Source organism: Lipophrys pholis (genome assembly GCF_963383615.2).
Source record: "Lipophrys pholis genome assembly, chromosome: 13".
In the NCBI taxonomy this organism is placed as follows: Eukaryota; Metazoa; Chordata; class Actinopteri; order Blenniiformes; family Blenniidae; genus Lipophrys; species Lipophrys pholis.
This window is the reverse complement of record NC_137632.1, coordinates 9,576,778-9,720,956: the sequence shown is the minus strand read 5'-3', so window position 1 is coordinate 9,720,956 and position 144,179 is coordinate 9,576,778. Positions and strand designations below refer to the sequence as shown.

Sequence of the window (144,179 nt, the reverse complement as noted above, 5' to 3'; positions counted from 1 at the left end):
TCATTAAGTACGGCATCGTTTGCCAATACATCACACTCAAGCATCATAAAAAACATGGAAAATACATCACTGCGGTGGTTATTATGCACTTTAAACCTTGACCGGCCTATAAAAACCAATGAAATTACAAGAGAAGTATCAGCCCAGTTATTTTTTTATGAGATTTTTTTTTTTCTTTTACCAGTTTCATACAAATATAAAATTCACAATCTCACTTGTGCTAACCACTGACGCTTTAACACAAGGCGGGTTATTTGTAAATGTTATAAACACACATGGAGATTTTGCTGATTCACTGTGAGGACATGAAAAACACAAAGCGGGACTGGAAGCAATTATTACTTACATCATTTACTTTGATGGTCAGATATTTGTAAGTTGTACAAATAAAGTTTAGTCCTCACAGCTTGGACCAATGCAGCACATTCAGACATAAAACATCAAGTGAAATCCTACTTTTTGTAAACAGCTGAATGCAGTTGATTTCCATTGCACATATTAGGAACAGGAAAAAGTACACAAGGCTTAAAATCACAGAGCTAATACTGATCCGCATGCAAACCCCCCCTTTTTTTTATCATTACATATATTTGCAAATATTTGAATTTTACAGTCTTTCAGGAAATAATGAACATAAAGAAACACTTAACCATCGAAATATAGAACTAGACCTCACAGAGACAGAAGATGGACAGAAAAAAAAAGAATCATTACCTATCAAGAACCTAAACCAAACACTCAGGGATAAAAGTTGTATAAAAGCAAACACAAAAAACTACAAAGATGAAACAAGATCACAGTAAATGAATACAGAACAGAGACACAAATTAACCCTCCGACACAAAATATGACTGCATATACACATACATTGACCACAAACCTTTTAAAATCGGTATAATTAAACACAAGAAAAGAACTAAAAAGAGACAGACTCGCAGAGAAAACACTAAATAGAGAAGAGAAATTCCAGATAAACATAAAATGAGCAAAGAAAAGCATGAAAACCTGCAAAAGACACAAAGCGACGTCAAACAAAAGGTAACCAGGAGCAGATTAGAAATGGTCATTAAAGATCAGTGGAAAACTACACAAAGCCTCCAGGAAAGGGATCATATAATTATATAGAATCTAGTTTTCAATAAAATGCTATTTCAATTTTGCTTTATTTTCAGTTGTAACAGTTTAAGGTGCAGTTTCCCTTCGATATTGCCTCTAAATGTGGAAACGCCTCCACCTCCTGCTGCACTGCATCACTCTCACTGTACTTTTAATAAGTATCCCACACAGCCGCTGCAACGCACCAATCTAATAAAACATGGCAGATCAATTTATGACTGAATGCGAAATGTCTTACGCACATGACCTTATGGCTGCCTATTTAACCTAATATAACTAATATGAGCCCCATATATCACTTATTACTGATATGGAATCAATACTGGATTCAATTAGCTAATGATGCTGAAAGGTACTTCCTGGATCCATTTGGATTACAGAGCTTTGTTGGCCGACTCACCTTTTGACTGAGTGTTGCTTTTATTTTTCCAATCCTGTTTACATTTTCTACTTGTCATTTATTTTTTTATGGGAGTCACTTTGATGTTTTCGGGATCAAATCGGTCGTCTGGCCACTAAATAATATTCTCTCTGCCAGTGAAGAATATGATGGAGGGTTAGAAAGAAGGTGGTAAAAACTATACAACTATACGAGTATGAGTAAACGCTCGCTCACTTTATATTTCTGCACAAGAGATAAAAGTTGAATCCATTTGAGTTTTCTTTATGTCCAAGGCCACGACTTGTCATGCAACCACCTGCCACTCTTCTGAGTAATCAGACAGCAGAGAAATACATTATACCTTGAAAACTAAATTGAGACGGCATGTAAGCTGTGTCAGATATAAACTGGCATATAATCACTCCAGTGGAGCGATGCAAAACAAAATTCAAGTAAAGCATTTTGATGTAAGCCTCCACTGTATGACTGCTGCTGTTGCTATCGCTGTGACTGCTGCTGCTGGCAGTTTGGCATTGTTTACCCCGAGACACTGGAATTTGGTCTGACATGGTAACACAGTTCATCACAACAATGACAACATTGACGTACTCTGATACTATTCATTGCATTTTTTTTTATTAATAACAACTTAAGGAGTAAACTTGAAACTACTCAAATAATTGTGTCTGAGTTCATCTTATGGATCAAAAATATAAGTGGAGCTACTGAACCAGAACTACTTAAGGAAAAAAAAAACCCAAGATGGTACACTTGAACACATGGAGTCCACTCTGTTTGATATGAACTGGAGTGAAGAGTGAAAGACGTGCAACTTACAAGTGACTTGCATTCATGGGAACCTCTGCAAAAGACTTGGAAAGAACCTTCTGGAAAAAGTCTGATTTCAGGATGGAGAGAATACCGGAAATGTGATCAAGGTGGCCACTTTAATGAGCCAGAAATCAAGATTACATTTGAGTTTATAAATTTATTCTATGATCGCTCTTTTTTTTTTTTTTTTAACTTAAAAAGTGTATTCTTTCATTTCAATGTGCAATGAGACATAGAATTGCATCAATTTCAATAAAAAATTAGGTCAAAACCACAAACTTGGTTTTCTTTAACATTTGACAGGTAGTGTATGTCTCACGTCGCCTTTCACCCTGCTGATGGGATTACGTTCCATTGATCAAAGAGCTGAACTGTTAACTTTTATGGTCTTAATGTGTTTGATCAATTAATCTCCCAAATACATTTCAGTCAACCAACATTGTTTTTATGGCCGCCATCACCCTGTGGTCAGCTCCTCCTGTGTTCATTTTCCATATATAGGAAATTCTTCATCTCTGCTCCCAAAACATGTCTGACAAATCTGTAACATATGAAACATGAAAAATAAAATGGATGTGTTTTGTCAACAGATTAACATTAATTCAAAATGTTATGCTGAAAAGACATTGATATACTTTGATCAGCAGTTTATAAAGAAAACAACCTTACTTTTACATGAAAAACTTGGATATACTTAGGTATTTAACTCTTGAATTCAAAAGAACGATTGGATGTGGTCCAAAGGTTAACTCAGTAAAATCTGAAAAATATATATATTTTTTTCTTTTATTGTCCACAGATCATTATTTTTATTTTTTTTCCTGAGGACAATACTCCTGTCCTTCGGATTGTGGCGCTAACGTGCCATCATAGATTTCCATTGAAAGACTACTGTGGACGTATATCCCCTGCAGCTCACAGTGTAGTGCCTGAAAAAGCTTGTTCACATGGAGTTTGTAAAGCAGAGGCTTTCAGGCACGAGCAGCAGTTGGTGGAAGGTTTTCATTCGATCGTGGCCAAATGTCTGGATATCATCAGGCTCTGCTACATGCTCTGTAAACAGAGCAGGCATTGAATACATTAGTTTCTGCATCGATTTGAACCTCTCTTTCCAAAACCCTGGCTCTTGCCTTTCGCTCTGTTTCTCAATTTAACTTCCCCTTTTTCCTCTTTCATCCTCTGCTCTCTCTCTTTTTTCTTCCCCCAGTGTCAGTCATCCAGTGTTTCACACGATGACGCATTAGTAGTCATGTGGAGTATGCAACCAAGAAGCTTAAAAAAAAAAGAATTAAGTGTGAAAAGCTCACCTCCATCATGAGATGGCACTCACACTTGGGATCCTGGCTGTTAGATGGCTTCCATGCTGAGTGCCTGCTTGGCCTAATTGCAGTGATTGTTGTGGCTGAAGTACAAATGGACTGAATATTCATGGTACGAACACTCGCACTGTATTCTTCAATAAGGATTTCAGATTACTGCATCAACAGACCAAGCGCAAGGACATCAACCTAGAAGATCAGAGGGCCCTGGCTCGTATATCTTCAAAAAAATCCCCCAAAAATTATAAACATAATGTAAATTCATCATTAATTAACCATAAAAAGTTTCCAAGATATGCAAAAACATGGAAAATACCTCTCAAGAGTCAATACAAGCCATGCAGAAAGAATAGCACACAGACTAATGCTGAATAAATATGCACTGTTTCATTCAGTGACAAAGCAATATCGTAGATTGACAAAAAGATAAAAAAATCATTGCAAATACACCACAAAGTTATTAATTCAACCACAGCAGTCGCACATTAATGTCCCTAAATAATTCCAAAAGACACCTAATGAAATCCAAGATGGTGCAAAACCATTATCAGCAAAAAACGAAAAAATCTACACAGTGAAACCGAGTATATGGTAACGGAATGGTAAACGCTCGCCTCCAGAGTTTTGGCCTTTGCTAAATGCCTTAGGATCTCCACATCTGTTATAGTTGTTGAAGATTGGGACTTAAGTTTCCAAAGGGCCTTTTATACTATAGAACTAAAATCGTATTCAACTGGTCATAAAACATATGTTTGATCATGGACTGTGAAATTAGTCTCCAGCAACGTCCCCACTAGAAAAAGACACAATAATGCTAATCCACGCAATGACTGCAGAGAAGATGTGAGACAAAATCACAAGTGGACCAAAAATCATTATGACATGCAAAATTACCCCCAAACAGTTTTAGTTCAAAGAGACTTGAAACGACTCTCCATCCATCATACCACTTTATTTAATTCCTTCTGACTACAAACAAGAGCATGTTAGATCCTGAAGAGGTCAACGGTCCACAACAGGACAAACACAGAAAGACAGACGGTCACACACTCAATTCAAGTTTATGCCTTCGGGACAATTTATAGCCACCAATTAACCCTGAATTCTTGTTTTTGGACTTTACCAGGGAAAAGAATGCATACACAGGATTCTTCCTGCTTGTGGACGCATACACGACACAGAAAGCCCCGGATTTAAACCACTATCACCCGGTCCTATTAATATAAATATAATGATATGAAAGCTCTAAGATAACTGATTGTAATAGAGCAATTTATCTTTATATAAACCAATCCAGTGTAGGCAGACTTTATTATTAGAAAGGTGGCAATTTAAAAGAAATTGAGACACCAGACTGCAAATAAAACGCTGACTACAAACACTATAAAATACAGAAACACAAAGAGAAACAAAACAACTTTAAAGAGACACAAAATAGTTCAATCGACTAAAAATGACACACATGGGGATGTGATCCGACCACAAAAACACACAAACCTCCAAAGACAAGAATCAATAAAAAGGCTTTGAGACACAAAATGACCCCAATCAGAAGCAAAATGACCATAAAACAATTCTTAAACACCCGGGAAGGAGCATAGTTATTACAAAGCACCACAAACATCCATGAAGAGGTTCAAAACAACCACAACCCCATAGAGACACACTGCAACTTGACAGAATCGCTAATACTGAGATTAATAACACAAAATGAATGTTTGAATGCACTTATATTGACAAAGAAGTGATTCAGACCAACGATAAAGAAATACAAAAATGTCTGAAGAAAGTCAAAACTGCAGAAAAAGCTGACCGAGAACAAAATAACAAAACAAACTACAGGCACAAGAGACTAATGACAGAAAAGACCGCGAGATGCCAAACGACAACAGAGACCACTTAAATAATATGAGAAAGAGAAAAACTGTATATTTGTAGAAAAACAAACCTTTGATAAAGCATACAATTATCACAAAGAGAGAAACTTGCTGCAATGAGACACACAGTAACCAAAGAATGGACATTATCGACAAGAAATATAAAGGAAACACAATCATAAAAGCACCAAAGAAATTAAAAACAACCACAGACGGACAAAAGATATAAACATAGGTGATGCCACTTTTTCCCGATACCACTTGCTGATACCAAGTCTGAAGACTTTTTACATTTATTCAATATTGTTTATTTACTGACCAACACTATTCTAAAGGATCACCACACATTTCCCTAGAATAAATGACCTGGATGACTTCTGGCCTTTATGTATGAATTATTGTTTAATGGATGCAGATTTACAGATTTACCCTTCTTTTACAACACACATATTTGGAAAATAGTTTGGCAGAATTTGATTTTACGGAGACATTATTTTCTTTCCTCGAATCAAGGAGATTGAAACATGTAGGACACATGGATGCACACAGTGGAATGCATGCTTAACAGATCAACTTTGCCAAACCTCTCAGACGTTTGCTTGGTTACATACAGTTTTATATACCACACGTCCCTGGTCTATTATTTGCACAGTTCTTTTTCGTCACTTTTTTATTTCTCCAGATGCCTTCACCCTCATGCTCTGGTTCTGCATGCTCCTCCCATAGCTCACCAAGGTCACTGGTATCCACAGTAGTTTACTTACATCATTTTAAACTTTTAGAGAGCTTTTTTACAAACAACTTTCAAGCACTGGTAGCTGACCACAGTATGATCATGGAGTCACAGTCACCGTCCGTTGAGCCCGCTGACTCGGTCTGGAATGGTTCATCAGCACAACACTGGGAGCTGATTATTTATTAAGTTATCCTAAGATGGGGTTTCCATTACCTGATCTGACCAGACTCCTTCTACTACATGCTATTTATTCACTCATCCTTGGTGTCGTCCTCCCACAGATCCGATGACTTATTCAGGCTGGACTTCAGGGAGCAGCATTCACAGCCATATCACAGAACTGATTCTAAAGCCGCGTCCAAGAAGTGGAACTTGGTAGACTGGATTTCCACAAACTAGTTGTATCACGGACTTCCTTCAGAGTCGTTCCTCCTGTCGTCTTCAGAGGCAGACGGTCTGGTGAATTTAATAAGACCCAATGCGGTGGCAGTTTTTATTAACTTCCTTGACGTTACAGTATAATATCAGCCGAGCGAAGGCATTGATTTGCTTCTGGCAAGAAGGTGAGGATTCTGTAGAAAAGCCCCGGATGCCAAAATTAGGGATTCATTGATAATTTGTTGAAAATCAGCCACTGAGACTCAATATGCAGGCGCTGAGCAACCACTTAGCACTATGAAGGATCAATAAAAAAATATAAATGAAACAATCCTGGACATCCATTCAGGTGATAATACACGATCAGACTGCCAATCTTCACCAACATTTGACATGGGTTGCACTCATTTTCACTGTCTGATGTTTTTTTGAGGTTAATCATCCGTCTCTATCAAGTTTTGGTTGTCGAGTGCGATGTATCGGCAAATTTTTATGAGAACCCGTGCACGTGGTTGGGATTCATATGCGACACACCAGTGATTACACTGGGGCAACTCTATAAAAGACACTTCTCCCTACATAAGTAGAATAAAGTATTCTTCATGTCATAAAATTCCAAATACATCTCAAAGCAGGTCAAAAACAGGCCACAAAAGGAGCAAACCGTTCTACCCTTTGTTCTTTCACACTGTCACCTTGACACATGATTGGGTCTGCAGGAAACTGCCGTGTCTTTGTTTTGAGTTTATCGAAGAAAATGTCCTCCGGTCTCCACCCAGCTATTATCTCCAGACGTGGAGCCTACTGCTCTGGACGAGTTGTGTAACCTGAAACAAAAACCAAGACAGACTGCAGGTCTGTTCATTTATTTATGTATTACTGCAAAGCTATGTTGATTTGTTGCTCAGCCTCAGCTTGTGTGTTTATGTGCGTGTATATTTCTCCGTATGAGGGCCTGTCAATTTATGTGAGGATTTAAGTGGCTGTAGCCCTTTGTGTGTGTGTGTGTGTCAGAGCCGAAGGGGTGGGGGCGGGAGGCAGGTTGGCATTAGTTGTTTGGCAGGCCGTGCTGTCGCCTCGGCTCGGGTCTGATCAGTACCAACAGACCCGGTTAGCGCTGAGGCGAGAGTGCAAAAGCATGTCAAGCAACACACAGCTGTTTACACACCAGGCCACAAACACTCCACACCGACTCGCCTCCCTCCTGATGAATAATAGACACCGCACCAGACGGCCACCGCTGCGTGCATCTCTGTGGGTGTTTGTGCGCGCTCATAACGGCAGTTTTGACAAAAAAAATATGAGACACGGAACATTTTAAGTAATTTATGTGTGTATCTAATATGGAGCATCTTTTAGAGCATCAACCACTGAGTATTGTCGGTACTGAGGGTCAGTCATAGACATAACAGAAACTATTAGCTACATCAGGTTGGTGTCTTCAACCGTCCTGTTTTGTCCTCACACCAAATTCTTGTATTATTTGACAAATGCTGCCATGAAATCTTTACATTTATGAAGCTGGGACTGGAACAGTTTAGAAAATTCTGTAAATAGCTGCTAAATTAGCCTAACGCAAGACAAGATCAGCTGCTTGTTAACAAGACAACTTGAGTTACTTTGTTAGCTTCAACTAAATGCATTTAGCAGATTATCAATTTAAACAAGACAGCATTGAACTACGTTAACGAATAAGAGGCTGTCAGCTTTCTACTTGGCTTCATGCTATCCTAACAAACCCATTAGCTTAAGTGAAATGATATTCTTGGCCCGATGATGGTTATTCAAGTATGTTGAGTAAAATAGCTGGAGTCTGTGACTACTGTATCAATGGCAGCACCAGTATTAATTAATAGTAAGTGAATATTGTGTTTCAAAAGCGTTTCATTTCTCACAAAGAGCTGGACCACGACACCAATTCTCGTCGGTCCTTAAAACTAAAGAACAATATATTCACTCAGGCATTTGGGGATATATACATTTACATGTTTGTGAAATTTTAAGAATCACATGAGGACCATCAGCTTTCTCTCAAGCGCCTGACCGAGCTGGACAAGAGCGGCGCCGCGGCACCGAAGGAGTTAAAAATGCAGTGAGAGTGGAAGCAGTGGGGGGGTGGAGGGTGGGGGGTGAGGGTGGGGGGGTGATCTCCTTTATTGTTGAGTTTAATTAAATTTTCAGCTCTAATTACAATTAAGCCACTTAGTATGTATAATAATGTTTGCATCAGAGAGCAGCACAGATGCAGTCCATCAACGCAATTAAATATTAAAATGGCTGTGGCTGTATTAATAGCAACGCGGTGTGTTAGTCACTTAGTATGTGTGCGTGTGTGTGTGTGTGTGTGTGTGTGTGTGTGTGTGTGTGTGTGTGTGTGTGTGTGTGTGTGTGTGTGTGTGTGTGTGTGTGTGTGTACACCAGCCAAGCCACTGCTGGAAGGGACTCCCCTGGTGCCGTTGCTGTCGCTCGGAGACCTGCAGCTCCATGCTTAGTGCCACCCTGGGCATATATGACCTATATTCACTCTGTGCCAAAGAAGCATCTCTAAATGGGGGGAAAAAAAAAAAAAAAAGGCTGAAAATCCCCACGAGTGTATGAATATTCCTGAGTTGGCGAATCAGCAAACTGTAAGTCTAATGCAAAATTAGTGTTTTGGTGCAAAATTATTCATGACTGCACAAAATGAGTGTGTTTTTAACTCAAAGCGATGATTTGCTTTGATTCACCCTTGCTCTCACCCCATCCCTTGACGATTTCATCTTTTTTCTTTTTTTTTTTTTATTGCCACATGGATTCACGCATGCAGTCGTCCATGCACGTGAACACCTACACATGCAGAAGAGAGAAACACATTCATGAACAGACCCGCGAAGTTGCTCCCTCGGTTCCACATTCGCCCTGCATTATTCAGCGAATCAGCGCCTGCAAACATGGTAAACAGGAGAGCGTCGGGTTGTGTGAGGCGATAATGGGCAACGCACTGGAGCTGCGCTGCAACACGGCCGCGCTTTAGCAACCAAAACTTCTCTAAAGTCCTTCTCTTTCTACGATCGACATGAGCAGTCCTCAACTCTGTAAACCTTTGGATGTACATGCATGTACGCATTTGAGTAAACGTCAAACATGCACAATGAGGATTCAGATTATACTCTGGCGCATGAGCTCCCTCAACTTTGACTCCTTTTTAACTGCATATTTGCCTGGTTGCTGTTATTTAGTGCAATGATTACAATTATTCATCTCAATGAAACAAGAATGATCTCACATTTCAATCTGTTTGTTTTTCCCTGTATGAGTGTTGACTCACGTATAGCACATAGCACTCCTTGATAAGCGTTTGCACACTTCAGGTTTAACTGGTTAGGGTGAGATCAGAGATCACTGAATTATCCGAAATATTGTGTTTAGATCATTGCAAACTTAATTTGATGCCGTTTCCTGTGCACCGATTTCAACTTGTTCACTTCATGAACAAAACAAATCTTTGGAGATTCAGCCGTTCAGGGCATCATTTCGATGGGATGTAAAATGGATATTTATGTCACATTAATGTTGGTGAACTAAATGAGTGTGATTATCAACATGAAGCATGCTTTCACACTTTCTGTTTTGTCCGACATAGGCAAGATAATGCAGCTTTACTTTTAGGTGTTTCAGAAACAAGGCAATTCAAACTGCTTTACATTAACAAACATGCACGGATGGAATGAGAAAAAGCAGGCCAAAATACAAAATATGAATTAGAAAAACATTAGAAATGAGTGGCTAAAAGTACAAGAACTTCAGAATTTAGTACAACTTCGAAAAAATACTTGCTTTCCTAAAATGCAGCAGCAAACAATTGTGTTCATCCTGGTTTTGAAAATAACTCGGAGTTAAAAGCCATCCTACAGTTTTCAGGGAGTTTGTTGCAAATATTTGGTGCATAAAAACTAGAAGCAGCTTCTGCATGTTTGGTTTTGACTTTGGGACTGGAAGTCAGGTTTGAGCCAGATGACCTGAGAGGTCTGAGATCTGCTTTGGGCCTAAACCATTCAAAGTTTTTTTTAGATGAGCAGTAATACTTTGAAATGTATTCATCGTGTTGAAGCCAGCGAAGAACAGAGACAGGTCGTGTGACTGTGTTTAGTGGAGAGTTTAAAAAGCAGTAGTTGCTGAAGAGTTCTTGGTATTCACCTGTAATGGTGCGGCCGTTGGATCCGCCCACCTGACGCTGTGGGTGGGTGCTTATATGCAGTGAGGGAGAGTTAGAGGAGCAGCTGAAGTGCCCGTGCAAAACACACTTTGTGTTTATTACGTGACATGTAAAGTTATTTTTCCTTCATTCTGAAGCTGTGGCGGTTTAGCTGCAATGTATACAGCTGCACAATGAGGAAAAACACATAGTTTTAACACAGATAAACCGAAGTGGAAGTCCTTGATTGAATCAAGCACCTTATACTTAGAGTTTTCGAACATAGCTATGAATAAATGCCAGTTTCCACACATGCAGTGACTCACACTGATCTGTGGAATTGGCATTCAGGCCACTTTTAGCCATGTATCGTGACGGCTGTTAGGAATGTGCGGGGACGGCTCTGCAGTAAAAGCCTGAGCAACCAAGGCCTCAGTGTCTGGCCCTGGCTCGGCCATACGCCGATAAATATAGCTGCTGCTGAGGCGACCTTAAATACAAGGCTCTTCCCCGCTGTAATAGATGGGTGTCGCTAACCTATGGTGCAATCACGCGAAATTCCACAGAAATATTTCTGCACAGTGGCAAACAAACAAAGCGAAAAGACAAAAGCACAGAGCAGGCCATGCTAATCATGAGGCATGGCCAGGCGTCTGTGGCCAGGGCGGTAGAGATGGTGTGCGTTTGTGTTTGTTTGTGCACTGTAACAACCACCACTGACCCTTATGGACCAAAGGACCTCTTCACAGTAAACCAACGGCCCCGTGTTTGCATGCATGCCAAATGAATAGGGAGATATTTATGACCAGGGATTATCCCGAGGACGCTCTGTGGTGTCCAAAGGTCGCTGTGCCGACTGACTCCCCGGAGCATCATTAACCAGCATTTAACTGCTGGCTTATGAGTACAATTTAACAACCTGGGCCTGTCGTCTTCAGCAGAAGTCACACACGCAACACACCCATCCACCGCTGTTGCTTCCCTCCAATATCCGGACTGTTAAATCACTATTTATCAACCATTGAAATGGCAATAATCCACAGATAAAAGTGAACTTGGTCACCGTCCTCATGTATAATTCAGATGTGTGACCGTGACTCCGCCCAGCCTTACACACACACACACACACACACACACACACACACACACACACACACACACACACACACACACACACACACACACACACACACACACACACACACACACACACACACACACACACACACACACACACACACACAGTCATCAGCTGCCACATTCTGTGCTGATTTGCAGGGCAGCTGTTGTAATAGAGTGGGCTGATGTGAAACAGTTTACACACACAATTACTATTAATACCAAAGACACATGCGCCTCCTCCTGCCCCGTGCCATCTTTTGGATGTGAAGCGCGACTGATTAGGCTGCAGAGTGTGTGTGTGTGTGTGTGTGTGTGTTTGAGAGAGAAAGACAGAGGAGCCAGTGTAGCGTGAGGGGCACACCTGTTAGGGATGCACACAGGAGCGGAGATAGACATGAAAAGCCACCAACGCACAACGTCTCACAGCAAGGTTATCAAACAACATGAGTGTCTGGGACTCCTGAGTATTAGAAAGACACTGGGGGTCGGGAGCACTACAGAAAGAGGAATGGAAAATATCCGCAACTTGAAAATGAAGATTAAAAAGTACATATTGTTGACAAGAAAAAAGCTAAAAAACAACTAAATCTGTTCATTCATGAAAACTGAGCAGAGGACTGGCCATTCACACATGCAAGGACACCTATGGGCTGTTAGGTGTAAGACAATAATTCACACAGAGAAAACTCATGCAAGTGTAGGGACATGCAAAGTTAATACAGACAAACCATAGCTTGGAATCTTATATCAGGATACACAATATTTTGGATCATGTTATCAAACAAGTCACAATTTGGGCAAAATAAAATAATAAAAAGTATATTTTTTATGATCATAATGAATCTTGATTTGTGACGTAGTATGTTGCATCACGTCAGCAATAAAAAAAACACATGACACATGACGTGTTTCAGATCTACTGGTTACTTTTCTAATTGCTGATCGCCTTTGACCTTGTCATTCATCACTTCTATTTACAGCAGAAGTTCGAAATAAGTGGAAAAAAATAGAAAACTGCAGGTGTCTCTTCAGTAAGACCATGTTTCCACTTGCAACCCGGATTCAATAATTCATACATCATTTTGAACTGGCCCAACACATTGAAAGATGACCTGACTGACTGCTGTCAAAGAATCTCGAGAAAAAAATAAAAGTGGTTTGGAGAATAGTCACCATGAACCAAACAGATTTGTATAGCACAATAAGTTTGAGAAGGATAGCAAGTTGAAAAATAAATGAAGAATTTGAAGAGTTTTCATCATTATCATTGGGAAGTACTGCTGCATAGAAGATGGCCACGTGAACCTGCGATAGAAACTCCTTTAGTAGTCTATTACCACAGTTGATGGCGGCCTTGAGAAAAGTCCTTCAAATTTGCCACCAATATTTTCTTTGAACTCGAGGGTACACATATGACTCTTTATTACTTTCTCAAACAGTCGTGTCTGCACAAATTTAATGAGTCTTGGCGGGCATTAACAACTACTTTGGCTTTTTGCGATTGGTGGCGTGATACAAGGCAGTGCCCGTTAATTGTAGTTATACAACTGTCGCAGTAATGTTGCCACTGCTGTAAAGCTCATAACTTCACTGCCTCGCACTAATATACAAACTTTGAAGGTCATGTGTGGCAATGACATCCCATAAAAACCAAGGGTAAGATTCAACTCATAAAACTCATATCACAAACACTGTATAGGTGTGTGATTGTAGTCGGTTTGTCTTTGCTGATTCATACAAACATTAGTCTATACAGAGAGAGCTCAGTTTGTCTCCTAGTTTTAGCCACCCACCGTCGTGTTTTTATAATCTGAGTGAGTGCACCTTCCCCCTCAAAACAATGTCATAAATGTCAGTAATGTATTAAATATGGTGCAGGAGCTGAAAAAGTTTTTCTCTCCTGTACGCTTGGATTTTTCTCCATCTTTTGATATAAGAGCCACATGATCTCTGCGATACAGAAACATTTGGGCAATATTTTAAGCAGGTAAAAATCAAATGACTTTTATTGAAATATACCAAAATGTGGATAAAGTCAAGTGTTTTACCTCCATATTCAATATCAATATCAATATTCAACTGACAGTTTAGAATTGAATTGAATAGAATTGATACATAGTTTCCATCACAGTCTCCATTGTGGCAAACATAAACAATACATAGTAATAGAAAGAAAAAAATGTATTACAACAGTGAAAAGAAGTAAAAATACTTGTTTACTTCCACCCCAAGCACAATATATAACCAAGTCATCAAAGCCTTGAAAGATTTGAAAACTCCACTCACTGTGTATTTTAAAAAAAAATCTAAATTAACACAACTGGATGAATACAAACCACAGAAGCATATTAAATCTTATGAGCCATGAGTGCAGATACTTAAGTTCTTTCATATACATATATCAATATATCAACAGTTTAAGAAAATAGCTGGAAGTATGTAAAACATTTTTCCAGATTTTAAATTATTTTTTTTTTTTAGAAGGCTTGACGTGATGGACATGCTTCAGAAAAGCTAGTTGGTATTAGTATCAATGGCTGTCATGGTCTTTGTTGAGTTCACGTTGATTCTGAACCTGTTACAGAAGACAAGTTCTTGAGAAAGCTGTGTTTTTCTCCTACAAACAAATCTATCATGAAGGTAAAAGAAAAATCTGCAAAACAAATCTCCATGTGTTTCTCTTTTTTTTGTTTTTTTTGTGAAATATTGAAAAGAACACTTTTGTTAAATGAATAACTGCTGATGGAGAGCTAATGATTCCCAGCTACACAAGCATTTACAGTCCTCTTTTAATACATGAATGGTACAACTAAACTGGGCTGCACTGAGCTCATTGTGAATCTTCTGGTTCCATCGCGCCTCAGTGCTGTAACTGTGCGAGGCTGTTCTCGGTTTGCTCATCAATGTTCTGTGTGTGGCTGCTGACCAATGGTCACTACGTTAACCAGACTTATCTTCATGATTTTATACCTACATTTGTGTTCCCGCCTTTTCTTAACAACAAAGTTTGAGCTACGAAGGTTAAAAACAAATGTAATAATGTCTTTAGACCCTTCTTTAAGAGGGAAACATGCCGGATTGGTCTTTTCAATCTTTCCCACTCACGTTTGTCCTTCATCTCTCTGTTTTCCTCCTCCTACATCTGCTTCTCCCTCCTTCCTTTCTATTCCCTCGTTCCCTGGAAGCGAGAGTGGACCAGATGCCAGTTCAGGGGACCCTTAAATCCCCCCATTGCTCCACACACACAGAGGCTGCAACATATTGGTTCATAATTAATGAAATTAGCGGCGTTATCTGCTATGAAGAGGCCTGCGTCTGTCTCTGTCTGACTCAAGAGAGACGGATAGGGTGGGTAGTAGACGACGATGGGGGGGTGGGGGTGAAAGAAGGGAGAGATTGATGACAAAGACACGACTGATTAACAGGAGTGGCAGTAATGAGGAGAAAGCTGAGCGGGAGGAGCAAGACGAACGTCTGAGAAGTTTCCATCGATATCCCAACAGCTGCTGTGATAGTTTGTCAGCGTTGCTGTCGCGTTCACAGTCGGTTAATTACGAACACTGAAAAGTGCAGATCGATGACTTCGCGGAGTAAAAGCAGCTGTGTGTACGGCTCTGTGGCTGTTAGTGGGAAACAGGGTTGCCAGATATTTGATTAACCCCCATTAGCGTGTGTGGCGTTTGCCCCCGGAGGAGCCTTTGTGATGACAGCGAGCGCCTGATCGGTGTCCATCACTGAGTAATGCTGGAAAGCTTCAACACTGGAGTCACATGCTGTGAGGAGATGGGTCAGTACAAAAAAAATAATAAAATGAACAAGAAAAAACAAAAAAAAACCATCTTTTGCTCCAGAGTCACCACTGTTTAAAGTGACTTTTTTGTTCTGTGACTTTATATTTAAGAAATTCCTACCAAGGAAACCCTTTGATATGCCCAGATAACACACATTTTCTCAATAAATCTAAAAACAAAGTGTAACTCACTTTTAATGGCAAATAAAGTAACGGCAAAATCAGGACAAAAATACTAAAACTGGTTTTGAAACGACACGTCACCTGCCGCAATCGAACGGTTTAACACTCGTCAGGAGCTGCAACAAATACTTTTTTTATGAGATGGTGGACTTTTACTTAAACTTGAATAATGTCTTCGTGGAATAATTCATTTAAGGATAGTCACGACTAAATGGAAGCAACCACAAGTTCAATGTTGATCAAGGCTGTTAACCTTGATTTACTTACTGGTGTAAAACTCAGCAAAATGTGCCAAAACTTAAACATGCAGATGAAATGATCTCTTGTGTTAAACCTGGAAAGTCGCGCCCGAAACATCGAGCTCTATAAGAGATATTAAAATGAATTTTGGTATCTGTTAAGTCTTTAAATGGTTCTAGAAACCTGATTCCCAGGTGCTTTATGAGATATACGAGTGCAGACAGATAAGTAAGAAGATGGGTATAGATAGGTGGCTCGATAATTAATTCCAAAGGAAATAAAGACAAATGTGAGTTTGCATAGTTTGAAAACTAACTTTGTTAAAACTGCGATTATTATCCCTGAAAAACACATGGCTCCTCCTGTTAGCTTGGTGTGGTGAAGGACGGACGTTCAACCTCAGAACACTGCTTCTTGTGTTCTGCCTTAAGCATAATTATGTCAGCTTACCTTGCAATAAGTAGGGAGGATTTTCTTTGGTTTTTGTTCAATTTTAGGGAGTGGATTCTGGTAAGAATATGAGCAAGCTAAAGATCCAATGTCCACTCGTTAAGTTGTTGGCAACAAAAATGTTGGTTTAACCTGTTTTTTTGTTTTTTATGTACAAGGTTGCTTGTTGTGCAGTTTCCCATCGAGTCAGAGCCACCAGACAGCAGGCTCCCTGTGAGGCAGCGTGACAAAAACTGCTATACAACTCAACTCAAGCATTTGGATATTAACACCCTCTTGCCGCTGCTCGCAGCGATAACCATGTTCAGACCAAATTGAAATGTCTTTTTTCTCTTTCTCTTTATCTGAAAAGTAATCATGACAATGTCCTCACAGGATCCACGACAACTTTCATGAAGGTTATCGAAAACGGCGAGCCTGAAGACATGGTGCTAAATGTCTGGCTGCTGAAGGTTTTCTATACTATTTCACTTACCTTGAATAATACATCTGATTAGTCAACAGAGAAATGGATTCGCTGCAGCACTGTTTAGTTTGACTGTATTATATTGAGTGGTGCTTCTAATAGTTTTGTCACTCAATGACACATTTCAAATTTATTAGAAATCCATGTCAGCAAATCACATTGGCATTTACTTGGCACTGAAGCTTCAGTTCTAGGTCTGCACCATCTCCAAAACAATACAATGCGTCTCACAGAGAGATTCCTGAAGAACCTTTGGCCGTTGCATGACTGTTAGACACACATGATATCCTTCACTGAGTCGTGTTGACAAGGCTTCAGCCCTGAACCCTCACATGTGACCTTCTTCTCAGCTGATATTTACTGCTTGTGTAATAATCAGGTTGTGTTATTAATCTTTATCTAAGGATTGGCTCCACGACCAGTCCTCTGGGCGTCTTTAGTCAGCCAGCGTGATTCCTGTCCCACCCAGACTCTGTATTAACACACACGCAGACATCAACACACTCACATGCACACACACGTACACACGCATATCGACTGTGCGGTTTAGACAAGGTGAGTAAATTGTTTTTTATTCTTGAGGTATTTATCAACCTCGGTGCCGCCCGCCGGACCAGTGGCTTCCGTAATGGATCTGATTAATGGCAGCTTATTAACAAAAGCACTGCTGTTCAGGCCCTGAGGGCTCGCTGTAATTCTAGAGCTCAGCGCTGATATAATGGCCTATTTTAGGAGCTCTGTGATTAAGCACCATTAAGCGGCAAGCGGAGCCTGGCTTTGGACAACTTCAATGGCAACAAACGTAAACGGAACAGCGTCCCCAGAGTCCCTCCATCCTTCTCTCCCTGTCTCGGCCCGTCTCTGCCTCTGTCTGTCTGTCTCTAGTATCGACACAGAGGCCCGTATTTATACACCGAGTTTGGACAAGGATTCCCAAGGGAGGCAGAATTTATCAGAATTTTACTTAAAACAGTGACGACGTCACGTGGCATTGGTGAAATGCATCTGGTCGAGTGAGAAGCACTTGTGAAATCATGAGAGGTAAGTATTGTGTTCCTTGCAGCTGTGAGTTTATGCCACGCGCGTCATAATGTACAATACATATCAGTATGAGGAGTTGGACGTGAGCCTGGCAGTCGGCCAATCTGCTTTCCCACACGGAGACTGCTCCAACCGAGGTCCCTGCCATCAGCCATGCTAATGGCTAACCTGATTCCATTTGGTCCTAACCTGCATGTTAATCTGGTTAGCTTCAGTTCAGACCACACAGTCAGCTGTAGCAGGGGAGGCTTTTTATGGCTCCGACCACAGTTTAATGTTTGGTAAACCACACCTTCTTAGTTGGCTTGCTGTTCTTATATAGCACAGATAACAAGGGAGCAGAATTGCTTCTCAAAATATATGAAAAAAAAAAAAAAAAAGAAGAAAAAAGTTCTTACCCATAAGGGTCTCGATAAAGTGGCTTCATATGATATGCTAATGACACAGTAGGTTAAAGACTTTTAGTGCTTCATGGCATCATGAAGCCAAAGAGGGAGAAGAAGAAAAAGTGATCGCTTAATGGAGAAAAAAATTTATGTATTGGAATCTTGGAAAGTGATGCTAATAAATCAAAGTCAAATTGAAAACATTCGGCCACAATTTGAGGACCGTTGAATCAAATCCCATTTCTTTCTCGCTCAGTCGAGACATAAGACACAGAACCTTTTTTTTGTTGACCACAGACTAACTTTTTAGATTCATTATCACTTTACATCTCTTGTAGTACACTTTAGTCTGAGCTGATACTTTACACAGGCACCGTGCAGAAGAACTGTTACTGTATTGAGCTAACATGTGAAAATTACAGCCAAATACAGCTACGTGTAACCCTGCCGTCTGTAGAATTTCTCTCCCCTTCCCACTCCGATAAAGTGACGCATACCATTGATGTTTCAACTTATAAATTTGTAATACACGTTATGAATCCATGATTGTTTTAACTTTGTGTTTACTTTCCTAAAAGCTGACGTAATCATCCCTCAAAGATGGACTTTTATTAACTTTTCTTCATGTAATATCTGTGGAAATCTTATGTTTACCGAAGAGGATTTGCTATGTTTATCAAAGAGGGTACAAAACTAAGGCACTTCAGTCTGGTTCAGGTTTTTCCTGTGAGAAATAGCCAATAGACATCATATTTCACAACCACTCATGGAAGACGTGTGCAATTTAACATGTGAAGCCACCTTGTATTATGTTGATAATGCTTGTTTCTGTTTAGCTGCTTTGCTGACACGCTGTATTTTTTCTTCTAATGATCCGTGAGAGAAGTTGAAAAGTTTGGCTCTTGTAGCTGAAGTTTACCATTGTACATATCCAATAAAAACGGAGCTGCCGACACTCTGACGGAGTAGCTTTTCAGGACAGCTCTGTATATATGATGGTCAGTCTATGTTTACTTTACAACTCTTTACAAACTTTTTTTTTTCCTATTCCTTGCACAAGCGAGAATATACCAACAACCTGCAATGTTGCTGGCTTATGTTTGGGAAACAACTCCACTTTTGTCTCTATATATTAGTTTTATAAACGCCATGATTTTTAGATGACGCTCGGAAATTGTGCAACATTGATAGTTTTTGTATCTTCATGACTCTTCTTGTTTTGTTTGTTTTTTTCTTTTACTGTTTGTCTCATGGTCCATCTGTCTTCCTCTTTTCTAACAGGAAGACTTGGCTTCCTCCCTCCTTCTATCCCATCCTTCATCTCTCCCCCTTGCTGTTTTGCCCGACTCCTCTGGGGAGGGCAGTAATAATTATTATGTAAATAAATACGCCTGCTGTAATCACATTCGTGCCACTGATCCAATTAGAGAGCTGATAGCAGGCGGCTGATTGTGCGGGCTGGCGGCTGATGGTCAGGGCCTGTGCGTCTGTGCGACTGGTTGGCCGAGGCAGCCAGGGGAGCACGCATTAGTGGGCTGAGGCGGACGGTGTAATGAAAGCCGTTTGGTGCCGCGCTGCGTGCAGTCATGTACTCTAAATAATGCTCTTTGACCAGGACCCTGCATGTCTGCCAGGCTCACAGTCTGCTCACTGGGCTGTCCTTCACTCTGGTGCACTATTTGTGTGCTGCTCTGTATTCCTGCTATCATGATCTCTGGCTCAGGATCACTTTCACCGAGCATCAGCTTATCACCAATTACTGCCTTGTTGTGATTCTCATCATCTTAATGATGCTCCACCGAGACCATCATTGTCAGGGTTGTATCAGGCCTCGCCCCTCCTCCTACATCTAGACTAAACTCACCGTGAGCTGGATATTCTCTTTAGCTTTATTTATTATAGCAGCAATCAATATACGACAAAAAAGTATTTTCTTTGAATGATTCTTTTTCAAAAGGAAATTGAGAAAAAACACAGATTTTTGAATGCGTTGAAAGCTTTAAGATCATCAATTTGCTGTTCAAGTGAGGCATTTGGGTAGGGAAGACTTTCTCCCATTCTTTTTAAAATACTTCGGGAATTCCTTGAGGGAGATTCTTCAACAGTTCATGTGTGTTCACGGATGAACAGATTTGTTTTTTGATGGTCAAAAGTCACATTGGCCTCATTTTTTGGTCCTGCATCAAAGACGGTTAAAGAATAAAACGTGCGATTGCATCAAGCGCAGGCGTTCTCTTGAATGCAAGATGGGCAGATTAAATGTTGATGGTCTCAGCTTGTTAGAAGCTCAATTTTTAAGTTTCTAATATATACAGGTTTGACACAATTGTTTGAGTCAAGGATGAACTGAGTATATTACGGTGGTCAAAAATCAATCTCAAAGTTGATCAAATTTTATGCAACTGCTAGATATTGTCTTTTTGACCCAAGGATAAACTGGACTGATTGACTTCTTCATTGGTTAATACTTATTTTGTATTACCTAGTGTTAAAACTGAGAAGTACAAGTTTCAGATGTGGCCGAATGGCCATGATATCTCAGTACTTGCTGCAGGCCAGCAAGTACCGAACTTTGAATCATATTTTCCAAATCACAATTACTCTTTTTTACTTAAGCCAAGGTAATGTGACACAAATATTTAGTGAATATTGTGCTTAAGAAACATTTTTATTTACTTTACATTTGGGTCAAGCTCCAACGTGAACTGGTCAGATTCTGGTGGCCCGAGTTGAAAGGGACTATGATCTCAATGTTTGTCTAAATCAGTGTTGCTCAACAATATCTCCTTTCAAATACTCATTCAAGGATTAAGTGGTTGGCAAAGGTTAAGATGATTGTTGTGCAAGAAAGGCACAAGATAGTTGTGTTCACGTATGACCTCTGTCATTTATGATAAAGGAACAAATTTAAACTAAAAAATACTGATTTATGTTTCTGTGTAGGTCCTAGTTGATAGATGGAATGATGGATCTCCAGAACACCTTTATCAAATTTCAAGTCAAATTTGTCTCTAATGATCACGTGGACTAAGGATATACTGGTGAGGGATTGCTACTGAAACCTCACTTTTCTTTGCCCCATTCTCATTGACTTGATGTCCATGAATCCTCAAAGTAAGTTCTAGTTTTCATCAAGGACTCACGGATGAACTTAAAGCCACTCTGATCTGGTGCTAATATCCAGGTCCTCTATAGATGCCTCATGTCAGACTTAATAGAATGTCCTCAAACTTGATGTGCATGATCGAGAGGTTCAGGCATTGATCGGTTACATTTTGGTGCAAATTTGGAAAAGTGGCCAAACACCACTGTAACATGATGTCTGACTGCAGCATCTTCCTTATGATCAGTCGCAAACCTGGCTGGTTTTCCACCCTGGGTGACCCCCCTCCCCCCCATTGAGTTTGTGCCCTGGGCAGTTGCCCACTTCACCCATAGCAAAATCCTCCACTGCTTATGATGATGTCTTCTTGATTTCATCTTTCCCATAAATGTTTGTCATTAACCACTTATGATTTCGATGGTCAAAGTTCAAGGTCACAGTGATGTCACACAGTTTTTTTTTGGCCTGAATTCAGGAATTGACTCCTTTTGACTCAAAGCTCCAAACCAATCATACCACTGTTTATTGCAATACTTAACCATCACCATATTAAGGAGTCCAGACCCAAAATCTCAACTGCAACTTTGCAGGTCTGTTAAGTCCTACAGATGACTGTGTCTTTAGCCTCAGAGGAAGAAGTGATTATTCAGTTTAATTGCTTAAGTTGTGCACTAACTTTACATTTGAAGATGCCACAATTTAAAATCACGGATGTAAAATATTGAACGGTATCATCGCAGCGCCATACTTTTCGAGGGTGTGGGCACACGCGAGTGGTTAAATGAAGGGGGGCATTAGTTCTAACCTCGCCATTTGCCCAGAGGGCGTCCTCCCACCACCATGTGTCGGCTGAGTAGACTACTGTTAATGTTGGGAAGTAATGTATGGGTCCCAGTGCTAACTCCCTGCCTTTTACATCTCAATCAGGTCACTCTAGTTTATTTATATATTGTCAGGGGGCAGGGGGGGTGGAGGGGCTCACTGGGGCTAAGAGATGAATGTGGCAGCTCTTTTTTTTTTCTTTTTTTTTCCTTTCTCCCCCTTGCTCTCTATTTAGTTAGCAAAAAGCTTTTATAATGAATTTGAAAGGCGGCACAGATCCAAGCGTTTGAAATTCCCAGAGCACTGCTAAGTGAAAGACGGAGGGTGGGTAGGTGGAGGAGTGGAAGGGGAATAGGAGAAGCCCCCCCCAAAAAATGAATGCATTAAGTCAAAATGTGGAATGGATTTAAAAAAAAGAAGAAGAAAAAAAAAACCCTACATTAATACATCTTCATTTTTTCCCCCTGCTGTTTTCTTTCCTCGTTTCTTCATTAGTGTTCTTTGCCTCTCCACCCTCCTCCTCCTCCTCCTGCCGCCCACTTGCGTTTTGCTCTTACCCAGTCGGTCGCACGCTATTAAACAAACAGTCCTAATATTTTGAGCTGGCGAGCAGTTTGAATTTCATCTCGCCGACGCATCTTGTTTCTCTCAAGCCCTGACTGTTTTGACATGCGCCCCGATTAAATTATAAACAAGCAGGCCTCCTGATGGTGATGCTGGAGCCACTAATTTCCCTAATTGTTTGCAGTTGTCTGGGAGGCGAGGCTCGGAGGCCCGGGCCTGATCCCACTGGCTGGCACAGCCCAGTTAAAGGGAAAGAGAGGTAGGGAAGGAGTTTGAGGAGAGGAGAAGTGAGAGTCGAGAGGCAGGAGAGGGAACAGAGTGGAGAGGGGAGGAAACAGCAGGTCAATGAAACAGGAAGGTACAAGTCTCATTAAGACGTCTCGTATTAGTGTTTGAATACACCCATCAGTGAAAGAAAAGGCTGACCTGCAGTGGACTAGTGAAGACATGAATGTTTTAACAGGACTAATTTGGAGCACAGTTAAACCATGCTGCCTGTTACCCTGGTGGACATTTGTGGTATTGCAACCAAGCACCCCAAAGTGCATTTTTCTCACAACTACACACTGCCCAATATTGCCGCCATTATCATCAGATACTTTGATAATAGTATTCGTGGGATTTGATAAAAATCTAAAATCTAAAATAATTCCGGAATTTTCAATCAGGTAATCACATGTTATTTATCAGTATTTGATACTAGAATTTACATTATTCAATCAAATAGATTTTGGCAGATGAATAGAGATACACATTTTTTTTTAACTTCCAATGTGGAGAAGACAATGACTGTCGACTAATGTTAATGTTAGCCCTGGTGTCCATGCAGCTTCATGTTCATTGACGTGATACCAAAAATTTGAATTGCTTCAGTGATATGAACCTTTGGATATTAAGCCACACTTCTGACAGTTTGTAAAACCGAAACCTACTATTCACTTGGTCAAGCAATGCGCTCTCTTCAGTTTCATGCCTCACATTTATTAGCCTGCCTGCAGCGATACAGTTGATGCATTGGTGTGATCAGTATGAGTGGAGCTGAAGGGAATTTTCTAAGATGCAGTGAGAAACTTTCTGCTTTTTTCTGTAATCAATGGATGCAATTTAATGGGTTTAAATCTTCCCATGGAAACTGCTTCAAATAGTTAATATACAGCAAAGTACTCCAGTAATTTCCAATCTGTATTTAATATAACAAAAACAAAAGTGAGTAAGGTACTGTACATTAGAAAGTGGAAGTGGTTAAATTGAGTTCCTGAGAATGATTTTCTAAGCACAGCTCTTGTGAGAATGAACTTTCCACCAGGTGGTAGCAGGCCTACGTGAGCACGTAATGAGACCCGGAACGTTTGAAAACCAATACAAACCTGTCATCTGTCTGTTTTTCTTTCTCAGTCCTCAATTTTTCTTTCCCCGTACTTCCTCACGCTTCTCACCTAAAGCTCGTATCCGATGGCATATGTGGCCGAGTTCCAGCAGTCGCCTATCACAACGCGTCACCGCAGGCATCGATATCATCTGGCCTTCCAGTTGGCGGCATGTTCCACGTCTCTGGTGGGGCTGCCCACTCCAACAGGCCTGCTATGTGACACAATTACTCAGATTCACATGCTTCTCGAAAAGTTTTAAATGTCATTATTTAGATTTTTGTGGAGAAACTCAGTGTTGCATTGCTGTTTGATTGTATTTCTGGAACAGCTGACCCAACAATGCAGTGCATGTTAACAATAGAAAACATGTACGGTATGAGAGGAGATCTCCCGATTGTGTGTGTGTGTGTGTGTGTGTGTGTGTGTGTGTGTGTGTGTGTGTGTGTGTGTGTGTGTGTGTGTGTGCGTGCGTCGCGCTCCAGATGGGAATGGGATGAAAGACCGGCAAGCAGAGCTGTGAATGTTATCCACGCTGGCATCAACAGACAGCCGGCGTTACCTAGCAGACAGGGAGGTGCAGTCATATCGGCGCCATCATCACCCAATCACCAGTATCGAGTGTGTACGTGCCCAGTGAAAGCTAATTTAGCGTGACCGCGGAGATGGCGGCTATTGTCGTCGAGCAGGTGAGCTAATATACATACTTTATGGACCTGAGCTGGAACACGTACACGGACATAACTTCTCATGATCCTTCTGTGATGAAGAAAACCACTGAAAATATAAGTGGGAAAAGAAATATTGCTTATCACATTCATGGCTCGTGAGCAAGTCTAAGATATATCGTTATACATAACTCTATAACTGAGGTTCACAGTTTGCATTAACACTTTTTGGTTGTAGTTTTTCTTATGTAAAGGTTTCTTGAGATGACAAAGTTGTAAAAGGCACTATGTAAATGAAATTAAATTTAATCAAAGTAAATACATCTGAATAGAAAATGTTTGTCCAGCTTTCAGCCACAGGGGATGGAACTGGTTCGATACACTCCGGTTCAGTGATGGTACTTGCACTAATTTCTCATTAGCTGAAATATTTAACTCTTACACTGCTTGTTTAAAAAAAGTTAAATTGTGTTTTCAGACTCAGTGTATTCCATCGGCTCCTTGAAACCTTTATCTTCAAATAGATTCAGTGGAAGCAGATCTTGCGTGGTAATCGTCCTGATTAACTTTGTTATCTTCTTAAACAGGGCGAGATCCCAGCGTCTCTGGGTAAACGATGTAGCGTTGCCAGCATTACGACAGTAATCCAGACTGGATTGAAATCCAAATGCTCGAAGGGATCGTGGAGGTACTTTGCTCTACTAGAGTCCACTAGAGTCCGCCTGTTTTAAAGCTGTAATCTACCGCAGCTGCTCTGTAGCACTGACGAGAAGCGAAGGGCCGCTGGGCGTTAGACAGCCGTCAACATGACAACATGACTAATTGGTTTCAACGTTGATAATATCTGGTGCTGACAGACGTTTCGCAGACTAATCGGGTGAACATCGCCACTTTTAGTCATCTTAATAACAAAGTGCTTGACCGTCTTTGAGAAGAGTGCACTTGCACCGTGTTGAACTCACACCCACAGAATATCAACGGTCAATTTGTAATCTTTTTTTTTTTTTTTTTTCACATTTTTCTTTGTTAAAATCGGCCAACTAATCTTGAATTATTTCTTCATTACATTGACAGTTAAATTAGTAACCTGAAACATCTTTCAGCAAATACTGTCGCTGTCTTTCAAACAAGTGAACAAGCATGGGGATACTATCTTTGTTTTGCCCTCCATGCTTTTTATTGTGCTCTATTCTTCAACTGCTGCACATGAGTGGAGGTAATTCTCAGCAGCCTGGAGCATCAGACCATTTTTAAAAATGTGCCTTTTAGTTTTAGTAATCACTTGACGATCCACATGATGTCGTAATTATGTCTGCCAGGACAAAAAACGACATTATTCTTATGTTCTTTTAATTCATTCATATCTTTTAGAGGAGTTGGGTATCTGCGTGCTTTGTGTGTATGGACTTTTGCTCTGTCAGCGGTTTAACTATTGCAACTGAAGGAGCCCATTATATGACAGCCTGTGCTGATGAATATTGAATACACCCTGTGTGTGTGTGTGTGTGTGTGTGTGTGTGTGTGTGTGTGTGTGTGTGTGTGTGTGTGTGTGTGTGTGTGTGTGTGTGTGTGTGTGTGTGTGTGTGTGTGTGTGTCTACAAATGTGTGATGAAAATGATAACGTGAAGGAGAGGAAGTGCATGCCGTGTTGCACACCCATGCTGAATTTGTTCTATTAGAACAGGGCCATCGACCGCGCACACCCACACAGGAGTAAATATTTGAATGATTCTTGTTTGTCTTCGTTTCGAATGAATGGCTGAGAAGATGAAGTGGAGGGACCCAAAGTTCTTGCAATCTGCTCAATGTTCATTTGGTTGTATCAAGACAAACAAATAAGAGACAGGTATCCGTTGAACCAGGACGTACTGCTCAATAGGCTACTGATGCTGTTAATGGCTAATGAGAATCCCCTACCAGGAAGTTGTTACTGACTGACAGCAACCCAGAGGCCACCACGTTTCTGAACATTTAATGTAAACTTAGCAAACTAGAACGACTCACTTTTGCAAAATACGCAATGTCACACGCTTTAAAAACCTTCTCAAATTCAGAACAAAACATTAAAACATTGAACATAATATGCTTTTGCCTTCATTCCTGTCATTGTCTTGGTCGTAGTCATTCAACAAATAGAATCCTCTTTACAGTTACATCTCCAAAAATTTGAATATCATGAAAATGTTCAATATTTTTTGGCATTCATGTCAGAAAGTCAAACCCATATATGGTATATGACACATAGAGTAAAATATTTCAAGCCTTTATTTCTTAAAATTTTGATGATTATGACTTACAGATAGTAAAAACCCAAAATTCAGTGTCTCAGAAAATGAGAATATTACATAAGATCAAAAAATAAAGGATCTTTTAAACAAAATTGTAAGGCTTCTGAAAAGTATGTTCATTTCTATGCACTCAGTACTTGGTTGGGCTCCTTTTGCATGAATTACTGCATCTGAGCGGCATGGCATGGAGGCGATCAACCTGTGGCACTGCTCAGGCATAATGGAAGCCCAGGTTGCTTTGATAGCAGCCTTCAGGTCATCTGCATTGTTGGTCTGGTGTCTCTCACATTCCCATTGACAATAGCCTGCTGGCCAATCAAGCACAGTAACATGATGGTCATTGAAGCAGCTTTTGGTACCTTTGGCAGTGCGGGCAGGTGCCAAGTCCTGCTGGAAAATGAAATCAGCATCTCCATAAAGCTTGTCAGCAGAAGGAAGCATGAAGTGCTCTAAAGTTTCCTGCTAGATGGCTGCGTTGACTGTGGACTTCAGAAAACCCAGTGGAGCGACACCAGCAGATGACATGGCAGCCCAAATCATCACAGACTGCGGAAACTGCACACTGGACGTCAGACAACGTGGATTCTGAGCCTCTCCACTCTTCCTCCAGACTCTGGGACCTTGATTTACTTTCGTCACCACTGAGCAACAGTCCAGTTTTGTTTCTCCACAGCACAGGTAAGACCCTTCTGACGTTGTCTCTTGTTCAGGAGTGGCTTGACATGAGGAATGCCACATTAGGATCCCATGTCTAGGATTGGTCTGTGCTTCGTGGCTCTTGATGCGCTGACTCAAGCTTCAGTCCACCCCTTGTGAAGCTCCCCTAAATTCTTGAATGAATTTTGCTTAACAATCCTCTCAAGGTGGCGGTCATCCCTTTTGCTGGTGCACCTTTTCCTAACACACTTTCTCCTTCCACTCAACTTTCTACGAACATGCTTGGATCCAGCACTCTGTGAACAACCAGCTTCTTTAGCAATGACCTTTTGTGGCTTCATCTCTTTGTGGAGGGTGTCAATGACTGTCTTCTGGACATCTGTCAAGTCAGATGATTATGTAGCCTACTGACCCAGACTGAGACCATTTAAAGGCTTTTTTGAGATGTACCTGCAGTCTCTACTGGCAGACAGATAAAGACAAAAAAGGAAGACAGATTACATTATATTAAATCAAATGGTATCAAAACATAAAATCTGTCATTTATCACCCTCAATCCTTCTGACTGGAGGTCCAGTTTTCCTTTACACAATCTCAGTAATGTTAGTAATCAAATTTATTTCAGCATCAACTGATTTGATTGGTTTGGTCAAAGGTTACTTCAACCGTAGTGCTTTTATTAATCATGCAGCACCACAGCAGGGTTTGGTTTGAATTTATTCCCATGGTGATGCCAACCTTTATAGATTTCGTGAGGTAGTGGGTAGAGAGGGTCGTCTCTCAATCCCAATATTACAGGTGTGATCCCCATATGTTCAAGTGCCCTTGAGCAAAACACACTTTTGTGGACCAGAAGTCTGCAAAGCATCTTGAAGGAAAAAGTCTTTCAATTTGGACTTGATTTGGAACATCGTGCGAGAACTCTCCCAACTACCTCACATTCATTGTGTTTAGAATGACTTCATATTTTTGGCTTATTGTCATGACATTTCCACAGGTTTTGCACGAATGTTTATTCTGATGAACTGACTTGGTTAATCTGAAGAAACCCTGAACTCCCCAAATTTTACCTTGTACAAATTAAGAAACTCACTAAGTCACTTTTATCTCATATTTAGTTTTTTTAATGGTCACTCTTGTTATAACTTATAACTTCTTTCTAAAGTAAACTGGAAGTCTCATTGTCAGTTGTTGCTAATATTTTGTACGGTACGGCAAAGATTGTAATGTTGTTGAGGAAATATCTGGAGTGTTGAGCAACAGGTCTTGTGAATATCCTTGAAGATCAGACAAGAAATTATCAGAGGGGAGGGTTAAATCCATTGAAGAATCATTCACAAAAACATAAAACCCGGTGCCTCTCCCCTTGGGGTGTCAGCATCGTGCAACCTGCTTCTCTGTCAGGAAGCATCAGTGACGGCGGAGGTGGACGCTGGTACCCGGGGGCGGCCTCAGGCTGCACTGGCCGCCACACATCTGCCACAGCTCAACTGCCGCCTGCCCACTGCAGAATTGCGAGTCTGAGTTGCACCGCAGGGGACAGGAGAAGGGTGGCAGCGAAGGGCAGGGTGATCTGATGGCTCCTCATGTTGTTTTGCTTGACAGGCTTTCCAACTTTTCTGTGGTTGGGAAATACCTGGAAAAGTTATAAATTGGACCAGCTTTTCAGGCCTGGGAATAGTTTGGATTCACCTTCAGCTCTTTTAACACTTTCACATTCACCCATTCACACTCACACATTAATGACAACAGCTTCCTTAAAAGTTCCATTGTAAATAATGTATTTACATTGTTTTTGGGTTGTTATTTTAATTATTTTGACAGAAACTGTAAAGTTTCTGACAGGTATGTTTTCACTCACATAATTTTAAACATTTTTGTTGATGGTAAAATGCCCCAATCTTCCCGAATTCAACAGAAGTAACAAGCTTGATTTTCAGATTTTCTAATCCTCTCAGCCCATGAATACAAAAGCCTGGAATGTTATGTTTGGACAGCTTGTCAGAACAAAACAAAACATTTTGGGATGCATCAAGACAAAATTTCATTAAATTGCAGATAATGAAACAACCCACCAATGTTAATATTCTAATAAATTCCAGGTTTATTAAATTTTCAAAACATGATTAATCACTTGCTTTTAGGTTCTCGTTCTAAACTACTTGAATACATGTAAACAACATATTTGTCAATATAATCAAACTCTGGAGAATTGGTTCAAATTTTTGTTTAACCGCTCGGCTTCAAGTATGTGAATGTTTTGGGTCTGCTTTTTATAATAAACCCAATATGGTTGCAAACTGTTGGTAAAAACAAAACAAATCAGACGGCATGCCAAGCTTTAGAAAACACTAGTTGGCAATGTTTTACCAATTTTTGACATTTTAAAGACCAAACAACTTAAAGAAAGTAATTAAGGCAGTCAAAATTGATGTGTTAATGTGGATTAATACATTTTGAATAAAAATGGAATAAGAAATACATTTTCAAATCAGAAATGTAACGCAATTAATCCATCTGCAGCGCAGAATGACTCGAAGTCCCCAAAACATCTCTGGCAACACATTTCGGGCAGTTTGCCCAAATAGGCTTCCCGTTGCGCATGCCGCTGTGCCTGCTCAAATGGGCAGCTCGTTCAGAAGCTCATGACAAGTTGGCACTGCTGGCTTGGAATTATCTTGCCACTGCTGCAACCACCATTCCCCCGGAATACCAAGTATAATAACAAGTTAGTCTGTCTTAGTAGCTGGCAGAAAAAGGAGTAACAGGAACACATTAATGTGGAAAAATGTTTGTTTTGAAAAAGAGGCTTTTTAAAATTTTTGTTAACATGTGTTTTAATAAACACGTGAAGTGAATATATATATATTTCCTTATTTCTAGAGTTGGGTTTCTCATGCAAAATGAAGCACGATAAATGTAGTTAAAAATGAACAATATTTAATCTTGATTAATCAAAATCAATCCACAGCAACCCTGTGATTAATCTGGTTAAAAAATGTTAATTGTTTCACAGCATGAACAATTATTTAAAGTCTGAATATAACTGCAACTTGCTGCCATGCAGAGGGTTTTAAGTGCAGCACGGCCATTTCCATTCAGATTTAAAGTGCAAATTTAGGTCTAAGCTATTTGAAAATGTTTGTTCATGAAGCTAATGACCCAACAACCAATCCCAAGTGCCTCTTTAAACTAATATCGTCTTCATTACTGCTCAGATGCTGCTGCTGCGGTGGAACAATCCTCTCTCCGACTGTATCCAGGACTTGGCTTAAAGTGTTTAAGTAAATCCTTTGATGGATGAAATTATTACATTTGCCCTCATGCATATTTCATGTCCCAGTCCAGATTAGTTATTCCAGGGTTTGGAGAAGTGCTGAGTGCGATTTATTTTTAATCACAGCAGCTGTTTGCCTTCTCATATTGAAGATCTCGCCTGACAAAGACCCAAATTGAATGAGACAAATCTGACCCTGAGCCACCCGAGCCATTTTTAATTCGCACAGCGATGTACAGATGAAATGCCTGTGTTTCTCCGTTTTCCCGCAAACATCCTCACTGTGCTTCATACCACATTAATTCATTCCATCTAATCTCATAAACAGAACCGGAGCTCGAAGTTGCATTCCCTGTGTCTCCCGATGTAACATCTGAAAGTGTTCTGATCGACTTGAAATGTCACAAGGCGTCTTCCGCGCTCGGGATCTGAGGAAAGTCTTGCTTCTGACAGGCAGTTGTTAATCTCGCAGTAACATTTGGCTAATTGAATGTCTGCTGTTGTTTACTGTTTGTTTCCCGTGTTGCCCCTCAAGTGACGACCGCCACCGCTGCCTTCTGTTCCTTGGATGCATTAGCGTTGATGTACGGCGTTGGCGTGACACAGACCCACCAGCTGCCCTGTCGCTGTGCAGCTCCATGGCTTGGCTCCCATTGGAGACTGCTCCATGAAAAGTCACATCTCTTCCCTTTAATTCTCTAAATACAGTCAACAGTACATTAGTGGGATTTGTTCAATGGATTGAAAGCAGTGTGTTGACATCCTGTATTCAACAGTATTATTATATAATTAAAGAATATATATATTTTCTTTGCTTCTAGGATGTGTCACCATGTGTAGATATAAAATGTTTTTTTCCGTAAGCAATGATATCTTGTATGGGCCCTTTAATGCAGTCAGCCTGTGGTCGAGGACCCCCTCTCGGAGGTATTCAAAGTCTGATTTGCATATATCAAGAAAAATCAGAATACAACGCTCTTGAGGATCTACAGGAGACCTTGAAAACTACCCAGTGTTTGGCTTCACTGTAGAGATTGACGAGAGAGTCCATAGCCTTTCTGTGAGACAATTTGAACGAAATGGTGCAAGGAAAAAAGTTTACAGAAAGTCCCAGACAATTCTTTTAAACTAAGTTTCTGGGGTTCAGTTTCAACAGGGTTGAAATGAAATGATGTAATGCAGTGCGCACAAAGAGTCACACTGTACACAAATATAGGGAAAAGCCTGGAACTGCCACCAAATGTGGGATTCACGTGCTTTTATTTAGCTCTCATTTCAAACCTCTGAAAAAATGTGTTTGCACCAGTGTGAATCGAACCCTCCAGCTGTACATGAGCTCCCAGTGTAGATTGTTTCATGAAAATGCCCATGTCTCTTTCGTTTAACCAGCCAATTTCACCAAATGAAGTTATGGCAAGCTTACTATAAATAACTGATTTAAAAATGCAACAGTGAAGACAGAGGAAAATGATAAGAAAACTATTTCCTCCACTTCTGTGTTGTGTCACAACATGCAGCTGTGTCATAATCATGTCAATACATGGTGTACTAGCAACACGCACGCACGCACGCACGCACGCACGCACGCACGCACGCACGCACGCACGCACGCACGCACGCACGCACGCACGCACGCACGCACGCACGCACGCACGCGTACACACACACACACACACACACACACACACACACACACACACACACACACACACACACACACACACACACACACACACACACACACACACACACACACACACACGGTGCATTTGCTCATCTATCTCTCGAGCACAGTAGGAGGCCACAGGTGTGTGAGCCCGCTCCACAGAGAGCTTCCCCCCGGATGCTGCATTGTGGGTAATAATAGTTAGCAGCAACAGCTGTGCCCCCGTTCTCCCTCCCACTTTCACCTCTAATGTCCCCTAATCATTCCTCTATCAGGCCTAATACCCTGCAGTGGTGCCCTCACAGCTGTCCGAGGCGCCCTGGGTATCGGGACACCTGTCAATCTCTCTCTCTTCTGCAGATAAGCGCACACAAAAACTGAAACATGCTGAAATCTAATCTGTTCCGTGACTCATTTGAAGCATCAAGTTTGGACCGTTCCACAGCCTGATAATTTTTACGATGATGGAAATAAAATGGGCTGTAAAACCTGGCGTATCGCAGATGAAATTTGCGGTTTCCTTCCATTGTCAGTGCTTTTGGTGAGTCTCTAAACCCAAGAAAAGTCCATTCACAGGAGTTCCGCTGTGTTTGATGGTAGATGAGCTGGAGCAGCAAGCGCAGGTTTCTACAAACAAAGCGTTCAGGTACAGTTGTCAAGTAGTTGAGGTGAACGGCAATATCGGCTTGCCAAGTGTTATAATAATGTGATCGCGTGAACTCCTTTGACCGGAAAGTTTCCCCAACAGAGGTGTGCCAGAAAAATGAATATGTCCTTGTGCAATTCCCAGTGCCCAATAGAATTGTACATGTAAAATGGTAACGAATGATTTAAGCTTGTTTTCACACTTGTCAGGTTTGGTCCAGTTGAAATGAACCCTGCTGCGGTGGTTACATTAGTGAGCTCCAAGTGTCAAAGTATAAACGCTGTCATTGTAATCCTGGTGTGCCTCAAACTGGCAGGTTCAGTGCAAATGGAAAAAAAGATGGACTGAAGAGTAAAGACTGATTGAAACAGAGACCGTCACCACTGGTGGTGCACAATACAGACCTTTTAAATGATCTATTGATCACAATCAGACTGAGAAAGAGCATTTGTTCATCACTGGAGGGGTTTTTGGTTTGCACAGTCCATCAAACTCCAACATAACTCATCCATTCAGACACATTCAGACAGCGCATATACAACATATGTAGAAACTGGAACTGGTCACCTTCTTGTTAAGCATCAAAATAGCTGAAAACATAAAAGATCTCAATCAATTATTTATTTTTGTCATCTTATACCTTGACATTCAAGTTCCATCGGCAATCTTCTTTTTGCATTCATCAAGCTTACAAGACAGGTCGCGAGTCAGTTCCAGGGCAAACAGAGAGGAACAGACAATCACAAACACCTGAAAGCGTTCAAGAGTCACCGGTTCTTAATTTTGTCAATACAGGTCAGGAAATGTAAGGTGCACAGGCAGTGGGACACAATAAAATGATATATGCAATAACAAGAAGGGCTACCAGTACAAGAAATACAGTAGGTAAGCTTTAACAATATTCATATTCTCAATGTTTTATGTCAGAATAATACTGAACGATTGTTTTATAACCTCCTGTAACATTCTTAAACTTTGACCCTTATTTCGCAACATGCAGTAAACTTTTAGAAACAGCATAACAAAGCTGTGGTTCTGTTTTTGTTTTGTGTCTTCCAGTCCACGACACAAGCCAAAAGGGTTTTTCACGATAATCAAAATGAGCTGTTTGAAGGAAGGTCAGATCAGCAGACTCTTCCCAGAAGTCGTCACCCAGTCAGATCTATAGCTCCCATTAGTCAAGATCAGACTGCAGCTCGCATCTCCGCAAACCACAGGCCTGTGGGTGGTCCTCCATTACTGTCTGTCTGTCTGCACGTCTGTCCTGACCGACGACCGCTGACGCCCTTCCAACTAGGTGGTGGACTCGCTCCTTAACGCGGCAGGGAAGCCCGACGCAACGGCATCGACACCCCGCAGGCTCAACAGACACTTTGACGGCACGGTGCATGTGTTGAGCAAGGGGGAGAATCGTTTCGGCCCTACGACAATCCCTACTCCGCTCACAAATCCCGCCTGCTAATGACTACCAGCTCTATAGGACCCCGGGCGGGAGGGGTTAAAGCCCACCAATTGAGCGAATAATGAGTTGAATTAGGAGATTTAGGGATGAGGTGGAAGGAGAAGGGGACGGGTGGTATTGAATGAATGAAAACCAGAGGTGCTTACCGCAGAGCTGCAGAGTGGAGAGGTTGTGTGATGAGGAATTATGGGAGGGACTCTGCAGCGGGGGTGTTCTTCATTTTAGACGTTCACAAACGGATTCATAGATGTAATGTTTTATGTTTTCTATCTGTCGGAAGAAGTCGACGAAGAGGCAACCGATCTGCGAGAATAAATACAACTATATACTGTCGCCATTGCTGGAAGATTGCATGACGGAACACATTTCCATTCAGATTAAGTTGCGGTCCTTCAAAAAGGTGTGTTTTGCATAATATTTGCAGTTTAATCAGTTTGGAGCATTAAAAATAAAGTGTTTGTCCCAGTGTTTATCATTTTTGTGCAGTTTGATGTAGTTTATTCCTTTTAATTCCCTGGATCATCCATCGAAGAATGCAAAGTAATATGATTTCAAGTCCAGTTTCCCTGCACAGAAATTGGCAGATTTGAATAGCATTACCATTCAGATTGAGCTGTTGGCCACTTATTAGCTTTTATCGTGCATAATGTTTTGTTTTATTTAGTTTGCAGCTGATTAGTTTGGACCGTTTAAATGGGAACTCAGCAGATCAGCTGTTGCAGGCTGGCGAGGAAAAGCCTTTTGAGAGCTCGTGTTTTAATTCCTTGGAACATCCATAGCGTCCTCCTTTTAGTAATAGGGCTTTTAAAAGCATATTCTTTTTCTGAGTAAACACGGGAAGCTGCATTGTCATCTAGAATTTCCAGTAAATTCCACCCAAAAGAGCCTCTCAGGCAGAAGTTTTTTTTTCCTCTTGTGTTTGGCTTTCTTTGATTGTGTTCAAATGGAGCAATATTTGGTTCCTGTGGCCACGTATCCCAGCCCCCTCTCCTTCAACGCCTACCCCTCCGCCCTGAAGCCAGGCCCTTTTAAAGTTTATACACAATACACAACATTGTTCAAAAGACGGGACGCTTTGAAATAGTCTGGAGGCCTTTGAACATCATCAAACAAGTTGTTTCAAGGTTAAGTTGGACAGTGAAACATAAACTCGGAAGAAAAAGATTGATTCAGGCTCTGAGCGGAAAACAGACAACAGGTTTTTGTTTTCTGGACAATGAAAATATCAACAGTATCAAATAAAAGTCACTGCTGTGTTTCAGAAAGCATCGGAGAATCATTTTCTTCTTGCTTACACACTGCAAGTAGCTTGCTCGGCACACTTGCAGCCACCAGCGGTGAGACAGACAAATATTTGGGTGGCAGAGAGATGTTGGTGCAACCTGTTGGGTATGATCATCCCCAGGGGACAATCTGGGGTCTTTCCTCTTATCTGTCCTTCCTCTTTTGCTAAATCATTTTTATTGCTTGGGGATTGTAAGTAATTTATTTATTTTTTTCTGTCTTGGCCTCTTTCCGTCACATCGGAACTCATGGATTATTGAGTCTTGAGCACAGTATTGGGACGACGCTCCCGGATATGTGCCTGCATGTTTGAATTGTTGCCAGTTCCTCCCACTGAGAGTTTCACAAAACACAAATAATAAACTGCATTTACTGTGAAAGTGCGTGATTGGGTGCATCTAAGGGAATGCAATGGAAACTAGGATATATAAATGCACAAGCAATATATATATAATTTTTTTTTCTTTTTTTTTTTTTTTTACAGATTACACCCAGATTATCCCCATAGAGCTGATTGTCTTCAGTTAGAAATGACACGCTGAGTGGAAACCACTTCTGCGCCAAGACCCTTGACCGACACTTAGACTCTATTGTTCATTCGAACAGTCCAAAACACACAGACACACACACACACACACACACACACACACACACACACACACACACACACACACACACACACACACACACACACACACACACACACACACGCACACACAAATGCAGAATGCTTAAACCGACCCACGCTGCTTTATTTTGATGCAACCGGACTGACAACCTGCCACTGTATCAGTTTGAGTGGCTGGGCGGAGAGATGATGTTTTAATGTTGTATGTCTCCTTCTTAACTAACACTATAGACAGTGCATGGCACTCATTAGGGTGTGCTCACGCTTGTGTACCATTCATTTTGTTTGTTTCTCAGAGGGTCTATTCTGCCATTTTTGAGATCAGTCTAAAACATATATAGAGACAAAATTTATGTATCTAAGATGTGTATCATGTGACCATTCCCTAACACTTCTGGAATGAATTTACTTGCGGGATCATTCTAGTGGTACTTCTGACAACTGTTAGACAAAACGATCACAACTGCTTGGAAGAAAACTAAGACCATCTAACTCCGCTTTGAACAACTCAGTTGTATTTGACTAACAAAGCAATCATGGAAGAGTTTTCCTTTATTCCTTAGTGAGTGTGTTCATCTTAGTGCTGGCTGTACTACACAAATTGCCCCTTGATAATAAAGCTTACCTTGACCTTGAGGAAAAGGCTCAGTGATAACCAAGTGCAATGCTCGTGTTGTATCTGTATTCAGAATGCCTGTGCTTCTACCCTTGTTTTGCAATTTTACTGCATGTTTTTACTCTTCATTATGGTCTTATTTTTGAGTGTGAATGACTCATACCAACAGACAAAGGAAAATGTGAGGAGAGATAAGATGAAACAATGAATCGTTCTCATAAATGTTTGATCACCATTAACATTGCTCAGGTTCCTATAAAGAAATAAACGTGGTGGCTGCCTCTTTTTACACCAAGCATCGACATGATGCTCAAAGGAGAGTTAATTGTTTTTTTATGTTGATGCCGAGGTATTTATACTTTTGTATGACTTCCCCACCCTGGTAATTAAAGATGACAGACTTCTAAAACAAGGTTACGATCAGTGTCTTTATTTAAAAGTTTCACAATGTTGGAACCGCTGGTCCCTCCCGCTCCTTTGATATTGACCTTGATGGTCTAAAAATGTCTCAAGACAGCGAGATACGTTTGACCATTTATTAAGCTGGACCCTGGAGATGTGTCGTACAAGGAAAATGGCACAACCTAGAGTGTCTGACTTCCGTTTGCAAAGAGTTTTTCCGTCGAGGTTTTGGCCAAACTGACCGACAGTAGACTGGGGTTTAAGCAATTGGTCAATTTGAATGACGCCTTATTGTCCGTCAGAAAAGATGTCCCATCAGTTCACGTGTTGAAAATATTACGTGAAGGACTGCTGTTTGTCCAGAGTTGTCTTGTGGCCTTGACTGTATCATAACGTCTCAGAAGATTCAGCTTTTTCAGAAGGTTCAGTGTTTATTAATGGACGACTTTGTCCTGTTGTCCTGATAAGACACAGGTGACCAGACATTACTTCAGTTTTGAACAGAAGCACTCTATTCTAGCATTTTAGGCCTCGAGTAGTAAAGGAGTTTAACAGCATGACTATTATTATAAAATTCTGATCTTTAGCTAAGTATAAAATTCCCAAACGACTTTGTCATTGGAACATTTTAAATAAAGGCCAATTTTACCTTCACTCTGGCACAGGTGTGTTTTGAGGCTTGAGGGGAGCTGGTAGAGAGTAAAGAACATTTGATAACATACTCTTCACTCCCACTTGCTGCAACCCATTGAAAAATTCATCAGCCAGCAAACATCAGCAACGTTAAAAGTGCTCATGGCTCCGGTCTCTGACTGACCTCTGTACCATCTTTAATGTGGTTTACATCCTTTGTTGAAGTATCAAACATTCTCAATGACACGCCTTTTCTTTATGGCACTAGTATCCCACTCCTTCAGACTTACTGTACGCTTCAACGTGAGCAAAATCTACAGTTATGCTTGAGTCTGAAAGTCTACTCAAATACAAACTGAAATTTTGGCTCATGTCGCTTGCAATGAATTTAAGTATGGACATTCATGTTTAATCAGTGTATGGCTATAAATATTTTTTTGACTAAAACATGCAAGAATTGTACACCTCTACCGGAATGTATTGCTTTGATCACGTTTTGATTTCTTTTTTTAGATTGTCTCAACACCAAATAGCCTCCTTACAGTGTGTACAGGTACGCTGAACTGTTTACTTTATTGCCTTATTTATAAGTTGGCAATAACAATAATGTCAAAAAAACCTTTTCACTAGAAGACTGCTATGCGTGTTAGTTTTACTGCGTGCATGGAAGTGATCAAATTGACTTACTTGAATATTTTCTTTTGCCGTCGTTTGATTAAAAAAAAAAGACCTCATCATTCTGTATTTGCCCTCTCCTACAACAATGCCCTGTTAAAAATTCTTCTTTTTTTAAATCACAAAGTATGTGTATTTCCAGTCTTGGTGTGTGAGTGTGGAGATCCACATAAAATGAAAAAAAGACGAATTTTCAATTCACAAATTTTTAATTCACTTTAACACTGGATGAACTAAGATTTCTTTGAAACTGCATTTGAGTCTAACCCTGATTCCTGTCATACAGAAAAGCACAATGTCATCGTACATAGTGATCGACGTTGTAATTATATATATATATATATATATACACATATATATATATATATAAGAAAAAAGCCAGGTCATCTGTTTGATTGTAGCAGCCAATCGGGATGGTCAAACAAGATGCTGTCCGTGCTCAGATATCGATCCAAACATACCGTTAAAGTTACACAACTGCACCAGACATCGAAGGAACAAATAAAAAAAAAATCTTAAATAGTCTTGTGATTAAATTCGCCTGGAAACAAGCTGATCATTCCCAACTCTTCAAAACTGGCTCAAACACTTAAACTGAAAGTTTATCAATAACATTTTTATCTCGTGTCAGGTATTTACAGATATTAAACTGAGTCAAACGTGCCACAATTTCTTTCATGGCTCAAAAAAAAAAGTAGATTGTCATCAACTGCAGCAACCAAAAAGCACATTTGCTTTTTTATTTTTCTCTTTACAACAATTTTTTGGGAAGCAGAACAATAAAAAAAAAAAAATGGCATTGTACAACATAGAGGGGACTTTTTCATTTCAATAACACTCAGTAACTGCTTCTTTTTTTCCTTTTACTCTGGCACTTTTCTTCTTCTTCTTCTTCTTCTTCTTCTTCTTCTTCTTCTTCTTCTTCTTCTTTTTAAGGGCAAAGCACTTTCAGTGTCTCTTGTTTTATCCAAACAACCGCCCAGTTCTCTAAAAACATGGAAATAAAAAAAAAAAAAAAAAACACCAAAACAAACTAAAATAGCACACGATGACAGCAATTCTAACCATAATAACAACAATAATAATAATAATGATAATAATAATCATGGATAAAGATAGCAATAAATAGGGCTGGTGAAGTTTAAGTGCGGGGAGGTGTGGTGAACAACAGGACTGTGGGCACCAATTAGAGCCAGAAGGAAAGAGAGGGCAGGCAGTGAGCTGGAGAGGGTGGAAGAGGTGGACTACCGCACATAAAGTGACTGATTGTTTGCTTGCTGAATCTCTGCTCTGTGTTTTCTTCTTAATATATTTTGTTGATTTATTTATTTTTTCTCTTGCCACAAATATGCGGTGCCAGGGCGAGAAGGTTCCACCATGCCACTTCCTCTTCGTCCGATTTTGCCAGATTGTCCGCGACTTCTCCTCAAGAGGAGCAGCCGGTGGGAGAAACGGAGGGAGGCGCCTCCGCAAAATGTCAATGTCACTGGAAAACATAAGTGCTAAAGTAAAAAAGGGGTAGAGGACATAAAGCTTGAGTTTGCGGTGCGTTTGTGTCCTGAGGATTTCTTCAGTCGTGGAGGTCTCTGAAGGCCTCAGGGTTCAGTCACTGTTCAGGACAAATCCAACCTGACATGTGTAGGGAGACTCGGGTCCTGTGTGACCGTGCTCAGACCGCCGAGACGAGGTGCCGAAACGTCCTGCCTCCTCGGAGTGTCTTGTTCTGATTGGTTCATTATGTGATTGTTTTGGTGTTGAGCAGCAACGATCAATGTTGAAAATGTGTGAACAGAGAGCTGCAGGAATGCGTTCAAGATTAAGTTGGCGTTTTTGCTCACCTGATTCCTTCATCCTGGTATTGATTTTTCTTTTTTAATCAAATCTATATTTTGGTCAGAGAATTTGACAATTCATTCAGATGTCTTGAGTCATCAATCTTATCTTTTTTTCTTTTTTCTTTTTTAAAGAACTGAAATATGTTGACTCTAAATGATGCTGTAATAGCAAAGTCGTGGGCCACGGCTCATGTTGTGCTTTGTCACTACCGCCACACTTTAAAGGTTTTAGATCCAACTACTGCATAGCCAGCATTGTCCTTTCACAGTCTGCAGACCAGGTTCTCATTGAGAAATACCATGTCATGCATCCTGAAAATTCGAAATAATGACAAGTGCAGTAAAGTGCCTCGAGACTTTTGTGACCAAAGCAGAGTTCGGACCGTCTTCATTTACAGTTGAAATGAGGACTTTTAACTTGGGAAGTGGATTTCTGCTTTTAAGCAGTTCACACAGCTACTTAATAGAGTCTGATTTAGATGATTTCTCATTTATGAAACAATTCTTGTAGTTCAGTGTTGCTGTTAAATTCATGGTCAAATGAGATTTTACCACCAATACCAAAGAGCCTAGGAAAAGCAAAAACCTGTTACATTTCTCTATAAATTTACTTATTTAGCCCTCAAATCCAAAATCCCACTGGTGTTTGTCAGTTGAGGGAAACCAAGGTGATACTAACCTCTACCAAAGTGAATAATTCCTGCAGCAATCTGTCGTTCTAATATTTCTTGGGAGACATTATTTCACAGTTGTACGTCGCAGCACACTGAAACACCGGACGACTTGAACTGAGGTAAATTCACTCCACAGCTCCAGGATTGTCATTATAAACTCTCTGTGTGGTCTTCAGTATTACAGCTGAATGGTTTCGTGGTGAATGTGCCTGCATAAACATCCGTCCTTGGTTAGATTCCTCATTTCACTATCAAAGACCATTGGGTTTTTTTATCCCCTTCCACTTCCTTGACCTCTTTCCTCTCCTATATGTTCGTCGGTCTCTACCTATGGTAGTCGACCTGTTCTCTTGGACTGGACGAGGAGCTGCCAGGGGCCGCAGGGCCACCAACCCGGTTGTGCCCCTTGTCCTTGCCCTCCTCCAGAGCTGCACCAGTCCCTAACAAGTTGGAGTTGGAGGAAATGGGAGGTTGGTTCAGCCCTGCCGTGCTCCCACCACTTCCCTCCGTGGTCTGGTAGATCTCCTCAGCCCCGTCCTCACTGGACTCTGGGTCCTCAGAGCCTGAAAGCAGCTCTTCTTCTCTGTACTCGCTGACGTCGACGCCTCCGCTGGCAGCAGCTCCCTCGCCCAGCTCTTTGAGGCGGCCGTGGTGCTTCACGTGATAGCGCTGATTTTGAAAGAATTTGATGATGGTGTGTTTTGGGAGGTCAAGCTGTGCGGACAAGGTATGAATGGCCTCCTGGTCTGGGTACAAGCCCACGTCCTGGATGAAACTTTGCAGGATACCCAAGGCCTCCAAGGAAATCTGGAAAACATACAAACAGGATTCAAGAAATAAGAAAAATGATAGATATCAAATATACCAAATATAGAAAAAGTTGTCTTTGGCTTAAAGCAAAAAAAATCCCAAACATTTAACATTATTCATAACAGAAATTATGTGAGTGAAGCTCAAGTATGATTGTTGCATTTTTATCTCTGTAAAAGTTGAAGAGGATCTGAAGGCCTCATTTTAACAAGACCACAAATAAAATGGGTGTAGAACAGCTCAAAAAGAAGAGATGAAGGATTATTGGGTGGTTCAGTAGGTCAAGGCAAGTCATTCTACACTAAGAAGATTAAGATCTGAATCCAAAGCATATCTCCTTCGAGTGGAGTTTGCGTGTCCTCCCTGCGGCTGTTCAAGTTCTTCTCGAGGCCCCTGAGTGGCTCTCACAATCCAAAGACGTCCTTGACAAATTGATAATGAAATAGTGACTATAGGTCCAAATATTTTCTCTGGGATGGACTGCCACACTGCCATGCTGGACATGTTGAAGAAATGGTGTCTTCTAAAAAAACCAATTGTGCTTCTGATGTCAGTAAAGGCCTTTTGAATTTCTTGATTTAAAAAAAAAAAAAGACTTTCAATGTCATTTAGATAATGTCAGCTGTATCTTTCCCCTTTATGATCTGGGACTGTGTTAAGAAGAAACATTTAAGATACAACAGTAAGCTGCACCTTAGTACGTGATCGGGGTTTCTTGTTGCTTCCACCACTGCTGACGGAGCCGGCCGGACCGCCGCCTGCAGCTCCTGGACCCACATTTTGTGTCCTCTCCTCATTCACAGGGACACATAAGGGCTCTTCGCGCATTGGAGACAGGTGGTGCTCCTTCATCGGGGCTGGCGGCGGTCGGTGAAGTGCCTGTCGAGAATAACAGAACACCTATTCGATTAATGGGGCACAGTGACCCCTGCAGCCAGAAAAGCAGTTCTGAATGTCAATTGACAAAATTGGTTTCACATTTCAGGACGCATTTAGAGACCATCGACTTAGAAAACGTTTTCCAGACTTAAGAAAACTTAACCACAAGTTACCAAAACTATCAAATATATCGGAACACAATTGTGAGACCAAAGGAACCTTTGATTGACGTTTTTCTGTTTCATTGGGAATGTTTTTCGGCAACTTCTCCCATTTTTACCTCATAAAATCGAAAAAATAAGACATGGCACACCATTACAACAAAAAGGCTAGCGTCCAGTTGACAGTAACATCGTGTCATCCAGCACATTTTATCAGACAGCCTCTCGATCCAGGGCACAGTAGCCAGTGGCTGCAGGGTGAACAGAGGGTGAGAACACAGCATCACGGTCCATTAAACTTCTCCCTCACTGGCACTCAAATGGCTCTGCCTCCAGTTTACCTTTGACCTAATGTGTGTGAGATTAGTGAAACGCCAACCACCTGGAAGGCTCTTACTCACAAACTTGGAACAGGCAAATCACTATTTAACCAGTCTATTCCAAAAAAAAACAAAAAACATGGTGTAAGATGATGCCTTTTTTAATGCTCTCACTGGAGACCAGTTTGTTCAAATCTGGGTCTTTTAAAATAATAAAATCATAAGATAAGGCATTTCAATAAGGCAAACAACAACAACATAGTAATGGAAGGAAAATTCTGAATAAATTAATCTGTTTTTATCAATGTAATACAACAACAGACTTGCAATCTTGAAAATCATAGTAACATCGACATATTTATTTGAACAGAAACGCACCAGTACAGAACCTTGGGGATCGCCGGTTGGCCAAGAATTGCCATGAAAATATTGAAACACTTTCTTATAATAAGAGGAACATACATTCTGTGGTTCAGCTTCATAATCCAGGCGTACGTATTCATTTATTCTATTTCAACTAATTAATATGCAAAGAGGATTTATGTGTCAATGTTATGAATTGTACTGCTCTTTGCAGTCTAAAAGAAATTTATTGTTTGTTTGTTTTTTATTTAAACTTTTATATTTTACTACAACCCATCTCCTCTGACTCTGCAATTCTGTTAAACCTACAATAGGTCTTATCTGCTGTCGTACAATTCGACATTCAAAGTAAAATATACTTCTAATGTAATTACTTTGTTATGGAAGCGTCCCGACTGGCTGCTGGTTATTGATTAGTATTTAAGGTTAACCGATTGGATTGATCTTTCAGGTGAAGCAAAGCAGCGACCGACGTGCAGCCTGAGAAGGAAAAAAGGCTCCTTCGAATGTTTCTGGGTTTCTATCAACTCAGATTATTCAGTAATCCAGTTTATGACATGGGTAGCTCAATGTTTAGCTGGATCTCTCCACCGGATCTCAGAGGAAGAAAGACGGGAGTCAAGCGTTCGCTGTTCAAAAACAAGTGGAACTGATGCAGAACGACCCTTCAGCTGTCCGAACCGGCTCGAGGGTCTTGTTTGACAGCCGCAAGGAGGACAGGCTGAAGTGTCGGGAGGGAAAGTGGAGAGTTTGGTTGTTTGTCAGAAGGTAGTGGCTGTTGTGAGAGCGTTGCGGTCGTGTCCCGCCCGCTTGCTTTAAGAGCAGGGAGGGGCCTCCCCACTGGAATGCCCAGCTATAAATCTGTGGCGCATTAAAATTAAAGGACCCACATAAAGATAATAGTCATTCCCTTTTCTCTCCCTCTCTTCAATAATAACAGGGTATTACTTAAATAATATTGAGGGCAGGCCAGACCATGAAATTGCTCTGATTTCATTCGCAAGGGCTTTATTTTCAGACGGGGTGAGGAGGGGGGGAATGACCAGTTTACAGGAATTCACTAGGACTTTTTTTTTGGGTGGGGGGGGGTGGGGGGTATTTTTCTCTCTCTCTCTTCCCAGATCTGCTATTTCTTCCACATGCAGTGACAATTTTAGATAGTGAGAAAAGACTGTAAGAATGCAGGGAAATCAACAACAGAAAGATATCCGTCGCTGCCCTACTGAGGACCACACAGCCACAACCCCCCCCCCCCCCCCCCCCCCCGTTGCAAACTTACCGACACTTAATAGTCAAATTGAGGGGAAATCATGAAACCTACGCCGCCCCCACCCTGCCCCCGCCAATCCCCATTTACAGGCCTATATTATTTCCATGCTTATTTGGGCTGACAGCAGGGACTCTCGGATCAATGGCCAACACAGGGGCCTGGTCTCCCTCATGCGCTAATGATGATGTGAGAGAGCAGAGCCAAACCCTCAGTGCTGGTTTGAGTTCATCTCCAGTGATCAGAAACCACTTTTTCATCCACGATAGTCTCTCATACCTGCCAGAGTGCTGTTTTCTTCTCCGCCACAACTAAACATGCATTTCAGTCCTTCTTTTTAGCTTACTTCTCATACATCAGGATATTAATGATTAGGTTGTTGCCAAGCAATGACCAACTCGCGTCTTCGGAGAGAAATTCCCAAAGAAGGCTTCTGCCGGCACAACTCCACTAGGCTGTCTTCTTTGTTTACTTCCCACATACTTTTTTCCACCCATTTTGCCGATGTAGACTCAAAGCATCTCTTTGGGTTTAACGCTGGTGTTGCGCTGATCAGTACATCGATTCATGGCTGCATTTCTATTTTATAGGATTTTATCGCAGCATGTCTTTGGTCGCAAGATCATGACAACGGTCATCCTTGAGCTGGTCTCAAAGTGCGACGTAGGACCACCGATTTGGAGACAAGACCAAAGATGTCGCCGCTATTCTCTCACGATTGTTAACTTTCGTCTGGTATGGCCGCTCAGTGTGTAGCGGCCTTAAGTCAGGATCGGCTTGCATTTGTCTGATTCCCCAGCAAAAGTGGCATTTCATGTGTCTTTTTAATCATTATGCAGATTTTGAAGCCTGAAGAAACTCAGCAGGCGTAAAAAGCAAACTGCACTACAGTCCAGTGGTTGTGCAGATGACCTCAACTATCGTAGGAGCTGATAAATCTACAAGTTGGACTATGGGTATAGTAGAAACACTGAGGCGACTGGTCAGGACTTCAATTCAGTTCAATTGAGCCTTCAATAAATTTTTTTAAAAGTAGTTAAAAATGTAGTCGGCATCAAGAAAACCAGCTTCACGTGATGGCATAACAGCCCATCTAATCTCATCAGCACCTCCCAACCACATAAAAGTAAACGTTGTATTTATTGACCTGCTTTACCAGGCTTTATATAACGGGTAAACGATCGTTTGAACTTGTGTTGAACACACAACCACACCTAAACCACATTGTCAAGGGATCGTGAAGACTTTTTCTCAGCAAGAAAAAGCGGAGCAATTCATTTTTACTTATCAAAAGAAATCTGATTTTAAACACGACAACTACACAAATCGCACATTATACTTCCTTTCATTAGTCCCCAAACATGTAAAACTCTCCTACTGAGATGTTTTTTTTTTTTTTTTATTTCAATGAGTGTTTTCGATTTAAAGAATGAATAATTAAAAGCGATCTGTCAACTGCAGATATAAGCAGCTCATTTGAGCTGATAGTATTGGAGGCAGGTAGTTTATATGACTGACATGTCTTTAAATACCCATGAATACCTTCAGCTTGTGTAAGACATACATATTTGAATTCCAAATTTGTGATGTTTATAGGTTCAGTCATTCGCACTTAATGACAATTCTACTTTGGAAGAGATTTTATGTCAGCTCAGAGCAGCACAATGCAAAGCCGCTCTCCCAAAACCACAAGCAGTGGAGCCCCGGGGGCCAGACCGACCCCTCTTGTGGCATGATTTAAAACTCCTCTCTCTCTCTCTCTCTCTCTCTCTCTCTCTCTCTCTCTCTCTCTCTCTCTCTCTCTCTCTCTCTCTCTCTCTCTCTCTCTCTCTCTCTCTCTCTCTCTCTCTCTCTCCCGGCAGCGTTGTGAGTGCTCTTGCAGTCAAATGAAAAAGTTTTCTTTTAAACGTAAATCAAGGCAAATTACGACGCAGAACTATGAAAGAATTATACAACATGAAATATTCATCTTCTCCTTAATGAGCTCAGCTCCGACAGGACCTCCGACTCTCTCCCTGTTTCTCTGTGTGTGTGTGTGTGTGTGTGTGTGTGTGTGTGTGTGTGTGTGTGTGTGTGTGTGTGTGTGTGTGTGTGTGTGTGTGTGTGTGTGTGTGAGACCACCAGAGACACCATTAACACAGAGATAAATATGTAATCACTTTTTCTTTTAGTTTTTTGCATGACTTCACCTTTTCCTGTTAATTAGCCTGTATCTTTTTTTTTGTTTTTTTTAAATTTCCCCTCCATCGCTCTGTGTCTGTCCGTCTGTCTGCTTCACTCTTCTGACTGAATAAGTGTGTGCGGTCGCGATTCACAAGGACTGCATCCAGGCTAATGGAGTAGATGAGTCACTGCACTTTTTTTTAAAAATAATTCTTTGATGAAAAACTGCAAACACATAATGTCATTGAGGCCACGTGTGGTCGCGTGTGTGTGCACATGCACACATTGTTGCATCTTTTAGGTTGTTTTTTTTGTTGTTTTTTTTTCCACTTGAACTGTGTGTGGTATTCGTTCAGTTTATCTGCAATTAAACAATTAACTTAATTGTGGTTCGCCAAAAGAACCCAAACTCCACCCTGCAGCAGAGATTGGAGGCCACCGGGATGCACTGAGGACTGCAGAGACACAGACAGGCAGAGAGATAGCTCCTTTTAATGTGAATGAATGGACTGAGAATCGTTGAAAACATGCCCCAAAATGTAAAAACAAATCAGTTTTTTGAGCAAACAGCACAATAATTATTTTTCTTTAAAAGGAGTAGAGATTTAAAATGTGCTCAAAGCCTTATAATTCCGTTGGGCTTGTTGTTTTGACTTTTACACTTTAGGATAATAACTTTACAGAACTTGTGAACATTTGAAAAGCTTCACGCTACATTCACTGACAGACAACTTGATCCAATTGAAACCATCATGAACAATCAGACCAAATAGTCAGTAAGGCAACCCGCCCAGTCTCCACCCTTTATAACTGACACGCCTTTTTCACGGCACAAGTCTCAGGTCGGGGGTTTGGGTATCATGGGTAACATGAGCCTCTCTCTGAACCTGAAGCAGCTCCATGGAGCGCAGCCATCTTTTATAGTTTCTCTGAAGTTTTGGAGAGTTGTGACGTAGCGCTCCAGTTTTTAAACTCACTTTACTGTTATTGGGAGGTGCCGTCGCTCAGCCGGCTGAAACGGTTGCCTCATGGCTCTGGTGGGAAAAGTTTGCAGCGCTGAGTCATTACATCAGGGCTGCCCTGCTACTGCTTCACACTTTGTTTTAGCATTTTAACATCAAGGACTTCATAAGATGAAGGTGTTTCCCAGGCAGGGAAAATCTTTTTTATTTTTCTGTGTACATATATGGAATATGATTGTTTTATTCTTAGAATTAAATAAGGAGAAAAATTAACATTTCAATTGTTATGTTGTTAGTTTTTTTGTCATGCAAGTTAAAGAATTAACACATATTCATTTTAAAATATTTCATCAGCATAAAAATCTAAGCTGCAGCCCCATAAAATATCATGTCACTTTTGTATGTTTTGTGGCTGCAGGTTTAGCGCAGCAGCAGCAGCAGCAGCAGCAGTGAGCTTTCCATTTGTATGTTTGCACAGGAAGCGTTCAGGTACAGGGTATTTTCATATAGGAAAATCTGCCTCGTGTTATGGATTTGTAGGATGTACGATTGTAATCTTTTTTCCATTGGACTTCAAAGGAGTTATAATAGTGCATAGGTTTAAGATAAAATGCAATAATAATTAAGATAATAATGCATTGGTTTTATATAGCGCTTTTCTGGACACTCAAAGCTCTTTACATTGCATTATTCATTCACTCCATAGTCAATGGTGGTAAACTACCTACTGTATGTAGCTGCAGCTGCCCTGGGGTAGACTGACGGAAGCGAAGCTGCCAATCTGCACCATCAGCCCCTCTGACCACCACCAACCACTCACTCACCACATTCACCCAGGCAGTTTGGGTTTCAGTGTCTTGCCCAATGACACTTTAGCATGTAGACAGGTAGAGATGGGAATTGAACCTGCAACCTTCCGATTGGGAAACGACCGCTCTACCAACTGACTGACTGACTTTGATTAGTCTTACAACCAGAACATTAAAGAAAGATTTTAGTTTTATCTTGAAAAATGTCACCAAAAATGATTGTTGTTCACATGTAAGTTGCATTAATTTTCTTATTTTGGTCTGGGAGCTGTGACAAAACAACAGTAGACAGAATCATTACTATTTAATTGTGATTTTATGTCAGGGCATCGAAAGCATAAATATAGTATATCAGTATCGGCATCAGCAATCTGCAAAATTTGTTTAAAGTAAATCAGCATATCGGCACATATCCAATCCTGTGCATCCCGAGCCACTACCACACGAAAAGGTTTAGACACAATACAGAGATGTAGAAATGGAGAGATTTGTTTGAAAAAAATGAGAAATGTATATGTTTCACTATCTTTAATGGCGTAGTTTCAGGTTATTTTGGTATTAAAGGCATATGACTGTGAAGCTCCTTTGGAAGTAAGTGAGAAACAAAGACTGAGGAGGGAGAACCCAGCGGTGGATACTTCTTGTTCTAGTCCACCACTCCTGGGGTCTCGGCCCCTGCGGCAAGCGGTCCTCCGTACCCGCGCACACATGAACGCACCTCGGCTCGCAGCGGAAATCAATTTAGCAAGAAACAATCAAGAAATAATTCATAAGGGCAGACTCTGCCAAATTAGCTGTGGGACGCACTTATCTGCGAGTGTCGGGGCCTCGTCAGTCATGGATAAAAGTGATGCTGCCGAGGTTAAAGCATGCAGCACCTGCCGACACTCCTACATCTCCCACAGGCCCCCAAACATGCAAAAATGGCTCACGCCACTGTACGTACAGTCAGACACAAACACACGCACACGCATGCATAGATGTTTTCATACCTTCAACGGGGAAAATGCATTGACATACATTAGTTTCCTTCAAACAGAGACGTCACTGCTACTTGCCTACACCAACCACAGCAGTAATAAATAGATGCACACTGTGTGTTTACATACTTTGGAGCTACTACAGACTGTGCTTTTTTTTTTTTTTTTAGCAGTTTTATAAGCTATGCAGTGTGGATTTCATAATCTTGACGAAAGCCATCCGTGAACTGCTCACACACAACAAAGGATTTTAAGCCAGGACATGAGCTATTGCAATTGCTCCAATCTGAACAATACATTGTCTAACGTAACGTAACTTTCTTGAAGACTTGGCAATAACTACAGTTTAACTTACTTCTAACAATGGCCTCTTTTTAGTAGAAATGATTAAGAATACTTCATTGTCCAAACATACAACAGATGTACAGCAAAATCTGTTCTCTGTATTCATCAAGTCCCTGAAGAACAGTGGACAGCCACGCTGCAGTACCTGCTCTGAACAGTTGGTTCAGGGTTCAGTCGGGAACCTGTCAAGAGTGGGGTTCAAACCTCTAATCACAAGCTTACTTCCTTCACCGTGAGGCCACCCCTGTGTAATCTCTGTCCTCACAGTGACTTAGGTTGTCATGGGTCAGTGTACATTCAAGTTTAGGTCCCCACCCAGATATAGAGCAAGGCCACACACACACACACACACACACACACACACACACACACACTCACACACACACACACACACACACACACACACACACACACACACACACACACACACACACACACACACTGTTGGTGTGTGTTTTCTCTCTCTAGCTATGTCTCAGTGGGAAGTGCTGACTGTGGTCAACTGTTGCAGTTTGTTAAGACCCTCTTATTGTCTGAAATACAAAAAGAGCGCTCACAACTATCAGTGTGGGTGCGCGTGTGTGTGCGTGTGTGTGCGCGTGTGCGTGTGCTTCACAGGCCCCCTCCACCAACATCACCACCACCACCAACCTCAGGCTCCAGCAAGCCTGCCACCACAGACCACACATGTGTCCCATCTGCCACACACACACACACACACACACACACACACACACACACACACACACACACACACACACACACACACACACACACACACACACACACACACACACACACACACACACACACACACACACACACACACCTCATTCCCATTAATAAATCACCAGCGTTGCACCACAGCTCGTCTTCCTGTACTTCCTCTCAGGGGGGACGTGTAGGGGTGACAGTATTGGCGTTACGAGGATAAACTGTATTTTTAGGCTTTTGCTGAGACGAGCAGAGGAATGTGTTAATGGTGCCACCGCAGCTTCCTCCCAGGCTTCCCATCAGCCCTTTAATACTGAGGTCTGAATGGTAGGGGGGAAAAGAAAAATGGCCCGGTGGTGGAGTGGAGGTGGGCGGAGCCGCTGAACACGCCGGGGACGATTCATGTCGGGGATCAGGAAGTTTGCCTGGTTTTGATTTATGGCATATGGTGTGTATACTATATGTGGGATATAATGGCTTTGCTGAGGAGGCGGAGGGGGAGAGCTGATGGCTTCAGTAAATCCGTCAAGATTGAATTAGTGTATTTGACCCTCACATTTGACTATTTCTCAATTGTGTTTGTCATTGTTGCTCTGCTCATTAATATAGAGCAATAGTTCTCCACTTTAATTTTGGCCTTTTTCGATCACTAAAGAGACCAAAAGATAAAGTCCTACGATTTTAAATCAGTTTTCTCTTTGCATTCATCGTCAGACATCTGGAGCAGCTGCAGCACGAGCATTTGCTCATCCTGTCTAACTAACTGCACACTTCACTCACACCCTCACTGAGGTTACTCGATAAAGCAATCTCAATATCGGACTGCCATAAAATTACGGTTGATTACGATGATAAGCCTTGTGATTATTGAGGGCAATACGAGCTCGCAGAAGAAATGTGGCATAAACAACCTATGACGTTACACCAATTCTAAGGCGGTGGTTTACTTGCGGTCGATTCATTCAGCTCGGCGTCTGCAAAAATATAACGTGACAGGTGCGTCAATTAGTTGTGACTATGTCTCCTCTACGTGTTGCATATTATCCACAGTTGTTGGGTCTGCCTCTCCTTCATGGAGCCACACAGGTCAAAGGGAAAAAAAAGATCAGTAACTATTACTGTCTGACAGATTTCGGTTTGGTTTGAACAATAGAAGAGTAATACCATGAAAAGTTTTGCCATATCAATCAGTCCTACTCATACTATCCGAACCTCAAAGAAACCACCTCCTAGAATGTGAAGCAACAATCTATTTACTGTTGGGTCTGTATCAATACCTTTCAGGCCTAAAAAAAAGTTGTATTGCCAGATTTGGGCACTTCTGTCCAACAGGAAGCATTAGTAGTTCAGTCCAGGATGCAATCAGGGATCAGAGCTGTTATTTCTCAACAGTGATTGAAACCCATTGACATGGTTCAAACGTCTGGTGAGTTTAACTGGGACAAGGACCAGAAGTCACCTCCCAGTCAGCTGAAGAAGTTACTCATTTGGATTGGGCTGGAAACAGACTCAGAATCATAAATAGTCTCTGGAGAAAGATGGAAGAAACTATCAGTTGTTCTTCTCTCATCAATTATGAAGTCAAAGTTCTATGTGACATAAGATGAGATACAAAAAAATATTTGTTTTTCAATCACCAAAGGGCTTCGGGTCAAAGGCCTTACCCGGGGGCCCAAAGTGGTGGTCAATGGGATTCAAACCTGCGAACCTCCAAACATGAGCTCACTTCTCTAAGCTCCCACTGGCTCCATTTATTATTCTAAGTTCGAAGAACATAGTCATCATAATGAGATCTCTGACTGATTGAATGCAGTTACATGAACATGATCAATTATCAAAATCAATAAAAGACAATGTTATAGTCAAGCTGTAAATACAAAATGAGAAAGCAGATCAATGACTCTTTGAACTGTCCTTGAACTCTTTGGACCAAACTGTGCTGAGCCTACCAAACCTACCGAGTTGATACTGTGTGTGAACAGTCTACAACGAAAACTCTCTGCAGAGGATCCTTCGATATACAAACAATATTCAATGTCAGGAATTTCTTCAACATTTAGGTAAATATGGCGACTGATTATGAGCAAAAGTAACTCAGTTTGTATTATTTTCTTTCATTTATAAGGTTAATGATGAGTCACATTCTGTTTGATAATACACTTAACTCAAAGTTTCCTCCAATCATGGCAAAGCACCTTGCATATCACCACCATGATTGATATGATATGAATGAATGTGACTGATTATGTGAAGCACATTCAGTGTTAAAGTGTACAATATCAGTAAAGCCAATGCAGCATTCCCGCTGAAGCTCATACTTGTGCTTGTTGCTGTTGTGTCTGTGCATGATTGCACATTAAACCAGCGTTTGCTGCGATATGTTTTTTATTTACACTCAATTTCAGAGAAAATGAGATATTTAGCTGGTGGTGACAAAGCCGTTGACACATTTAGATTCCTCAGTCAACCATTCTTTTGCGATATTAAACTAAATGAATGACAAAGAGACAGAGATAGGACGGGCCTCCACAAATAAAAGAGGAATAGATGTCACTTTGTTTCTTGCATCGATCTCCCCCCTTTCTCTCCCTCCCCCCCCCTCTCTCCCCATTGGCCTCCGACTCTCTTCTCAAAAACTAATGGGGCATTTCCTCCAGTGCCACCCAGCAACACTGTTTACTCTTCATTCCAGCGGGGCACGCAGGGACGCACAAACACATGTGCACACAGAAACAGATCAAAAGCACATACTCAGCGTTGGAAATAAGGGAACACTGATGACAGATGGTGGTCTCAGAGGGTGGACAGAAGGAGTCAAGTGATTTTCTAACACGTTATATATTATAATGGTGATTTCCGCATCTCGAGGGGAGGAGAGAGGAGGGACAACGTGTTGGCTGCAGGCTGGGGAAAAGGCTTTGAAAACACTCTTGAATAATAAATGCTATTGTTTATAAAAAAAAAAAGATATCACAGGTTGTAGACTACCATGAGTCTGTATTATGCAGAAACTCAGGACCTCAAATTTTGCTCAATACAATAAAACACGATCTCTTTTTTCTAATGTGTCATGCAAGAGTATGTTTTTATGTTTTAATTAGGCATGGGGGGCTGGGGGGGGGGGGTGCTATTGAACATATTTAGAACCTCTTTTTTTATTTTCAGGAAGTGAAAAAATGTGTTACAAAGGCACCAATAAAAAAATGAAAACATCCAAAGTAGAGACTTGTTAAGCGCTGTGACTGTAAGGAATAAAAATATGATCTGTGTGATTACATTTTCAACAATTTTGAAAATGAGAAAATAAGAAGTGCATTTTTACATTAACCATCGTTTTCCCTACTGTTAAACACACATTTTGTGAGGTAATAACTGCTCGCTCACCCAACCAATAACGTAATAATGGCCAATAACGTGGAAAACAATCTGACCATTTTAGATATAGCCATGAATAATAGGAATTTTTCATTCAATTCAGGATTTCCCAATAATATGACCCACCCTGAGGGCCGGTCAAGCAGAGCTAAAGGACCACATGTGACCCCGGGGCCTTATGATGCTCAGGTAGTTTTTTTTAGGTACCAAATTTGGAAACGCTATTGAGCAACACATAATTGCTTCACAGGTTTTCCTAGATAACAAAATATTTTCTAAATATGATTTTCAGCAGATATAATGTTATGAGATTAGAAGCAATAAATCTCTTCCAGTGTTTTTACTGGAGAACGTTTTCTAGTTCCGGGTTTGGATGACACATCTGGTCGAGGGATTGCACGTTATACCAGCAGCAGCAAGACTTACCTGTGTGTCCTGTGGCAGGTGAAGGACGGTGTGCAGCCTCTCGCTGTGATGGTGCCTGGACTCTTCCTCGTACGCCAGGTCACGGTCGGCCTGCGGCAGCGTCAGGAACCTCCGGATGGTGCACAGGTTCTCCCACAGAGTGCGGTTCTCCGGGCTCGGGTTCTCCTTCCACCGAAGCAGCTCACACAACCAGCCCTGCAGCAGAGATGGAGGTAAGGGTTAAAAACTGGAGTGGGATTCCAAGTGTTTAGGTTTAAGCTTTTTGTGGGCCGGGGATAACACTGGCAACCTCTCCGGCGTGTTGTAGAATCATGAACTTTGTGCTGGATTACTTCCCAGATCGCTCGTTTGCGTTCTCGTAAACACAAAATTCCGTGACAAAATAGTTGAAACACGCTGACGGATGCACAGAAGGACAAATATGGAAAACCACACGGTATTGGGAGGCATAGAAGTCTTCCGATTATCAATGAAAACTTGGTAAAAGTTGGACCAGAGCAGGAAGTGTGAACGTAAAGACGATGAAGGAGGGGAAAAGGAGAAGCCGATTCAATTATGTCTGCTAGGCTGGCTCGGTTTGTGAGACCAGCTGTTGTGTTCAACCAGCCACCTCGGGCGGCATGCGCCGCTAATAGCCTGATCATCTCCTTCTTTCTCGCTCTCTGTCCTCGTGGCCAGCTGCAGCAGATGGGTGCAGTGAGCCGTGGCCCTCAGCCGCCCTCCAGACCCACCGGCCGGGGGAATCTGCCGGTGTGCATGCAGCTTTACCTTTCTCCCGCGACTCAGCCGCACAAAACAAGGGACTGAGATTCAAATTACATCTTTACGGCTTATTACCACATTTCTGTAGCAAGTCAGCATATTGTTGTGTCTTAAAAGCAACATTCTTCTGACAACAACTGTGATTTCACTTTGATATCGCATACAATTGGGGAAAATCACGACTTCTTTAGATGTGTGTCACATGTATATAATTCACGATATACCCATATAATGTTTTATTTGTATACTTAATAACCGAATACATTTACACATTTTTGTTCAAGAATTTTTTGTTCTGTTAATACTTTGTGACACAACAAAATAGAAATTATCAAGTACATCTTGATTTTTCATTTATTTTGGCAGAACAGAAGTGTTGAAATCGATTGTCTTTGTGTCTCCTAAGATGAAGGGCCTTCATGTGTCCCACAGACATCATATGTTAGGAAGTATAGTGGAGCTCCTGCTCCTGTACGAGGCAGTGGGACTTTTTTTTTTTTCTTTTCCTATCAATATGGAGCCAAAATCTGCTTTTTGAAAGATTTTCCTCACCCAATGATTTGGAATCCATCACAGACCTGCGTTCAAAATCCAATCAACATCCGAACCACTGCTACAAGACATATGTAGTCACTACATTTGTTGAATTGTTCATCCATTACAGAAGTGCACGCTTTTTGTGATCGCAAGTGCCTAAAACACAGAAGTAAGAAATATCTAACCACATGTAAACACATTCATATTGCTGAATCATTTGAAGTGCTCTTCATCACGGAATTCCTGCAGTATATTTTTCCCCGCCACTTCTCTTTACTGTGCTGTTTTGTTGGCTCACAAATAAGAGAGTCCAAGACTCTTTCTGGCCTCGGTGTTTCTCCTACCTGGCTCTTGTTGGCGGCCACCTTAGCGAACAGAGCCTGGGAAACTTTGGCTCTCTTCATCTCCTGCTGAATTTCTTCATAAATGCCTGACGTGATGTTGACCAGTGACTCCAGCTTCAGCGGGAGTTCAGACACCGGGACGGACGGCTTTGGCTGGAGTAAAAAGATTGACATGAGAAGAAACACACAGTGAGTGCAATCATTTGTAATTATTATTTAAGAAAAAAAACTAAACAAACTAAGTATAAAGTCAAATAACTACTTTCCATCCTGTTTTTTTTTTCTTTAAATATTCCTGCATGTCAGGATCATTGTGGTTCAGAGGTTAGTGGTTATTGTTCCTAGTTTGAACTTGTTCCCCACAGCTGGCTCTTTCTGTGAGAACTTTGCATGCTCTCCTTGCATGTATTTAAATTAGTTTTCTCCAATTTCTTATAGAAGCATGAGCTTCATTTTGTCTTAATGCAAGATTTAGTCATTTTATACCTGTTGTGTTTTGGGTTTCCATAAATGTACAAAACGAGTATCAGGCGCCATTGCTTGATTGCGACCATATTTTACTGTAATTCGTGATACTTCTTGTTTCTCACGTGAAGCTTATGAAATATGATGAAGTATGCTCGCAGGGGATATCAGCGAAACGCTTTGAAGGCATGCCTTCGTTCTTACAGGATTATCCTTCATTTCGTAAAACTACTGAGGGTTTAATGCGCCAGAGCCGATCTGGTGTTTACATGTGAGTGGAGGTTATCAGCTGACGATCAGGCCGAGTGGCTCCGAGAGCAGACATGCAGCGGTGCTTGTATGAACATCAGCTGCACATCTGCAGCGCACGTCTCCACATGAATTGTGTTTACAGATCAAAGTCATTAAGTCGTCCTCTTTTGTCTTTCTTTGTTGTTTCTGTTTGAGCGAGCATGTATTGGCTCTCGAGGAGCTTGTGTACACAGCGTTTGAAGTCGCCTATGAGACATGTACAGACCAGCGAGCTTACATTCCCCCAGTGTAAACCTCGCAAAGATAATTTTAACGTAGCCATAATAAGAATAGCCGCACAAGTTCACCCTCAGCCAAGAAAGGGCATTCGCCCTGACATCAGAAGGAGCTTCTTATCATTGACTCGGCTGAATTGTTATGTGCACATGGAAGGACATTTCCAAATACTGCATAATGTCCTTTATGTTTACATCATGCTCTTATGATAGCTTTGAAGCTTTTTTTTCTCCATTATAAATGGCATAAGATAATACAAACTCTTCTGGAAACGGCGCACGGTGCACTGCAGTTGAATTTGAAAGGATGACTCACAGAGTTCGAGATCTTCGTCTTGTTCTTCCAGATGGAGGCCCAGGTATCAGGTGTTAGCTGGTCGTCCAGGCTCCTCTCCCACACTTTCTACGCACACACACATGGACACACGCAACACGTGAAAGTCACAGCCAAGTATTCGCCCGCTAAGCATAAAAATGGCTGTCGTTAAGATCTATGAGATGGAGAGATTAACCTTCATACTAGACTAAATCGGTCAAAGTTTCTTTTCTGTGTTCAACGCAAAATCATGATGCTCTAAAACTAAAAAAGCTGGATACAGTAAAATGATTGACTGACAGTTATTTAAACCCTAAATTGTCCTCAAGAAAAAAATAAAAGAATAATGCCTGTGGTGAGAAAGATATATATATATATATATATATATATATATATATATATATATATATATATATATATATATATATATATATATATATATATATATATATATATATATATATATATATATATATATATATATATATACGCTCTGTTTTAACAGCATTGCTTTACATCTTTTAGTCCAAGAGCTATTTGTCATTTCCATACTTCACTTTGCATATACAGTATATAAATGTATACAGTACATTTTTCACAGGCGAGTCCCCCTCGGTCTTTCAAAAAAAAAACAGTAAAGAGCCAGCTGATTGTAAAATGAGCCTCGAGGTTGGAATAGCAAGCTTGCGGTCAGAGGTTCAGGGGCTTGAATCTTGATGCTGTTTCCCCCAACCCACCCCCCAATAATTCCACAATATCAGACTATTTAAGTTGTTTTGATAGTGTGGGTTATAAGTACAATGAGTACTTTCTGCCTCATGGTTGAAGTTAGTTAAAATAAGCTTCAGCTCGCCCTTGACCAAATTCTGAAAAATGCAGATAAAGATGACGGATTGATTAATGGTGCATTTAGAAACATGTCATGCAGATTGTTAAGGGACGTTTCACACAAACTAACCTGTGTGAGACGTGGAGGGCCAGCGTTGGAGGAGTTGGAGGCCGGGAGGCCCACGGTGGGGTTCATGGTGCGTTCCCTCTCCTCCTGGTAGATTCGGTCCCGCTCGGTCTCGGGCAGGTTGAGGAAGTTCTGCATGGCCTTCAAGTTGACCAGCAGAGACTGTGAGGCCGTGCGGGGGTCCTCCTCCTTCCTCAGGATCTCTGAGAGCAAACCCTGAGCAGCACAAACACACGAGGGAGGACATGTTACAGCTTTACAGTATCGCAACAAGTCCCATTTAGTGTCTGTAAAACTGAACAATTTTACAATTAATTCAAGATCATATCAGTATATATTAGTAATAATTATCAGCATGAATAAAACATTGACATATACTTTGTTGGATTAACATAAAACTTGAAAGAAACTAGAAATTTTAAGAAAATCACATTTAGGATTAACTTAACCTGTAAATAATACCAAGCAAAATTAGTTTAAAGCACATTTTTTTCTTTCAGGTGGAGATGAAATGTCCAACATGTGTATCAATTTTAAGTAAAAATGGAGAATGATGTGCTGGTTTCATTTACAAAACACGAAGAAGAGAAATTTGCTCATTGTTTGGCTGTGCTCAACTCTCCAGTAACACATAGAGAAGTCTGAGGAACACACCTGGCCGGAAGGCCGGCAGGTCTGAGAGCCACCTCCCATTCACACTGATCTAATGGGCCGTGCGGTAAACACTTTAGCACAGCCTGAATGCATCAGGTGTTTGCACTGCTGCGAGGGCGCCCAAGATGATTCAATGACCCAGCAAGCAACCCTGCCACGCTTCCGCTAATCCCCCTTAAAATACCACGAGGTGGGTGATCGCAGAATTAGCCAAGCCCGGTGTGAAAAATTACCATCTACCAGTGATGTGATTCACTGTTCATTTCTATCAAATACGGCAATTATCTCTTCTCCCCTGCTGTGCATTGAAGAACTATGATCTGAGGAATCGTAGCTCAGCGAGCAGCATTTCACGTTCTGCCTGGGTGACGCCATCGAATGTGATGCTCCCTCTCATGACAGTGATTTACAGCCTGCGAAAGGGGGATGGGACGGTACCAGGGATGACAGGGAGCGTCCACTTTTTCTCAGCTTACATTTGGACACATAATAGAAAGACACAAAAACAATCTCTTGCTTTTGTATGTTCAGAATTGTGAGCAAAACCTCCAATATTCAGTTATACTGTATAGTTTCAGTGATTTCTAAGGGGTTAAAGCTTTTCTTAGAGACAACCTGGGAGTATCTGATGAAAATAAATAAGCACTAGTCTAGTGTTTTTTGTCTTGATTGGTGGCAGAAACCTACAAATGTCACCTCAGTGAAGCTTTAGACACTTGCTTTACTGAAAGATCAATCAGCCATAATAATATGACCCAAACAGGTGTAATTAATAAGATTACCGATTCCTCGTGGCACCAGGTAGGTGAGATATTTATTATAACTAAGAAACAATTTGTCCTCAAAGCAGTATAAGTATTGAGGTGTAAGAATGTGAGTGAGTTTGACAAGGGGCAGAGTTCTCAGAGGGATGTTCTCAGTGGTTCTCTATCAAAGTGGTCCAAGTAAGAATGAACGGATTCATTGGCAATAAACAGTTAATCCTGACGAGCGACTGACGTCTTCGCTGGTTCTGATAAAAAGGTCTAGATGCACTGTGAAGAAAAATAGTTTGCCAACCAGGGTAAAAAGAATTAAAAACATTAACATTAACATTATATTGTTATGGCTGATTGATGCATGATAAATCTTATTTGGCGGTGTGCTAAAGGGACTGGGAGGATCATTGTGTTTCACCCACTGAGAGTCTAGAAGTGGCTAATCTCTGGTAGCTGTCTTCCTGTACTGTTGCAGTATAACTGCCCTGTGCTGTCACCTCGCATTTCCCTCCATCTGATTTCCCTCCTGTCCGCTATCTTTCTTGACCCCTGCCTGTCTCGTGGGCCTACCTGTGTGCGGTTGAAAGCCACACGGGCGAAGACGGCCTGAGAGACACTCGCTCTCTTCAGCTCGTCTCTGACCTGCTGGTAGATCTCAGAAGAGACCTCGGCGGCCGAGGGGTTGCTCCCAGGATGGTCGCCCCCGGCTTTGGACGAGCCCCGAGGGATGGGCGGGTGGTTGAGGAACTGCTGGTTGAGGGCCTGCGGGTGCTGGTGGGCCAGCAAGCGGCTCACAGCCAGCTGCTGGTTGATGAGGTGGGCCATGGCGAGCTGCTGGCGAACCAGCTGCGGGGAGAGCTGCTGAGGGGAGAGCAGTCCACCTGGCCCCAGCAGGGGCTGCAGGGCTCCGGGTGGAGGTGGTGGGGGAGGAGGTGGCACCTGCCCGGTATGAAGGGGAGGGCTATGGTGGTGGGGGCCGTGAGGCGAGGGCTGTTGCTGGGAAGGGGGAGGGGGCTGCTGGCACGTCTGCGAGGGCGCTTGTGGATCTCCAGATCCGGCCTTTCGGAGCGGACTGCCAGCGCCCAGGTGACTGAGCTGGGCCAGGCCGGCGAGGTGAGGAGGAGGTCTCTGACCCAGCACACAAAAGTCGGCCATGTTGTCTCTCTCAACTGGTGAGAAGCAGAGAAGACGGGTTAGACAAAATGAACACCTCAAGTGATTCACAGCGTCGCATAACTTGGAAAGGTTGCTCACTTTTGATGTCAGCAGCCTCTCGTCCTGACCACATCTTCTCCAAGTAATCCACTGCTCCACAAAACAGAATAGAAACAGTGAGAGAGGCTCTAACGAAAGGCTGCAATCTCACCTCGACTCCATTATGTTGAACCTAATGAGATCTTAATATATGTGCAGATAAATTGAAAAGCATTGCACATGCGAATGATGATCATACAGGACTGAAGCAGAAAGTCGAGGTCATCTAAGTAAAGCTGTTATATCAGCTAGAAAAACAGACTTTTCAGCTCTAAAACACAGTGGTCATCATGTAGATCTTGATTCCAGCTGAAGAGCCAAACACATTCTGAAAATGTTCCCATCCAAGGGCTCCGCCATTTGGTCAAAATTGCTACTTCAAAAAAAGTGTTAAGTCAGCTGATCCTGGTAATTATCACAATGATTATCATGTCTATGAATGTCACATTCTTTCTCATTGAAGATTATATTGAAGTGCTTTAGGAGCAAGGGAGAAGATATTACTGCTGACAAAAATCAAGAAGCCATATTTAGTTTCTGTCCAAGCTCTTTGATTGTCTGCAGCTGGGTTTGTGTTTGACGTTAACTGAAGCACTAGTGTAGATCCCCTTAGACTCAAGATTCCCCCCCTTGATGGGTTAGATGACAGTCCAAAGTAGCTGGGAATATTCCAGTGTTCCACTAATTCCAATAAAAATCATCCTATTTTGGAGAAGTGCATAAAGTGTGTTTACATTGTGTTTAATACTGTTCTGAGGTTATACTACTTCGGCTTCGAAAAACACTTGTGGGTGTCTCTTTAGGATCATGTGATGTTTGCCCTCTGGATGCAAGAATGTCTTGCATATACCTTGCGATACATTTTATTGCTAAAGGGAGAAGGATGCCAACATCTCTGTGAGTTATAGAGATTGTAATTCAGTTTACCCAGTGTCATACTGGATCATTTTGTAATTTTTGCAAGAAATATCAACGTTAAAAGAAACGTTAGCAGGGGAAATGGAATTTTGTCCTTTAAAAGTTAGATTTTTTTACGATATTTACTTTATAGAGCCAGCTGAACTCAAACACAACGTTACTGGGCTCACCTTTGATTTTCTTGTACTTCTTGTACCAACGACCAAACTCTTGACATTTAGCAGTGGAGACATTGGCATAGTAGGAACTGTTCACTATGGAGGAAATCATACTCTGATGGAAAAAGAGCAAGAGGGAGGGAGGGAAAGATAATTAATAACCAACATAATATGAAATACTTAGACTCACGCAACAACCACATGGCACTCACACACACACGCACACACACACACGCACACACACACACACACACACACACACACACACACACACACACACACACACACACACACACACACACACACACACACACACACACACACGCACACACACACACACGCACACAATAGAAATAGACAAACATTAATCATGACTGGAAGCCACCCATGGAAACTGGAGCCAGTGCAGCGCAGCACAGAGGGAATCTCCAGCCACACACACATATGCTTGCAATTGATGTGAGCAGAGATCCTCCGAGCAGAGATCCATTTAAACGCAGTGCGCAAACACATCTCACACTCAAGTGATTACGAGACGGGGACGGAGGGCAGCTGTACAGTCTACGTGCCTCGGGAGACGGAGCTTAACTTTACGGGGTTGAGTTTGATTAAACTGTCGCAACTAATTGCCAAAACAGATCTAACAGCGTTCAGCTTCTGGCCGGGGGCGTTCGACTGTGGAGTCACGACTCAGACACACAGACAGCATGGCGATGCAGAAACAGATTGTGTTCTCACCTGTGATAGAGGGCACTCTTTGGCCAGAGTGCTTTGGTTCATTTCCTTCAGCAGCTCTTTGAGAGCATTCCTGACGGTTGCGTGGTTCCACTGCTCGCAGGGCAGATCCTCCAGCTTTGAAAAGCTGCACGCAAAACAAGCACAGCCATTGGTGACATCACCCATTACATTTAATTAACTCAGACATAAATCCTGAACAACAACACAACACTTTAAAAAGTGTCTTTCTGCACTCTGGTTTTACCAAATCCATTGAACAATGTTGGCGTTTGGGAATGTCTTCTGGCTGAGGGGTGAAGTCTCTCTTTGAGGGGTGTATTGAAATCGATCTGTCAGGGAGTGCTGGTCTAGACAGGGTGGGAGATTTCAAGCCCTAAATCAGGTTTGGGAAACATTTCACCGTTTTATACAATTTTCATTTATTTGTTCACCTATTATTACCTCCTTATCTTCACATATTGCTGGTTGAATCTCCCTTATTTCACTACCTACCTCATGTGGGTTTTTGTATTGATGATGCCGATCAACAATTTACCAAAATTTAACAAAGTGTGTTCAAGTCAAGTGAGCCGTGTTAGCTCCAAATCATGTCGGGCAGGGGCGTTGGATCCTGGTCTAAAGAGGGCCACATTCCTGCATGTTTCCAGCTTCTCTCAGTTCAAACACACCTGACTGTAATAAGTGTCTTGATTTATGACGCATTTGCTGTAATCAGCTGTACTGGAAAATTGAGACCGTGAAAGTTTGCAGGGGAAAGAAAAAAATAAAAAAGTTCAGTTGTGAATGTTTTTGTCTTTTGAATTGTCTTTTGAAACTGAGTTCTAGTTCAGAAAATTACATACAAAGCAACATTAAGTGCTCGCTGCCTCTAGTTTGACATTTACTGATTTCAGATTGATCATACAAACCCTCCCTATCTCCCTGCAGTCTCACTGTTCTTATTCAATTTTAACCACAAATAAATCGTTTCAGCTCCGTGTGCAGAACGTGCCAAAACGCTCCGCCAGTGCCATGGATACGCGTACAAACACGTAAACAAACCTGGCTGGTATGCGCCAAAACAATAACAATGATAGCAACCTCTCATCTGGAGTGTATCTGATTTTTTTTAATCTGTCCATCAAGACCCTGCTTGACTTTTTTTTTTTCTTTTTTCCTGAAGAATGGAGAATTCCTGGCACACCAACAGAGACAGATAATAGATAAATCCCCACGGGAGTTTTTTTTTGACCTGGAGCTTCAGCCTTTGTAATAATTGCTGCTTTCAAATTTGATCGATAATATATATTCCTGAATTCAGTGACGTCAGAAGCCCAAAGGTCCAAACCAACTTGCTCTGCCACACACGTAGTTTCCACAAAGCCTCACCAAAGCAGTAAAGATTGATGGTCTCGCACAGCAATAGCTTGAAAAAAGGGAATAGATTTAGGCCCGGAAACCTCCCGCTAACCTTTGTAGCTGAATACGCAACGTGACCATGTGGTAGACCTCCATCAGCATGTCGGCGACGGTCGCCTCGGGGGCATCGGTCAGAAAGTGGATGGGTAGAGGGTTCCACCTCCCGACCTTGATGATGCCTGGCGAGAAAACAAAGATTTCTGTCACTTAAGAAGCACAATGAAGCAACATTCATTCACCAGTATTGATAATCCAATGCATTATGTGTAAATATACCAAACACCACTTTTCACCAAAAACTGCTTCTAAATAAATATCAAAGAAAAGTGGTGACACTGGTTCTCTGCAAAAAGCAACGCCCTGTATGTCTGCATGTTCAAGGAAGAAATTCAACTAACTAGGTTGAATAAAGGCTTCTGCCTATTTTTTTTCCAAAGAACTTCAACTCTCGGTTTCTGGCAGTTTTTCAACATAAAACACACAGACGGGACTCAGAAGCTCAAGTTGCAGATGTATGACACGCTATTGATTAGCATGTCGTTCTAGTGGCTTTTGTATTGAGAAATTTCTGCTTCTCTGTGTTCTGGTTGTTTTGGGTTTTTTTTCTATACATAAACAGTCTGGAAGTTGTGGTTAGAAAAAGTATGCATGCCAAATCCTGTTAGTGGTGACAAGATGGGAATAAACGGGTCGAAGGAACCCCTATTTTTATAATAACATATGTTGTTGCAAACCAGGGGTCTGAATCACATGGCTTAAAGAATGCAGAATTGTATTCTATTTTATTGTTTTACATTAAATTTCTTTTATTATCTATTTTGTTGAATAACAAACAAACTTTCAGAGAAATTCTTATCTTGTAATCAGATTAGATTTATTCAAAATATGTTAATTCAATGTGCTAAGACATGAGCAACACTTTTCTTAGTTCTTTAATTTATCATTTCATCATAAACTACAGTTTAGTTTTTTTTACATTGCATTGTAAAACTACACATGCAAGGTTATAAGTGAGTTTATCCTAATTTTGAAGCTTGAATAATGTTTTGCAGCTCCAGAGGGATTACATTTGATTCTCAGAAGGTAAAGAGAGCCCCCCACTGCTGCTCTGCAGATATCTGCAGTCATTTTCCTCCTATGTTTTGTGCTTTTTTCATATGCACGAGCCCGTGAGTGGCTACTGTAGTATCTTTAATGCCACTTTTTATCTCTTGCAACACACTTTAGTCGGCGCTCTCTCTTTCTCGAGTTCTCTAGAAAGGCTGCAAAGACCTAAACCCAACTTTAATGAAAATTGTGCACGCAAGCCGTTCGGGTTGTTGCAGGTTAAACATTTTCAAAGCATTTGTCCAGCCTTTTCCACTGTGTCAGTGATTTGCTGCACACAAGCTAAGACGGATCCCACTTGAATGACAGTATAATGTATAAATAATATCACAAGTCACAGCAGGAGTCACACAAACAATTCAGTTGTTTGGTGTTTTGTGCAACAGGACTGAATAACAAAAACATCTATTGGCTGTTCAAGCAGCTCCAGCAATGAAATAGTGTTATCATCTGGTTGAATCTCTCTACGAAGAACACAACTGTTTGAGTGCACAATATAATGTACACAAACCCACATATGCGCTTCACCTTAACACGCCAGAACAGAGACACACTTACTCTCAGAGGCTTTTTTTCATGGGGACTGGCTGGAGCTGTGAAAACTAAACAAAGCTAATCACATTACTATCCTCGAAATGAGATCCAGACGGGTCCAGAGAAGTCTCCCTCTCTCTTTCTGTTTCTGTCCCCTTGTTTCTCCCTCCGTCCTGCCTCTCCATATCTCCCTCTTTCCTTTTCTCTCCTCTGATCTCTCGCAGTGTTTACGACTCAGCTTTATCTTTAATGTCGCGCAGGCTGGGCTGTGTTCTCAATCATTTTGGTCGTACAGAGGCAGCGTCATCAAAACACCATTGAACAGAATGGACTGAACCCCGCCTGGAGGTGCAGAGGAACCTCGGAGGAACCCGAGACCACCATGGAGACATGAGGGAACCCAAACAGAACCAGATAGAGCATTTCTCCTGCCTTCGTGAGCATTCGTCCCCCATGTAAAACCGTTCACGACCCATCTGTGTGAAGTATCCAACAGCTACCATGTATGAGAATGTGCAAGACATGATTTTTTTTTTTTTTTTATGATTTCTTGTGGGGGAAAAAATAGACATACAGAAGAAGGCGTACATCTCCATCTTTCCCTGGAATATCCACATCTGTGGTTTCTTCTGTGGTCTGTCTTCATGCACCTTTGTCTAAATAATTGGATCGATCGGAGCCTCACACTGGCGATCTTACGCAGTGGGGAGAGGCGGGACCAGACGACAGCAGTCTCTGGAATGGAAAAATCTCAACTCTCCAAAGCTGGGGAACGTGAAAGAGGGCAGCCAAGAGAGTTCTCCCCCATTCTTGTGATGAATGATTCAGATAAAATCCCCTTGGAACCCTTTAGACATGTCACAGGATCCCGTCGTGTTGAGTTCTGGCACCAAGGCATCCCTGATTCTACCTGTGATTGCACACGTTTAGACCATTTGAAACGGGTCTGAAATGTTCTCTAATCCTCTCAGAGGTAGTGGAGGTCACATTGATGGGTTTGGGCAGCTTTTCGTGGGGTTGTTTTCCTGAGCAAGACTGTTAACCACAACTCCTTTTTTGGGTTTTTGAACATGCAGAAATTATTTACTGTCCACTTCACCAACAATAAGTACCTGGACTGAAAACCTTAGGAGAGAAGTGACACTTTCTGTTACATCAATCAAAGCCAGAGTCTGAAGATGGGGGCTGGCAATAAACCAAACCTACATTTATTTTTTTTTCCTTTCCATGTCAGGATGAAGGAATTCAGACACACGAATAGCATCAAATATCCAGCGACCTTTAAAAAAAAAACAAAAAAAAAAAAAAACACAATTTCCTGACTCGCAGTTGTAAATGAGCTCAACAAAGTAGGAATTAACATCAAGAAATACAATTAAAAGAGACAAGTTTGGATACGTGTTTACTACACAGCCTGCTTGACTACGATACAAGCAGAAAACACAAAGAGAACGGACAGAATTAATGAGACAACTTTCAGACAGACAATGAGTTCCACTTCTGAAACGGGTACGATTTGGAGCCACGCGAAGGCTGAACTTAAACAGACCCACAGATGCATGTTATAAACCCATACCCAGAGGACTGGAGCACAAAGGTCGAGGCCTCTGTGTTGCTTTGATGCCGTGGAGATCAGTAGCTGTGCATTGTTACGCCCAGGTCTTTGATTGCAAAGTACATATGAAACAGTCTGAGGGGTAAACGTGTGGCATTTAATGTTTCTTGTTGAGGGGGACTGAGTTTTTTTTAGTTTTTTTTTTTGGGGGGGGGGGGGGGGGGGTTGAGTCCTTTATTTTTTAAGAAAAATGGCTATTAGATTTTTTTTTTTAATTAATACATTTTAAATTGGAGCTTCTTAAATGCATTGCATTTATAGTGATGTGATTTGGCTGTGAAGTGACAGCAATAGTCTCCGGTCAGTCTTTGCTTATGTAGCTTTATGACATGTGAAAACCAACAAAACACACGCCGCAACATATAATTTCAACTGCTAATATTTATGTTTTGTCATTCGTTTATACGTCTTCCTCTTTCACTATTGGAGCCTTTAATAATTCTACCTTTCTATCTACCTCACAGACGGAAAGAAAACTGCTTCTGCAGGCCATCTTCGACACGCGGCATCTGAAAATAAGCCGAGGATTTCACTAATGCCAAGTTGGGTGGAAACAAACGGGTGAATAAGCAGACAAACACAAACTCACAGAGGACACATGACAGCACACAGAGAAGTGGACACGTACATGTACCGGCTCGCATGCGAACGCACACACATACACACACTCACCCACACACGCTCGCAGTGTGACGGCAAATGCATTAATAATTGATCCATCATTTTTGGTCTGCTGTTCAATGGGCTCTGCTTCTTGTCCACATTTAAAAGTAGAAATCATTGTTCCCATTTCCACATTAAAATTCCACCTCCCAGAGACATGCTTTTATGTGGCCGGCTGGTGGCTTGGCTCATGTCTGAGTGTGCCCATGCGCACAGATCCTGCACACAAACACACACTGAGGTCTCTCAACTCTTCCCGTAGACGCTCACGTGGGCCGGCATGCATGAATGCTTACGTCCGCACACACAGACACAAACGCCGACACACACACACACACACCTACATTTGTACACACAGTCATCCCATTGTAACAGTCTACAATAAGTCCTAATGGCAGCAGACGTCTGCACACACATGCAGCGCTTTTTAAAAACTAGTTCCAGGTTCTACCCCTGGCACACACGGGGGGGAAACCCCACACGATGACTCATCCCCATCATCCACAACTGCACCCTGGGAAACGCTGTCACTTTAAGGATCACTCTACTGTCACACCCCTTAAACACTCGTCTTCAACTTAATGTGTGCTGCGGGAAGAACGGCAAAAAAAAAAAAAAAAAAAAAAGGCAGCACTTGGTTTTGTTATGTTACAGTCACTTCATAAAAACCACTTAAAACAAATGCAACAATGTCAAACAAGGCTTAGTTCAGGAAATGTGCACGGTCGGCTGTATTAATGCTTAATTAGTCGCTTTATTACCAAGACTTACAAGTCTCTGATTTTGTTTAGCAGCCACGTTTCCCCAAAGTGACGCGCATGTTAGAGTTCATACGACATTACATCACCACTTTCAAAGAGCTTGTGTGGTTCATTGTTTTGCTCAAGGACACAGCCCAGAGAATGTGGGATTTGAACCCGTGACCCAATTAGAACTTAAATTCAATTGTCTTGCCACTGAGCCTGCAGCATTAGAGCCACTCTTTATGAGTTGTTCTTTTAAAGAAATAAAATGTAATATTTATTCATAATAAATTGCAACGTCTTGTTTTTTTTTTTGTTTTTGTTTTTTCAATGATATAGGTACAGGTCCTGAAAATAAAAAAAACACTTGTTGAGATTGAAGTTTTAAAAAATGGCTGTGATCAAATTTGTGCATAAAACATGTAATAAGTTGCAGATTAACAAAATTAAAATGTCTACATTCTCTGTGTGAAGAAACTGAGGATCTCAGTCATCTGGAAATAAAATTGCTTCTCCATGTGGAAAATCAAGTCAAAGTCAAAATTGTAATAGAAAACATAAAAATAGCATCAGAATTTCAGATAAATGAATAAAGAAATATTTCCTGTAATTAAAGTTTTACTTTGAAGAAAGAATCTGCTATTGTCTGCGATTAAAGCTGATGTGATTCATGGACACAGTCAAATAAAGAAGAACTATCTTTTTGCTTTGTCGTCTATTATGAGGGTTTTCTTCTCATAATTCGTACTTTATTATGTAAATGTACCACACCATGCTCAGTATTCTATTTCCTTTCACTTTCTTTCAAAGTCTCACAGTATTCCATGCTTAGTTAAATGATGAATTAAGTTTTCACAAAGTTATTTTAACAACCTCATTAAATTTATAACTTATGATTGTTTAAAAATCGTGATTTTTTTTCCTGAGATCTGGACACTTGACAGTCACTACAGCAGACGGTGAGAGACCAGGCTGTAAATGAGCTCGCAGATGAGCTGCCCAGCTCTAGTCTGAGGTGAACTCTCGAAGCGGGTGCAACAAGTACAGCGAGTCAACACGTACGCGGTGATGGAGGTTTGCCGTGAACAGTTTTGGTAATAATTTCATCATTTGTCTCTATTTTCTCATGAAAATACGAGTCTCTCTGGATTTAAAAGGGGCACCACTGATTATACACGCTGTATTTGTTTGAGGGGAAGCTTGTATTTTGTGGCTCCAGAAGTTTACAACAAAATCAAAAGATAACTCTGATTCTTGTGATTAAAGCCAGGATATTTCAGCCTCTGTGGTTTCAGTTTTGACAGTTCATTTTGTATAACGATCAACAGCAGGTCTGCTGAAGTGACATACTGTCTCTTCCCTTTTAAAAGCAACCCTGGTGACGGGGACTTTAATATGCTGGACTCCATATAACTACAAGAATAGCTTGTGTCTCAAGACCTGCTCTGTTTAATTCAATAACAACTTTATTTGTATGATAAACCTGTTGCAGTCCATCATTTGGTGGAGCTACTTTGACTTAAAGACAGTCATTTAACACCTCTTGAAGTGAGGACTCGATAATCCCCCTGGACATATATCGGGGTGTGTGTTTGTGTCCACAAGGTAGAATTTGTATATTTGTCACTAAGGTTACGACACAGTGGCACAGATCAGTAAGGGTTCATTGTAACGTTGAACCAGAAAACCAGGTTTGAAAATAAAGATTTCCTTTGTGTTGGATGGAAATTACCGCCACAGTGTGGCTTTGTTCTGTTTACATGCAAAACTAACAAAACTATACCTTCATTGCAAAATGTAATTTGGCGGCAACACATTTACAATGGAAGCAATCGATCTGAGAGAAAACATGAAAACCACTTATACAGTAAAATGTAGTTAATAAAGACTTTTCTTAAACTATTCATCAATAAAGTTGCCTTCAAACAGTCAAAATTGTTAATGTATATTAAAAGTAGCGTCCAATTGAGACTCCAGAACTCGTCTGTCCTATAAACTGCCGATCTTTGTGGCCTGTTAGACGTGGCAGTCCAACAATGCTCGCTGTCATTCTGTCAGCGACTGACCACTGTTCACTGTTCGCTGACTTAAAGCCGTAAGTACAGGTCTGCTCCCATCCATTCTATAAAAGCCTTCAAACCCTTATAATCGAAATAAACAATATCTCCCAGTTAATTACTGGGCAAAGCTAATTAAAGAAAGGCCGTGGTCCTCGTTGGGGACTTTAAATACACCGCGCGGACGCAAGAATGCAGGACACAATTCAAACAGGGAGAAAATAGCTGAGACTCTGTGTAATTTTGGTTGTGGACCGCAGAGGAAAAAATGTATAATTTAAGCCAGAAATTATTCATTTAACATAAATGCTTGTTTTAAAAAACAAAACGTATTCATTTGAGAGACGTGCAGGGTTTGCTTGCATGTGTGCATGCGTGTGTTTTGTCTGCGATGCTGCGCGACTGCGCGACTGCACAGTCATCCATGTCGGCCGTACGCAGGCCGAGGCGTCCAGATGCATCCCCGCACGGGTTAAATGTAGTTTACAAGCCAGTAAGTGAGAATTGCTCGAGTCGATCTTCTTGGTTTTTGTTTGTGTCGCGTTGCAATGTCCCGCTCAGTCGTCCCTTTGAAGCTGCTGGTGTGGTTCCGTTTTTTTTTTTCCTTCTTCTTCTTTTATTTATTCAAATTTCTTTGCGAGACGAGTGCATTGATGTGGACAGGGGACCATTGTGGCTCACAGTTTTCCACATACACTGATGAGCGAGAGAGAGAGAGAGAGAGAGAGCGAGGGAGAGAGAGAGCGGTAGAGAGAGAGAGAGAGAGAGACCTCCCCTGATACCGAGGGGCTCAAAGTGCTTCTAATGTCATTCATCTGCCATCCCGTAGCAAACGCTCGCCCCGCACTGTTTCGGCGGCTAATTTTAAACCATTGCTGAAGGATTAATGTGCATCTGATGGGTGTTTATTTCCCACACTCAGACTGTCAAATTGCTGTTTTTCTCCAACCAGGAGAAAAGGGAACTACACAAACCTGCAGCTGAAATGAATGACTGTTGTCTACATGGGAGCCGTGTCGCTGTTCATAACTCAACTTGTACATCTTAAACCAGCTTTCAAACCGTAGTTATTCAAGCATTTCATCAGTCTTGGCTCCTGACATTGATGATCGTGGAACAAGCAAACAGTTTAATCTGCTATGTATCAGATTAAAAAAAAGAACCCTTTGTTGTATTTACCTGAATGCGGACAGGGAGTTCTAGACAAGCTTGAATGATCGAGGACCACCTGTGCAGACTTTCACACCGACGGCCATTTTTAACAAGAGTGCTGTGGAGAACACGCAAACTCCACGAAGGTGGCCCTCGGTGACATTCTCCCTGTGGCTTGCGTCTTGACGTCGACACCCGGACTCCTCTTTGTGGTGGATGACGACGCTAATGTAAACTCCAGTCAGAGACTGGAAGTGTCTTGTTGTGACACGCCGCCCAACACTGATTCTGCACCGAGACGCTCATGTCAACTCCGGCACACGCGAGGAACGTCTGTCTGCCTGCAGGCCCGGCGGAGTTGACTCCCAACAAAAACACCCGTGTGGGATTTCAAACAGATGGGGATCTCCCACCGTCTTAGCTCTATTGCAATGGTTGTGTTGCTCGCTGTCGCTGTGTCGTTAGCATTTTATGTCGACGCGAGGCAACTTTCCCAGACGGAATACTCCGCATAGCTGAGAAAAAAAGACGGCGGTAAATGACACTGTCCTGTCACAGATGACTACCATGTGTGCAACGATAAATTACTTTTTATCCGCGCCCCTTCATAAACATCCTCACACGTACAGTACACACACACACACACACACACACACACACACACACACACACACACACACACACACACACACACACACACACACACACACACACACACACACACACACACACACACACAATGTAGTTTAGTCTCGCAGAGACATTCTTGTCCAGCTCTTTGTTGTGTCTTTAATGACTTTTACAGCCTCTGTCTCTGTCTCTGTTGTGTTTTCGGAGCATTCTTGTGCTTATTGCCACTGTGACGGTCCAGTGTCTGCTCTAAATAGACGACCTCACGTCCAGTTTCACTCTCCTCGGACTGCTGATTAGAGGGAGAGTCTGCTTTAAAAGATCATTTCAGCTGCGGTGTCGTTTAATCCGAAATCAGTATCGTACTTTACACTCAGCGACACGCAGCGGCCGGGAAGTCATGACTATTAATAACGGCTTCAGTGGAGCTCTCGTCACGGTAACAATTAGAGGCAGTTCGACCTTGGACAAGAAAAACATATGCACAGGATTCAAAAAACAGGCAGGCAGTTTTCTGCTATTTGGGAGCTTTTCAATGTGGACGTCTTGCTTAAAGTTTGCCACTGTGGCTCATGCAGGAGGATTGTTTTATTTATTTTTTTGTTGAGCTGTGATGATTATCTCTGTTACTATGTGCTCCTTCAGGTTATATTGGCGTCTTTCTGTGTTTGCAACCATTGAAAGCTGAGAGCTTGTTTTGGACTTTTCTTTTTGCCTTTAGAAAAACCTTCCAGACAGACGTTTTAAGATGCTTTTTATTAGGTAAATCTTGGTGTTTTCGCCATCAGATAATCAATGGAGCCCTTTGAGATTTCAACCTGTGGAAGAATAGTTTTTAAGGAACGCGTCCAACTTTGAGGGGAATATGCTTGTTTTTGTTTTGCTATGGCTTTCATTACAAGAGCTTCACCACTATTGTGTCTTTAGCCAGCGGCAAGTTCGCAGAGCATGACAGCTGGAAAATAGAAGGAAACATTGAGCTGGAGTCAGTGTGAAGATGAAGACAGAAGATATACCAGCTCTTTTTTAAGACAATCGGCGTCATGTTTAGCCTATTTGATATGAAGTGATTATTTGGTAAGTGGTGGTTCGATTAAACAGTTGTTCAATATGAACAGTTACAGCTATATGGTGCCAAAAATGGGTTTGTTTTCAATAAAATAGTTTAATTTAACTATTCTATTTTATATTGTTTTATATTGTGTCTTCAACTGTTTTAATGATTTTGCCTGTCGGGTTGGGAGTAGGAACTTTATCTTAAAAAGCACACTATTAAGAGAGATAAGAAGAAGAAGAAACCAAAAATAAAAAAAGGAAAAACCAGAAGAACAAATGGAAAATGAAGAGCGTCAGTTTACTGTAGCAGCACAGCAGTCTATTATGTTTCTTCATATTGGCTTGTAATATTCTAGCAAATCTGTTTTGCACTTGCCTAAAAACACATTTCACCAGCAGAACCACTGGAACAAGTGGTTAGGAGGCTGCATGGACGGATGCCTCGGCTTTCAAAATAGCTACGAGCTGAAATCAAACCTTCCTTTGAAAAGCTGAAAGGCCCATTCAAGTTTTCTTTCAAAGTTTGGAAGAGCTGAAAGGATTGCTGGTGTTAATCGTGCCTCTGACTGACCGTGGGCTTGTGCGGCCGAGCTGTGAGAGTAGCCGAGGGCGAGCAGAGCCGTCTCCACCAGCTGGGAGAAGAGAATATCCTTCCTGACCAGGACGAACTCGGCGTGCTCCTCTCTCCCATCGCAAGCCTCCGCCTGGATGCCTCCATCTGCCTGCTCCACCACGCAGAAGACAGGAATCATCAGACCTGCAGAGGCGGATGACAAAAAAAGTTAAAGAAAACTCTTTTTTTTTTTCTTTTTTTTTTTAAGCCTGGCTTTAATTGTCTGTGATCACTACACAGTTTATCCCACAAAGACAGCAGACATGTGGACTCCATTCACTGTGGGTGAAGCCTGAAATCACTTCATCCTTTTTGTTTTGTGCCGCTGAATGTTGCGACACCTGAACTTTTCAGTGGAATTTTAAAGAGAAATGACATCCAGGTGTGAACAGACAGACCCTGACAGTGCCCTGGAAGGTTCTTCGTGTTTAATTTGACAGCTTCTAGGATAGAAAGTCATTTTGATGGCTCATCTGAGAAATATGCAAGGCCAGCATACAACAGTCCAACAGCTGATGCTTTTGTTATTCTTAATAACATTCAATCAATGGAAGATTAGAAGCACCAACCATGGAAAATAGAACTTTTTGGTTAAAACTGAACAGCCTACATATATAAAGTATGAAATCTATTGAAAAAAGACTCTCCCAGCAGAGACCACATACCAAAACAGCTGCGTGCATAACCTTAACCTTTTACCCTGAACCACGCTTTCACCCTGACATGTACTGATTTAACTTCTCTCTGTCCCAGCATGCACAATCAAATCTAGGACTCCAGCATCCACGAGTAATCCACTGCAAGTTTGAACTCTTCTCAGCACTTCTTTGAAGCCATTCCATAGGACCACATTCTAGTCACATTTATGATTAACAGAAACAAAAAGAGAAGTTGTCCTGGTGACGGTTGAACCTGCAGCTTAGCAGCCAACCTAGAACCCAAAGTCTGTTTCAAACCAGTCGAAATCTCCGTACTGTTTATTAAGTGATCGACCACTGCTGAAGTCTCCCTGAAGGACACACAGGATTGAGGTGTTACACATCAATGGAGACTGCTGCCAGTCAAAGTGTTCGACCATGTTGAAGTTTGCCTTCCCAGAAACACTTTCATTAATAGATTGGTTGATATGGGGGGGAGGGGTTCAATGACCAAACTTGGGAAAGGCACCAAGTTCCTTCAGTCATCAAAGTGTCACCATATCGTTTCACTCATTTTGTATTTTAGATCAAAATTGAGAGGAGCACCTGCTCCTCCTGCATACTTTCAATATTAGCTCATAGAAAGAATGTAATTCCAAAAATGTCCTTCTCTTGGCTCCCATTATCAATCCTTCCTCTCCAATATCCGCCTTTTTCCTAAAAGGCTTTTGGTTTTGGGCCACCTGTCAACTGGCAATTAATTAAAGCCCTCTGAAGAAATGATGGACTGAGCGCATTAGGCAGCTTCCCAGCACTAATAATACAGGGCATGGCAGCGTGTGGCCATCGCAACACTCACACATTCCCTCCCTTTCCCACAGCACAACCACGCACACACACGCACACACACACACACAATTCGTACGAACAGTCGGAGGTTGCAGGCAGCATTAGCTCCCCCTCTACCACCCCGCGATCCATCCCACTCGTTGTTTTAATCAGTCAATTCCTATATTTCTATTTCCTCCTCATTAATCACTCGGCTCCCGGTCCTCCGTGCTCTCATGGAGTGAATTACACACTGGAGCACCATGCCAATTCAAGTAAGTGAATTTCCCCCAACAGGGAAATATAACTGTCAACACAGAGCAGCAGCTCCCCGCCACCAGCACTCCTCTCTGTCCTCTCTGTGTCTCCACCTCGGTCTGTCTTCCCTCCAGTCCCGTGTCCTGTGATTTGCCCACCCGCCGTGTGATCTGGTTTGGATGATGCGACGTTGCCTCAAAACCTCTAATCCCTCTAATACACATGGGGACGAGTGAATGGGGGGGTATTAAAATAAGATATGAGGTGGGCGTGTGTTCTTTGGCAGCCTTTTCTCGGGTGTGAGAGTGGGAGCCGGTGGACATATGGCGCGCGTGTGCTCGCCGCCTGGTTTTAGTGTGTGCGGACCCGTCCTCGCAGCAGCGGTGTGGTTTGGAGGAGACACGTCGAGTTTCCTGTCTTCAAAGACAACCCGTCATTATTACAGGCCAGCCATCCGTTCAGCTCAGGAAACCCCGTCCTCCTTCCTCTCCGTGGCCCTCCTTCCATCAGTCCTCTCTCTCTCTCAGGTTCTCTTCCTCTCTATACTCCATCACTTCAGATACTTTTGTGTGAAAACCAATCAAAGTCCCCGTTCGCTTCAACTGATAAATTACTGACTGAAGTCACATCAGACAGACAATCTCAGTCTCAGTTTTCCGTTATTGTCTCAACGGTCAACCAGATATGAAAGTAGATAATGTGTTTAAAATGCTGTGTTGATTCGGTCAGAAGCCTCCTGCCTTATCGTGCTTGGGAATCATTTGGCCAAATTTAAAATGTTCAACTAACAAGGCAGAGTTTGAATGAACAAATGACTTCATCTCAAAACCAAAGTTTGTACAATGTACAAACAATAATCCCAAACTGAGTTGTTTAAGAATTAGTAGATTCAAGTGATTTTTTTTTACATTTTTCTTCTACTAACTTCAAATATTTGTACAGATATTTACAGTTTGCATGACAATTCCTCAAATATTACATTCCTAAAATCAGATATTACTTGGTAATATAGACTATACGGACATGTCCTCGTGACAGACTCACCTTTTCAGTTTTTTTTTTATTTGTAATATACTGAATAAGTTTGATGGGTTTTTTTGCGTTCAGTAAAGACATCAAATGAAAATGACATTGTTTTGATTAGTTTTGTTGGGAGAATTTGTTGGATTTGCAGATTCAGTTACACGTGTGTCAGTGACTGCTTGTTTTGAGGCTGTGGTTTACAGTTTGGATCAGGGACAAATGTTTGTTTTAGTTTGAGTTTCTCAGATCTTGCTGCTTTCTGGAGCTTGAAAATCCTCAGTGATGTGGAGTTTGACATGGCAAAAGTGCACATATTTATCACTTCTATAAAAAAAAATAAAAGACAGCAGAGTTTAAAAAAAAAGAAATGTCTCTGGAACATTTCACGCCACTGTTTCTTCGAAATAAGAAAAAAAAAAACCCCAACAGGTTAAAACTTCAGTCTCAACCCAGTTCAAAATCATAGAGAAACTAGTCCAAACCTTGTCCAATTTAAAAATGACGACCATGTATCAAAATCATGGCGAGTCAACTCAACTAGATAGTTAAAATTGGTGTTTGCGTTAAAATGAAATGATGCCATGTCAAATTTTAACTAATTAATGCAAGGTATATTTCAGTGAAATTCACAGGTGAAAGTAGAAACCTGCTGGAAAATAAATACTCTGGCCACGTAAAGCCTGAACACTCTTCAGTGCAAAGCCAAGTACTGAGTTTTATAGTTCCTTCCTAGTTGTTCTTCTCCTACTGTGGTTGAATCTGAGCCTCTTGTTGATTCGTTGCTTTCGTCAACTCTTCCAAATGCATCTTCTCAAATGCTGAGCTCTGTTCAAACCCGGCAGAAATGTGTCAGTAGGATCTCAGCTGCTTGTCGGTGTATTTCAGTAGAAACCGGTTTAAATGATCTTCTGAAGATCCGCGTGACCTGTATAAGCTCACGAAACACTGAGTGAAAGGAACAGAAATGTGCCTCCTCGGGTTGTAATGCAGCTAAATGAGAGTAACACTGAGTTTTTCTTTAGGCTTTACTGAGACATTTTCTAGATTAATAGCAGCGTTTTAAGCTTTCCCTTTCCTTTCTCCAAAGTAATACTAATTCTAATCATACATGAGCCTTTCATGAGAAACAAAGAAGATGATGAACGTTTCTTAAATTGCTTTAATTTTAACCTGGAGCTTCTTTTTTACTTTAGTTGGGTTAAAAGGAAGAAAAAAAAACCCACAGTGCACTAGATGAACTGAAATATTATGGCATCACAACATCCACACACAGAAAAAAAAAATGCTCACACACACACACACGCACACACATAAACCAGAAACAACTTTCACAATGAGAGCAGGGATCGATAACCCAGAGTGACTTGTATAAATCTTGTTTATATGGAGCAATCTCCTTTATTCGGTTAGCCTGTATTATACAGTTCCCCCCAGACTTGTAGATTAACAGTGCAGAAACTGCCGCGCTGCCACACTACAACATGGCACACACAGCCAAACTCAACTCGTGGCCAGGATGTGGCTCGCTGCGGAGCCAAAGGCTGTCTTTGGGTTTTGGTGCATAAGAGCTCAGAAACCTCCGACACCTGGACGAGATGGAAACAAGCTGCTCTGAAACCCTGCAGCGCGTGTTGTTCGTGCAGCCTGTGTCAGTCCAAGAAACCCAGTGACATCTGCAGTTTAAGATTATTACAGTTAATTCTTTTTTTTTGCAGTTTTCTTTGGGGGGGGTGGTTGAACTCTCCGTATAGAGCAACCTCCAGTTACTACAAAGCAATGTCAAACTCTGGGTTATTGTCTTTCAAGCTGATACAGATCAAATTTTCAGATCCAGCACCAACACTGAAATACCAAATGCACTTGCACCCATCTGTGTGGGTCTTAAAACGAGGCGTGGTTAGACATGTTACTATCCTGTGGCACAGAGCAGCAGTTTACACTTTGTACACCCTCTGCAGTAAAGCTGAACTTGTTTGCGAAATAGTTGCAACATCAGACAACAGAATCTCTGAAGATGTGCAAACACACCAGCAATATTCTGATGATTCTGTCATGGATATAATCTCTGACATGAGGACAGGATGGTTTGGGATCCAAGCACTGATGTCTGTGCAGATTTTGTATTTTGTTTTAATTTATTCTATTGGATTAATTCTGTGGGATTGCTCTGTCTAGAGCTCCATCCATGTCTTTTTCTTAGTGTTTTCTCTGCAGTAAAGTTGTGTATTGTACTTCTTGGAACACCTGAAAAAATAAATTAATGTGGTTCAACAACATGTATAGAGAATATCTGTTTCAGCCATGTGTCACAATATATTGCTTGTTGTGGAAAACATAATGCATGTGTGAAATTGAGGTTTTTTTGTTGTTGTTTTCATTTGAATAGTTAAGCAGTTTCTGCATTATTCCACACTTAGATGAGGTTTTGTGTCCTTTGCGAGAATCTCAAGCGCTTCAGAGATATAACGATTTCTTCCATCGGTTTTGCATCGTGTTTACGCTTCCAAAGACGTGCGCGTAAACAAGTAAACTTACACAGAGCCCCAATGTTTACTCGATTTTTTTTTTTTTTTCGGGCTTACCTCCGAGGGGTCTCAGCGGGGCTCCGTTGTGGCGTAAGCGTGGCCTGGTGGGGCTCCCGTTGAGCTCCAGCCGGCTCTTCTTCCCCGGAGGCGGCAGGCCGCTGAGGTCTGGGCTGCCTCCCCTCCGCTCAGGACTGTCCTGGGTGATGGGGCTCTCCCCTCCTCGCTCCATCCTCCTCCAGACCCCCAGAGGAGATTCCGCCAGAGAGAACGAGCCTGTGGAGAAAGGGAACAGAATGGATACCGAACGAGGTTACACTACAAAACCTTAATACCCAAAGATTCAATTTCACAAAATGAGAAAGACACATCAAGTTATATTGTGTCGTCGTTACTAAATCGACTCGCTGCGTTAAACACGTTACAATATTCCTGTTGGATTAATCTCTCAGCGAAAAACTTTTTTAAATTAAATCTAAATACATATGAAAAGAAATACTATCATTAGCTTCAAATAAACATTTTATTTTTTGATATGACAGGACAGAGAAAGCTTTCAGCTTCACAAAAGTTTGGATGAGAAATTAAGAACCCTCAACCGGCACTTCAGTGAACGGTAAAGTAAAAGAACCCCAAACCCACAAATTCTCCTCATGCGACGGACAGATCTCACTGTAATACTGTGTACATGTGATAATGTCTTGATGTACATGAGGAGAGAGTATAAACAACTATCTGCAGATATTGACTTTCACAATTGACTTAAAGACTTAAAGAAAAAAATTGTCTGGTTTTTAAAAGAACACATAAACAACCGAAATGTGTTGTATTGTTTAAGTGGAAAACAATCCAAGTGTTTCCACGGTGTTAATGCACAAATAGCATCAGGATTCATTCTTATAAGAGCAGTGTTGACGAGTTTAAAAACTTTAATCCATTTTCTTCAGGTCACACGCTAGAGTCACAGATTAACCTCATTATTGTGTATTTTGCTTGTATAATTTCAGCAGTATTGGAGCAAGCCTGGGTGTTGCGCAGTTTAAGGGCCGCATGCAGCCTTTGAGGGTCTCTGAGAACTTGGAAATCAAATGGAAATGAGTATACAAGCACGCGATGCTTTAATTTTATTGATGTACATTTACGATAAGATTAACTTTCAATCAATATCAGACAAAGCATGCCGAGAGATGGAAGAACCTGATTCAAAGCCGGAAACTTACACGCGACTGTGATTTAAAAAAAAACTATGTATGAGTATTGGACTGAGTTTTGCCCTTTGTGGCGTGTCAGCTTGTATAAGCCTCCGCCGCTCAGGTTCACGATAGCGATGGCAAAGAAACGTCTGTGGTTCTGTTTAAGCCTTTTTTATATGGTGAAGCAGAGTAAAGCAACAGAATGTTCTAAAAAAGCCACCGAACTTCAGGGTTAGCTATGTTAAAAACACACACACACACACACACACACACATATATATATATATATATATATATATATATATATATATATATATATGTATATATATACATATACATATATATCAAGACACGAGTGGCTGCAGTCTATGCACACACATTCATGAGCCTCCTGGGTCGGCGTCCCCTGATGAGCGGAGCCGCAGCCAAACGTCTAATATAGGGTAATGCCATTAGCAGTGGTGCCAGGCCTGATGAGGGACACGTGCCAAAGTATCAGCAGAGTAGCCAGCTCACTCGGGCCAAATGGACTTCTTTTATATATACATACGAGCCCCCGGACAATATCTGCCAGCATGCGTGACCCCCCTCAGTGCAGGGGAGAAGGAGGATGAGGAAAGTGTAGGAGAGGAGAGTATTAGAGAGTATGGAAATGAAGTCAGTGGCCCGAAAGACACAGAGGGCAGAAAATTCACCAGAACAAATGAGAAAGGATCTGTGGTTATTGTCTGAGTGTGGCTTTTTCCACAGCACTTGATTAGAAACTGAACCCACCCCCCACCCCCCGGTCTTACTTTTTATTATTTCTGCAGCTTTTATAGCTCCGGCTGATGTAACTCTGAACAAAAGACTAATTTTCTTTGTTTTGTGATATTGTCTCTCCATCATCCTCCTCCTTCTTTTTTCCCTTTTTTTCCCCCCTACCTTCTGTACTGACTAATTCTTATATAAGACCAGAAAAACACTCTCCACCACAAAAAAAAAGAGCTAATTAACTCACAATCTGACAAGTATTAAAAAAGACTGGGCTGAAAATTTCAAAAAAACAAATAATAAATTGAAAAGCATTAGCTTTGGCGTGATTAAAAGCTGCGGGAGGCGACGGGGCCAAAAAAATGCAAAGTGGCGGCGTTTTAATAAAAGTGGCTTTGTGAAGAAAAACAACAGGAAAACAAGTTCAAAGAGCTGCGCTGAGTGGAAAGCAACGGCCTCAAATGTGAGTACAGTGGTGGCAATAATTCACATTGTGAGGCTGGCTGAGAAAAAAAAAAAGCAAAGAGAACGCTTAAATTCAACCGCCAACAATGTTGGAGGGGCAAGAACAACTGGGAGGATAAGAGAAGTCCGGGAGCTGCAGTTTGAGGCCCGAGCGGCTCGATGATCAGTGACGGCGGAGACACTCAGACTATTTCATTTTGGGAACTAATCCTCCAAAGAATCCGTCTTTATCGCCAGCAGGTCCCGTCCTGCTTCAACCTCTGGCGATCCCTATCGAGACCTGCCCTCGCCGACATCTCACCATCTCACCTGGGACACACGCGTGCGCGGATGCGCGTGAACACGCACACACACTCACACACGCTCACACGCACACACACACACACACACACACACACACACACACACACACACACACACACACACACACACACACACGCACACACACACACGCACACACACACTCACACAAAGCCTTCCAGCAGCAACTTATAATCTCTCCACACATCCTGCGTCAGTTATATTTCACTCTGCATTTGACCTGAAAGATGTTATCAAGCTGTGCCATCCCACCCAGATAAGAAGTCCCACCTGACAAACAACTGCAAATATTACCACGTCAAGTCATTACCGAGGCGCGTTCACTCCACGTAACGGAGCATTTGGAGTTTGTTGCCGTGCTCAAGTCCATTTTCAAGATATATGAAAAGTGATATCGCTGCTTTTCTCCTCATTACGTCCGCCAAACGGGCTGATTATAGTTATAATCGATGGATCAAAGTAGCTGATGGGAACATTTATCCACTCCAAAGCTGCACAAGTTGATCACTTTAAGAGCAACACCGGTTAAAATGTCAAAACTTCCTTTTTCAAAACTTAAAGTCAGTTTAGTTTTATTTTTTTATATAAAGTAATCCTAAGTTAATAACGACTCTTCTTCACTAGAAATTATTGACAAAGGAAATTTTTTCTGACTCAAAGCTGTGACACAGGCTGAATCATGATCTGTGTCATTACTAATGAACGAGCCGCTAAACACAGTCTGAGTCTTCTTATGTCACTTCAAAGGTCATCGTAGCAAATCAACGACCTTAGTCTCACCCTAACCCTTTCCTCCTTTACTGTTTCCTCAATAACAATAGTTATAAAGTGTGTCATCACGCGCACACACGCGTGTGTTCTACCAAAAACACTGCAAGATGCCGTAATCGATGAAGAATTAAAAAAAAAAAAATCATTTTCAGAGTACACTTCACAACATGTGCTTTTTATCTTTTACTTAAGTTGTTGTTTTTTTTTATATTAAGTATCTATCTGCCATGTTTCACTTGTCTACTTCCAAAGAATGCAAAGTAAAATGTTATTATTAATATAGGATCTTCATATAATCATGTATTTAAAGTGTATTTATATTGGAGTCATAAATGTGTGTGGCGCTGACTCAGTCAGGTTCCTCTTCCTTTTCCAAAGCGGAGGTTGAATCACCTCAGAAAAAAGTTTCTTCTCTTTCTTATTTTATGAGACCTGACGTCGAGTTCACCTGAAGTACCTGAAGCGTATTACATGAATAGTTTTTCAACTGAAAAAAGTATTTTTCCCCACATGTCTTGTATATCAGTTAGGATTTATTTCTGTCGATATTTTAAGCTTGAACGTTTGAATGGACAAACAGTGGGAAGTTTTAGAAATATCCGATGCATTGAAATACTGCTTAATTTGTGATTTTTTTAAAAAGATAATGTCAAAACTTTGCTCCTCTATGTTAAAAAAAAGTGTCTCACCTTTTTTTTAAGCTAAATACTGAATGAATTAATAAAACAATTCCTTCAAGAGATATCATCTCAAATAGATGATACATCAAATGTAATTCAGCAGTGAGATTTTGCTTCTGATATTTTTATTTCAGTACATTTAACTAAAATCATTTATGTTTGATAAGACTACTCCTTGACAATATTCGCAACCCTTCAAAAGTGAGTCCAATCCAAAGATCTTATAGTCTGTAGATTCTCTATTTTTAATAATTGGCGAGTTTGTGTGTTTAGTGTGAGCACCCAAATTGATGAAAATATCCTTTATGGATTTTGATATTTGGTAATTGATCTTGTAATTAATGTAAATTGGGTTTATAAGTGGTTTTTATACTCTTGTAACTGAGGCTCTGTTGTGTCATTAAATTCGACACGATTAATTCACCGTGGCTGAGCTGAGTGGCCTTCTGTCTGCAAAAGTTCAATGTGGAAAAATCAAAACAAGCAGTGCTAAACAAATAACATTTTTTTTTGGTAAAGTTTGTTTTTATTTCAGACATCTCCAGTCATTGCGGCCTAAGAGCCAATTTCCAAAGATTATACATTATTGGTTTCACATTAAATCACATCACATTAAACTCAATTTCAGATGTAAATATTGACATTATTAAACCGATCTATGTGCTTCTATTTCATTTTTCCAATTAATTAGGAACCATAAATATTTCATTCACAATTTGGTCATCTGTTAGTAATAATGAAAATATGATTAAAGCTGTTGAAGTTTGTGCTTTACTCCCCATAATTCTGTATTTTTGTTGTTTAATAGAAATAAGTGAACTGTAACAGGCAGCTTCCCTCCGACAGGGAGCTCGGATCAGAGGTAAAGCAGCTTAGACATGTGAATAATGGATAGGGTGTAAGCGTGCTGTTGTTTATGAAATATTCAGATGTCAGAAAGCCGCCTGTAGATCAGAGCGTTTCTCTTCCAGTAATGTTTTTTTCTCAAGCTTCAATACAGAAGTTCATTCAGGCAGATCTACTCATAGCAATACAACCCAATGCAGAGGAATGCACATATTTTTCTCTCTTGTTAAAAAATATCAAAGAAGTCCCTGTTTTCTACCCCCCGAATCATTTTTCTTTTTATACAGATACTAACAACATCTCACGGCACTTACACAGACAGAAATCCAACTATTTCAAGATGTTGCAATGGCTTGTTGTGGTGACTCCTCATGCTGGGAGTCTACCTGTTCTTATTGAGCGAGCATGTAAATAAAACCCAGGGTGTGGACTGGTATCGCGCTATCACGTAAACATCCCCTCTCACTGGCTGATAAATGCTAATCTGTCTTATGCAATTATTACAGGCGTGTTGAGCAATAACCTTTTGTTCTGAAGACGAGTCTTCAAACTCGCCACGTTTTGAAGGCTCCGGGGCTGCCATTAAAGCCGCTCTTAAACATCCTAAATGCATCTGCGCTGTTTGATAAGCTGCCTGATAGTTAGAGCTGTTAATAAACCCGCGATAAGGGAAGCTGTTGGGTATCTGCTATGGAAACGGGCACCACTAATGTAATGTGTTTTTGATAAGAAGGGGGTCATGACACATTTCTCCGTTTATTGTCCTTTCTCTGGAACTTCTCAGAGAAGTTGTAGCTTGGATATTTAATACATTTACTGCCAATAATCTTGCATCTTTTCCTTAGAAGTTTTCCAAACTTTACATGCCCCTGGCTGTGAGCGGGAACAAACAATCTCTTCTGTTTGTCCCGCACGGCGTTTTGATACTAGCACGACCCTGCATTGTGATGATAAGCCACTATCAAATTCCACATTATTATAAAGTTCCAGACATAACAAATACAAACCGAGGGGCCCGAGACAAGATTGCAGAGCAAAAAGCAATATGAGGGCACACCCAAAGAAATAGGAGAGTAGGACACGACAACAAACACACCTCTAAACAACGTGTGTGTGTGCTTGTGTGTGTGTGTGTGTGTGTGTGTGTGTGTGTGTGTGTGTGTGTGTGTGTGTGTGTGTGTGTGTGTGTGTGTGTGTGTGTGTGTGTGTGTGTGTGTGTGTGTGTGTGTGTGTACATGCACTGTAGTTTATGAAAGAGTGTGGTTCACGCTGACCGATCTAAGAGTCAAAGTTGCATAGAAACTTAAATATTGTGTTCAAATACGATCACACACACAATACTATTTTAACTCAATGTGAATTCTACACATTTGAAAATAAGTCACTGTCATTTGAAACGATGTGGCCACTCCAACTGCCAGTAATTTACTATATATATACTGTTGTATTCTGCAATGTTGGCTGGCACCATAGTTGAACAGAGAGAAGATCATTTCAGTGTTTGAGTGGAGTTTGCATGTTCTCTGCCTCATTTTATACGGGAACCATCAGCTGAAATCAGCATTGTTTTTCAGGTTTTCTTGCAGAAAGATTTCACTTCACACGGCAACTTTTTGAAAACTATCACCACACAAACGGAAAACCACAGAAACGCTTGAAGTGTTTCAGTTTGCACGCCAGGCCACGAGTTGCTACTGTGTTTTTTTTCTAATGCAGGCATGCACGGAGAAATCCGTATGACGCAAACCTTCGGCCCACTCATGTAAGAAATGCATCGCCACTGACGTGTGATGTGGTATATGTGCACTTTGCTGAAGACGTTAAATGTGTGCCGCGGCCAAAAGTCAGGAAAAGTTTGCCGTTTCCACTTGAATCGTTGTCGTGTAAGCAGGCCTCATCGGTGCAGCTTCTTCCCTCAATCAAAAGTGATGGACCGTATGTAACCTGCTTTGCACCCAGTGTCAGCAGAGATCGACTCCAGTCTCTGACGTGAGCGTAGGCGACGTAAAGATTTTTATTGTATTTACTTTGTTTCCAGTCCACACACCGGCGACTACTACAGCAGCTCTTTGCCTCTACAAAGATTTAGCGTTTGAGAGGTTTTACTTTAACTCCATGCTGTTTTGCAGGTTTGGAATTTGCAGTGGTGTCCATGGGACTAGTCTGCAGCTATTCAGCTCCATTCCACATCTCACTGTGACTCCTTTGCGGCTTTAACTTCTGCAGCAGTTCAAGCTACAGTGGCTCGTCTGTTAGATCGGGCCACGCGAGCCAACTTTCACTCCCCATCGTGCACCAATGACCCCGTCCACAGTTTACTGCCTTCTTCCCTTGGACCACTTTTGATATATACTGACTGCTGCCGGCCCGGTAAAACCCCACAAGAGCTGCAGTTTTAGAGATGTCTTGACCCAGTGGTCTAATCATGAGGACAAACTGTTCCCTGGCTGAATGTTAAATCTCACCTACCTACAGCTGCCATGAATAGGATTAAAATTAATGCCCCAATAAAGTCAAATTTCACAAACATTCTTTCATAGAATTTCTTTTAAACAGAATTGAAGCGTTTTCCTCCTGAGTCCAAAGGTCCAATATCATAATCAAATATTTGCAAAAACGTTCAGTAAATATGACGTACTACACACACTGCGCTTGTGAATAAAATACTTTCACTTGCATGGGATTCGTGTGTACAAAGCTCCTGATCAGAATTGATGGTTTCATATCGTCACTTCAGATATGTTTAGCGATATGCCATGACTGTAAGGAATTCCAACATTCTTACTGAAACAATACTTGCCTCTGACTTTATAGCACAACTGTCTATTAACGCATGCCATTCATGTACCACAGTTCGTTGCAGAAAGAATGAAAAGAAAGGAGATGTTGTAATGACTGTTCCAGAAATAGGGTAGAAATGTTCAGCTGCTTTATCTGCCAAAATGAATAAAAATTTAATATAAATTAAATATAAAATATTTATTAAATTAACAAGACATAGGAGTAAGATGTAGGTTTGCACATTTAATCAAGATAATCAAACTTGCATTATACGTTTTTTAAGAGTTTTGTCGTGATTTGCGTCAGTTTACTTAATTATTGTGTATTAAGTGTATATAAGTGTATTTTACTAACTAGACGAGGCACTAGCCAGAGCGCAGACCTACGCCAACGCCACATTTGTTTGCGGAACCGAGTTAGCATCGCGAGCATGATAGCCGTTAGCTCATATCGACGCTAACTGGGTAGGGCAGGTAGCTCCATCACTGTGTGAAACACTGAGCAGGGAGCGTCTCCATGGCAACAGACGCTGATTTCCTTTGACCTCCTCCATGAGGCGCCTCTCATCCGCTTTGTGTGGGACATTTTTTCGCTTCAACAATAAGCAAGTTAGTTTGAAACTTACCAGTGTAGCTCCTCTCTCTGGTCTGGGATTGAACATAGCTTCAGCTCAAATCCTCGTATTCTACTCGGATGCAGTTATACTTGGTTTCAGAAACTTAGCTGGGGTACCTTTACAGTTTTCAGCACCATGAACAATAAATATTATTGTGTTGGTTTCATTATTTTAAAAGTTTTGTGAGCTGAAAGTACTTAAAGATTCCTGATGGAAAAACTGCATCAAAAAAAACAAATACGTATACTTATATTAAGTAGAACTACAGATAGAAGCTATAGCTACTGAGAGCAACTTTCCATCTATTGTCTCACTTAGCAACCTTTAGAACACTCAAATATGTTGTAGAATGACATAAATGTCCATGTTTTGGGGAAAACAAAGAGTAAAAAACACAAGCTTCTTCTTTCTGGACTTGTATGATCTGGGTGACCGATGGAAAAGCTTCCCGACTCAACCCGCTTGGTGAAGTTCTTTGCTACAGTGGTGAGCCGTCACATCCAAACCAGTGAACTTCTGATCGCAACCTCGCTCCTCCCATAACCTTCAGGCCACCTTCTGCCCCGTTTACAAACTGAACCGAACATATTCCACATTATTACACGGTTGCAGACATGACAAATACATAGCAAGGGGCCAGCGAGGAGGAAAATGTGGACACACCCAAAGAAATGGAGGAGTAGGGCACGACAACAAACGCGCCTCTAAACAGCGTGTCCAGCTCAAAAGACGTAAACACACACAATCGCAGGCCAACGTGTAATTCAAAGCCAGCCTAAACTCTACAAATCAGACAGCTGACAAGCACTGATTGGTACTCCCAAACATTTGAGGGACAAGCGCTGTAATAACTGCTGCAGAGGAGAAGTGTAAACCGGGAGCCTGCTGTCGCCTCTTTCTCAACTCCATCACTCTCTCCTTGCGGCTTCGCTTGTGTCTCACCTGCGTTCAGGTTGGGTAACACGTGCCCAGCTGTGGTAGCTTCTGACGTACGCGCCATTAGAGGGATTTGTTTTTGATGAAATTCACCATCCTCACATGAACACACACCGAACACGTGGCTTCACCGTGATAAAGGTTTTACAGGAGGCAGAGGGCAGCCATTGCCACAGCAGCAGACCAAAGAGACGTATGGCGGCGCTGAGAGGCGTACAGCCGAGCGGCAGGAGGAGAAAGAAGAAGCAAGAAACGAAGAAGAAAAAAAAAAAAAACTTACATCTGCTTTAACCGCCGAGCCGGTGCCTTTTACAGTGTGTTTCTAATGAAGGCCCCCCGAGTTTAAACATGCAAACCACACAGAGAAAGAGAGAGCGAGAGGGAGAGAGGGAGAGGGAGGATAGGGAGTGACCTGTGAGGGCATTATTAGCACTGATAGCAGGGCAGAATGAAAGAGGCGTCACCTATAGGGAAATATCCAGAGATACGGCTGTTCTTCCCGCTCCAGATCCACTTTTATAGCAGGGTTATCAAGCTATTGGTTAATGCTTGGCTCTGCAACATAGATAAAAGTAGGCAGGAGGAGGAGGAGGAGGAGGAGGAGGAGGAGGAGGGGGGCGGGCGATATTAAAAGCCCTGCTGTCTCTGTCAAAGAAGCGCGCAATGCCCAATGTACACATGCATGTATGTGCAGGGAGGGACGCGCAATAGTGGGGGTGGGAGGTGCACAAATGGCTGACGATAAGAAGCAGTTTGGCAAGTTGTTACAAATTTTTACTTTTTACTGTTTACATTGAGGTCAAAGGTTTTTTTTTTTTTTAGTTTTCCACCATGTGTGAAACAGAGGTGGAAAGCCACAAAGTTAAATCAAGTTTTCAGCTCTTTGCTTTTTACTCGACCATTTCTTCCCCTCACAGCTTTTTTAATTTCACTCACTGCTATTTCACACGTTTGTCTAAACTTTTAACTCGTTTTCTTTCCCATTTAAGACGAACTGTGGACATTTTTTGGTGAATCATTGCTGAATTCAAGCTAAATATACGGGGCAAGAACGTGGAGAAGAAATGATCCCTTCATGTATCCGTCAGCACTTTTTCTACACTAAATACATTAAAAAAAGAAGCAGGCAAATAAACAAAAAGAGGCTCCAGGGGACTCGGATCAGGGAGAAATAGCCACATGGCGACTAGCCAACAGTGAGAATGAAGCTTCTTTCTCACAGACTGACTCAGATAGCAAAAGTAATCTAATATCTTTCTTTTTTTTAACGATATGTTCAGAATACTTTTGTGCCCTCACAGACAAATCGTGTACTCTTTTTGATTTAATATAGGAAAAATGTATACTCTTGATATGTACAAGTTGTTGGATTGCTTAGTGAAATGTATTCTCTGTGGTTTTGAGCTCGGACTTGATTTGATTTTGATCTGATGGGTCAAATTAAAGAACAAACCAGCCTCAGGTTGTCAGCATTGCATGGGTCCTCGGCAGAAATGGAAGTAATATTTTACAAAAACGCATCCCAACATGTGGATGGATATCAGCTGAAATGGATGGTACAGTAACACCACAGACGTGTTGATCCCACAACATGTCAAAACCCAATGCACCACCAGGGGCACACATGACACATTAAAACACCAACAATTACACGAAAACAACACAATGAGCATGAGACCGAACGACAGACAAAATGGCTGATTTTGAATATGATATCTGACTGCGGGATTTAGCAGCCACAAAGCTGAGAGTCAATTAAATAACATCAACAAGGGAGCAGATTCTCCATTGATGGAATTTTTCAATAATTTAATCACATTTTCCTTGTTGCACTTTGAGTATGTGTAATTCATTCAACCTTCAAATCCAAACCATGTGCTTTATGATCAAACAGTCTTCTTTCTATACATTGTGTTGTTTGTTTCAGGTTTGTGTTCAGATTGGTGTTCGAGTATTTTTCGTGCAGATTCCTCATTTGCTCTTTTTTTGGTCAAGTTAGTTAAATAGGAAGATTTCTGTGTGTAAAATGGTGACTGTAAACACATTTACACCTATTATACATTGAATTTGTTGTCTTATGGACGAATAGTCTTTATTTTTATAGTATTATTTGTGTTTTTGGACATTTGTTAATCTTTGGTTTGAACGGGAAGCAAAACATATACATCCATGACACATACCACAATTGGTCATTAAATATATTCATCAGGATAGGGTTTGTTTTTTAGGCTTCTTTTGATGAAAATGTTTAAGGTTTTGCTTATATCATAGAAACAGACAGTCACATCTGTATCCAGACAATTAAAATGACTGGAAATGTTCCAAAAGCATATATAACACCTTTTTTTTAACAGTGGTGTCTGTATTTTTTTTTTTACTGAAGTAATATCCTTGTGGACTGTATCGGGCATCACCTATGTGTCTCAGTCAGCAGTAGGCAGTGAAATCTGAGAGCAAAATCTTAAATGTTCTTCGTTTCTATGAAATCAAATCTTTGAATTGTTGTTAGAAATCTGTTAGAAAAGGTTACAAGTCCTACAAATCTAGCAGCTATGTTCTAACCTTATTTGTTGATATTAAGTTTCAATATATGATTTTAAGTGTAAAAATTGCTGCTGATTTCTGACTTGTGAGATCGTGGCGTGGTAAAATTGTGACTTTGGCGGGGGATTAACAAACACGCGCAACCTTTTGTGACAATCTAGTATTTGATTGTGAAGCAACTGAAGCAATTTTATTCAGTAACTTAATTTTCTTTTATACATGAGAGTTCATTTTGAGGATAAACGTCAATAAGCCGATCTGAGTGATATTAGCGATGTCAGCTATAACACACACACACACACACACACACACACACACACACACACACACACACACACACACACACACACACACACACACACACACAAGGAGTTCATGTTAACTTATTAAATCTGATTTTTGCTGTGCAAAAAAAAAAAAAAAAAAAAAACCCCAGAGATATTGAGTTCATCTTTGAAAATTTTTTGAGAGTAATCAAACTGAGAAGTCAGAGAATTTGTAGTTATTGCTAAATGCTAAAGGTAAAACAAACAAAACTAAATGATTTGTACCGTCAGAAGAACAGATTTCCTTTTCGTCAGTCCAGACTGGCAAATATGAGCACAGGAGGGAAAAATGTACAAATGACCAATCCATCAGCTGCACCCTATGCTCATTCTTGGACAAAGTGAAAGTGCATTTTTAGTGTGCAAACCTCCTTTTCGCAGCTTAAAAATGGCTAATTGCTGCAGCTGCAGAGAGCCGTTCTGTTCCTGCATGTCTTTTCCAGCAATAACCCTCATGCCAGCAATTTTCTCTGTAATCAAACCATGATGTGACAGTTTTATATTAATTAACGTGTGACTACATTACAGGAGAATTTACTTCGAGGGGAAGTTGAAACATTCTCACAGTATGAATACATTTTTTTTTTTTCCAAAGCCCGAAATCAACACTGGGAACTTTCTAGATGTACGTAACTGATTATGAGGAGTTGTGTATACTGAGGAATCTGCCGTTTATGGCCGTCAGACGTGATGTGGAGGGAGCTGGTGTGAAGAGGGACAGCGGACCTTTGGGGTGAACACACTGTTCCGCACTTCTGTAGATGTTTCACAAGGCTCGGGCAGACTCACTAACAGAGGAGAGCGGGGAGAGCGAGGAGGGCGAGTCGGCGGCCCCTCAGACAAACATGTTTGGCTCTCTGGTAAACATCTCGTTTGATAATGCTGGATGAAGAACAGCATTTACGGCCTCGCCCTTCCAGCTCGGAGGATGCACACACACACGCACACACACACACACACACACACACACACACACACACACACACACACACACACACACACACACGCACACGCTCCCACACACACGTACGCACGCACGCTCCCACACACACACTGACACTAAGCCACACAAACCTCAGCCAACATGCAGCGCAGGCTCTCTGCTTTAACACTTCCAGGGACCACACACTGACTCAGAGCCCGGTGACACTCAGCAGGGACGCCGCCGAGGCAAACGCTGCACAAAATGACAGTGATGCAGCTCGAACATGATGCGCTCTCAGACTGTGTCAGACCCCGCGCGTTTGAAGCACCTCCGGGGCGTACAACTTTGTCAAGCCAGAACCGTTCACAGCTCGCAGCACCCTGCAGGGAGGACGTTTCCTCACTCTGGGTCAAACTTCAAGAGACAAAACTGGCCAACAGTCACCAACGTGAGTGCATCGTGAAACACGTCAGATAGGAAACATGTGATTATCATATTTGTTGAATGCAATTTAGAAAAAATTGTGAGTCATGGCACTTGATGGGATGTCTGTTGTTAATCAATTGACAGTTTCCTGAATGGACCTGAGAGGGGAAGTCCGGCTTTTTCTTACTGTGTTAAAAAAGAAACCAACCATCCTAGGCCAGCACAGCCTGCAGGTACAGTTTTCCCCTACTAGCCCTTTTTGCTATGTTTAGAGTCGATGCTACAACAAAATACAGTCATCTGCCTGAGCAATACGCCAGACAGCACAGCATCTTCTGCCTTTGCAGTCTAATGTGCAATTTAATAATGTGGACACGCCCTCGGCAAAGGTTCATACAGGAAGGCAGAGCTCCTGAAACACTGAGATTTAGGATTGAAAGGTGGATGTAGCAGGAACTTATTGAGGCTGTAAAGCTGCTGCACCGCTCATAACATCACACAATAAGTGAGACATAAGAGGTGTTCAAGGTCAAAGTATCAAGTTCCACAGGGTCGCTAAAAAAAAAATTGATTTTCGGTGCAGCTACTGTTGGGGTTCTGGCTCCTCACTTCCGGGGTCGTGTTCAGGTTTGATGTTTGATGCTGGATGTCACCCATCAAGTAAGCTGAGCATATGGACCGGAGGACCCACCAGGGCAAGCCATCAGCGAACATCCAGTTACAACCACCCTAACCTCAAGGTCACTACTTTTATAACTTTACAACACAGGATACAACTTTAAGCAGGGTGTATTTAATAGTTACTTCAGGCCATGGCAATCACAAACAAGTTCAAAAAGTTTGTTTAAAACTTCAACATTAGTTTAAGTTCAAGTTTACAAGTTTTGAGTGACCTTAAGTGAAATAATGTGGGTGTTTTTTTTTAAATTGGTCATCTCGCTAATTATTAGTTTTTGTAATTATATTATTTTACAATAACTAAAAGAAAAATTATTAATCAGTTCAAATATAAAATTTCAATTTTACAAAATGATAAAATAACTGCCTTTTATGAACAAGCTGATTTTCCATAAAATTGTTGTTGATTTTTAGCCTTTTGAAAAGTCACAAAACAAGACACATACGTTTTTCGCAAATTGACTCGTCTCCGTAATCTGCGTGCCTTTTCAGTCCATAATTATTTGCGCAATGAGATCAAATGTTCTTTAATATAAAACACACACACAATATAAGCTCGCACATCTTATTAAAAACTAAAGTGTTCCTTCATATTTATGTTTTACGCGTTGCTCTTTGTTCCTTAAACGTTATACCACTTGAGCAAACTTGAAACTTTAAGTCGAAATCTTCCATCACAGCAACAGAGGACGAATTCGTTTTTCTACGCGGCTGGCTCAGACAACTTTTTCTAAGTCTTTATTTAAAAACTGCTTCCACAGAAGCCTTGTGGGAATAATAAAGTGTTTGACAGCGAAGTGCGCACGTAACTGGTAACACGTAGATCTTATTAATGGTACACACGCTATTTCCCATGACAAAACTGTACATTTTGTGCTTTTGTTACTTTGGGAATTAATCAATTGCATATCGATGCTTTTACCTGATTTACCTGATTCTTGAAAAAGTGGCATTTCTGTGAACAGAAACTGACGTTTACGCGAGAGAAAACCTGCTGTTTGGATTCCTGGTGGTTGTGGAGACGAAGAAGACTAGGACGAAACGGAATCAACCTGCTGCGTTTTAAAGGTCACATTGGGCGGAACATTTCAGTTTGAGATGGGAAGAAGCTGTTCGCAGAGCTGCGATAAATGGTAAAGTTTTTTTTTTTTTTTTAATTAGAGGATTGGGGAACTATGCACTAACTTCCTGCGGAAAGGGTTTTAGTATAAGGTTGCAGCTGACTTTAAAAAAATGGGGAGAAATTGGATGCAGGGTTTGATTTATTAGCGCAGAAAAAGGAGGGTTTATTTTTAGTGCAGGCCCAAATATTGGTCATGACACGATGGTCTGTTGCAGGACTGGTTCTCATTTGGAGCCAAACGCATTTGGCTTGGGTTTCATGATATTACGCGCAGGAGACCTGGAGGCCTTTTAGTCCCTCATCAGACCTGTAACTTATCTTCTTCCCCCCTTCTTTTCTCCCTCTATCCCTCTGCACATTTGTAAATGCTTTATTTAGAAAGTATTTCCGAATACCCCTTTTTAGTTTTGAGGCAGTTGGTTGGCTTTCGTGTCGCTGTGTTGGCTGCTCGTGCGTCCCGCGTGTGCCGGAGGTTAAAAGGCCGCTGTAGCTGCAGACAGCACTTGGCCGATGTCGTTACATCGCGTCTGTTCCCTCAATATGTTTTATTCATCGCTCGCTGCGCGCCTAGTTTGTAAATTAACCGGTGTAAAGCTAATGAGTGGCTTATTAGTCAGCCTCCGGGGGCGTTAATGACTGACACCTCTTACACTGAGTGCTCAATAATTTTTTTTGGTGTTAAAAAGTTACAAAGGGAGAGGGACTGGTGGAGCAACGTGACGCGTTTTAACTTGAAGGGTTGATTCTGAATAGATGTTTTTTATTGGTCGGTCAAAGAGAGGAAAGGAAAGGAAAGGAAAGGATTATATGTGAGGACGGAGCGAAAAATAAGAAAGTATGTAGATTGGAGCTCAAATGGAATATGGGCAATTAATGAGGGGTTGCTATGGGATTACACACACACACACACACACACACACACACACACACACACACACACACACACACACACACACACACACACACACACACACACACACTTCCGCTCTAACACACGCTTTTTCATTTTCCTGCAGAAATGTTTCGAGTCACATCCAAAACTATATTTAATGAATGTTAAAAACATCGAAAAAATCAATTAGTTAACTCACAATATTGGAAAAAATATTTTTTTTCCTTTGAATAAATTTGTTGGACTCGCTTTTCTTACAAGATCGAATCAGCTCTTCGTAAAAAGAAAGAAAGAATCATCTTAGAAAAATATCCCATATTTACTGATTGTTTGTTATTGTAGACATAATTTTTTTCTTCCGTACATAGGCAATTGTTATTGATAAATTATGTTAGGTATTTTGTTGCTGCCATGTGTAGCTATTAAACGAGTAATTAGAGATTACATTAAAATAAAAATAATATAAAATATAAAGACTTCAGTTTGTGTCTTTAAATTCGAATTAATTCCCTTCATAAGTCATTTGTTTCAAAATCAGATCTGGCGCGCGCGTGTGTGCTTGCGTGCGTGCTTGTGTTTGTGGTCCCACTCACTGTTTACGGCGTGTCTGTAGCGCTGCTGGCCGCTGACGAGGCTCTGTCCATTGATCAGGAGTATTGAATCCAGGGCTGGGCTTTGGTTCGGCTCCTGGGGACGCGGCGGATCACGCTGAGGTGAGTCTGGACCCGAAGTCGGAGCGGAGATCCAGGGAGACAAAAGTTAGTGACTGCTGGTGGTGGCAGTGTGTGGGTGTGTTTGTGTGCGTGTAAGTGTGTGTGTGTGTGTGTGTGTGTGTGAAGAAGTGGAAGGATGAGACTGAGAGTTTTGCGCGCAGCAGCGATGTTGTGGATCGTGGTATTTAAGGACCAGAGCGCGCAAACACGAGTACTTTTCTGCACTTTTTTTTCTTTCCTCGCTCGTCCTCTTTTTGTGCGCCTCAGCGCTCACAATGCGGCTCTCCTCTGAATTCCTGGCTTCATCCTAGGACGACAGCACGGATAGGGGAGGGGGGGAGCGCAAAAAGTGTCGCTGGGAAAACAACCGCACAAAAGAAATACACGCAGTCCGGTAAGGAAGGCGAAACATTAAAAAAAAAAAAAAAAGAAGAAGACTCAATTAAACTGAGAGCTGACCGAAAAGCGTCCGAGGTGCAGTTTCACGGCGCTGGTTCAACAGCGCAACCGACCGGTTTCTAATCAGAGTGTGTCACTTTCAATCTTCCCTGTGCCAACGGGCGCGCTGACTGATAGAGGGAGGAGAGAGGGGAGGAGAGACAAAGACTGCGGGGAGGGAGGGGAGGAAGAGGAAGAGGGGGCGTCAAACAACTAATCTGACCCTCGGAGGCTTTTTGTGGGCAGGATCGCGCTTGGGCGCATGAAAATTCATCAGAAGTGTCGAGGAGAGCTGCGGACGTTTCCACGTTCAATCACAGATCGAGGTCGCGACCCTTTCGGGGGGGAAAAAAAACTAAAGTTTATGCGTCCTTCTTGGAGAGGTTTGATCTTCCAAATCACATCTCACCCAAATCTCCTCGCTGCCTTATTACTCTGCCTATTATCAGGGAGACCTTGAAGTTAGCGAGAGAGATTTCTCTCTCTTGTAACGTCGTCGTGATTAGAATATTTTTGCTTAACGCAGCAGTAAGTTATCGCTCCGCTATCAGCGCTGCAGCTTCTCTCTAATACCTCAGTATCATCCAACAGATAGTCCGCACAAGCTGAAGTCCATGTCCTGATGGATGTTAATAAGTAGCCTAATAATAAGGCAAGGATGAGCTCTCTCTCTCTCTCTCTCTCTCTCTCTCTCTCTCTCGCTCTCTCTCTCTCTCTCTCTCTCTCTCTCTCTCTCTCTCTCTCTCTCTCTCTCTCCGCCTGTGCGTGCGTGCGCGAGTGCGTGTGTGTTATGAGAACCCTGTTAATAATAAACCCGTAACTTGATAGACAGATGTCACAGCTCGGTGTCTGATAGATATTGAGGCCATGGAGAGTCAACCGACGCTGAAGATGGTTCTCTGATGCCAAATAACACATTTTACTCAAAGTATCAGGTAAGACAGTTAAAATGTGAGGTCATATGAGAAAAGAAAAGTTTAACGACGGTGCTTGGGTTTAGTGCGCAAAAGTACTAAATTTTAATCCACGAGGTAAACCGCATGTGCAAATTTTATTAGCTGGTAAATTATTATTTTGTGGGGCTTTTTAAGCAGCTCTGCTTCTAATTACCTTATTCTCCTCTTTGCATTTACCAGGACTCGCATTTGCATATGTGCGGCCTCGTCGCACAACTGCAACAAGGCGGTCTTTCGCTCACATTTTAACGAGAGCGAATTGAGCAACACCAACACGAAGCCACAGGTTTACAACATCTGCAGCAATGGGACTGCGAGTAAAAAGAAGTAGCTCCGTCCAACCATGCTGGCTGCGGCGTTTTCGCAGCGCTGCTCTGCGTGAGGGGGGAACCGCGGATGGAAGCGCCGCTGAGGAAAAAGAGGATGAGGAGAGCAATGTGTATCCAACTGGGTGCTCAGAAAAAGTGGATAGTGGTCCACCACACACACACACACACACACACACACACACACACACACACACACACACACACACACACACACACACACACACACACACACACACACACACACACACACACACACACACACACACACACACACACACATGCGCGCGCGCGCGCCAAGCCGTGCGCGTAATGACGCACTGGCCTCCAGGATGGAGCTGTTAAAGCTGTTCGGGTCAGCAGTAGTCAAATGTGTGCATGTTTTGTGAGGATAAACGGAAACAGAAAGTGAGAAGACACGCACGCTGTCCAGTTGTTTCCCAATTAAGCCCGGCCAGGCTCGATGTGTGATTTACGCACAGACAATCAGTTTACCGTCACTTTAAATCCATTTACTTCATGCACAGCATCCCTGAAAACAAGCAAACCAACAAAAAGCCACGCCTCATCTTTAACTCACCTCTTCAATGAAGCGTTTTGGTGTCTGACACCTGGCAGCTCCTGATCGCACAGATACGGAATGAGAACTAAACTCGGTGGGTGGAGAAGCGGCGGAGAGCCAGCTCAGCCGCTCATTTGTCAACATTATTAAATATGATAATGACGGTGAAGAAGAAGAAGAAGGTTATGGTGGTGATGTAGATGCGCGCTTCAGGGAGACTTCCGGCTGCAGTGTGGGAGCGGGAAACGAAGGCCTGCGAGCACTCACACAGAATAACCTCTTGTGTCACGGTGCGATATGAGCCCATTAAATAATGCCTTAAAAAAAATCCCTCTCAAATGATCATTGTGGGGATTTAAATTATTTTTTTTTATCGCACATTGCTGTTGTGGGCTCTCAGTTATTTTAATTCCATCGTAAAGCACTCATTAGAGGTTGAAAATGAGCGCGTTGAAATCCATTTAAAGCTTTATTTCTCACCATGCAGGCTGTTAAACCCAACGTGTCTGCGGTTTTTGGAAAAGCCGATATTATGCTACAAAGTTTCTTTTTTTTTTTTTGTAGTTTGGACGAGGAGGAGGGGTGGGCTTTTTTATTGTCAGGCATCCAGTAACGTTTCTACAGCTTATTATAGACCATCCTTTTATTTATTTATTTATTTATTCACGTAGAAACGTCCACTGCAATTGTGGCCACAAATCGTTTCGCTCTTATCGTTGTCAGCGTTGCAATCGGTCGAGTAAAGTCTTGACCTTGAGGGTGGCGAAGACGTTCGAGTCCCGTTTGTGACAGGAAGAGAAACCAGCGCAAAAACAACCCTTAAACAGAGAGACGAATGATGTTTCTTTCGTCAACCAGCAATCCTCTGAATCCAGGAATATCATACATGTGGTTAAATTTTAATTCAATTCAGCCAAACCCAATGTATTCAATTACAAGTTAGTTTGTACTAAATATTTAATCACAACAGTTGCAATAAGTGGATCAAGCTTCGTTTGCAGGCAGAAGCAAATATATTACACTTAAAAAAAAAAAGACGCACTGATTCTTATTTTCAAACATAATACACTGAATCAAGAATTCGAAGTGCAGGATAGTTTATTTCAGAGGTTTGACTTCCGGAGAGGAGAGATGAGTTGCAGGGACTCGCAGGGGGCCTCAAAGCAACGTATTTCTTCAGAGAAACGCTCCGTTAACTATCTGCGCCCGACGCGTTTCACCTCATCATGCGAAGACACAGCAGTGAATTATTGAAGCTCTGCATGGGGAATCGTTTCCTTCTCTTCTTCTCTATCTATTTTCCATTTCTTGGGGATCTGGGAGTCTAGGAACGAGCCCAAACAAGCGTAAAAAGCCGCTCAGTGCAGTGAAGCGGGATGAAATATTGATCCCAGAAATAACCCCGATAGAGACAAATTCAGGAGGGCTTCGTTAAATAATTCAATGTACTGCTGAAAATACAAAACACACTAGTGGTTGGAGAGTAATGCAGGTACAGTTGCCCAGGTTAAAAAAAACCAAAAAAAAAAACCGGCCTCATGATGGACACCCTCACTCCTTCAACCCCACAACAACCCCCACCCACAAAAAAGAAAACACGCTGTTATTTATTTCACATCCAAGGACCGGACCAATTTATAGAAAGGGATCCTGTGATTCTAAGCAGAGCAGACCTCCGGCACAAAACTCATTTAAAATTCAAGAAGTCAGCAGATTCATTTAGAGAAGAATGCGCCTGGCCTGCGTCAAGCAAAATGAAGCATTCGTAAATACGCGCAGTTAGTTTAAGTCTGGAGTTGACCGATTACAGTCGATACACACATCGATAGTAAAGTTGCCTTTTATATCTTTATCTCTATAAAAGGTTCATTCAACGACTTTTGCACGGTTGGAGGTTGACGGAGGCGCGCGTTTGGTGCAGCCAGGATCTGGACTGAATGCCCATGCTGCGCCATGCGCGCCTGTCCGGTGCCATCTCCCTCTGGACAGGTTTTTTTTTTGGTTTTTTTTTGTCACCTTCTAAGTGTGAAGCTGAGAAAATCAGTGACATCCGTTGTGCAAACAGCGCGGCTGTGTGGTGGAGAGAAAAACACACACACACAAAAAAAACAAGAGAGAAAGCGCAGGGAGACAAGGCCAAAGACTCCAGAGCCAAAGTGTTTGTTAAACGACACAAGTCGCTTTGTTTCAGACGGTGGGAGAAATGCCTTAAACCGTGTTTTCCCAAACTAAGGCTGGATGGAAATGATCGTGATGAAAAATGTCTGCACGGGCTCCAAGTGTCCACTTGGGACAGGAATTTGTCAGACAAATCAGAAACAGAGAGGCAGGAGGTCGCAGATTTAAAACAACAGTTGAACCGAGAGGCGCCATTCTCAAATAAAGATTTTTGAATCGATTTGTGACGGTGCAAAGTTCCTTGTCCCTGCTCATATTCTTCAGACATGGATATTGAGGTTTGAATGTGAAACCTGACAACGCGAAGAAGCGCTTACACAAATAAGTATTTATATAACATTACAAACAAACGACACAGGAAGCAGCTTGGTTGAAGCACTTTTTTTCTTGATGTCTCGAAATTTCTTTCATTTGTTTTTTCTCAGCACTAAAAGAACATTATTTATTCATGTGAAGGAGATACCCGCTGTTTGGACATGAGCTCCATGTTGCACCGTCGGTGGTTGGTGGAAAAAAAATAACTCAAACAACAACAAAAAGAAAGTAGATTCAGCTATGAAGACATTACCCCATTTAATTAAAGATTTAACATTATTGTAAAACTAAAATTAGGCAGAGGAAAGGAATGCGCCGAATGACTGAAGCGCATCATAATAATTGCAGTTTTATTTAAATCGTAATAATAATAATAATAATAATAATAATAATTATTATTATTATTATTTTATTGATGATATTATTAATATTATTGAGCCGTGTGTTAATAGTAGTAAGATACACATATCTAAAAATGTAAATGAGGACATTATTAAGGCACCATTAATTTGCTACTACTCCTACGACTACTACTAAGAATAAGAATAAGAATAAGAAGAAATAATTAATACATTATTATTAATAGATCTATTATATAATTTTAAACTGTTGAATAATATTATGAATAATGTTAATAATGCACAAACGTACTACTGCTACCACTACTAATTCTACTAGTATTTTTTATTTATTTATATATAAATAAAATATATAGATTGTTGAATGTACGAATAATAATATTACAAAGTAGTATGACCATATTGTTATTATTACTATTGTTAATAATAATAATAATAATAATAATAATAATAATAATAATAATAATAATAATAATTATAATAATTATAATAATAATATTCAAGCGTAATTCCCCGTATTCTGCTAAATTGCGCACTCATGCTCACAATCAGCGCTAATTCAAAACGAAAGTAACGATCAACAGACGTTTGACACAAAGCAGACGATTAAACAAAATCTCAAAAACCAATAGATCCATTCTGCTGAACACTCCGGATCAGGTTAGCTTTTTTTTCGTTTGCTTGATTAAAGTCCATCACAATGAATAAATAATTAAATAATTAAATGAAAAGGGCGTGAAGCGAAATAGGTTCCTCTCCTCTGATACACACATTTAAAGGTCTGTTAGGCTATTTCCCCTCCCCAGAGAATCTGGGATTGTCCTGCGGGTTTAATTCCACTGTATTCCGTCAGCTTTGTGCAGCTCTCATGTCATCTCGTTTTGACTTTAAAGAGCAGCTGATGGTCCAAAACGACCTAAATGGGTTGTTTTGTAAAGGATGTATCTCGTTTCCGTCCAGGATTAATTTGTCTTTTTGCGCACTTTCAACCGTTCTCCCCTCCAAATTGCTTCCATACAGAGGTCAGCACTCAGGAGTCCATTATTGCTCCTTCACACCATTTCTCAGTGGAAGAAGGTTTTCACTGCCCAAAACTGGGCTTACATTAATCTTAGGTATAACACTGATGATTAGATAATAATAATAATAATAATAATAATAATAATAATAATAATAATAATAATAATAATAATAATAATAATAATAATAACAATAATAATAATGATAATAATGATAATAATAATAGTAATGTTTTTGTTTCATCCCACACACACAAACACACACACACACACACACACACACACACACACACACACACACACACACACACACACACACACACACACACACACACACACACACACACACACACACACACACACACACAACCTGATTTGTATACACAAAGTATGGCACACTAAGCTGTAGCAACTTAATTGTATATCAAGAAATTATTAGATTTGTATTTTGGTGTGAGCACCCACAGGAGCAGCCACATTTTGTAGCCCTACAGTATTGCATTCACTCATGTTGCCAGGTAAAAGCTGCAGGGCATCAGGCAATCAAATTATTACTATTTCGAAATATTTATTAAAGAGTTATAGATATTCAGCTCCATCTACATTTCTTGAGTGGCTGACTTTTTTTTTATTGCAATCTGACAACCTCATATCTATTCCCACTGATGGTTGTTTACTGAGCTTTATTGAATTATTGAACATCAAAAAGCGAATTTGAAGCTTAGAAACGCTGCAGTTTCATCTTCTGTGTACCAGAGGTTAATAATGAAATTTAAAGGTGGCTTCAGGGTGAATCCCATTTTTCTTCATACTGCACGAATGAAAGGAAAAAGCAAGCCTGGCGCACTTAATAGGCTTGACAGAGGCTGGCTGAGCTCAAAGGTCTGAAACAAAACTGCAGGAGTTTCATTTTCTGAGCAAATTGCATCCGTCAGAGATGACATCTATTACCTTTATACCTATCTGAGCCTCTCAGTGTCTGGGTCCTTTGAGCTCTGATGTGCATCTCGCAGGATTGTTTTCCCTTTCGGTAAAAGCCATGGCCCTCGCTGGCAGCTCCCCATTGCCTCTTTTCCTCCCAATAAGTTCTTACCTGAAATCAAATCCGCCTGCTTAACGAGGAGGGAGCGAGGTGGGGGGGGCAGTTGTGAGCGTCAGCACTCTGCACTATGTCATCGGGCGCAAGTATTTGACAGTTGGAATTATCTGTAAATACTTCATTAAACTGAGCATGAGGTTCCCCTCTGTGTGCCTCATGGCCCACTTCTTCTAAGATTTACAAATGATAACATAAACAAAAAAAAAGAAATTCAATTCTCATTTGAAAAGAATGGAGGAGGGAGAAGAGGGGGATGTCGGGGGAGTTTGATTGGGGCCCACAAGCAACAAAACAGCGGAGGTCTCTGTAATGAGGTTTGGAAAGTGTGTTCAGTGTTTGGGGGCCAGGGTTTACTTGACCTGCCAGGGGGATTGTCTTCCAAAAGTGGACACCGTGCCAGACGCTGAGCTGAGCTGTCCAGGCGTTCACAACCAACTACCCATGTTGTATTAAATCTGTTCGGAGATGTGGAAAACAGTGTCGGAATGGGGTCGGCTCTCCAAGACAGGTGAACCTAATTCATCCTGCGATCAGCCCCTTAATATTTAACCCTTAGTGAAGCAGAATGAAACCCATTTGCTGGCAGTTTTTCCATAACGTTTTTCTTTTTTTTCCTGAAAAGACAGCATGTGAATTACCAGACAGGATGCCCCCTTTGCCAGAAAAAATGAAAATGCTCTCGAGCTCTGAAGACCATTAATTCTTACACTCGTGCTGACACACCGGAAAGTCGCTCCAAATCCAACCCCCGTTCCACTTCTGTCTTGCTACGCTTCTGACACAATCACCCTGGCAAACGCTCGCCATGTCAGAGCTGTCTGGAGTAATAACCCGGCCGTGGAATACCTGAGAGCCTCACGTCAGCTGATGTTTGGAGGAAATGGAAACTGATACGGTTTAAAAGTGTCTGCATGGGTTGGAGGAGGCTGAGTGGAAAGCCTCGTCTGGTATAAAAGAGGAAAGGCAGACAGCAAGAGATTTTAGATTCTCACAAAGAAAGGTCACAGGTCAAGCTGCCACCACCAGGGGGAATCACGGGAACCAGGGGCGGTCCTACCGTGAAGCATGTTGGTCGCCGAAAGCTCCTGGAAATGTGTCGTCTGTCGTCACTCTTGGTGTCACAGGTTTCCCAAACATCTTGTCTTTGGCTCTTCACCACAGGGACACGGACGAGACAGCCGCCTTGTGGGTAAACAAAGGGTGCAGGGGTTTACTGGATGGTTTCACTTTGCAGGTCGCCCCCCCCCCCCCCCCCCCCCCACCCTTCTCTGCATGGGTGGAGCCAGCAAAGTCAAAGTAAATGTCAATCATTGACTCTCAGACACCAATGAGGAAGCTTTTGTCTCTGTTTGATTTCTTTAAAGGGAGTCAATGATTGAAAAAACATGCATTGAGGGACACCCTCATTGGCTCGTCAAGTATTTAGTGCGTCTGAATGTGTGTGTGTGTGTGTGTGTGTGTTATCTGATTCCTGAGTGACTGTCAAGACGATAGCAATCTGGCCGGCTGCATAGAGGGTGCAGGGTCAGAGGTGACCCTGGCGCTGTGATCTTGTGTTTGTTATTGCTATGCTGCCCTTGGACGGGTTAACATAGCACACACGGCATCAACTGCACCGCACACTTCCTCTCACACAAACTATGCTGAGCCACTGGGCTGCCCAGAGCCGTCTGAGGGTCACTTCCACATGTGCTGATGGGCCCTGAGTAAACTAATCTCAACTGCTGAAATGTTATCCCACTGCAGGGATGGCAGGGGCCTAAATGGTCCTGCTGACAGGGGGGAGGGATTCAAATATGAATGTTACTGTATTTATGATAACTGGGTTTACTGTTTTAACTCACTCTTGAGGACAGATTTCTGCTGCATGAAGACAAAAACTACAATTAAAGTTTCAGAACCAAATTTCTAAGAATATAATATCACCTTTTCAGAGATTGGTTTCATTTAGATTCAAGTACTTGATTAGGTTTATGTATCAAAAGTGCTTGTGAGAAAATGTTATGCTTTCTTGCTCAGGGAGCCACAGTGGTGACCTGTCTGCTGTGGGACTCAAACATGCAAACGTCTGATCTCAACTCCGCTTCTCGAGGCCACCATTGCCCCCTCTCTCCACATTTGAGCCATCCTGTTACTAGGAGTGGTGGGCTGCTGTTACAGTGCCCAGGGAGCTGGTGAGTCGGAGGGCATTGCTCAGGGGCCCACGGTGATAACCTGTCAGCTGTGGGAATTGAACCACTGAAAGCCAGATCCAAAATGTGCTTCTCTAACCTCAAGGCCACCACTGCTCAAGCAAAACACTTCAACCGTCTGCATACATAGAGTCGAGCATATTTGGGCCTTTCGCTCTTAGTAGTAAGGTAACTGGGCTAGATTACTTTAAGTATTTAATGAAGGCGTTGCTATCAGTGTATCATGAGTAATTTTCCTTGTAGTACTTGGCGAGCTTTAAATCATGAAATAGGGTCATCAGAATACATTCTATGAATACCAAATCTACTTGATGGATTAATAAACTAAAACCCTTTTTACACAACTATGTTTCCAATTGAAAAAGGTTTTGTGGTATTTTGTTATTCATTCACACGGCAGCAAAGTTACAAGTCGATAAAAACTGTATTTTTTGTGACTGGCTTCCAGGCTGTACAATGTTGGAAACACACCACTCTTGGTGTACGCACGGAAACTGCTACTTTTATGAAATATAGAGTACTGGACAGACAAACTATCTAAATATTACTTTCACTATTACTTACTTTGTTACAACAAATAGTTCTTCACATTGCAAGTAGATTGATGACAATAACAATGCTGAGTTCTGGAGTAACACTGCTCCTCACACTTTTGATGAGTGTGCATTTACTACATAATCATCTGGATTATATGTGGAGGCACATTTCGTACATACACCAGATCCTGACTGGGACCATACCACAAAGAGGTACAGGTAAAAGACAATTGAATATCTATGCTGCTTGCACCCACTTGTTGCCAGACATGGAAACTACAGGATTCTCTGGGTTTATGGTTTCTCCCTGAATACAATGATCATTTGCAAAGCATTGCCATTCGAAAGGGAAAGTTCCCTGAAATGAAAACACAAAAAAAGATGCCATTTCCAGTCGATTGTTCTCAGGTTATCAGAGTCTATGACTACTTGGGGACGTTTTAGGTGGTAAAAAACACTTTGGTTAGGTTGATCACTTGTTGTCCACAGTGCTGGACAAGAATGTATTTAATAATTTATTGCATTATTTTATATGTAAAGGTATTGTGCATTTTGGTATAAAGTCAGTATTACCCAACATTTCACTTCTCAGGTTTCCCATGATTTTTGTACTCAAACCCAATGAACTAATATAGTAACAGAAAAATACCTTTTTCCTATCCCTACTTAAAATTGATCAGATGCTAAATTCTTTTTAATAAATGACCAGACTTTGGCCTCTTTGGTGTTTTGCCTGTGAAGGAATGGAGGAAGCTCCAATGAGACTCTTCTGGCTCCATTCACAGCTGTCACACAGGTATCACAAGTAGAATAAAGAGGAACTTGTATTTGCATGTGCCCTACTTCGCTTGAGAGAGCAGACATGTGGCTGCCATACTGTAGATATTAGCCAGAGATCGGCTCAAATGAAAGTGAGATGTTCTAATATTTAAAATGACAGTTAATGTGCTGTTTCAACTGGAACTGATTCTAACTGAAAATCAAATCACAATACATCCTATTCAGGAGGTACGCTGCATCTAAACCAGCAATAGCAGTCCCCAGCCCCTGCAGCCATGCAGCCATGCATAGGGTCACGTGGGTATAGAAGATGGTTTGTTGAATGGATTATTTACATTATGTAGTAATATTTAGACGACTCAGCCAAGTTGTATGGAAGAATCGACCACTGATAAGCTTCTCATGTCAGCGTTGGACATTGTTGAGATCTCAGTGGATTTGAGGTATTCGGACTGACAGGCGTTTGCCTGCAGACGCTTCTGCGGCATCGCCTCCATACAAACACAACAGCGGCCACATGTGAGAGGTGCAGAGGCTGTCGTGCCGACTGTAGCTGAGCCAGCAGAGGTATGCTAATGGAGTCAGAAGATAGTTCTGTGTGCGTCACAGGTCTCCTCTGAGGACGGCGGTCAGCTGCCCACCCACCTCCTTAATTTTCATACTTCAAACACTCAACAAAGACCCACTAATACAGAACATACTGAGAGGGGGAGGGTGCGCGGGGCAGAGCGCTGGACAAGTAATGGATGAAGAGAGAGAAGAAGAAGAGGATAGCCACTTAATCAGCTTTTATTTGTCGCCCAGAGAGGTTTAAAGTCAACATGTCCAGGAACCAGGGGCCCAGAGGCCTTATAGGTTTATAACTGTTGTTCAAATAATCATGGCACAAATACCAGACATGAATTTCCTCCTCAGTATCCTCCACTTCTTTCCATCATGTCCCCCTCTGCATCACACATTTTTCTCATACATCATAAAGAATACATGCATAAGAAGCAAATTAAAGACTAATATCGCTCTTAAAATGAGACCGTGGAAGGAAAATGTTTGTCCTCTAAATCTATCATGAATGCTTGGTATTTTACTTTCAGCCACGTTTTATCAGTATTTTTCCTCTGGTTAAAACTAATTTGAGTAAAAAGCACTCATTTGTACACAGTGAAAGAATATTTTCAGTATGGTAATGTCACACCTCATAAGGCTAAACTGAGTGTGTATATTATAAAACTACTCAAAATTCGTCATTCATTCATCTTGAACTAGCAACCATAAGATAATGAAATGAAGTAAAGCTAAGTTTTAAAAGTGTTGAAAGTAAAAGTGTGTATTTAAGACAGAAGATAAGTGAGGAGTAAAAAGTTTCAGAGAGGTAATTTAGATGTCCAGACACTTTAAAACCTGTACATTTTGCAAAACTGTTTCACACACATCCCAAACTTTTCTGATTCCTGCAGTGATGCTGCATCTTTTACTTTACTTTGTCAGTTTTATTTTGACACTGAAATACAATTTCATTTACTCATGTATATGAAAGTTTGTCTTTGTTTTTGTATGACGTTCTTCATGCTCCTGTATGCACAACATTCCGTGTGTGTGTGTGTGTGTGTGTGTGTGTGTGTGTGTGTGTGTGTGTGTGTGTGTGTGTGTGTGTGTGTGTGTGTGTGTGTACTCAATGATGGAGAAGTGCTTCTCAGCTCCTCTGTGTGTGAACCCATAGGCAGCATTCACGTCTGCCACAGTGTTTCTCAGTTATAATAGTTGGTACCTTTCCTGGATGTTGTTGATATTTGGTTTTCACTTTACAAAGAGTCTTAAGTTCCATCCTCTCACCCCAACCAGAACAGCAGAAAGCCGCCACCTCTGAACTAGTTCTGCAGGTTTCTTCCTTTTAAAAGGGAGATTTTCCTTTCCACCATCGCTTATGCTTGCTCATGTGGATTTCTTGGGTTTTTCTCTGTAAAAGTGCCTCGGATTGACTCCTATATAAATAAAGTTGAATTGAATTAACATTTGTTGAACTATTTTCCAAAGTGTTCACAAGGCTGTGTAACATCTTTCATACAATGATGTGGGTTTTTAATGCAGTTCTTAATGCACTACTGCCCGAGGGGTCAAAGGTCACAGCCATTCAGTGTTGATTTTCAGCTTTGCCCTCTACATTCTGAGATTTCTCTGAATCCTTTAATGATACCGAGGGATGTAGATGCTGAAACTCCACAAAAGCTCAAATAATTTTAATCTTAGCAAAGGGTGTGCAAGTCTCTTTCTTTCATTAGTTGTTTACAGGCTCTTTAAGTTCGACTTTGTATTTACATTCTTTAACAACGTGTTGATTGTAAAAAGATTTAAGACGCCAGATTTAAGTGAACTGGCAACTTTCAAAAGACGATGATTTAACTTAAGAAACTAAAGCAAATACTTTTCTCTTCCAAGTCACGCAATATAAATACAAGATTACGTTTTAAGATCCACCAGCGACTTCACGCGATATAAACACACTGACGATCATGTTTTAAAACCCGCCGGCTACTTTATACTGCGTAAGATTTCCTGTATCGTGTCGAGAAATGGCGGCACGCCTCTTGTCTGTGGAAGAAGAAGACTCCTTCCTGTATCGTGGTCACTTCTGGTGTAGAGGGAGAAATGGAGGCTCTCTCTCTTGTTGGCAGTAAGGTGCCTCAGACAACGAGACAACAAAACAAAAGTTATGTATGTAGTTCAGAGAATGCAGAGAGGAGAAGAAGAAAGAAAACCCAATTTCAATGGACACGTCAGAAATCATCTGCTCCAAAACAAAGATTTGTGACAGATGACAGATGCTTCATGTGATTCTTCATACCGGTCACTTCAACCAACTTCTCTTGATCCAAATCACAAAAACCACCTCATGTTACCAGGCACTGATGTCACACATGAGACCAGAGAGAAGAAAAAGTGTCCTTCAACCCTCTTCTCCACTGATCAAAAGAAAGAATCATGAGAATTATGACTTTTTTGCCCACAAACTTTAATCCAAAGTTCCAATCATGGACTTCAAACAGTAAAGAAGAAAAAACACTTCCAGCAGTAAAAGCCTTGTCCTGCTCACGCATCCATCGAGAACGTTTGCTCTGCTGAAAGGATGCAGTCCAACTACGACACGTCTCCCGGGAGTCTCCCTCGTTAATTGTCCTCCGACTCCTCCTCGGCCTCCTGGGTTAGTCGCAGGGAGGGTTTTTCCCCCCAAAAGAACCAGGGCCTAGTTCAGGGCCGCTGCCAGAGCTAGTTCTTAAATGAGCACCGCCATAGAACCGGTTCTTTTTCTACCGTTAACGGAGCCAAGTGAGAGCCACGTCATTGCGTCACTGCAAAACGTCGTACGTCACTGATTTCACCAATGTAGCCCTGACAGCGCTCATATAAGAACCAGGAGACGGACTGTAACATCGGTTTAGTCCGGATTGCTCCATCTAGTTTGGTCTGCACCCGAGGCTCTCGAGACCAAACATCTAGTTTGGTCTCGGGTGCAGACCAAACTAGATGGAGCAATCCGAACTAAACCGATGTTACAGTCCGTCTCCTGGTTCTTGTATGAGCGCTGTCAGGGCTACATTGGTGAAATCAGTGACGTACGACGTTTTGCAGTGACGCAATGACGTGGCTCTCACTTGGCTCCGTTAACGGTGGAAAAAGAACCGGTTCTATGGCGGTGCTCATTTAAGAACTGGCTCTGGCACCGGCCCTGAACTCGCTCCTGGTTCTTTTTGGTGGAAAAGCCCTTTGGGAGGAATTAGCACTGAGCTCTTCTCCGTCCCCTGCAGCCTTTCCTCTGTTTGGTCTTATTCTGAGGTGTCTCCTGGATGTTCTTCTTCTCTGTTTGAGGAGCTTCCTGCATGCTCTGCAGTGGCTGCTGTCGCTGCACTTGCGGACATAAGAGGATATCTGGAACACACCACCACACAATGAGAAATGTACTTTTTAAAGGTCAAATGTTAAACAGTTTTTCAACAATTTCACACAGGTGTGAGAAGTCCAACAACATTGTATTCAAAGTGTATTTCTCCAAACCCAGCCTTGGTCCTGAATTTCAGCCATGAGAACATGCTGTTTCTGTGTCTACTTCCGGCCAATGCCGGGGAGAAGATCAGTGCTGCCAGATTGGGCGGCTTTCTACCCAATTGACATTCCCATGTATTGAAGCTGCAGCTCAGGAGGAGATCTTACCTGAGTCACTTGATTTTCCCCATCCTCTACCGCCAAGCTTCCAGGCGTGGTGATCCGGCATATGCAGCTGGGTCTCCTCACCTACTGGAGCCTGTGTTAAAACAGCAGGAAGAAAAGTTTAGAGTTTCCATCCAGCTGCTGGTGATGTTACTGAGAGGTGAAGCTCAGCCCTGACTGTAGTGAGTCTCACCTTCAAGAACTTTAGGATCTTGTTGGGGTCAATGAGATCTCTATAGATTGTCTCACGCACAGTTTCTTCTGGCTGATAGTCCAGCTCTCTCTGGCTGCGAAGATCTAGGAGGGAACACACAACCACAGAAGTGTACTTATCAAAGGTCCCATATTATACAGTTTTTCAACAATTTCACGCAGGCGTCAGAGGTCCAGCAACATTGTATTCTAAGTGTATTTCCCCAAATCCAGGCTTGGTCCTGAATTTCAGCTTGTCTAAAAGTGTCTCTAGTTTAAAATATTGTGTGTCTGAATATTTTACTAAGTTTGGTTGTATGTCTTGTTACAGTTCCTACCAAGTAGCTACAGCTCCTGCTAACTGTAAGCGTAACTGTTAGTTCTTCATATTATATTGAATTATTCATGTTTCACTATTTCTGCTATACATGACGCCATATTATATGTCAGCTACAAGACGGATGGAAGTAAGGACTCTTCCTGTCTGCTGTTGGACACAATAGCATCTCTGCAGGCCGAGGGACAGGAAGTCTGCCTGTATGCAGGCTTCCTGAGTCACTGGGGTTGAGCCGATGTCATTCTAAGACTTAAAGAGGATTTGGACCGTGGGTCTCACCTGTTTGTCTCCTGAAGTCCATATGCTGAAGAACTTTCCTCTGCTCTTCAACATGTTCCATTTCAGCCTCCATGTGGAGCTGACTGATGGTCTTTGGGCCCTGGATGGCTCTCCTTGGGACCCAGTTGTTCTGAGAAAAACAAATGTATTTCATTATTCATTCTGCAATTTCATGACCAAAGCATATTCTTCAGTTTTTTTTGTTTCACTAATTCACAAACAGCACAGAGAATTAAAAACAAAACAAATGTTCGTTATCGATAAAAATTCACTGTTGAGATGCACATGTGTTACCAGAAAATCACTTTCAATTTATAGGACAATCTATCAGTTGTACCAGGTCACAATGCTCAACATGGAGGTTTTGTTTTCAAACAAAGTGGATCCTTCCAAAGACCGAGTATCTTTGCTCATTTAAAATTCAGATTTGACAGGAGTGCAGCCGAGCAGAGCTCGACTCTGTGCTTTATAGCATCCTGTACAAGACAGTGTCTTTGAATTAAACAGCTTGTGTCGGAAGGTGGGGGGGGGGGGGGGGGGGGGGGGGGTCGCTCAGGTATTTGACAACCAAATGTCTCTATTAAAATCACTTGTCCATGCAGTTGTATCAGTGTTTTGAGGGCTGAAAACCAAACAAACCTCTAAACCAAACACTCACCAGTCTCAAGTCCACCACGTCCTGAAGCATAAAGCGGATCCTGGATGACGTTTTACGCTCCTTGATGACCGTTTCGATTTGGGTGAAATGTTGGTCCATTTGAGACTAATGGAAAAAACATGGAGAAGGTGACACAGTGTTATATTTGTGTTTCTCTGTTTCACAACAATAAATAGCAGTTTTGGAGGATTTACAACTTATTTCACTCGACTGGTTTGATTCATAGCATTTTCCCTGTTTGTTGTTGTGAAAGCGACGGCAGTACAGTACAAATGTAGCCTGATGGTCTTTGGGTCATTCGTGTCTCTCCAAGCATCTCAGCAGTACAGTACAGCTGGTTTAGGATAAATTCCCAACAGGAAACCTTCATGCATTTGGTTGTTTATGTATTCTCACTTTCTGCAGATAAGCTAAGTTACCCCCCCCCCCCCTTGTTTGTGCTCTACCATCATTCACTCCATGCAAGTTTGAATCCAACATAAATATCTTTTTGTAATTTTCAATAAGAGAGCTAATAAGTGTATTTTTCTCAAATATCAAACCAGTAACTTCTGCTCAAACATTAATGTAGAATCGATGAATCGGCTTTGTCAGTCTCACCTTGGACTTCGTCAGGTCGAGAGTCTGGCCGGAGGTGGTGAGCAGCCTACATAAGCACTCCAGTGACTCTTCACTGTTGATCTTGAAAAGCTTCCCCACACACTCATGCATGATGGAGCCGGTCAGCATCTTCAAATTGTACAGCTCGCCAATGAATTTGATGTTTCCAATGGAGCGCCTTCGGGCCTTGCACTTGGCTTCTTCTAGCTCTTCCTGAAGCTGTCGGCGCTCCGTCGACTAGAGAAAACAAGACAAACAAAGATTAGCAATGTGCAAATAGCAAATATGAATATCAGCCTTGGTGAGGTATTCAGACATATTTTTGTAAGAATAATAATCAATGCATACCGATGCAGCAGAGTCTACTTCCTTCTGCTTCCTCTCAAACGTTGCATCATCCACTCTGTCTTTGTCGAACTCTTTCTGGCAGCAGTTCAACAGCAGCTTCTGAAAGCTGACAGTGCTGTTGGGTTTGCCGGGCATCTGCACCTTCAACTGTGAACCACAGACAGGTTGAGGTTAGGAGAAGAAGCAAACCACTACAAACGCTCCACAATATGGCACAAAGCAGACATTTCTACATTCATCCATCATTTCTAGGTACTCTTAAGACAACAGTTCTTCTGAGAGGATCATTCACAGTGGTAGAAAATTACATTGCATTCAGTTTGGATTCAGGAATTCCACCAACATCTTCCGAGCAAACAAATTAACAACTAGAAGCCAATGTCCTTTGTTTTAAAATGTCCACTCTGATGTTTCTCTATATTCTAATAAATAATAAAGCACACTTACAGTTGCCAGGCAGCAGCACATCTTCCCATAAGTTGTGGCAAAGTTGAGCTCGTCGATAGCCTTCTCATAGATGAGCTCAACGACCCCTCTGAGCCGCTCCTCAGTGTCGATTGGCAGCTCAGTCACTTGCTTGATCAGCCGGTCGAACTTTTCCGGAGTCAGCTTGTTGAGGATACTCCGGAATTTCCTCAAGAGCTCCTGGGAGGAACCAATTAGAAGATGTGGTTAATCACTGAGATCATCAATCAATTGGCCCATTTACATGCACACATGCAAACAAATCCGATAATTAACTGAACTGAACTGAACTAATGACATTTCTGAAGTGCTTGTAAGCTTGTCAGAAACGATTATTACAATTATCTTGTTACTCCTGGTCATGTCATTTCTCTGAACGGGTAAACAGTCTCAGTCAATCTTTCTGGGTCATTGTTGATGAACCACTCAAAAATATCTTCAGGTAATTTTTTCATTCAGAGCGACTCGTTTTGCTCCTCTAATCTATGCAGAATTAAGTTATGATGGATTCTGTTAGTTTAAGTAAGCTTGAAGCTCTTTAACTAAACAGAGTTTATTTAGGAATATTAGCGTAGTGTAGGTAGTGCGTTCGTCTGTACCTCTGTTTCCTGTGCCTCAGGATCCTTCACAGTGCTCCTTCTCTGAAAGCCGGGCCTCCAAGCAGTCGCACATTTATTCAGCTGAACATCGCTGTTCGCTGACACGTTCAGGACGTTCAGTGGTTTCTTCTCAGGCTCCGGTTGCCGTTCAGGCTGTGCTGATGTCTGTTGATGCTGAGAATTCTCTCCCTGTTCTGGCTGGTCATGTTGCTGTAGGCTCTCACATTTCTGAGGCTCCTCATGCAGCTGTACCTCCTCATGCAGCTGTACCTCCTCATGCAGCTGTACCTCCTCATGCTGCTGTACCTCCTCGTGCTGCTGTACCTCCTCATGCAGCTGTACCTCCTCGTGCAGCTGTACCTCCTCATGCAGCTGTACCTCCTCATGCAGCTGTACCTGTTCTGGCTGATCATGGCTCTCCTCCAGTTCAGGCTCTTCACACTGCTGTACCTGTTCTGGCTGCTCCCTCTCAGAATGCTGTCCATCTTCAGGTTCCTCAGGCTGATGTCCATGTTCCTGCTGCTGTTCCTGAGAAGGCTCCTGCCCCACCTGTTCCTGCTCCTGCTGCTGTTCCTTCTCAGGAAGTGGTGCCTCTTCATGCTCCTCAGTCAGCTGTTTCTGTTCTCGCTGCTGCAGTTGTTGTTCCTTCTGAGGCTCCTGTTCCTGTTCCTGCTGCTGTTCCTTCTCAGGCTGCTGTCCCTCCTCAGCCTCCTCAGACATCTCATGAGTCTGAGGCATCTCAGGCTGCTGTTGCTGTCCACTCTGTGGTGACTGCTACAAGATGGCACAAACAGGGAAAATACATGTTGAACATCCACAGAAGGACACAGGGAGGAAGACGTCACAATGCCCTTCTTCAGAAACCAGGAAAGGTCTACTTTGGGCGTCTTTGTTTCATTTTTTAAAAGTTCGAGTTAGCACAGCAGATTTTGGCTTCAAATTCTTTTGACAAAAACATGGTACTTCACTTCATAGATACAATGTCAGTGTTAGTTTTTGGACTAATGTCTGGAGTGCACCAAATAAATTTAATTTATTTTGTTCAGTCAAATCAGAGCAGCTGAATGGATTCTGTAGAAGGAGTAGAGGTAAACGTACTGTAAAAGCAGATGGCACTGTTGCAGCAGGAGTTAAGAAATACCCTGATTTATTTAAGGTTCTATAAAATGTTGAAGCTTGAAGTATGAGGGCATTCATAATACTGGTCTAGATCCTGCCTTGACCTAACGTACCAGTTTTACGTTGTATTTGTAGGTGATTATTCAAATCTAATTATTCTAATTTTAATAATTGAAGACACTCACCTGTGGGACGTGGAACTGTGGAGCCTGTGGAGCCTGTGGAGCCTGTGGAGCCTGTGGGACGCCGTACTGTTGGGGCCCTGGGACGCCGTACGGGTAAGGTTGTGGGACGCCATATTGTGGGACGCCATATTGTGGAACGCCGTACTGGTGAGGTTGTAGGACGCCAAATTGTGGGACGCAGTACTGGAAAGGATGTGGGACGCCGTACTGGTGAGGTTGTGGGACACCATTTTGTGGGACCCCGTACTGTTGGGGTTGTGGGACAGCATCTTGTGGGACACCGCACTGTTGGGGTTGTGGGACACCATCTTGTGGGACACCGCACTGTTGGGGTTGTGGGATGCCGTCCTGGTGAGGCTGTGGGACGTTGTTTTGTGGGACGTAGTACACCGGGACGTAGTACACCGGGACATAGTAAAGTGGGATGCAGTACTGCGGAGCCTGTGGGCCGTAGCAGTATGCAGGCTGTACGTAGGGGAAAGACATGGGTACCGTGGTTGTCATGGTTGTTGATTTGTCGACAGTGAGAATGTGAACTAGGCTCTATAGAGTGTCTGTTTGTCGTAATAGCTGTCCTCGCAGTGTTTACTTGTCTCCTCTGAAAAAAACTGAAGATAAATGACAAAAGACATTAGAAAAATGTGCATTTCCTGGAGCAAATACAATGCTGGAGCTGAAAATACAAAAATATAATGCTGAAAAAGTTAAGTAAGTAAGGAGATATAAGTGAACAATACAACATTCAACAACATATTTACATTTGTTTAAATTAAAAATATTCTTTGACAGCATTTTTAAAACATATAATGTGATTTCCATGTCAAATTGTCATCCAATATGATTCCCAGAACCTTAAACTCTGATACCTTCTCAATACTAACTCCATCAATAGATAATGCAACTTCATCTTTACCTATTTTAGCAAAAAACAATCAATATACTCACTTCTCCAGTTAAAAGACTGATAGAATGAAGTTAATGTACTGGTAGTTTAAAAATAGTTGAAGTTCTGGTGAAAAATGTTCACGGACTGGTCGCTCGTGAGAATAAGAGATATTTGACAAGCCACCCGGGTCTGTAAACTCTGTTTGGTGATGTCACAAAGGCTCAGTGTAACATAACACTGATAAAAGGACTTAAGCCCCGCCCCCTTGGGCCTTTCATGACTGCCATCACCTGTAATAACTAATTTGTAGTTCTATCATCTCTGTAAATTTAAATGACCCTGATTTATCAAATAAACTATTGGTATGTTCTTTAAACTGAAATCTGTGGAAGATTCAATTTGCTCTTTTCTGCACTAAAAACAAAGGCAATAAATTGCTCATATATGTATAACCCCACACGTGTGGGCAATAACTCAAGTAAGGCGAAATAAGTGAACAATACAGCATTCAACAACATATTTACCTTTGTTCAAATTAAAAATGTTCTTTGACAGCTTTTTTAAAACATATGATAATGTGATTTCCATGTCAAACTGTCATCCAATATGATTCCCAGAACCCTAAACTCTGATACCTTCTCAATACTAACTCCATCAACAGATAATGCAACTTCATCTTTACCTATTTTAGCAAAAAAAACATCAATATACTCACTTCTCCAGTTAAAAGACTGATAGAATGAAGTTAATGTAAAGGTAGTTTGAAAATAGTTGAAGTTCTAGTGAAAAATGTTCACGGACTGGTCGCTCGTGAGAATAAGAGATATTTGACAAGCCACCCGGGTCTGTAAACTCTGTTTGGTGATGTCACAAAGGCTCAGTGTAAAATAACACTGATAAAAGGACTTAAGCCCCACCCCCTTGGGCCTTTCATGACTGCCATCACCTGTAATAACTAATTTGTAGTTCTATCATCTCTGTTAATTTAAATGACCCTGATTTATCAAATAAACTATTGGTATGTTCTTTAAACTGAAATCTGTGGAAGATTCAATTTTCTCTTTTCTGCACTAAAAACAAAGGCAATAAATTGCTCATATATGTATAACCCCACACGTGTGGGCAATAACTCAAGTAAGGCGATATAAGTGAACAATACAACATTCAACAACATATTTACCTTTGTTCAAATTAAAAATGTTCTTTGACAGCTTTTTTAAAACATATGATAATATGATTTCCATGTCAAACTGTCATCCAATAGGATTCCCAGAACCCTAAACTCTGATACCTTCTCAATACTAACTCCATCAACAGATAATGCAACTTCATCTTTACCTATTTTAGCAAAAAAACCATCAATATACTCACTTTTCCAGTTAAAAGACTGATAGAATGAAGTTAATGTACTGGTAGTTTGAAAATAGTTGAAGTTCTAGTGAAAAATGTTCACGGACTGGTCGCTCGTGAGAATAAGAGATATTTGACAAGCCACCCGGGTCTGTAAACTCTGTTTGGTGATGTCACAAAGGCTCAGTGTAACATAACACTGATAAAAGGACTTAAGCCCCGCCCCCTTGGGCCTTTCATGGCTGCCATCAACTGTAAAAATACATACAATTTCTTCAATTTTGTTTGTGATGAATGACTTTACGACATCTAAAACTGTGGCCTGAAAGTCCACAGGTGCTGAATCAGCACTGTATGGTCCACAAAATAAAGCACCTTACTTTGTGATCTGTCGTCATCTTTTTCTGTGGTCTTTTCAGCTCTTCTAATTTTGAAAATCTAAGTCTTTCTCATTGATGGTCTGGCACTGATGCAACAACTCAGTGACATTAATGCTACATACAGCCAGAAACACATCAGCCTCCATGCATGAAACTACAGGTGTTCATTTTTAGAACTGAAAACTACTCAGATACTCGCAGAAAACTAAACCCTCAAGTTAGAAATGTTTGCATGTGCAGAAATCTTGTTTGATCGATCAGCAACATCCCAAAATTGTGTCAAATGTCAGCAAGCAAACCAACCTTTAAAAACTGGATTTGACCATAAATACACAAACAGTAAACAGGACTATGTTTTAGTAGATTTGCATTGAGGAGACTTCAGATTACAACCCAAGAACGTATTAATCCATTCTATTGATCACACAAGGTAAAACAACACAGGGGGCTTATTTGACCCTCCTCCAGTATTAATTTCATTAACAATAATAAATGATTGTTCCATTAAGAATTGTTCACATGAAGCAGATTAAACAATAAGTGTGTCTCTTGATCACAGCCTTGTCACCAAGTGGGCCACTGATCCATTGATGCTCTATCCAATTTCTGATTCCTACCTGAGCAATCATTTTGTACCTGAATCAACTACTATTTTATAACCAGGGTTTAGGAAGAAACTAAACATGTAAGAAGCAAATCAAGGCTGAGCAAATCTCTGATGCTGCCATTGGAACCCTGATAATCACTAAAGGAGCAAACTGAGACCAAACAGGAGGTCTGAGCTCAGGTGAGCATCAATTTGAGGTCTGAATGGACCAAAGGCCTTTAAACTAAAGACATGAGGTTCATTTCAAGATAAATACACAGAATTCTGTCTAAATAAAAGTTTAGTTCAAAAGCAAGATGTGAAAACATGTATAGCTTGAGGGAGCTGTTATTAGGAAACTCATTTTCTACTCCATGTAATAATCTCAACATTTGTTAGATTTTGGGATGTTGCTGCATCAAACAAGATTTCTGAACCTGCAAACATTTCTAACTTCAGCATTTTGTTTTCTGAGTATCTCAGTAGTTTTGAGTTCTGATTTAAAAAAGAAAACACCTGTTGTTTCATGTACGGAGGCTGATGTGTTTCTGGATGTATGGAGCATTAATCTCACTGAGTTGTTGCATCAGTGCCACACAATCAATAAGAAAAACTTAAGAATTTTCTTTTTTAGAAGTGGAGCAGTGCCCTGGACCAATGTAAGGATTTGGGCAACATGACCCTAAATCTTCAGGTTTCATGTCAAAGTATTTTGGGAAACACTATATTAGACTGTAGAGTTGATCTGATGCACAACTGTTTCTAACTCAAGGCTGCACAGGGGAGTAGTGATTAGCGCACTCGCCTCAGACACATAGTCCTCTTTTCTATCCTTTCTGTGTGGAGTTTGTTCGTCTGCCTCGTGGCTGTGGGGGGTTTCTAATTTCTTCTCCAAAAACACAAGTTCAAGAACAACAGCTGACTCTAGAGTGGTGTATTGATGGTGATTACCCAGAGTGCACCCTGCCTTTAGCCCCCAGAAGCCCTGAATTAAACAATTATAGCAACACAAAAGATGAATGGATGGATGTAGGTTTCTGAATTATAAGTGAAGCACAGTCCATCAGAAAAAGTGTGAAATCAATAGATGGACTGAATTGGATTAAACTGATTGAGTTGAATGAAGGAGGGACAGAATCTCTGGAGCGGCTGAGTTGGTCCAGTGAAGTGTTGCCACTTACAGCAACAGTTTCAGAAAACAAAAAAGACAACCTATGTGTAACTTCGGATCCCCGATATGGCCTCAGACTGGCCGGAGAGCGGCTTAAACAGTGAGTAAATAAGAGATGACAGAGTCCGCTTTTTGGGTGATCTTTTTTTTTTTTTTATTTACAAAGGTGCACAACAAAAAGTGCATTGGAGGATTCAGGAGTGTGGCTTCTCCAGCAGCAGAACCATGAATGATGTTAAAAGGTGCCTTAAATACAGTCCACTCAACTGGATGAAACCATTTAAAACTCCATAGGTGATAAAAGTTAACATTAGTGTCTTAAAACTAAGTTAAAATCCTCCTAACCAAAACCCTAACTTTAAGTTAAGGAAAGAAAACCCCGTATTAACAAATATATCTAAAAACCAAACACCTAAATAATAAACTAAATCCTAAACCCTGCTAAGTGCAACACCCCCACTTGCTCCTCCTCTTGGTTCAGCCTGGAACTTTCCAGGGGGAATCTTTTACCCAGACACCAGCCTGAACACAAGAGAAGAAGGTAAGTGAAAACTCTCCTCTCACACACACTACACAACACTCTCACCCACATCTTCAAACATTCACAGCACACACATCAACTAGTTTTAAATACACATATTGCACAATTTTCAATTTATCAATTAATTGTCGTGTTGCCTCCACAGACGCCGGATCGACGGACGACAACAGAAGATTCAATAAACAAGTTAAAAACAACAATTTTGTGCAAATTTCCTTTATATGTGCAAATAGCGTCATTTTAAAGTGCTGTGTGCTGCTCAAAGTGCTGGTGAACATTTAAAGTGCTGGAATAAAGTGCTGTGAATGCTTAAAAGAGGAACGAACTGCCTGTTCGTTACACTATGTGTTTTGAACACAACATGATTTCCATCCATCTCAATAATAAATGAGGGCCAGAAACATTCCACAAAGCTGCCGTGAAGGTAAAGCGGGATGCAGGTGGGTGTCGGGGTTTAAACCCACTAAGACAGAGTGGATTTCCAACCCGACGTTGTCCAGTTGGATTTCAAAGACTTGTGTTATAATACCTCCTCCTACATGATTGTTTTGCCTCAGTAAGGAGTGTTAAAATGAAAGGAGGTCTAAAGCTATGAGGACAAACAGCTCAGGGGGAATTTCCACTTTCCCTCACACACACTTTCCTTCTCATGGATTTCTCCTGAAAACAATGTTCTGAGGAAACCTGGGGTTGGGGCTCGCATGCGAGCGCCTGGTAGCCGGGCCTTTGCCCGCAGGGCCCGGCCGGGCCCAGCCCGAAGGGATGACGCGGGTCCCTCCTCTTCCTCCTGTGAGCTCACCACCCACAGAGGCAACCGTAGGGGTTGGGTGCAATGTGGATTGGGTGGCAGTCGACGGCAGGGGCCTCGACGACCTGATCCCCGGACACGGAACCTAGCTTTTGGGACATGGAACGTCACCTCGCTGGGGGGGAAGGAGCCTGAGCTTGTGCGGGAGGTAGAGAGATACCGGCTAGATATAGTCGGGCTCACCTCCACCCACAGCTTGGACTCTGGAACCCAGCTCCTTGACAGGGGCTGGACACTCCACTTCTCTGGAGTTGCCCGCTGTGAGAGGCGGCGGGCTGGCGTGGGCTTGCTTATTGCCCCACAGCTCAGCCGCCATGTGTTGGAGTTCACCCCAGTGAGCGAGAGGGTCGCGTCCCTACGCCTTCGGGTAGGGGACAGGTCTCTGACTGTTGTCTCGGCCTACAGACCGAACAGCAGTACAGAGTACCCGACCTTCTTGGAGTCCCTGGGAGGGGTGCTGGATAGTGCTCCAACTGGGGACTCCATTGTTCTATTGGGGGACTTCAATGCCCACGTGGGCAACGACAGTGTGACCTGGAAAGGGGTGATTGGGAGGAACGGCCTCCCTCATCTGAACCCGAGCAGTGTTCTGTTATTGGACTTCTGTGCTAGTCACAGTTTGGCCATAACGAACACCATGTTCGAGCACAGGGGTGTCCATAAGTGCACTTGGCACCAGGACACCTTAGGCTGGAGGTCGATGATAGACTTTGTGGTCGTGTCATCTGATCTCCGGCCACGTGTCTTGGACACTCGGGTGAAGAGAGGGGCAGAGCTGTCAACTGATCACCACCTGGTGGCGAGTTGGATGCGCTGGACGGGGAGAAAGCCGGACAGACTCGGCAGGCCCGAACGTGTCACGAGGGTCTGTTGGGAACGCCTGGCCGAGCCCTCTGTCCGCGCAGTCTTCAACTCCCGCCTCCGGGAGAGCTTCTCACGGATTCCGGGGGAGGTTGGAGACATTGAGTCCGAGTGGACTATGTTCTCTACCTCCATTGTTGAAGCTGCTACTCGGAGCTGTGGTCGCAGGGTCTCTGGTGCCTGTCGTGGCGGCAACCCCCGAACCCGGTGGTGGACACCGGAAGTAAGGGATGTCGTCAAGCTGAAGAAGGAGTCCTATCGGGCGCTGTTAGCTCATAGGACTCCTGAGGCAGCTGACGGGTACCGGCAGGCCAGGCGGGCCGCAGCCCGGGCCGTGGTGGAGGCAAAAACTCGGGCCTGGGAGGAGTTCGGGGAGGCCATGGAGGAGGACTATCGGTCGGCCCCGAGGAAATTCTGGCAAACCGTCCGGCGCCTCAGGAGGGGGAAGCAGTTTTCCACCAACACCATCTACAGTGGAGGTGGGGAGCTGTTGACCTCAACTGGAGATGTCGTCGGGCGGTGGAAGGAATACTTCGAGGACCTCCTCAATCCCACCATCACGTCTTCCGCTGAGGAAGCAGAGGCTGGGTTCTCCGAGGTAGACTCGTCCATTACCCAGGCTGAAGTCACCGAGGTAGTTGCTAAGCTCCTCGGTGGCAAGGCACCGGGAGTGGATGAGATTCGCCCTGAGTTCCTTAAGTCTCTGGATGTGCAGGGACTGTCGTGGCTGACACGTCTCTGCAACATTGCGTGGCGGTCGGGGACAGTGCCTCTGGAGTGGCAGACCGGGGTGGTGGTCCCTCTTTTTAAGAAGGGGGATCAGAGGGTGTGTTCCAACTACAGGGGGATCACACTTCTCAGCCTCCCTGGGAAAGTTTATTCCAGGGTACTGGAGAGGAGGATCCGGCCGTTAGTCGAACCTCGGATCCAAGAGGAACAATGCGGTTTTCGTCCAGGTCGTGGAACACTGGACCAGCTCTATACCCTCCACCGGCTACTCGAGGGTTCATGGGAGTTCGCCCAATCAGTCCACATGTGTTTTGTGGACCTGGAGAAGGCGTTCGACTGTGTCCCTCGGGACTTCCTGTGGGGGGTGCTCCGGGAGTATGGAGTCCGGGACCCTTTGCTAAGGGCTGTCCGGTCCCTGTACGCCCGGAGCAGGAGTTTGGTTCGCATTGCCGGCAGTAAGTCGGACCTGTTCCCAGTGCACGTTGGCCTCCGGCAGGGCTGTCCTTTGTCACCGGTTCTGTTCATAACTTTTATGGACAGAATTTCTAGGCACAGCCAGGGACCGGAGGGGGTCTGGTTTGGGGACCACAGGATCTCGTCTCTGCTTTTTGCAGACGATGTGGTCCTGGTGGCTTCATCAAACCTGGACCTTCAGCGTGCACTGGCGCGGTTCGCAGCCGAGTGTGACGCAACTGGGATGAGGATCAGCACCTCTAAATCCGAGGCCATGGTTCTCGACCGGAAAAAGGTGGCTTGCCCCCTTCAGGTCGGTGGAGAGCCCTTGTCCCAAGTGGAGGAGTTCAAGTATCTCGGGGTCTTGTTCACGAGTGGGGGGAAGATGGAGCGTGAGATCGACAGGCGGATCGGTGCAGCGTCTGCAGTTATGCGGTCGCTGTATCGGTCCGTCGTGGTGAAGAAGGAGCTAAGCCAAAAGGCGAGGCTCTCGATTTACCAGTCGATCTTCGTTCCTACCCTCACCTATGGTCATGAGCTTTGGGTCATGACCGAAAGAACGAGATCCCAGATACAAGCGGCTGAAATGAGTTTCCTCCGTAGAGTGGCTGGGCACACCCTTAGAGATAGGGTGAGGAGCTCAGTCACCAGGGAGGAGCTTGGAGTAGAGTCACTGCTCCTCCGCATCGAGAGGAGCCAGCTGAGGTGGCTCGGGCATCTGTTTCGGATGCCCCATGGACGCCTCCCTCGGGAGGTGTTCCGGGCATGTCCCTCCGGTAGGAGGCCTCGGGGCAGACCTAAATTTTTTTGTGATAACAAACTCGATACACATTTTGTCAGTTTGTGTTATATATTACTGGACTCTGTCGTGTATAGTTTTGTGTCTTTTTATTGGTGTACTCTAATCACTGAATAATATCATTTAATGTATGATACAACAATTTATTTTGTGTCTAAAACTAGTCAATTAATTCTCTAGTATGCACAAGACTTATCCTATTCTAAGGTAATTGAAATGACTCTGTTAATGTGTAAATAAATTAAATATGTAAATGAACTGTGATAGGCTAAATGTCTAAATGTTTCAGTACTATGTCAGAATCTGCATGGATACTCTCATGGAAAGAAGTGTAAATTGTAAAAATAATTAGTGAAATCCTATTATGTTTGTCTCGCCATTTTTAATTGGAGTCAAATATACCTCAAGTTTATTCAAAAAACAATTCCAGAAACATATTACAATGTATTTATTGGTCGAATTCATACATTACCCAAGCTATAAATTTCCATAAAATTTCAGGCAAGTAAAAAGTTGTTAAAATTCTTAATGTCAAGCCCTGGAATACCAGCAATTATATGGCAATTTTTAAGAAATATACCCTGCAGGTAGCCCTAAAACCTAAAAAGTACATAGCGAAAATATTTATGGGGAAGAGGGAGTAGTAATAAGGACAATAAAAGCTGTGATGTTTATGTATGGACTCAGTAAAAATTGCGGATGGCACCCCAACAATTAGCTAAAATTAGGCAAATATACAGGTTTAGGCACAGTTGTGACAACAGTGTTGTTCTTCCAATAGCCAAGCTTTAAGATGTTTTGTAAAAGAGGTCAGAGTCGGGGGTTCACGTATTGTGCTTGGTATGGAATTCCAGGTGTGAGAAGCACGAACAGAAAAAGTGGCTTGACTAAATGCACTCGTTCTAAATGGAAATACACAGTCACCTCTAGAACCAGCTCTTGTTCATCTGTTTGAGTTTTTTGTCACAAATTCTTGTAATGGAGGAGATGCTTTTCCATGGAAGATTTTATAAATCAAGATAGCATCGGCATATTTATCAGTGTTGTCCCAGCTTAAACGCTCGTGTTTTTTTCAATATCTGACAGTGATGGTATATATATTGACCAAGTCAGAAGAGGGCGGGTCAGGTGAGCATGCAGACACTGCGTGTGTGCGTGCGTGTGTGTGTGTATGTGTGTGTGTGTGTGTGTGTGAGGGGGCGGTAATGGGCACATGGGAATGACAAGGCAGATGAGAGGAAGGGTGGGATGGAGTCAATGGAGGTGTGATGTTGCCAGGAACCTTCCATGTGTCATTGATTAACCGGGTAGAGTTGCGATGATTTAGTTGACAAAGCATCACATTAGTGCTCTGGATCCAAGTGTGTGTGTGTGTGTGTGTGTGTGTGTGTGTGTGTGTGTGTGTGTGTGTGTGTGTGTGTGTGTGTGTGTGTGTGTGTGTGTGTGTGTGTGTGTGTGTGTGTGTGTGTGTGTGTGTGTGTGTGTGTGTGTGTGTGTGTGTGTGTGTGCGTGTGTGTTTGTGTGTGTGTGTGCGTGCATCTTAACATTAAATGAGGTGCCGAAGTGATGTCATGACATTGTTTTATATCTCACATCCTTTTCTTTTTTTCCTTTTTTTGTTATTACCAAGAGATTATTGACTGCTATGCTTTCTTGGAATGAGCACTAACAGGAATGATTCATGCAAAGAACACTCTTCGGAAAAGGTCAATTTTTATGATGGAAATTTATATTGACAGCAATAGTTTTTCTCTTTGTTATAGAAAAAGATGTTTCATACCAAATAGAAAGCCAACACAGTTGAATTGATCAGATACATGTTGTGAAAGAGTCAGATTGGGTCAAACAGTTACGTTTTAGTGTGAGAAATACAAATATCCACACATGAAAACTCTACTTTCGGGCCAGCAGATCAGCCGTATTGAAGTCATACAATGGGTTTGGAATTGGTTTCATGGAATTTAGGTTTAGGCAACTTACTGAAAAGCCTAAAACTGTTCAAGTTAAGAACAAGAGAGAATGGATGAATGCTTAAATAAGTTGGATTTACGAGGGCAGCTGGATTGAATATGTGCTGATTCAGCTGAAAAACTGACTGTAAATGACAAGAAACAATGTCTACTATGTACACTTAAGTCAGCTGAGTCCAGTTAAGAAAATACATGGAATGATAAGATGTGAGTAATAGTAATGGATTTTATTTAATTATTTCCAGGTATTCTGGTTTTCTCCCAAAGTCCAGAAGACCTGCATTCGAGGTTAATTGATAACTTTCAATTTCCCGAGTGTGTGTGATTGGGAGTGTGTGGTGACCGCTCCAGGTCTATCTAATACCTGCCCATTATCTATTTATATCAGCTTCAGCCCCCATGAGCCTAAGTTTATTTAAGTAGCATAGTGGCAAAATATCTATTTTATCTGTATATATTTCTTTATACTTGTGTAAACTGTGTAGTTTTTTGAAGTTACAGTACCTTACAGCTCCACACAGCTGTTGGGTGACTGTTTGATTGGTTTGATAGGTACATGTATTGATGATCCGATCAGAAATTTTGTTCAATCTTGTTTATTTGAACTCTAAATCCCCTTTAAAACCAGGTAGTTCCTTTTATATATCGATGTCCACAAAGGGGTGCTTACAGTAATCTGCTTAATTTAAGCCAGAGCTTCCTCCACCGTATCCAACCAGTATAAAATGCTCAACTTCTCACTGAAGCCAAGAGTTCTGTTCAGATCTTAGGATCGTTTCACAACATTGGCAGCCAGTAAAATATCAATTTGATTTTCAAAATTGTATTTGATCATATTCAAGAAATCTCATGGCCCAGTTAAAGAGTACATCTCTGAACCAGTGGAAGGGTATGTACCTTCTCATCCATAGATATTAATCGAATAGTTCAAATTTATCACTTATCGAGCTGTTCAGCTTCAGAAACGAGATCTGGAGCAGATTTCTAATCACGTCTTCAAGGGTCTCTCTTTGAAGGTGTGAAAGTCCTTTGACTTCTTTTGGAGGATTGTATAGTACATTGGAGAAAACAGGGTGAACATGTACACAGAGGTCCCCAAGGCCAGATTTTAACCCAGAAGTATCCAAATCCAAATGGTCAGTGCCAACCACTACACCCCCACGCAGCCCAAGTGCCCTTCGTTTGTATTTCATTTCAAAGCAGACAAACCCCAGCACTTTGCGATGTATAAGATCTCATTCTCAGGAAAATGTGACCCATTCCAGATTTTTTGCTCAAAAGTGACCCATATCCAACCTGTTTTATGGCGGTGTGAAAGATCCAATTCTAATTTTTTTCACAGACCCAGACCCAGGCCTCATTCCTATGTAGTACCAATTTTGATATATTTCTCCATGCGACTGCTTCGTCATCGACATGTGATTGACGTCACATATAAGCGCCGGAGGAAGCGGCTCCGCCAAAATGTTCCAATCTGTTAAAAGAGTGCTGTCTTTTTTCCTTCTTCTCCTTCTTCTTTCCCTCTTCATTTCGTCGGCTCGTATTTAACAACCACCTTAAAATGGATAAACACGCACTGACCCGTGTTGCCAGATATGGCGGGCATCCCTTAATTGGGGAGTGAAATTCTCTTACTTATTTACTTTGTTTATTTCGTGCATTTGTGTGTTTATGGAGTCTTCTTTATTACACATATAGTAGTTTTATGGTTTTAACGTGATTCCTATACAGATTTGGGCTTGGATATGTTTAAGGTGTGCGGGGTTTACGTTGTTTGGGCTGAATCACATTCACACGGCAGTCTCGTAGAGGTTGCATTTAAAATGTAATGTGAATGATCACTCAAAAAAAATTGGATCCCAGCAAAAAAAATCAGCCTTGAGCATCAAGACCTGCAGTGTGAATCTAGCCCAAGTCACACGCTCCCTAAAAAAACTAAAACAATGAAGCTTATTGGTGACCTGGACCAATAAAAGTACACCTGTGAAGTAGAGTTCTACAAATACCTGTGTTCTTCCAAAAAAATTGGATTTGGCTTCAACATACTGAATCACCAACAGCCTACATCCTCTGACAAAACATCTTAAAGTCAGTTCAACTCAGTCTTGTAACTTTTCAGCTGAGTTTAGTTTGGAAAATGAGCTGAGGCAGATAAAAACCTCTTGCAGTGTGTGTGTGTGTGTGTGTGTGTGTGTGTGTGTGTGTGTGTGTGTGTGTGTGTGTGTGTGTGTGTGTGTGTGTGTGTGTGTGTGTGTGTGTATGTGTGTGTGTAAAGGGGCAGGTAGACGAGACAAGAGGAGTGGATAAGTGAGGAAAGGGGGCAGCCGACACTTTCCTTAAACCGACGCGGGCCCTGTTTTATCTCAGCATGGTGAGAGGGATCGAGGTCTTTGGAGGGACAAGGCCGACCCCAGCGCTGGGTGGCTAGGGGAGGAGGGGGAAGAGGGGGAGGGAGGGTAAGACGAAGCTGCTGTAGGCCCGGGGGTCTGTGTGCATGTCTGTCCTGTCTGTCTGGGAGCTGTGGAAGGCTCGGCTCTTGGGGCTAACTGATTAGACCATAATTTGAGAGGTATCTTGAGGGAGCAGCGCCCCCCCCCCCCCCCCCCCCCCTACTCCTTTTTCAATTATTTTTGCCTACCACTGCCAGGCTGGGGTGGGTGCAACAGGACCCTCAGCATATCAACACACACACACACACACACACACACACACACACACACACACACACACACACACACACGCTTATGAAATGATGGATAAGCAGACGTGGGGATTGTGAGCAGGAAGTGATGATTTAAACAGAGCACCAGAGACGCCAGTGGCAGAGCCGTTCAACCTCGCCGGCTCTCACGCTGAAACTGCAGGAACAGCGGAGGGAGAAGGTAAGCTCTAAGCAATGTCTCACATCGACTGACGCCGCCGCAGAATCACTTAATTTAACGTGGCTGCAATGAATGCTTCACTGTATCAACAGTGGATCACAGCACCTATTGTGTGTGAAGTATTGGGAAGCAACATGATGAGCCCACTGAGAATTATCACCCAACTCCAGTCTCAGAGGCCGGTTTTCTTCTTTTTGTTTTTGTTTTATTTTACAGTCATTTAGCTCATTCTCAGCAGCTTTCCTAAAAAAACAAACAATAAATGAGTAGAAGCTGGGACTAGTCTTTATCATACCCACAGATATGGGGTCATTGTGCCGACTTCCTCTCAGTTGTTATGAAACTCACATGAATATTGATATTTTTACACAAATTTGACATGAGTCGCGAACATTGTCTTAGTTATAAAACAACAACTAGTGAAATACATTGTCATATTGATCAGTTTTACACTTTCACATACTGTAGATTTATATCAAATATTAATACTCATTAGTTTAGAAAATATAATCCATCCATCCATCTAGGAACATATTCAATTGAGTTTAGGAAAACAAGGAACTTTTGTTATTATTAACTGTTAAATATAATTGTAGTTTAGGAGCTTATCCCAAAAAACAAAACTACATGTAGTCATCAGTCTTCTGGGAAGGTCCTTGTTTTCATCTCGTCCTCTTTCTGCCACAATATTTCTCTCTATACATTGCTTGTGTTATAATTACAATAGTCTCTAGAGGTCACTGCAGAGTTCACTTTCTTACTCTAGTGCGTGTTATTTAGCTGCGCTTTCTCATATAGAAGTGATAGGAATACATTTAGCTGGACAGAAAACATTTAGATTCACAGTAACATACTGGGTGAGTACTACCAAACAGTTATGAGATATTGTCATTAAGATCTATCTGTGTAACTGCGGCAATCATGTCGAAAATGGCTTCTTTAAAACCCTGAGATTTTATCTGTGGTTATATGAAGATAAACAGACACATGATCTTCAATTCCTCATCCAGAAGGAAGGTTGGACTCGCACTATTGTTTTGAAAGCTTTCAGTACATTTAATCCTATACACAGGTTTTCCAGAACTATAAAAGATAGAAATATGGCTGAACTCAATATCCTTCTGTCACTGTGTATATACGCTCTGTATGAAGTAGAGCATTTAGCTGCTAAGAGCCAGACACTTCCCCCATGAGTTTATGGGGACCAAGAATAGAGCTGAAAGAGAGTAAATATTGATTTTACAATCATCTGGTGGCCAGAAACACGACTCCAAATGAATAACTAGACTGCTATTTACTGTATGTATAAATAAAAAACTGTCTGCTAACACTTCACCACATCAACGTCAAGAAATTATGTGTTTTTTAGGGAGGTTTTTTAAATTTGTTTTCTCGTCAAATGAGCATAAACACATCGGCATATTTAACAATTTCCTTCAGAGATGATCACATACAAGTGTACCTGATAACCGAAACATAAAACACGACATTCAAAGTCAAAAGCTGACATTTGTATAATGTGTACTAACGACAACAGGAACTGTAGCGTAAATAAGCATGGCGTATATTCAAAAAGTATAAATTGTGTGTACCTCATGCATGATTTAATAGAAAAGTCAGTGCAGTCCCCGTATTTCAACCTGAGGAGACCATATAATAGTAGTAATTAAGGCAGCATATAATATTTAATGCTGCCCGTTTGAAGCAAAGAAGCTGTTATTTATCCAGTAATTACAGGTACTAAAGTTCAGTGCTGCTTTGTTTCCATGTGCTGTTTGGCCATTTCCATGACACTGTGTGGATCTCCACTGTCAACAAACAGCTTGCAATCTCCCATTAGATCAGATGCTATTAGTGCAGAGAGGAGTCACTGAGCAAACAGCGTCCCTGCCTTTAAAACCGGGTTATCTAATCTCTAGTCAGCGGGGATGAGCTGGACTTTGGAGTTCACAGACATACAGGTCTGTCTGCATGTATTGTTTGGCTCAGGACTCCGGATCCCAATGACGACTCATTGGTGGAGTCCCACGGCAGTCCTCATTCGGAGGTTTACGAGCGGGGATCAGATAAGAGGCTGTGAAGGTTCTTTGTTGAGGGTCAGATAACGTCTTGGGGCCTGATGGTTGGAGAAGGTGCTACGGTTCCTCTCAACCCTCCGCTTGTTTTGTGTTGTTACACTGATTAATTAGCTGTTTCCTCTGAATTAATCCACAGATAGAGTCACATTTTTCAAGATAACTGAGCACCAAAACATTGATCCCATTCAATTTGCATTTACGTTTGTGGGACATGATGAAAAGTATCAGTTCTTTTACACTTTTCTGATGTTTATTTTGCAACGCAACTTTATTACGCATACTAATACTGCAGATCGCTTGCTTAAATGCACTTGTGCGATGACTGTCATGCTTATTAACCAACTGAAAACTCAGTAAGATATTAGATAATATGTAAAGGAGCCCAAAAAATTTGTTTTAATTGACTAAAGTTGGAAATTATGTACACAACCTTCAACTAGAATGAGTATGATGTATCTGAAAGACATTGTTACAACAAAAATGAAGCATTCCTGTGTTACTGAAGTATGTATTGTAAATATTGTGCAATGTTGTGGCGAAGCCAACAACTGGGATCCTCCTATTCACTCCAAATGTCGACATCATACAACTTTAAATATAGAACATTTCCCAACTTCAGATGTCACCTTGACAGCTTAATCTGAGCATGGCTCTACCGCTGAACTCACTGTGGGGAATTTTACCAGTTGACAGTGGGGAAAATATCAAGAAGCTGTTTTATGCATATCAAGAGCAAAAAAAAAAAGGTCCATTAACACCCGTGATCTGCTCATTTGATCAGCAGTGTATGTGAGAGAGGGTGGGGAGGTGCCGTGGTCATAGCAGAGTAAAGACTGATTCAATGAGGAGAACTTACAAGTAAGAAAGTGCAATAATCCAAGGTAAGACTCAACACAGTACTTCACAACTGACCTGAGAGTTTGTTTATCAAGCCATCTTTAAAGCTCTGACAGCATCAGCATCGGTCTTGTTTGAGGAAGATTTTCAAACCTATTTGACATTAATGACCAGGTACAACTTTTTAAATGCTCCTCAGTACTTCTGTTTTAACAGTAAAATCCAGCATAGAGTGGAAATATAAAAGTGTAGAAACGTTTTAGTTTTCCATTAATGAACTGAACAAGCTGCAGAGACCTTATGTTGCACATATTTTGTACTGAGCAGACACCTTTAGGGAGTTTTCATGTTTTCCCGCTGTCCATGTAGTTTTTATCGGGATACTTTGGCTTTCTCCCACAATTCAAAGATTTCCTTTGAAATGACTTGTTGACTCTGAATAGCTGGATGAACACTGCCACAGCGTTCTATTATTCAATTACACCAGTTGAAGACTGAATTATTAAGATTTAGTTTCTAATCCTATTTGTCCCTGGTTTTATTCCAAGATGTTTATTGATGTAATTATCTGGTACTTTTTTTATGCAGTGATGGGTTTTCTCCCTGCTGTATCCTGATCGGTGGAGCCTTTTATTATCTTTTTGGTTTTGCTGTTCGGGTGAAAAAGATGTTGTCATCTTACCAAGAAACAAATCCCTGAGTAAAGTAATCAAAAGCCAGACCCCCCCCCCCCCCCGAACAAAAACAAAACAATACATTGAGAAGTTAAATCAATGAGATATCCCACAAATCGACAGAAGAACGACTATGGAGTTCCCCTCCACCGCTACATTGGGATGACCCGGAGGAGAAACAATTACACCAACCGCAAATGGTTGTGATGTTGCAAACTGAAATGTGAATATTAGTTTAACCTCTTCCCATCCAGGATGTCGCCGGACAGGCAGACGGTCTGTTGCAGGAGGCTGCTGAGGAGAGGCCACTTGGTGCATTGGTACTGAGATTCACATGGTTCCGTTTTACTTCCGTTCAATCAGATTTCTTGTATTCAGGAATAGTTGCAAAACCTTTGAATGCTGTTACTGCCAGTTACTTTTTATTTGTTTTTGTTTGTTTTAATTTACAGATGAATCTGATCACGTATTTATGTCATTTGTGTCTGCAATCCACGTCGCTTTGTTTTTCTTTTGATTTGCTGAGATAAGGCAAGCAACAGTACAAAGCTCCTTGTACAAGCAGAAATATCGATTGCTACTTGTTCACTGCTATCAGAGTGGCCTCAAAGTGCCGCATAATGGCACCAAGGCTTAACGGTTGCAGGAAACTAAAAGTAAAAAAAAAAAAATCACTTTTGCACGGTCAAAAAGAGACCAAATTAACTGTAAAGTAGAATTTATGGCGTTAAAATGCAGAATTTGTGTCCTGAACCTGATCATAAAGTGGAGAAGTGATTCGTTTGCAGGTATTTTTGACATATGCGGTCATTAGGCTTAGTTTAGTTACACTAGCTGAAAATATGCACATTCCCCCCGCCCAACTAGCAATATATGACAATCTTCACAAAGTCCTCGAAAAGAATCACATAAAAATGCTTCAGAATAAATAACATTCCTTGGGTTTTTCTCTTTTCTCTGTTAAAAGCACCTAGAAATGACTGTGTTGTATTTGGTGCTATATAAATAAAGTTGAATTGAATTGAATAACAGATGAATAAATGATAGTTTATGGAAAAAGTTGTTTTGACTTCATGCTATATTTATTTCTAAAGTGAGAGAGAGACAAGTGCAGCAAACAATCATAAAGGACTAAATACTTTAAATCTAAATGGGTTTACAGCTTGAGAGGGACTTTTAAAAGTTGGACTCTTTGTTTTAGTTGGATTTACTGTGATTGAAGGTTGGCACCGACTTCTTGAGGGAAGCCACCTGAGCTCATTCTGCTTATTTAGCCACTTCATGCCCGCCAGCCTCCGAAAACAGATCCACACCGTGTGGATGTTTTTTCTGTCATTTTGCTCTTTGTTTCGTCTCATTCACATCTCCGGCTCGTCTCCCTCCCTTCCTCCCTCTCTCTCTCTGACTGACTCCTTCATGGCTGAAGTGCTTCGCTGCGGCCTCGGGAGGCAGAGGTGGCTGTGTGCTGCGGGCCCGGCCCGGCTCGGCCTGCCCAGCGTCAGACTAAGTGCCTCTGACAGCCCACCACACAGTTATTAACTGTGATCCGCCACCACTGGGCCCGGGCAGCCCCGAGCTGAAGGGAGGGTCCACCAGAGGGCTCTGCTCGAAACACAAAGACGGCTTTTACTTTGCATGCGGTGCCCGCCGCACCCCCACCGCTCCTGCACTGACTAATACATATTTACATCGCTTCATACTCTGAGCATGCAATTTAGCTAATATGGAGTTTGTTCATGTGGCCCTGCGGCTCTGCCGGCACCTCCTGCTTCTGCCTAAAAAAAAAAAAAAAAAATGGCTTTTGTGAGGGTGGCTGGTCTATGAAGGATTACTGACGGGCTGTCACTGTAACAGACGTTCACGGCATCCACATCGCTGCCTCGCCGGCTTTGTATTCCCCTCCGTCGACTCGTGGCTTTCATCCATATAGGTGGTCCGCTTGCATTGTTTGTCCCGTGCTTGCCCTCTCGCAACCCATCCACCCCTTCTCTTCCTCACAGGATGTGGGAGCCCCCGAGAGCCATCGTCCCACTTCAAACAACAACACAACACGGGTCATTAGAAGACCAAATTGGGAGAGAAATAAATAAAAGTGAGCAAGGAGGAGGACAGGGAAAGAGAGAGAGAGAGAGAGAGAGGGAGAGAGTGAGATCCATAATGACAGTCGACTATGTTTAGCCCCCCGAAAAGCATCGGGATAAACAGCAGCTCGTCCGAGCTAACAGGAGGGCTCTAAGTCGCCGAATTGAAAACCCCCAAAGCCACTTTTTCCTGCCCACATCGGCCATAATGAGAGCCCCACCATTCAATTGTTGAATAGTTGAGGCTTTTCTCTTTTGAGGTGACTGGCTTTAATATAGAAACACGACATACACAGTGGAGCAATGGACGTCCCCAGCAGTGTTCAAAGCGGTGGCGGGATAAGGACACGGCTGACATGCATTATTCCTTACAAAAGCTGCCCTTTGTTTGCTTTATGCTCGGATCCCACAAATTGTAGGCTTTGTCCGTCAACATTTTTTTTTACTTCAGGCAAAGTCCTTTTTTCTCGTCCTCACCCCCTCTGTCTCCCGCTGTCCTCCCCGGTTGTGGCCTGTGTTGATGCTCCGCGGCATTGATAACTGAACCTCACTTCTTTCTTTTGCTGTCTCCTGTCCTCTCAGCGGGGGCTTCCATTGTCGGCCTGACTTTGTGACACACAATTTAACGCTATGTCAGCCTTGCTGTGTCTCAAAACTCACGTATGTGATGTATTACTCAGCCTATCAGCGACTTTTGTTTAAGAAAAGTAGATATAAATAAGTAGATATAAATAGGGATTCTGATCCATTGTGATAAGATTGCTCTCAAATGCTTGTTTTGGAATGGTAACAATATAAATATGTACTTTAATTGACACACAGTTATAAATACTTAATTAGTATGTTTCTATTTATAATCAATACTATGGCTATATTGAGGGCTCAGTGGACGGTCCTTGTCTCATGGCGGGGCTTTTATATTTTGAGTTTGCATGTTCTCTCCAAACTACTGCTTCCTCCCATAGTCCAAAAACATGCATACAAGTTCACTGATGACCCTAAATAGTCCTTAGAATTTCAATTTGGCAATTTTGCCAACTATCTATAGATGATTGAATGTCCCTCTGGTGTCCTGTCCAGACTGGATGGACCCTGCCAAGTTATCTATCTGCTGATAAACTAAAACACATGGTAGGTGTCATGTTCTACTTGTGTCCTGCACTGATGTCCTTCTAGAAATTGTCAGGAAACAACAAAATGGAATGGACAGTTTTGTTTTTTTGCACAAAAACTTTTCATGTTGAAGTAAAAACAGCATTACTCTTTTCACCTGCGTACTATACCTTCTTTTTCACGGGCACAATTTATTTTTCTATTTCTTTATATAAACCATGTTCACTTTAAAGAATGTCCTCTCTGCTGTGGTGCTTTTATTTAGAGACGTTGAATTCCAGCCGGCTTCACTTCTCAGTTTTCTCGGTGGGCTGGTATCGGTAACATAGCATGTAGATGATGAGGACTATGAAGTATAGGCGGTACTGGACCTTTGTCTTTTTTTTTTCTTTTTTTTTTTAATAAATTCATGCGACTAACAAACTGAATGGATTTATTCCACACCTGTTGGCCACACGACAAAAGTCACAAGCACAGGCATCAGAAAAAGGTGTTTGTATTGATCACAAATCATATCATTATAGCAATACACATAATACCACAATGTATATAGTGTGACCTAATGTCTTGCAAGCCTCAACAGCAACAATAATAAATATTTAGCACTATCAGTTGTTGTTTGGTTAGGTTTATAAAAACAAAATTTCTCAGATAAGATTAAAAGAATTAAAAAACAAACAAACAAAAAAAAAGCGTTTTGCTGAAGTGACTCTTACAAGTTAAAGTCTTGACTGCCTGCAGATCAGTTCCACATCTGCACTCTTCCTCTGTGACGTTTTTCTGTAGTGGATGGAGATTCTCCCTGAGTGATTTGATCTCCGTGCGGATATTGTCCTAAAAAAGCATTGCTGTTTTTGTCTAGTTGTGTATGCTGCTCACACAACAGAGACTGATGCTGCTTCCTCCCACTTTCAAACTCTCCCTCTCCACTTTAGTCCACAGAGCACAGACTCCAAAGGGAATTTAAAACTTGAACTCATCTGACCACAAGGCCGACGCCTCAGTTTATTAAAAGCTTGCTCAGAGTGAACGGTGCGTGTTAGGTATTCAGTCCATAGAGTGTTTTCTGGTCCTGGGCCCATGCAGTGGTTTACAGCACCTATTCTTTTAAGTTTGAGGAAATTAAATATTTCTACTCTAAGAATTTCAATTGTGACTTTTGAAAGTTTCTACAAGCATGCATATGTTTACAGTTTGAAGTTCCTCGGAATGGGGTAAACATACTATAGATATCTATAAAAGTTCTTACATTTATTTTGTACCCGTACTTGTATTTGTGCACAGTGCATGGTGGTAAAGCAAAACTTGTGATGTTGATGTTATGATGAGAAGTGTAAAGCAGAAATGTTATTCTATAGATCTTAAGATTGTCATATAAGCAACATCCCTGTCTAACAAAAAGTATCATAAGCATTAGCAAAAATAATCTGCTTTTAATCTAGTACCTCCTAAAATCCTCACAAGTGAAACGCTGCTTTGAAATTGTTCGTCAAAGTTACACTTCGAGGAACGGATTGACTCCGCCTCTCTAAAGTGCTCTTTTAATTATCACTTCAGTGATTTTTTGATTTTTTTTTTTTTAACTTTACAGGAAAAATCTGGCCAAGGTAATATCACCAAGTAAACAATTAAAAGATACACCAATACAGAAAAACCTGTTTAAAAGTACCAAAATAAAAATCATTAACATAGTTTATTAATGTAATTGGTTGAAAATTGTTCCCTTGGATGTTGTTGTTTTTTTTTTTTGATAAGTACAATTTCGTTCTTCAACATTTTATTTTCCTTTTTAGATTTGATTCTGCTGTGAAATTAGTCAATTATTTTGATGTAATATTACTAAAATTGTATACATTACAGCATCTAATATGTTCTGTTATGAAATAAAAGTTTTTCTAATTCTGCAAATCATAGCAAACTGTTGTAAAATCATTTTACACAATACAATCTCATGAAAATCGGGTTTCAAATTGTTCTTGAGCAGACTTGAAGATTATTATATTATTTACTTAAGTCATTTTCTTTTTTTTTTTCTTGAATCCCTTATTGAAACCACTTCCCCCCCGTTCTGCTCTGAGTAACACTTCGCTGTCATTTCGGGTCTGAACGCTTTTACAAACTGTGTGTGACAGGTCAGGCACCATTAACCGAACACACTGCCAGGCCAGAGCAGGTCAAAACAGCCAGTGGCGCCAACGCACACACACACACACACACACACACACACACACACACACACACACACACACACACACACACACACACACACACACACACACACACACACACACACACACACACACACACACACACACACACACACACACACACACACACACAAGCAGTCAGGACAGATTGCTCAATTAGCCCTCCTTCAGGCTGCAGCTATACTGAGAAGTCATTGCACTCAGGGTCAAGTGTGATCCTGGTGCTTATCTGCATCAACAACTGGCAAGTGCAGGCATTTCTCACATAAACCTCACACAGGTCCCTGATGAGCTCTGCAGGGAATAAATAAACTATGGGTTTGGGAAATGTCAAAGATTTGAGAGGCAATGCTGCCCTCCTGTGTTCACCACCGTGTAATTACAAGTAGGGGTAAGAGTTTTGTGAATGTTGAATCCTCCTGCTGTGGTCCACATCTCGGAGAAAAAAAAAAAATAATAGTTGTGCACTGTTTGACTTAAACGATTATGTCTTCTCGAAGCATAGGTATATTTTGTAGAGAATATATACAAATCGTGCAGTTAAAAATGTGTCTTTAATTTCCATCCATCCATCTTCTATATCCTGCTTATATTCAGTTCAGTGTAGCGGAGCCCAAGAGCCAATCCCAGTTATGGGTGAAGGTCTCCTTTCCATCACACAGCAGACATAAGGCGATCATCCCCACGGTGCAGCGTTTTAGGAGCCCGAAAACAGATTTTTTTTTTGATATAAGGTTCCAGAGTGGAGAAATCTGAAAATGCTTCCTCAGCTATATATGGGCAAGATGCACATTTTCTGAAAATGATGTCATCACCCTGCCTCTCGCCTCGATAACACCACGGCCCTCTCCACTAACTCACTTTAAAACAACAGTGGTGGACTACATGCTCCAGATAGAGCTGCAGAAGCTGCTGATACTATTTGGTTTATTAGGACGAGATGTTATATTTTTTCAATCCTTCCTTTTTGCCTGCTCTGTCTTCATCTCCGTTTTTGGTGTTTTTCTGTGGCAGTGTCACAGTGCCACCTATAGGCCTGGCATGTGCACTACATCCTTTTGAGTAGTTTATGTGACGTTGCATGGACACAGACGTTTCCCCTGTGGACTGGATGGGAAACTTAGGCCCCAAATACGAGTGTATCTGCAAAATTTTCTTCACTTTTGGGAGATCCGTTCACACGACACCGGTGTGCGGATCCACTGTATCCTCAAAGTTTTGATGCAGGCTCCCAAAATAGAAACATTCTTTCACGGTGGCCATGACGTGGCCCGGCATACTAACTACATCGTTATCAGTGTGTCCGCTGCTGCAGTGTAAACACACTCCTTTTTCTTTTTTTTTAACTGATTAGGTGTTGTCACGTGAAACGTTGTCATGTAAACCTGGCCTTAACGATGACAAAAACATAGTTTTGGCTCATGCGGACAGGGCCATAGAGCCACTCTTTCACATATACAGGCAATTTAGAGTAAACAATTAGCCTAAAACACAAGTTTTTAGGAGTGTGGGTGCCCCCCCCCCCCCCCCCCCCCCCCCCGCAAAAAAAATAAAAAAGAAAGAAAGAAAAGAAACAGACAGGCTTACTTGCCCATAGAAGAATTGTTCATAGGTGAGAGTGCTAACCAACTGTGTAGCGATGGTCAGGTCATTTTAGAGAGGCACAGCTTCCCAAAGTTTGTTTTAAGGATTAAATTGAACATTGTGACAGCCTCTGACCTTTACTTTATACCCATTTGACTTCACCAATTACTTCCTGCTTTCAGAAGCTCTTATATTAAAACCTCATCAGGCTTTTAGGTCACTGTGGTTAGATGTAACTAGACAATGACTGTGCCCGTTTCAAAAGGGAAGCAAATAGGAAGTTGCCGTGTGCCACCAGTATCTCTTCGCACCGCATACTGCATGTTATTATTGCAAGTTATTCATGAATATTATTTAAAATGTCTGCGTGCTGAGAGGACAGTACATCAGGGGGATATTTATTAATTACTGCATGCTGTTGATCTTTTGATGCACTATATACAGAAGTGATGCAACAGGGTAGGCAGTTGCAAGAGGCCTCATGCTGTAAGGGGGCCCAAGAGAAGGGCTGACATAAGTCCAAATCAGTGAAAATACAATCAAACCCCTTTATAAAGACACAATCCGATATGATTCCAAAAACGCCCCACCCTGCTTGTTGTGTAGTGAATAAAAACATGGCATCTTAGAGACGGCGGATGTTTGGTCCATCATTGCTAACATGTAGGGAATCCCCCTAATGGGGCTCCTTGTTCGCCTCGTTCTGCATTCTGGTGCTGCTTCTGTGACATATGTTAAAAAATGAAGCTCACCGTTCCACCTGGATGAGCAAAAAAAAGACAGTGGTAACTGAGAAGATGTATAATTAAAAAGTAGTCATGCCACTTTTGCCCATAAACCATGTGTTTATCGTTCATTTCACACCTAACTGTAGACCAGCTTCTAAACCAGTAGCGTAACCAGTAACAAAGTAACCTTTGTTTGAAAAGCTCTTCTCAATGAGTGCATGATGATCACCTGTACAATGAAACAAGAATAAATGACACAAAATAGGAACACATTTCCACAGACCTGGACTTTCAGTCCTACATAAGGGCCATATTAAAGCATTTTAAAATATGATTTTCCTTTTATGCACAACACAGGCTTGAGCTCAATTATAGCATGCTGCTGAACCTATTTATATTTAACAGAGACACCTTCAAAAAATAGCCAATTGCCTTAAAAATGCTTTATTCTGACTTTTTTGTCAGAGTTCTGAACATTTATTTTTTTTTCCTTTCAGGATTGGAATCACTTTTGAAGGCCACGGACCATTGTTGCAAAAAAACTTTTTTTGTCTAATTCTCTATTTCTAAAACAAAAAACATATCTAACTACATTCCATTTATTACACTCATTTTCACTCACTTGAAGTTGTGCGCATTTGTCCACATCGCGACACACATACTGCGTACCGTTAATTCTGCATGAATCCACCGGTGTCCACGCTGCAGAGGCCCGACGGGTCAACACATGCCATTTAAGCTTGGAAAAAAAAGATTCTAGGTAATGACCTAGAAAACTGGACGCGGTGGTTTTCGCAAATTTTGAAATGTCCTGTTTGTGGTTTGTTAGTTTGGACAGTTTGTTTCTTTCCGTGCCACTTGCAAACTGAGAGCAACCCAAAAAGAAGAAGAAGAAGAAGAAGAAGAAGAAGAAGAAGAAGAAGAAGAAGAAGAAGAAGAAGAAGAAGAAGAAGAAGAAGAAGAAGAAGAAGAAGAAGAAGAAAAGCTGATGTTTTAATTTTTGATCCGCCTAATCTGAATGCATTTGGGCTGCTTCGTGAGTTATTGCAAGAGGAGCCTGTGAACCACGGAACCCACGCGTTGCTTGCAAGTACTAACCAAGTTACCACCTCATGGTGTTGTTGTCAGTTATTTCAGCGTCTGCGATGAGAAGACGGCCACAGTAATAACGCCTTCACCCACGTAAATAACAGCTCCGCATTGTGAGTCGCTCCGACTGCAAGCTGCTTTTCCGTTTGCAGATATAAGATGGCAGTTGAACCGACAAAACATTCGAATGAACTTATCTTGGAAATGTATCAGTTCCACTCTCAGCATAACAATCGCATGACGTTTGCCTCAATGTTTTGCAGCCTAATACAAGGCCGTGTAAGTTCTGTTTTTGCGGTGCGGTTCGAGCAGGGTGAAACCTCGAAGTGCTTTCCATATAAACCGACATTGTAAAGCACAGAAACAACACAAAGACATTATCAGCATTTAGAAATGATTAGAATATTAGTCAGCATCATAACAGGAATATTAGAAATGAGTTATTATATACATAACAATTACTCATTCTCATATAAAAACTGATTTAACAATTTTTTTTTTACAAAGGACAAAATTCCCAGCATGTCGGCATTGTTGCCAACAGTGTCGAAGAAAACAGGTTCCAGCATATTGTCATCGGGGAAAACTGAACTTTATTATCTCTGAGGAGTAAAACATTGACTGCAAAAAGGAAATGCAGACAACACACGCATGTACACATTTATTTATTTATTGTTATAAGACAGTAGCAGTAACGGTAAGAACAAAATATTATGTCTGTTTGATCTACATTTTGGCAAACAGAATTGACGGCCTGACAGGAACAAACCACTGTCAGTGGTCAGTGGCAAGGTACGCAAGATTAGTCTTAATAATAATTAATAATTAATGATAATGTAATAATGGAAGTTAAGATAATACCTTCCAATAAGGTCACCATTTTACCCTGTTTTAATTCAATTTAATTCAATTCAACTCAATTCAATTCAATTCAATTCAATTCAATTCAATTCAATTCAATTCAATTCAATTCAATTATTATTATTATTATTATTATTATTATTATTATTATTATTATTATTATTGTTGTTATTATTATTCAGGCTTTTCTAGACTTAAACTGTCTCCTGAATAGTGAATCATGAC

The 144,179-nt window shown here is 41.7% G+C and overlaps 1 protein-coding gene across 2 annotated transcripts; it reads right to left on the bottom strand.

Moving 5' to 3' along the window:
- Nucleotides 1–40,188: 40,188 nt before the first annotated feature.
- satb2 (SATB homeobox 2) lies at nt 40,189–97,767 on the bottom strand. 2 transcript variants are annotated; one of them, XM_080478348.1, is made up of 15 exons: nt 97,760–97,767; nt 97,425–97,550; nt 80,616–80,831; nt 75,245–75,430; nt 65,169–65,295; nt 63,719–63,842; nt 62,993–63,095; nt 61,905–61,955; nt 61,221–61,819; nt 59,242–59,454; nt 58,284–58,370; nt 56,976–57,128; nt 55,333–55,527; nt 43,262–43,468; nt 40,189–42,565 (listed from the first exon to the last, which is right to left on the bottom strand). In XM_080478348.1, exons 3-15 carry the CDS (start codon nt 80,785–80,787, stop codon nt 42,083–42,085), a joined length of 2,700 nt encoding a protein of 899 aa, XP_080334474.1. In that variant the 5' UTR covers nt 80,788–80,831; nt 97,425–97,550; nt 97,760–97,767; the 3' UTR covers nt 40,189–42,082. The 2 variants fall into 2 exon arrangements, with proteins under 2 accessions (XP_080334474.1, XP_080334473.1); XM_080478347.1 differs by lacking the exon at nt 97,760–97,767 and having other exon boundaries at nt 61,293–61,819; nt 97,425–97,544.
- Nucleotides 97,768–144,179: the final 46,412 nt, after the last annotated feature.

Excerpts from the sequence above, each read along its gene's own strand:
- satb2 (XM_080478348.1), bottom strand. The coding sequence starts at position 80,787 with ATGGAGCGAGGAGGGGAGAGCCCCATCACCCAGGACAGTCCTGAGCGG. Across the intron at positions 63,843-65,168 it reads TTGCGTATTCAGCTACAAAG|CTTTTCAAAGCTGGAGGATC; the intron begins GTTAGCGGGAGG and ends TTTTGCGTGCAG. Across the intron at positions 59,455-61,220 it reads TGGCTTTCAACCGCACACAG|GGTTTGCTCTCAGAGATCCT; the intron begins GTAGGCCCACGA and ends TGTGCTGCTCAG.